Raw genomic sequence first — 144179 nt, forward strand, 5'->3', positions numbered from 1 at the left:
ATAATGAAAGACAATCAGTATACAAAAAAGCTTTAAAAGCTCCAAGCTGGATATATTCAAAGATATGACCACTTACTTACATCATAATAAACCTTTCAAATTTCTGAAACTAAAATATGATGGCTTTTATCTACATGAAGAAATTGAAAGCAACAACAATGCAACTATATGAATAATCATAAAATATTAATAAAGAGATGTTACCTCTTTTTTACCCAATACTTAACAAAATAACAGAATTAATGTAACAACAGTAAATTGCCAATTGGGTATTTTATGTCAGTAAGCAATTTATATGTTTATCCATGGTGTATACTATTAATATTGAAGTCATGTTAACCCAAAGTAATATGTTCAATGTGATGCTTAAAGAAACCATTAAGGGTGTTTGCTTCAGCCGCACATATACTAAAATTGGAAGAAACTATTAAGAAAATGTCTTAAAATACATAGTGAAAACATTAAAAATATAAAATAAGGAGAATAGGGAGAAGGTGAAGTGGCTAAAACTTAAGTGTAAGTGCCAGAATTTGTTTCAACAGAATCCACATATAAAGCTAAATGTGGTAACATGAATCTGTAGTGTCAGTGATCTTGTGGTGAGAGAAGAGGTAGAGAAATAAAATCCCAAGAAATTCCTAGGCCTGCTAGGCTGGTATACAAAATACTGAAAACAGATACCTTGTATCAAACAAAGCAGTAAATGAAGGCAACCTTCATGTTCATGATATGCACACAGAGAGAAATATTAAAAAGCAAGTAAAATGAAATTATACAATGAAATAAAATTCCTGCTTAATATGAAAGAAAGATGTAATGGCTTATTACAGGAATAAAAATATGAAAAGTATAATTAACAGAAAAATAGTATATGTAAATTGATTTTATCAATAATTACATAGAGACAATTTTTTTACTGCTGCAAGAAATTGCTCAAATGAAGTTACATAAATAAAAGGTTATGTAAATGTTGTAATCATTTCCTCAGATAATAGGATATGAAAGTTGTACTTAAGCTCTATTAATATATAGCTTGAGCTCAGCCCAGAGTGTTTCTATCTACATTTTCTTAGGATTAGGCCTAGGCATGGAAGCTTTCAGCTTCTGTACAATCTAATATTCTGTTAGCCCAGACCTTGAAAGATTCAGATTCCAGCCTCTGTCTGATAACCTAAGCCTAGAATGTTTTAGCCTCCAATACTTACTATTGAATATATTCACCCTTTCTGGTTCTCTCTGAACTCTGGTTGGACAATTCAACTCAGCTGTTCTGGCTTAAAACGCCTCTCCAAGCTGACTGAGACAAATTGGCTTCTCTCAGCTTCTCACTGAATTGTTCTCCTTGGAAAAGCTGCCTTTGAACTCTACTAACTGAACTGCACTGAAATGCCTGCACCAAATTCAACCTAACTGCATCAAACTATACTGCACTGACTGCTCGATCTCCACTCTCTGTACTCTCTGTCTACCACTCCCTCTCTGTGCTGTTCTTAAACAGTTTCTTTTTCTTGTATGTTTTCATGAGAGTTGGGTGTATCCTGTCACTGACTCATTCTGTCAAATCTTTCTCTGATTTGTCAACTTTGTCTGCCTCTCAGCTAGATGCCATTGTTTGAGATAAATAGTATGGGCCAAAAACATGTCTGTATTCCAGCAAATGGATTAAAGGTGTGTGTTCAAAGGGGTTAAAGGGGTATAATAAAGGCATGTCTGTATTCCAGCCAGATCATACAGACATAGGTCTTTGGATATGATCCCTTGCCACAGTAGCCATATTGCTGGATTAAAATTCCACTAAAAGGGTACATTTATTATCTTATAGATCTATAAGTTAAAAATCCAATATACTTCTCAGTAACTTAAAACAAAAGTACAAAGGCTAGGTATAGTGGCACATATATTTAATCTCAACACTCATGAGCCAGAGGGTTATGAATCTCTGTGAGTTTGAGGTCATCCTAACCTATAGCACTAATATATTCTTTTGTATATATATTTTAAGGAGAAACTATTCCCAAGTGCTTTCTAAGTTCTAGATGCTAATCACACACCTAAATTTGTGGAATCATACTGTAATTTTTAAACCAGTAGCAGCATTTTATTTTTGACCTTTATTCTCCACCCATGTATTTTTCAGACTGACTCCCTACAGGAAATGTTTTGCATACAACATTATCAAGACTTGAGAAGGAATAAACTTAATCACCCAAGTTTATTCCTTCTCAGGTCTCTGATGGAGTTGAAACCAGGTAGCTTAGTTTTACAATGAGGCTTAGTTGTTTAGGAGTTAAGATGTTTTTAGGTCTAGATAGATGTTTTAAGTTGATAATGACACTCAGAATTTTAGACTTTCCAAGATAGGAAAGATGTTTTCTTAGAGGCTGTCAAATGCATATAGCCAAAAACACTAGGAATGTATAACATTTATGTAATTCTTGATTGTGTCATGGTTCTTCTTGATATAGGTAGTTTATTGTATATATGAGTAATAATATAAATGTTAATATAAAAATAAAAAATATTTAATTTAAAAATCTAAAAACGAGAACTTAACAAAAATAGAACATTATAGATTATAGAATATTAGATCATCCAACTAGACCTAATCAAAAAATATAAGAAATATGTATTTTATAATGTCTTTAGTCATAATGACATTTATATCTCTCACCTGAGAGATAAATTAGTTTTATTTTGACTTAAAGTTCCAACATATACAGCCCATTATGGCAGGGAAGGTATGATATCAAGAGTTTAAAGCTCTGGTTACATTGTATCTACAGCCAGGAGTCAGAAAGAGATAAATGCTAGTGCTCAACTCTATTTCTCCATCTTATTAAACTTAAGCATAATGGAATAATGCCATCCACAGTGGAGTATTAATCTAGATAATAACTTATAAGCATGTCCAGATGCAAACTTAATAGTAATAATTCCTCAAGCATACACAAAGGCATGTCTCCTTCGTGATTCTAGATCCTGCTGGGTACACAATACTGACATATGTTACAACACATACTGAAGCATTTACATGGGACATAGATTATTGTGTAAATTGATTGAGAATACCATTATTATCCATACTTGTAACAAATACAAATAGATTAAATATATTAATCTGCAGCAATAATTGTCAAAGTTCATGGGCTAAAACATAGTATCTACAAGTACTTTATATCTAAAGACACAAATAGGTAGGCACTGGAATAAGAGGAAGGATGTCCATGTATAACAATTATCAAAGAAACCCTGAGGTTACAAATAGTATTTAAAGAAAAAAAGGGTATATTTTTAAAAATCAATGATATTTTAAGATTCATTCATCAAGAAAATAAAAAATATATATTGACTTAACAAACAATCTCACTGTGTATTAATTTATTGAAACCAGAATTAAACAAAAATACAAAATTGAGAAATAACATTGAACATTTCAATAATACACTTTCAGGAAATGTTATAAATCTGGAATGAATAATGTAAAATATTTAATAATGCACCAATCATCCTCACCTAGAGAATGTATACTACCCAATATCCAGCACCAAAGTCACAAGATAGGGTGACATTAACTTCAAAAACCAGAATGCTATGAACATGGTTGAGCAAATTTTCATGTTGTGTGCAGGAGCATCTTCTGGGTATATTCCAAGGAGTGGAATAGCTGGGTCTTGAGGAAACCCTATTCCCATTTTTCTGAGATAGCACCAGATAGATTTCCAAAGTGGCTGTACTAGTTTGCATTCCCACCAGCAATGAAGGAGTGTTCCTCTCTCCCCACATCCTCGCCAGCATGTGGTGTCACTTGAGTTTTTGATCTTAGCCATTCTGATGAGTGTAATTTGGAATTTCAGAGTTGTTTTGATTTGCATTTCCCTGATGATTAAGGAGGTTGAGCATTTCTTTAAGTGTTTCTCAGTCATTTGATATTCTTCTGTTGAGAATTCTCTGTTTAGTTCTAAGCCCCATTTCTCAGTTGGGTTATTTGGTTTGGTGATGTTTAATTTCTTGAGTTCTTTATATATTTTGGATATTAGACCTTTGTCAGATGTAGGGTTGGTGAAGATCTTTTTCCAGTCTGTAGGCTGTCGCTTTGTTCTCTTGACAGTGTCTCCTGCCTTACAGAAGCTTCTCAGCCTTATAAGGTCCCATTTATTAATTGTTGACCTTAAGGCCTGGGCTGTTGGTGTTCTGTTCAGGAAGTTGTCTCCTGTGCCAATATGTTCCAGGCTCTTCCCCACTTTTTCTTCTAAGTGACTTAGTGTCTCTGGTTCTATGTTGAGGTCTTTAATCCACTTGGACTTGAGTTTTGTACAAGGTGACAAATATGAGTCCAGTTGCATTTTTTTACACATAGACATGCAGTTAGACCAGCACCATTTGTTGAAGATGCTATCCTTTTTTCATTAAATGGATTTGGCTTCTTTGTCAAAAATCAAGTGACCATATGTGTGTGGATTCATATCTGGGTCTTTGATTTGATTCCACTGATCAACCAGCCTGTTGCTGTGCCAGTACTATGCTTTTTTAATTACTATTTGCTCAAGCAGCCTTATTCATAATAGCCAGAATATGGAAACAGCCTAAGTGTCCCTCAGTAGAAGAATGGATAAAGAAACTGTGGTACATATACACTATGGAATGCTACTCAGCTATTAAAAACAAGGAATTCCTGAAATTTGTGGATAAATGGATTGAGCTAGAAATGATCATAATGAGTGAGTTAACCCAGAAGCAGAAAGACTCAAATGGTATATACTCACTTATATCTGCATACTAGCCCAAGGGGCATGTCCCATGAAAGCCTTCACTTACCAGGAAACTGGGACAGAGGGGAGGACATCCTATTGGGACTCTAGATGAGAGAAGCATGGGAGAATAGCAAGGTAGAAGGATCCAGAAGGTCCTAGAAACCTACAAGGAGAACATCATGATATGCAGATTTGGGCCCAGGGTCCCTGTTCAAACTAAGGCATCAGCCAAGGACAATACAGGTGGTAAACTTTAAACCCCTACCCAGATCCAGCCAATGGGCAGAACATTCTCCACAGTAGAGTGGAGAGTGGGATATTACTTTCTCACATACTCTGGTGCCTCATATTTGACCATGTCCCCTGGAGGGTGAGACCTGGTGGCACTCAGAGGTAGGATAGCAGGTTACCAAGAAGAGACTTGATACCCTATAAGCATATGCAGGGGGAGGAAGTCCCCCTCAGGAACAGTCATAGGGGAGGGGAATAAAGGGAAAATGGGAGGGAGGGAAGAATTGGAGGATACAAGGGATGGGATAACCATTGAGATGTAACAAGAATAAATTTTTAAAAAAACCAGAGTGACCACAATGATCTTGATATCTGCACATGGCTTTTGTCTTGGGATTGACTCTGCCTCCTTTATGTACTTTTAATGGCAGAAGTTCCATGTTACAGCATCTGTACCTTCCAAGGGTCTCTAAAGAAGCATCAGCTCTATCATCACAGTAAAATACGTCAAATATTAAGGACTCAACTACAAGGACTCTTGCCACCCATTGCCAAGCTTCCAAGGCCCTCCTTGAAATTAAGTGGAAACCTAAGTGATTTCATCAATCTTGTATTCTATATATCTATAAAACAGGAATCACATGTATGTTCCCAAAGTTAGTCACTATGTAGAGAAGAAACTGTTACCTAATCATTAGACTGAGGCTGCAATGTTTTCTGGACACCTCAATAATTGGATTAGTCCAGTAAAAGCAATTCCTGATAAACACAACTTTATAGGTGACTCTCTTTCAGCAATGTGTACTGCTACTCACTTCCTTATGTTTTGGCCTACATTGGATGAGATATGGAAAATATCTGAGATGCCCTTGAGACATTTTTTGAATGAGATAACTACTTTACCAGCCATACCTTTGTTCACTCTAATTTTACATTATTTTTAGTTTTGATTAATCTAAGAATTTTTCTAATCTTTCCCTTTCTAATTGATGCTGCCTTCTTGTACGTGCATGAGTGTGGAGCCATCTGCTGTTACATGGGTAGCCTCTTGAGTTCCATATCCTGAATAAAAGTGACTCTTCATCTCATAGTATCCATCAACTGATAATAGTTCCTCAGAAATTATTGAGATTTTTGAGCCCCTACTCATTATTGCTGGGATTTTGGATGACTTGATCTTTGAAAATCTTGTTTATGCAGAATCAGCCATTATAAAATCACATGTGTAATTGTGTTGCCATATCTGGCAAATTTTGTTTTACTACCATCATCTACAAACTCAGATTTTTATAGTATTTTCACCTCTTCTTTCACGATGATCTCTGAGACTTGGGGTAAGTGGGTAAGCTATAGATGCTTTATTTAGAGCTGAGTACTCTACAGATTCTTCAAGCTGACCAGTTGTTGGCCTCTGTATTAGTCAATATTGATTTCAGCCACCTTCTCTCACAAGTACTGATAGATGCACTGATCCATGAGCATGTTCTGCATAGTTTCTTATCAACTTGAAACCAACTATGGTCATATGGAAAAAGGGAACATCAACTGAGAAAATAGCTACATCAGATTAGTCCGTAGCCAAGTATTTTGTAACTTTTATTCTCCTGGCTCAACTGTTGTTTGGGAGGCTTACAACCTCCCTCTGCTGGCTTAGGCTTAGTTCTGGAAGCTTCTAGGCCCTGTACAATCAAATCTAGTCTTAGAATGTTTTCAGCCTCTCAGACTTACTGCTGAATAAGATCATTCTTATTTGTTCTTTCTGAGCTTTGGGTTGGTTGGCTCAACTCAGGTTTTCTGGCTCAAACTCTTCTCCCATCTGACTTATTTAATCTGGCTTCTCCCTTGGCCCAAAGTTGCTCTACTTCACCTCACACTAACTCAGCAATCTGCTCTTTTCTGGCTTCTTCTAATGTTCTGGCTCATTCTGTCTTCATATGAATTCTGTCTCTGAAACCCATCTGTCCCGGTAATAGAAATACTGCCTCCTCTCTCTGTAAAACTGACTCTTAAGTAGCTTCCTTGTCCTCTCTCTTCTTGTTGAGAGTTGGGAGTATTCTGTCAAATCTTCTTTGACTCATCACTTTTCTGCCACTCAATTACACATCACTTTTAAACATGGGTACTTCCTTCTACAAAGTAACTTTACCTCTATCTGTGATTAAAGGCATATACCACCACATCTGGATCTAAGCTTTTCTTTACCTGACATAACTTAATACCAGACTAGCCTTGAACTCAGATCTGCTTGCTTCTGTCTCCTGGATTAAAGGCATGCTTGTATTCCAGATGAATCACAGAGACCTAGAAAATTATTGGATGTGATCTCTTGCCAGAACACCCATGTTCTGAATTAACATTCCTCTACAATATTTCACAAATTTTACTGATTAATAACTAATGTGGTAGTGTTCCATCTGCTATGGGCAATGTCACCCCTGGGTAGGTAATCCTGGAGAATATTTTTTTAAAAAGTAACTGAACATGTGTCTGGGGGAAAACATGAATAGACAGTATTGCTTCGTGGTCTCTGCTTTAGTTCATGCCTCCCATCTCCTGATTAATTTATTCCCTGTCCTGTCTTCCCTCATTGATAAACTGTGATCAGGTCCTGTGACTCAAATAAACCCTTTCTTCCACAAATTGCTTTTGTCCATGGTGTTTACCACAGAAATAGAAATCAAACTAAAGAGGGGTACAAATATGTGAGTATAAATTTATGAAATAATAATAATAATAATAATAATAATAATAATAATAATAATAATAATAATAATAATGGGTTTGTCTTAGGGACTATGTTCTGGTCTAGTTAATGGTAAAGGTATGGGTGCCACCCCTGGGCTGGTAGTCCTGGATAGTAGAAGATAAACAAACCTAGGAACCTAGGATTAAAAAGACAGTAAGCATCACTCCTCCTGATCTCTGCATCAGCTCTCACTTTCAGGTCCCTGTCCTATTTGAGTTCTCATATTATCTTCAATGATGAACTGAGATGTAGAACTATTATTTGAAATAAAATCCTTTCTCCTCAAGCTGCTTTTGATAATAATGTTTTATCACAGCATTAGAAACTTAACTAAAACATGAATTGGTAACAGGTCATGTGTACTGTTGTGACTGACTTGCCTATGTGTTTTGGGGAGGATTTTGGTTGGATTTGAACTGTGGGATGGAGGTGTCGTTAAGTTCTAAGAGCTCAATGGTTCAGTATGAGCTTGGAAGACAAGAGTATTGAGAAAATGAAGAAAATTGAGGTTTGGTTTGAGAAGTTTCATACAGAAGCTTTGAGAGTCCCTTAAAGACTCAATCTGGGTTCTTAATATTTTGAGTTAAGAATCACCAAAGTGAAAACTCTTCTTTACTGGGATAACTGATACTGGTTAGCTGAGGCTGAAAAATAAGCTGTGATTAAAAGAGACCAGAATCATTAAGGTAAAAATCTTCTATGACTTGTTTCCTCAGAGCCATCACACAAAAGCATTCATCCACAGATGACCAAGGCTATATTTTGTGTTGACAACCATTGATAATATTGTCACCTTATTATTTTGAAAGTGTGTCCATCCCTTGGACAGGAGTAGCAACTGTGGATTGGCACAATGAGGCAGTGCCAGAGTCTCTAAATGTATCCTTAGAAAGCCTATTGGTGAAGATTCATCTCAGTTGTACCAGAGAACCCTGCAGTGTGGAAAACCAGTACTATGATCAGCAGCTTCTATGGAGTAGAGTCATCCTGAACCCCAAAGAGAAGCTGTGACTATTCTGGATAACAGATCCAAAGAAATGCCACTGCCAAGGCCCTTTGGAGTTCAAAGGTTGAAAAGGATGAACTGATCCCAGAGGACAAGCACTGAACTTTTTTCCTTTCTTTTCTTTTCTTTTCTTTTTCTTTTTCTTTTTCTTTCTTTTTTCTTTCTTTTTTTTTTGTTTTGGACTTTACTTGTTTACAATAAATTAAATACAGTATGAACAGTTGTGAAACAGGAAAGCCACATGTAAAAGTTACATTTAAAATCTTTAGCTCATTTGCATTTGCCAACCTTGAAGAAAGTACTACCTATCCTATCTAGGTGAGTTTAAAGATTAGCACTTAACTTTTTATAGTGCGTGGTTTGATATCGCTTTGAAATGATTGTGACAGTGCCATAGCTCTTCTTTCTTAGACTAAGAAATTGTGTAATTTATTTGATTTTACAGGAACCCACAGTTGTGAGACTTTGGCTATTTTAGAAAGGCTTTGCAATGTTAGATAGACCTCGGTCATTTACATAGATTTTAGTTGATCATGGAGAGCCTAGTCTCAATGGATAAAACAACACTACAGACCTTGAATCTATGGATTGGATAACATCACAGAGGAGAAGGAAGAGGAAAGGCTGTAATAACCAGCATACCAGGAGTTGCTGTGAAACAGCCTTTCTGAGAAATAGCTGCATGAACAAGATCAGAAGAGTATACATATCAATAGAAACTCTAACACAAATGTGTGAAAATTTACTGAGTCCCAACCTTAAACAAAAAAATCTATAGGCAACTATTGACTTCTGGGAGAGAGACAATTAGCCTTTTCCAGAGATGAGCCCCCAAATTGATTATCCACTGCAAAATGGTCTGCTCTTAAACCTTATAAACACAATGAACAAAAATTAACTCACCAGGTTGTATTTATGTATTTGTGCACAAATCTATATGAACTTATATATCTAATTACATATAATTAAATAATTTTTATTTTTACATATTTATATATTTAGTATTTTTGAAATATTTATACATTATCATGTATACAATAGTGGAAATTGATGGATATACATACTAGATATACATATACAGAGATAATATGTGTACATATATTTTGTACATATTAAACATTTTTACTGCCAGTATTGCAGAGTGATGTTAACATAAGTGTTGTTAAGATAATCTAAGAAAACAACTCAGACAGTATCTAGAAACACACTAGTTCTCCTGGGACAAATAAATTCAGAGAACCATCAATCCAAGTGCTATGATTTACACATACTAAACTGAGTGACAAAAAGGTAATTGGTTTCTTAATTTTCATACAGATCATTCAGTATCAATCTAGGTTCAGTTTGTTTATATTTTGTTATTCTTTTCATATGTAAAAAAGAGCCTATAATTTGAAAAAGGAGGATATTGTTGGAGTTAGTGATAAAAGACTTGTGGGTGACGGTACAAGAAAGAAAAGAACAGTGAAAACAATTTAATTCTAATAAAAATCTTATATATATATGGAAACAGAACTAAACACAGTGTTCAAAAAATGAAATACAAATGGTTGAGAAATCTATTTTAAATAGCCAATATATATCCTTCACCATCAGGAAATTTTTCATTAAAATTATTTTGAAGTTTCATCTTTACCCACTCAGAATGGCTGAGACACACACACACACACACACAAAAACCAACAACAAAAATGCTACCATGGGTACAGTGAAAAGGGCACACTTACTCACTGTTAGTGGGTATGAAAAGCTATAAATAGACCTATAGTACAATGCAGCAGTAATAGGCATATTTTCAAAGGCCTCTACATCTCACTAGATTTGCTTAATCACATCCACTTTTATTCATGATAGTTTAGAAATGAAAACAGCTAGCTTTCGTGGTACCTGAAGGAACCATGTAAGCTTCCAAATAAGAGAAATAAACAACAGTTGTACCCAACTATGGCAACTGTGAACCACAACAATAACTATCATGGCACAGTGACTCTAAAGGTTCAGTACTGACACATATAACTTTACACTAACATCTTTCTAATTTTACTTAAGACCCTCTCAAGAAGAAAAAATGCCTGCTCCTGGAATCCTAGCCAAGTATTTTGAGGTAATGAAGTGATACATTTTGGAAATTGTGCCTGGTACTAGAAACATAGCCAACTATCCAGGGAGAATGAAGTCATGGATCTTGGAGGAGAACCTACCACCACCACTTGACTACTCCAACATAATCCCCATTACATTTAAAATATATGGTCTTATACCCACAGATAAGTGTAGTCTTCCTCACACATCAAATGAAACTTCTTTTTACAACAGACACCATTACAGAAAAATCACAACTAATCAAGATGGAGATCTGTAGAGTCCCATTCCAATGAATACATCAACAAAACATCTGCTACACCTAAGGTGCAGACAATATTGTGAAAGAAGTGTCAAAAATGTTGTAAGACCCAGAGGATCATGGAGTTTGCTGTGAGACCACACCTCCTAGTAATGTCAGATGATATATGTTAAAGACTCACAAATAGGCAGTCAGCCTAAACATGACAAGAACAACAACAGATATACCAAAGTAATGAAGAAAGCCCACAAAGGACCCAACTGTACAAAAAAACTACAATGAATTGAGGAAAGCTGAAAGTTGGAGAAATTGGTTTCCCCATGGAAAAGCACACCAACTGGTTATCTGACACCAAATTTTATGCCCTGAAAACATGCATGCAAATGACACAGTAATATTATACAGATTAAGCATGTTCATTTAGAAATATTGTATTTTATGCATATATACAAATGCATATAACAATGAATAAAAATGAACCCATGAATTTGAAAGAGCACATATCACTCAGGTATACCACATCTTGGGATATTTCCAAAAGACTTGGCATCCTTCTCACCAGATACTTGATAAACAGTGTTCTTACCTGCTGTGTTCACAACAGTCTGAAATTGGAAACAACCTAAGTGTCAATCAATAGATGAATAAATAATGAAAGTGTTATGCATAGACACAATGAAATAGTAAGACTATTAGATGGACATTCAGGGTTCTCTAGAGTAACAGAATTTATAGACTGTATCTCTCTACATATATAGAAAAGGGATTTATAAGAATGACTTACAAGCTTTGATACAGATAATCCAATAATAGCTAGCTATGAACAAAAAGTCCAATAGTTCCAATAGTCTAGTAGTTGTTCAAACCATGAGCCTGATATCTCACAAAGGAATATACTTATTAATGAGGCAAGAACAAGCAGGTGAAGAGCAAATGTTTCGTTCTCTGAGGTTTCCTTTCATAAGAATGTATGTCCCAGATTAGAGGTGGGTATTACCACCTCAAAAGATCTGGATTAAAGATGTGTCTTCCTATTAAGATGTAATATGAATAAATTAATAAAATATATTTAAAAAGATGTGTCTTTCTACATCATAGATCCAGATTAGAAATAGATCTTTCTACTTCAAATTAATCAAAAATTCCTCAAAGGTGTGCTCTCCATTCTTGGGTTTTAGTTAATTCCAGATATAGTCAATTTAACAACCAAGAACAGCCATCACAACATACGAGTATACACACACACACACACACACACACACACACACACAAAAAAAAAAAAGGTATGCCATTAAAGCTGACTTTTGCCAAGAACCATAACTAACATAAACACTAGTACCAGGCAAAAGAAATCTCATTTTGAATTAATGAACAGGGTAATCGCTCATTCTCAAAACAGTGTAATCTATGCAAAATCTCTTACTTCTCAAAAGGTGAGGATGTGCCCCTATTGTTGAAGATTGCACACCTTTCTAGGACACAGGACTCATATGATCAAAGATGGATCTGACCTGAAAACCCATTTTCCCAAGATCTAGCTTCCATGGTTCCAGAAAGTATGTTAATGTTGACAATTAAATAGTCCTACTCAGATGCAACAGCATGGCAAGATATATGTAAAGGTGTAAAAATAGCACCCATATGTTCGTGGTAACCAAGAGCTGTATGATTTACTTAATGCCATACCTGGTACTGAAAACCTAACTAGCTTCTTGGGGCTAGTGACATCATGGACATTAGAAGATCTGCTACTGACACTTTACTAGAGCAGCATGATTTACTATATTCTTAATCTTATCTTTATACCCACATAGAAGTGTAGATAACACACCTCATCAAAAAAGCTTCTGTTTATAGAAAACAGAGGAGATTCTCACAGAAAATCAAAGCAGGACACAATGCAGATATCAGTGGATCGTGGGAAGTCCACACACAGTAGATGCATCTATATCACTGCTCCTGCACCTATGGCTCAGTGAACATTGTGAAAAGGAGAGATGAAAGATTGTAAAAGCCAGAATACCAGGAAGTCTCCCATGAAACTGTCCCTCTGAGAAACAGCTGTATAAACATGACTAGATAATGTTAACACTGAAATAAAATTTGTACAGTGTCCCATATGTAGACAAAGAAGCCAATCAACTAATGACTGCTGGTAAAAGAATTGGTCTGTCCCAGGGTTGAGCACCCATATTGGTTGTCCATTGCATAAATTCATATAATGCATATATATTCATATATATTATGATATATATGCTTCACACTTAAGCCCACAATAACCATGAACAGCTGATCAAGATAATTAAAAATTCCATCCTAGTGAAATGAGAGGCTTCCTATGCTCCACCACTAGATGAAGAGCTATTAGCATTTAATGGTACCCTGCAGATGGAGAGCTATTTTTCTCTGATAGGTGATCATTAGCATGTTGCCTATACCCTAATGTATAACCCCTTATTGACACATGTATTAACTGCATTGATTGAACACAGTAGGTTATTTTTTTTAAAGGAGACTTGAAGTTGGAAGAGAGTTGTATTGGGGAAATGGGGAAGGGAGAGATGGATGGATGGAGAGGTGATACTATGATTATGGTGCATTGTATACATCGTAAACATTTCAAATAATAAAATTTTAAAAGAATAAAATAATGAATTTATGAGCAAGACAATAGCAAATTTGTTCCTGTCTCCTAATATAGATAAAGGAAATCTAAAAATGGACCATTTAAAGGAAACATTTCCATTGGAAATGTGGAAATTATATGTCCAAAGAATGGCGCATTGAATCAGATTTGGTCAGAGTGAGAAAAACCACCACTCAAAGTCATGAAATAAACATTAAAGCCATACTGTTTCACATGACAGTTTTACTGAAAATCAGTGTTTTCTCTGAAACAGGGGTAATATTAAGTCCATCTAGTGAAACTCTATAAAAAGTACTTCTCAGAGACCCTACTGATAGCTGAACAGGTTATTGCCTACACATCCTATCATGGGCCCATCCTCATTCTTATAGATATCCTAGGCCTTTGAGAAATGACCCTTGAAATAGGGATATGCAATATACAAACACACATTCATTTTAATTGCTAAAACTGTACATCAAGTTGGGTTTATTGCACATGTCTTTCAATCAAGTCCTGGAATAGGAAGACTGTGCACTGAGCTGTAGAGAAAAACTCATTATCGATAAGACTGGACAGATCATTCTTTGCTTCACTAAATGGTAATCTTAACTGTGACAGGCATACTTTTTAATGTGCCAAGAAGAATCTATAATTTAATAATATATCATCTACCTTATCAGAGTCATTACATGATACAAACCCACTTCAGAGAGCAAAGCTTCTCTTGTATAATTTGATAGATTTTCTACAAGTGTCAGGACCCAGAAAATAGTTTTATTTCTATGTCAGCCAAAGCATATATGTTAGGCATGACAGGTTTATGCTTGTGGAGTGAAAGAAGAAGTACATTTTCCTAATGATATATATCATAGAAAAATATATTACATTATCTAAATATTATTTCAAATTATTTCTAATAAAATGATACAGATGACAGATTACATGAAATTGGATTTGATGTCACTTAAACATGTGGAATTAAGTGTCAGTGACTTTTATAACTAAGTAAAATCTCAGAGTTTATATTTTTACTGGAAGAATGAAAAACTACATGTAGTATTTGTTCTGTCCATTTATCATTATAGTAAAAATGGTGTAATTTTTCAATTTGAAAGGAACACAACAAACTCAATTCTGATATAATATCTTCACCAATTAGTTGCCTAATTCATATATAAACTTACTCTTTTCAAAGACAACACAATGCTCTGTCAGTTATCTCTTTCTTCTTTAAGATACAAGCCATAAATATGCCTTCTTTTCACTTCTGCACACTGATCCTGGCATAACTTCCAAAGAGGTTTACTACTTTAAACACTGGGCTATAGTTACACTGATTATATTTTGATTAATTTTTTCCAATCTTAATATTAGTAAAATTTTCACCTAATATTTCATATCAGAATTTAAAAATATTTTGCCATTATTCTCTGAATATACTCCAATTTATCATTTTTAGTCTTGAAAATGAAAATGTAATTTCAATTTGCACCCCCTTTGTTTCTTTTACAACCCAGAAATGGAGGATACAACTTTAGGAAAACACATGGAATAGCATTCTGATTCCATTTACGAGTGGTAGAAATCATAGTGATATAAATGCCTTAATACTATTCATTAGACATTAACTGTTTGAAGGACATTCTGAAAAATTGGCTGAGCCAATCTTAAGTAGCCAAAGGATAGCAGCTCATGAAGCTAATCTTTTTTATCTGAACATTACCACTTGTATTACATTTTATTAAAAAGGATAAAATTATATCTTTAAATGAAATAATTATACTGGCGGAGTTTTTTATACTTCATTCAAACCTACAGGTGTTTATTGATTTGCTGAACACTGCACAAAATGCTACGTGGTATGAATATTCATTGTTTCATCTCAAATGGTAATTATCTGCCAATATATTGGGTAGGCTCATGTTTAAGTTCCTCCTAGACAGTGTTTGCTTATGCCATTTGTTCCGTCTTAGTAGCATACACCATAACTAAAAGTGTTCTACTTTGGGCAATAAGTTATATGGCCACCTTATGTATGTGTAAAACAGAGGTGAGAAAAACAACAACAACAAAAACAAACAAACAAAAAACAAACAAAAAAAATCTCTTTATAACAAAACACAATGCTCAGTGTTGAAAAAATCCTCAGGGGATATTTGTATATTCTAGAGGAATTAAGTGAAACAGAATTTATGAGCCATTCACCAGATGCTTGCCTTCTACACCTTGACTGAAATATACTTCTCAGGTTTCCTTGAAGTCAATGGTACTTATCTGGCATGGTTCACAGTAAATACATATTTGCAAGAAATTGTCCTAATTCCCAATGTGATTCATAAAACCCAAGCACACAATACTATGATCTAGTTTCTGTTTTCATCTACCAGCTGAACAGATGATACTCTTAGAATTAAAAGAAGAATGAGCTTAAAAGCTGGGAGACACTCTGGCTCAAAATTGGTTTCCATTAGAAAGTATTATATTTCACTGTTAATATTCTAGAATTTTAATTCAAATACTTATTTCTATAAAAATCAAGAGTTCATATCCCACTCTCAACTCATGTGTGGAGACTGTTCTGACCATTGGCTAGATCTGGGTAGGGGTTTAAAGTTTACCGCCTGTATTGTCCTTGGCTGGTGCCTTAGTTTGAGCGGGACCCCTGGGCCCAAATCTGCCTATCATAATGTTCTACTTGTAGGTTCCTAGGACCCTCTGGATCCTTCTGCTTTGCCATTCTCCCATGCTTTTCTCATCTGGAGTCCCAATAGGATGTCCTCCCCTCTGTCCTAGTTTCCTGGTGAGTGAAGGCTTTCGTGGGACATGCCCCTTGGGATAGTATGCAGATATAAGTGAGTATATACCATTTGAGTCCTTCTGCTTCTGGGTTAACTCACTCATTATGATCATTTCTAGCTCAATCCATTTATCCACAAATTTCGGGAATTCCTTGTTTTTAATAGCTGAGTAGTATTCCACAGTGTATATGTACCACAGTTTCTTTAGCCATTCTTCTACTGAGGGACACTTAGGCTTTTCCCATGTTCTGGCTATTATGAATAAGGCTGCTATGAACATGGTTGAGCAAATTTTATTTTTGTGTGCTGGAATAAAAGTGGAATTTAATACACTGTTTTTTATGTATAGGCTAAAGTAAAATATAACAGTAGAAATATTGAAATAGAGGTAAGAGCCAGAGCATCAGGAAGTCTGCTGTGAGACTTTTTCTTACCTATGAAAGGAAAACTATACAGATGAAATCTCAACAATATGGTTGTTAAACAGTACCGGAACAATCACAGCAGTTGGGGTCCCACTTCTTGATGAAAACCTATAGTTAACTAATAATTGATGGAAAAAGAAGAATTACTATTCCTAGGTATGAGGCTCCTAATTTGTTATACAACAGGAGTGTGGTCATCCTAGAAACATACACAGGTAGTCAATTCTGAATGGAATCAGCAGATTGTATTTTTATGTTGAGTCATGTATTTGTATATTGAATAAGAACAATAATTAAAGAAAAGGAAAGTATGAAGTTTGCAGTGGAGGGTTGAATATGGGAGGGATAAGATGGAGGGGAAGGAGAGAAGAGTTGATGTAAATTATATTTTAAATAAATGCTTAAAAGAAAGAAAATCTACTATTTTGATTTTTTCTAATCAACATAGAAATGGAAGAACTCCCAAGGATATATTTCAACACCCTTAGAGAAGGTTCTTTTTGCAGAAGATAATAAAACATAGAGACCTATAACTGGACAATGTGCACACAGCAAGAGGCCTGGGAGCATTCAGTCCTAACTATTTTAAATCAAAACCTTCCCCTCAGAGCTCAGAGATCCATACAGAAGTGGAAACAGAACTCTATCTAATTGTAGTTTTTGTAATGGTCCTCTGCCAAAAAACAAAAACAAACAAAAAAATCTGTGATGAGAACTGAGATCTACACTTATCTGTGGGCATAACAAGTAAGTATTTGATATGTAATTAAAACTTTACTGATATACAAAATTGAAACTAGTAGATTATCCTCTAGCATCCACGGGCTCATTAGCCCTAAAAAAAAAAAATTAACAAGAAAAAAAAAGATGATGTTGTAAACGCATTTATTCAGGTATCTAGTGTGTTTGAGGGTAGAAGTAGCAATTATATTAAGGTTTATTTAACAGAAATACTCTGAAAATAAAACAATTCATTGGTTAGGGAAACAATATTCTGTTTAGTATTAGGAAGACTTGGGTTAAAAAAATCACATTCTGATATTTCTTAGTTGAGTCACCTTTAATACATTAATCTTTCTAACCCTTATTTTTTATATTTTGAGTGTTAAATTTAATAAATACCTTTTTCATAAAGTTTGGAAAATAAATTAAATCACATTAAAGGAATGGCATTTACTATAGTAAGAATCCAATAATTTAAAATTATCACTACTATTGTTCACTCTCAGGTTATGCTATTATGGTTCCCAAAAACAAATGTAAAAATCACTTTATTTACTGGTTTTTGTCTTCATATACTATATATGATAATCTTGGAATTTATTAGTTTGATTTTGATAATGCAATATTAAGAAAATATCTCTTACATTGTAAGATGCTGATGTTAATAATACACCTTCCAGCTACTTAGGATTTAAGATTACCATCCTACTCTGTACTCAACCTGTTTGTTTATCCTGCCTTAAGAGAATAATGTAGGCATTACAAGAGGCCATGTCAGCTACCAGAAGTCCAGATGGGTCATTTGTTACCATCAGAACTCACCTATTCTTTTGATGCTCCTCTGACCTATCGCCAAAGTCCCCCTTTTCTAGTCACCATATCCCAACCCTCAACATGGTGAAGAATTTCTGCTCGACAACAACCAAGGCAATATGTCACCATGACAGCCCATATTCCTACAACCAAAAACTCTCAATATTCCAGCACTGCTAAATCATAAGAGAGACAACTTACAACCAAATTATGAAGAAAGTAGAGGTCCTTAAAGAGGAAAGGAATAAATTACTTAAAATTGAAAAAATAAATAAAACTCTTAAAGAAATAGCCTTGAACACATTGGCACCGGACAACTTTCTGAACAGATATAACAACCTGATATCATAAGCATGACGATTGACAATTAACAAATAAGACTTCATGAAATTAAAAGCTTCTATAATGAGGGACACCATCAATAGGACAAAAGGGAGAAAAAGATTTTCACCAATTCCTCATCTAATAGGGGACTAATACACAAAATATATAAAGATTTCAAGAAACTAGACATCACCAAACCAAATAATCCAAATGGGGTACACGTCTAAGTAGAGAATTCTAAATAGAAGAAACTCAAATGGCTGAAATACAAAAAAAAATCAATATCCTTAACCATCTAGGAAATACAAATCAGAACTACTTTGAGATTCCATCATACATCTGTCAGAATGGCTTAGATCAATAACACAAGTAACAGCTAATGCTGATGTGGATTAGAGAAAGGGAGAACACTACTCCATTGCTGAGAGTGCAAACTTGTACAATCACTTTGGAAATTAATATGGCAGTTTTTTTCAGAAAACTGGGTATCAGTCTACCTCAAGACCCAGCTATACCTCTTCTGAGCATATACCCAAAGGACACTTCATCCTACCATAAGGATACTTGCTCAACTTGTTCATTGCTGTTCTATTCATAATAGCTAGAAACTGGAAACAACCTAGATGTCCTTCAACCAATTAATTGATAAAGAAAATATTCCATTTACACAATGGAGTATTACTCAGCATTTAAAAAGGGAGATCATATTTTCAAGGAAATGAATGGAACTAAAGATCATCCTTAGTAAGATAATCCAGACCCAAAAAACAAACATTTACTTATTTACAAGAGGATATTAGCTGCTAAGTAATTGACAATCAGGTTATAACCCACAGACCCAGAGAAGCTAATAAGGATGGCTCTAATGAAGAAGCATGGATTTCCCTGAGAATGGGAAAGAAAATAAATTTGAGGGTAGACTGGGGGTGGGGAGGGAGGGGAATAGGAGGGATCAAGTGTTGGGAGGGATGGAGAAAGAGATTATGGGAAGAGGCTACTGGAATTGGAGGGCATTTTGGAGGGCTACGTGGAAACCCAGTGCCATGGAATCTCTCATGAATCTACAAGGATTACCCTGGTGAGGACTCCTAGTAATGGAGAATATGGAACTTGAGCCAGCCATCCTCTGTAACCAGCCAAGGCTTCCAGTGATGGGACTGGGACACCAATCCATGCACAAAACCTTTGAACTATAATGAGTCTTTTCTCTAAAATGTGCTGGGGCAATGGTAGTTCAGAACTTATGTGATTTTAGGCCCATGTCATGAGAGTTAGCCTATGCTGGACCCTGCTGGATGATGAGGAACTGGAGGCTAGCCCAGAGACCTCGGATAGAACCAAACATGACTGACCAAAAACAAAACAAAACAAAAATATTGAAATGAATCCTAATAATGTTCTGCTATAATCATAGATCTGTTCCTTATCCAGTAGTCATCAGAAAATCTGCCTCTAGCAGCTGATGGGAGTGACTCCAGAGACCTACAAGCAAACGTTAGACAGATAGAGGCCCTAGGTTGAATGTTTTCATCATCCAGTCTCTCCCATCAGTGTTTAGGGAATCCAAAAGAAGAATTCTGGGAGACAGGGGGCATCTAGGACACTGAGAAAACAAGGCATGTGAAATCAACTAAACCGGGCTCATGAGTGCTTAAAGAAACTGAAGCTGCAATCATGGGAGTCTACATGGGTCTGCACTAGATCCTCTGCATAAATGTTATGGTTGTTGGCATGGTCATTTACAGGAACTCCTGACAGTGGGAGTGGGGTGTCTCTAACTCTTTTGCTTGCTCTTAAGACCCATTTTCTTCTCTTGGGTTGCCTTGCCTAGCCTTAATGTGAGGGTTTACACCTGGTCTTATTTTATCTTGCGTCATGTTTGGTTGTTGTCCCTGGTAGGCCTGATCCTTCCTGGGGGAGATAGGAGAAGCAGTGGATCGGGTGGGAGAGGAAGTGGGGGTAAAAGTGAAAGGAGGAGAAGGTGTGGTCAGGCTGTATCATATGAGAGTTTTTTGTTGTTTGTTTGAGGTTTTTTTTTTTTTTTTTTTTTTTTTAGAGACAGGGTTTCTCTGTGTAGCCTGAACTCAGAGATCCACCTGCCCCTGCCTCCCCAAGCACTGGGAGTACAGGCGAGTGCCACCATGCCTGGATGAATAAATATTTTTTTAAAAGAGAGAACAATTGCCTTGGACTTCCTGCTTCATCAGCTCTTCCAATCTAAGCTAACACATATCTACAAACTTAAGTTATGTATTTTCCATACCATGACCCAGAAGGATGCATGTATATCATTTGCTGAAGGCAGCAAATATAGAGGTTGCAACAAGCTTTCTAAAATCTATCAGCGTCTGAATGCAACATTGATGGATATTGGTTGATAAACAATGTTTGGAATACTGTTTGTTGTCTGCATCATTTGAGAATAGTTGAAGTCAGTGATTTAATCCCTTACAAAACTCTTAAAAAGTTCTGCAAAGTATCACATTCTTTCCCCAATATGATGCTTTCTTTTCTGTTCGGTAAATAGAGAATACTTTTATTTGGAACACACACACACACACACACACACACACACACACACACACACACAATTACACACAGGGGCAGGCATATGTACAGGGACAGATCAAAAGCCAGCCTTCAGGCAGGCATAGATTAAGATTCATACAACAGACAAGCAGAGGACAGAAGACAGAGAGCATGAAATAGCACACTCAAATTGGACTCACTCTTTGTAGTTAAATTACTCTAATAGGAAGTGTTATTTTGTTTTCCTTAATGTGACAGCAGTACATTACTGGTAACTTGAAGTTAATTACTAATGTGTTTAATCTATGCATTTTATAACTATAAGACAGTTACGCTTGTGCCATTGTGACGTTACTGCACATATTTACCAGTAGAAACTATAACTTTTTATGTAATGTTATTTAACACTTAACAGCTTTCTATAATATAAGATAGTACAGACTCATCTAAGAAAGCAAATTCATCAAATAAAATGTTTCCAGTTCATATGCTTTACATACTCTTAGAAACATGCTAACAGCTCTTCACATTTCACAGATCTACTCTCTTGATCCATTTCATTGTATTTTAAACTCTTTTCCAGCCCAGTGCTTCAGAAAACCCGCCTAGTTCCAGCTATCACAATGGTGTCTCTCTGGGGCACTAAATATCAGTAGATAGGCATGGCCATTACAGGAGAAATAGGCTTGAGTCCATTCTCCACATCAATCTGAATATGAGAGCTGCAGAATATGTATTTTAATAATACATACAAAGGATAGTAGACAAGTAAAAATCATTTTGATAAAACTATCACTTTCCTTTTTTATAAATTAAAAAAGAAAAGAAAATGAATTATTCACTGCAGTAGTTATTGATACAAATCACTGTCTAGATGCATGTACCTGGGCTTATAAATATGTATATACATGACTATGACTATACATAAATAAACAAACACAGCTCTGTAAAAACAAATTATAATAGGGTACTGCTACAGAGAATGAGGAAATGGTCACATGAGACATTGTAAAATTTGAGAAGTGATGATGTATATTCATAGATAGTGTCACTTGCTATTGTACTATGAACAAAAAAGGTGCTATTTCATTTGAATGTAAGTGAAGAAGACAATTGAAAATTATTTTGAATAATGTGCTAGTATGTGTACTTTCTTATAATATCAACATACATTATAATTATTTACTTTATTACTTTCTTATTTTGTAGCCCTAAAATGAGAGTCATGAATACACATTCTCATTAATTAATAAGATGGAACATACTTTCGACCCTCATTCCCAAATTTCACTCTGTCCCAATAACATCCTTAGTACAAACAGATATATCCTATTCTTCTGAGACTTAAAATAAGCCTAATACTATGGAATGATTTGTTGGGAGAAATTATTTGGCATGTTATTTATTTATACTGTCTTGTAAATTAATCTATTAAGAGAGAAACTACTAATAATTTGGGCTTATTATGTAGTGTGTCTACCTTAAAATGTGGTAAACTGAGAATGAGTAACCTCCTTTTCCCTCAGTTTGTCTAAAATATGCTTGTTACACTTGTAGGTAGTAGCTTAGCTTGAAATTGAAAACATCCTCACTTTCTGTTATAATAACACCCATCTTAACAGAAGACTTCTTACTCCTTGAAAAATAAAAATAAAATCACTTGAGATTTCCACAAAGCAATCTATAACCTGCCATTTATACATGCCATTCTAAGCATCTCTAATATAGAGTCTGAGTAGCCATCTAAAGTTTAATGGTAGAATTTCAGTTCTGATAGTTGAATCTGTCTCTATGAAATGCATTATCATGGAGTAACAAACTTTGTTCTTAGAGATAATGACGAAGTGGTAATTTCCAAGCTCTTTTCATTTCAAACAAACTATAGAATATTTTCTCAGGATTCTTTTTAAATGAGGAAGAGATTATATATATATATATATATATATATATATATATATATATATATATATATAGAGAGAGAGAGAGAGAGAGAGAGAGAGAGAGAGAGAGAAATATCAACTTGTACAGTGATTCATGGTCCAATGTGTACTTTATTGGGAAAAATTTAAATCTACAAATCCAATGAAATTAAACAGAAACATATCATTTAGAACAATTCAAAATTTAAGTGTCTAATACTCTGCATCAAACTAAAACATGACATGTATGCAAATATGATGTCATATTTGCTGAGTGCTTACTAAAAGCCATAGTAGAAGAATAATTAGCAATTAATAGAACCCTTTATCTGTGAGCATAAATGTTAGTAGTACTTGAAGACACTTGCTCAAGTTGATTCACTAAAATCATATGCCAGTAGAAAATGAATCCATACAAATGATATAATTTTATTTACTAATGAAGACTACTCTAACAGTTCTCCTTATAAAATTTACAGATGAACCACAGCATATAATATATCAAAAAAGCATAGGTTATCTTTTATTCTATAGATGATTTAAATATAAGTCTTTATTCTATATTAGGTTCTACTATAAATTAAAAGTTCACAGAGGCCTTGCCCATAAGGTTTCCAGTCCATTGGACTAAGACTAATTCTCAGGAGAGTTTAAAAACAAATAGAAATGGTTAAATAATAAATATATGTGACTTAAATAATAATATATATGCAACACTTTCAATTATCCTGCAGTCCAGAATTCACCTTCTATGGATGCAATTATCCCATAGCCATTGGAAGTCTTTTTGTTCAGACTGAGAATATGACCATTAGTTGTATTTATTCCAATGCAACAGTCTACATTTTGTAATATTTTCATAAATCTTTTGCTCAAGTGACAATTTCTTTGTGTGGGAATGATATGTGACATGGAACATGAGACTATAAATTAGCTGATTTAAAGATGTAACTGTTTATATTCATGCATTGGAATGTGCCTGCATTAACTAGTGTTGATTCAACTGTTCAGAGACAAGAGGGGAAAATTCTCTCAAGCTTTTAGAGAGGAATGAGTCATCACTACCCTTGTGCATTAGCTTTAGTTAGTTGGATATTTTGAATTAATCAAATGATTCAAACTTAACTCCTCATAAAAAGAAAAGTCCTATGATAAATTGGCTTAACTTTGGAAAGATTGGAAATTAAATAATAGCACCAGAGAATGTGAGATCCCTCTTACCCTTGTAAGTAGTTGTGATGTCTTTCAGAACTCAGAGCCAACCATTTTGTCTCTGCATTGAGATGGCAAATTTAAGATTCCCCAAAGTTCCCTTAGAAATTATTTTTCTTAACTCTTACTTTGCAGCACCCCTTTGCCAATAGCATTCATTTGGCAATGCCATGTTATACATGTGTACTGATAGTAAATAACCCTCTGAGTACTTGGCTACATTCCAAGTCTCAAATTGTTTTTTGTCAAGTACCCTGAAGAAATGTGACCAGATTTTACTGTTCTCTCTTGGCATTTCATCTTGTTTATTTCCTAAACATCTCAAGATGTTGGCCAATGAAATGAAATATAATTCCTGACATACATACAAAGGGAGTTCCAAAAGCAGCAAACATGAAAGACCATCCATATTTTATATCAATGAGGACATTTTCTGGAACACATCTGTTGCTCCTTTCTATAGATATATATTTTGGAAAATCAACAGCATATTCTTTCCATAGTACGAACAGGCTGAGGATCAGGCTGAACAGGGCTCCTGTAAAAGAAAAGAATAGATAAATGTAAGGTAGCTCTTGCATTCCAAGAACAGGTTTCCAAACTCTGGTCCACTGTTCCACCTGTCCTCCATTGGAGGTCTGCTAGATAGTAGGAGTGTACAGGATTGCTTTCAAGGATGGTAGAGCCCAGCACAATCTTAGAACCAGGAGCACGGTGTTTGCAAGGCCAACAGCACTCCCTACTGCACACTCTGAAATGTCAGTGTCAGATCATGTTTCACCAGAGAAAGGAGAGGATTCTGGCTCGCAGACAGCACAGCACCAACCTCAGACCTCCAAAGACCTCCTGATAACCTAAGAATGACTCCGGATACCAGAGACATGAAAATCAAGCCTACAGTGCAAAGCTCTATTAGCCTCCTTGAAAAGACTGGAAGGACCTCAGGACCACACAGGTTAGAAAGCCACATCCTAATTCCCTGCCTATATATCCAACTGAGACACAACCAGCAGAGAGGAACTGTAGGCTACTTGAGGATATCCAGCCATATCTCACAACCTATGGCACACCCCTGCCTCCACATACCTGAAAAGCTTAGAAGGCTCCAGGAACAATAAACTAATTGCAGGAACAACTACATGAGGAAATCCTGGGGGTGGAAAACTTATGGAAGAGAACAGGGACCACAGAGGTAAGCATCATCAACAGAATAGATAAGATAAAGGACAGGATCTCAGACACAGAAGATATAATCAAAGTAATCAATGCATCTGTCAAAGAAAATATTAAATAAAAAAGTTCCTGACATGAAGCATACAAGAAATCAAGGACACCATGAAAACACAAAATCTAAGAATAATAAGGATAGAAGAAAGGGGATTCCCAGCTCCAAGCTCCAGAAAATATGCTCAACAAAATCATAGAAGAACATTTCGCCAACCTAAAGAGATGTCTTTAAACAAACAAGAGGCTTACAGAACATGAAATAGTTTAGACCAGAAAAGAAAATCCTCCTGCCACATAATAATCAAGATGATAAATATATAGAACAAAGAAAAATATTAAAAACTGCAAAGAGAAAACTACAAGTAACATATAAAAGCAGACCTATCAGAATCACACATGACTTCTCAACAAAGACTACAAAAGCCACAAGGGTCTGGGCAGATGTCATGCAGACCTTAAGAGACCACAGTTGCCCATACAGACTATTATACCCAGAAACACTTTTAAGGAAGAAAACAAGATATTCTATGAAAAACCAAATTTAAACAATATCTGTGCACAAGCTCATCTCTACAGAAGATACTAGAAGGAAAACTCCAAATCGTGGAAGTTAACTACAACTCAAAAAACACAGGTTATAAATAACTTCATTACAGTAAAACCAAAAGAAGAGAGGCACAAAAACACACTACCACCACCAACATAATAATAAAAGGAACTAATAATCATTGGCCATTAATATCTGTCAACATCAATGGACTCAAGTTTGCAACAACAAAAAAAAAGATACAGGCTAAAGTAATGGAGGCATAAACAGGATCAAACATTCTGCTGCATACAAGAAACACACCCCAGCAACAGAGATAAACATTATCTCAGGCTGGAAAAAGTTTTCCAAACAAACAGACCCAAGAAGCAAATTGGAGTAGCCATTGTAATTTCTAATAAAATAACTTTCAAGCAAAGTTAATCAGAAGAGATGGAGAAGGACACTTCATTCTGATCAAAGAAAAAATCCATCAAGAGGAAATCTAATTCCTGAACAACAATGCCTCAAATACAAGGGCATCCACATTTGTAACAGAAACATTATTATAGCTTCAATCACTCATTAATGTCCACATATTAATAGATGGAGACATCAACAGCCCACTCTCACCAATGGATAGATCAAGACAGGAAATAAATTGAAAAATATTGAAACTAGTAGATGTCATGAATCAAATGGATCTAATACATGTCTACAGAACTTTTCACCCAAACACAAAAGAATACACTTTCTTCATAGCATCACACAAAACATTCTCCAAAATTGATGATATACTTGGTCACAAAACAAACCTCAACTGATACAAGAAAGTTAAATTAAACAATTGTACTTTATCAGATCTTCATGAATTAAAACTGGACTTCAACAACAACAGAACTTTAAAAAAGGCCTACACATTCATGGAAACTGAAAAACTCCCAAATCCATGGATACTTGGCCAGGGAAGAAATAAAGAAATGAAAGACTTTCTAAAATGTAATGAAAATGGGGTTATAACACACCCAAACTTATGGGACACTATGACAGCAGTGCTAAGAGGAAAGTCCATAGCAATTAGTGCCTTCATAAAGAAACTGGAGAAATTCCCATAATAACAACTTGACAGCTCACTAGAAAGCTATAGAAAAAAAGATGCAACCACACTAAAGGGGAGTGGACAGGAATGAATAAGCAGCTATGCCTGAAATCAATAAATTAGAAAAAAGAGAACAATGCCAAGAATAAATGAAATCAAGACCTGCTTCTTCGACAAAATCAACAAGATAGACAAACCTATAGCCAAACTAACTAAAAGTCATGGAGACATTATCTAAATCAATAGAATCAGAAACAAAAGTGGGATATAACAACAGACAATGAGAAAATCCAAAGAATCATTAGCTCTTACTTCAAAAGACTATAATCCACACAACTAGAATTTCTAAATGAAATTGATTGTTTTCCTTTTTTTATTAATTTATTCTTGTTACATCTCAATGGTTATCCCATCCCTTGTATCCTCCCATTCCTCCCTCCCTCCCGTTTTCCCCTTGCTCCCCTCCCCTATGACTGTTCCTGAGGGGGATTACCTCCCACTGCATATGCTCATAGGGTATCAAGTCTCTTCTTGGTAACCTGCTGTCCTTCCTCTGAGTGCCACCAGGTCTCCCCCTCCAGGGAAAATTGTCAAATATGAGGCACCAGAGTATGTGAGAAAGTCATCTCCCACTCTCCACTCTACTGTGGAGAATGTTCTGACCATTGGCTAGATCTGGGTAGGGGTTTAAAGCTTACTGCCTGTATTGTCCTTGGCTGGTGCCTTAGTTTGAGCAGGACCCCTGAGCCCAAATCTGCCTATCATAATGTTCTAATTGTAGGTTTCTAGGACCATCTGGATCCTTCTACCTTGCTATTCTCCCATGTTTCTCTAATCTAGAGTCCCACTAGAATGTCCTCCCCTCTGTCCCAGTTTCCTGGTAAGTAAAGGCTTTCATGGGACATGCCCCTTGGGCTAATATGCAGATATAAGTGAGTCTTTCTGTTTCTGTTTCATTATGATCATTTCTAGCTCAATCCATTTATCCACAAATTTCGGGAATTCCTTGTTTTTAATAGCTGAATAGTATTCCATAGTGTATATGTACCACAGTTTCTTTATCCATTCTTCTATTGATGGACACTTACGCTGTTTCCATTTTCTGGCTATTATGAATAAGGCTGCTATGAACATGGTTGAGCAAATTTTCTTGTTGTGTGCTGGAGCATCTTCTGGGTATATTCCAAGGAGTGGAATAGCTGGGTCTTGAGGAAGCCCTTTTCCCATTTTTCTGAGATAGCACAAGATAGATTTCCAAAGTGGCTATACTAGTTTGCATTCCCACCAGCAATGAAGGAGTGTTCCTCTCTCCCCACATCCTCGCCAGCATGTGGTGTCGCTTGAATTTTTGATCTTAGCCATTCTGATGGGTGTAAGATGGAATTTCAGGGTTGTTTTGATTTGCATTTCCCTGATGATTAGGGGGTTGAGCATTTCTTTAAGTGTTTCTCAGCCATTTGATATTCCTCTGTTGAGAATTCTCTGTTTAGTTCCAAGCCCCATTTCTCAATTGGGTTATTTGGTTTGGTGGTGTTTAATTTCTTGAGTTCTTTATATATTTTGGATATTAGACCTTTGTCAGATGTAGGGTTGGTGAAGATCTTTTGTTCTATTGACAGTGTCTCTTGCCTTACAGAAGCTTCTCAGCCTCATGAGGTCCCATTTATTAATTGTTGACATTAATGCCTGGGCTGTTGGTGTTCTGTTCAGGAAGTTGTCTGCTGTGCCAATATGTTCCAGGCTCTTCCCCACTTTTTCTTCTAAGTGACTTAGTGTCTCTGGTTTTATGTTGAGGTCTTTAATCCACTTGGACTTGAGTTTTGTACAAGGTGACAAATATGGGTCCAGTTGCATTTTTTTACACATAGACATCCAGCACCATTTGTTGAAGATGCTATCCCTTTTCCATCGAATGGATTTGGCTTCTTTGTCGAAAATCAAGTGACCATATGTGTGCGGATTCATATCTGGGTCTTCGATTCGATTCCACTGATCAACCAGCCTGTTGCTCTGCCACTACCATGCTGTTTTAATTACTATTGCTTTATAGTACAGTTTGAGATCAGGTATGGAGACTCCTCCGGAGCACCTTTTATTGTACAAGATTGTTTTAGCTATTCTGGGTTTTTTGTTTTTCCATATGAAGTTCAGACTTGAACTTTCAATGTCTTTAAAACATTGTGTAGGAATTTTGATAGGGATTGCATTAAATCTGTTGATTGATTTTGGTAGGATGTCCATTTTTATTATGTTAATTCTCCCGATCCATGAGCAAGGAAGATCATTCCATCTTCTCATGTCATCTTCAATCTCTTTCTTTAGAGTTTCGAATTTTTTTTCAAATAAGTCCTTCACTTGCTTAGTTAGAGTAACTCCTAAGTACTTTGTATTGCTTGTGGCTAATGTGAAGGGTGTAGTTTTCCTAAATTCTTCCACTGCAAGCTTGTCATTTGTGTATAGGAAGGCTACAGACTTTTTTGAGTTAATTTTGTATCCAGCCAATTTGCTGAAGGTGTTTATCAGCTGTAGGAGTTCTCTGGTGGAATTTTGAGGGTCACTTATGTAGACTATCATATCATCTGCAAGTAGGGATAATTTGACTTCCTCCTTTCCCATTTGAATACACTTGATCTCCTTTTGTTGTCTTATTGCTCTGGCTAGAACTTCGAGTACTATATTGAAGAGATATGGAGAGAGTGGGCAGCCTTGCCTTGTTCCTGATTTTAGAGGAATTTCCTTGAGTATCTCACCATTTAATTTGATTTTGGCTATTGGCTTCCTATATATAGCCTTTATTATGTTGAGGAAAGTGACTTGTATTCCCGATCTCTCTAAAACTTTAAACATGAATGTGTGTTGGATTTTATCAAATGCTTTCTCTGCATCTAATGAGATGATCATGTGGTTTTTTATTTTCAGTTTGTTTATGTGGTGGATTACATTGATGGATTTCCGTATATTAAACCATCCCTGCATGCCTGGAATGAAGCCTACTTGGTCATGATGAATGATATCTTTGATGTGCTCTTGTGTTCATTTTGCAAGTATTTTATTTAGTATTTTTGCATCGATGTTCATAAGAGAAATTGGTCTGAAATTCTCTTTCTTTGTTGAGCCTTTGTGAGGTTTAGGTATCAATGAGACTATGGCCTCATAGGATGAATTTAGTAATGATCCATCCCTTTCTGTCTTTTGAAGTAGCTTGAAGAGTATCAGTATTAGCTTGCCCTTGAAGGTTTGGTAGAATTCTGCACTGAAACCATCTGGCCCTGGGCTTTTTTTTTGGTTGGGAGACTATCAATGATTGCTTCAATTTCTGTAGGGGAAATGGGATTATTTAGCTTGTTTATCTATTCTTCACTCAACTTTGGCAAGTGAAATTGATCAAGAAAATCATCCATTTCCCTTAGATTTTCAAATTTTGTGGCATATATGCCTTCAAAGTAGGATCTTATGATTCTTTGTATTTCTTCAGTGTCTGTTGTAATGTCTCCCTTTTCATTTCTGATTTTGTTGATTTCAATACTGTCTCTCTGCCTTTTAGTTAGTTTGGCTAATTATCTGTCTATCTTGTTGACTTTCTCAAAGAACCAGCTCTTGGTTTTGTTGATTCTTTGGACTGTTTTCTTAGTTTCTAATTTGTTAATTTCACCCCTGAGTTTGATTATTTCCAGACGTCTACTACTTTTGGGTGTTTCTGCTTCTTTTTTTTCTAGGGCTTCCAGTTGTGTCGTTAAGGTGCTTATGTGTGATGCTTCCAATTTCTTTTTAAAGGCACTTATTGCTATGAATTTTCCTCTTAGCACTGCTTTCAATGTATCCCACAAATTCGGGTATGTTGTTCCTTCATTTTCATTGAATTTCAGAAACTCCTTGATTTCTTTCTTTATTTCTTCCCTGACCCAGGTGTCATTTAGCAGAGAGTTGTTTAGTTTCCACATACGTGTAGGCTTTTTGTTATTTCTGTTGTTGTTGAATTGCAGCCTAAGCCCATGATGATCTGATAGGATACAAGGTATTATTTCAATCCTCTTGTATCTGTTGAGGCTTTCTTTGTGAACTACGATGTGATCAATTTAGGAGAAGGTTCCATGGGGTGCAGAGAAGAAGGTATATTCTTTCTTGTTTGGGTGAAAGGTTCTATAGATATCTGTTAGATCCATTTGACCCATGGCATTGGTTAATGATGTTATTTCTCGGCTTAGTTTCTGTTTCAATGACTTGTCCTTCAGTGAGAGTGGGGTGTTGAAGTCTTCCACTATTATTGTGTGGGGATCGATGTGTGGTTTAAGCCTTTTTAGCAGATCTTTTACAAATGTGGGTGCCCTTGTATTGGGAGCATAGATGTTCAGAATTGTGATGTCATCTTGGTTGACTTTACCTTTGATGAGTATGAAGTGTCCATCCTCATCCCTTTTGATTAATCTTGGTTGAAATTCTATTTTGTTCAATATTAAAATGGCTATGCCTGCTTGCTTCTTGTGACCATTTGCTTGGAATATTTTTTCAACCTTTTATCCTGAGGTAATGCCTATCATTATGGGTGCAATGTGTTTCTTGAATGCAGAAGAATGTTGGATCCTGTTTATGCACCCATTCAGTTAGTCTGGTTTTTTTATTGGAGAATTGAGACCATTGATGTTGAGAGATATTAATGACCAGTTACTGTTAAAAGTCTTAATTTTGATGTTGGTTCCAGTCGAACGTTTGTGTAGTTGTGTTTTTGCCATGGTATAGTTATCTATTTCCTGAGTAGTTTTGGTTGTAGCTTGACCCTTTGGGATGGAGTTTTCCTTCTAGTACCTTCTGTAAAGCTGGATTTGTGGATAGGTACTGTTTGAAATTTGTTTTGTCATAGAATATTTTGTTTTCTCCATCAATGGTTATTGATAGTTTTGCTGGTAAAGTAGTCTGGTCTGGCATCTGTGGTCTCTTAGGGTTTGCAGGACCTCTGTCCAGTCCCTTCTGGCTTTGATGCTCTCTGCTGAGAAGTCGGGTGTAATTCTGATAGGTTTGCCATTAAATGTTATTTGGCCCTTTTCCCTTGCAGCTTTTAATATTTTTTCTTTGTTCTGTATGTTTTGTGTTTTGATTATTATGTGACGGGCAGTTTTTATTTTCTGGTCAATTCTATTTGATGTTCTGTATGCCTCTTGTATGTTTATATGCATCTCTTTCTTTAGATTGGGGAAATTTTCTTCTATGATTTTGTTGAGAAGAGTTTCTGGGCCTTGGAGTCTGATATCTTCTCTTTCTTCAATGCCTATTATTCAGATTTCTTCTTTTCATGGTGTCCTTAATTTCTTGGATGTTTTGTGTCAGGAATTTTCCAGATTTGGCATTTTCTTTAATGGTTGCTTCAAGATCTGTGATTGTATCTTCTAGACTTGAGATTCGTTCTTCCATCTCTTGGATTCTGTTAGAAAAACTCTGCACTGTGTCATTCGCCTTCTTCTCTGAGGCCTCACGTTCTCGTTTTTCTTCTGTCTGTGTGTTTATCATTGAATCCATTTTCATCTTCATATCTTGAACAGATTTTTTTTATTTCTTTCATCTGGTTGTTTACATTTTCCTGAAAATTTTCCAGTTCCACTCTAAGTGCTTCTTTTATGTCTCGCACCTGCTTGGCTGCATCTTCCTGCATCTGATTTCGAATTTTATTTGTTTCCTCCGTTATCATCCTCATTACCATGGATTTGAGGTTATTTTCTTGTGTTTCTGTTGTATTTGAATTCTCCGGGTTGTTTTCTTTGGGATAGCTGGGAACTGGAGACGCCATGTTGTTTTGGGGTTTTTTGTGTATGCTTTTATGCTGTCCTTTAGACATCTTGCCGTCTGTTTTTGTTGGTTAACTTCCAGAGTTGGGTGGAGGGAGTCTGATGATAGAGTCACTTGTTTTCTCACGATTTCCGTAGGCTGTAAGCCCTGATACTTCACTGGTGTGGATGTCAGGTGGTTAGCCCTGTCGTTTTGTGCGCTCACAGCCAGTGATCCTCAGCTTCCCTTTGCTGTGGGTCCTGCAATTGTTCTGGGTCTCTGAATGAGCGTTGGATCAGTCCAAGGTATCCACAGCCTTTTGGGTTCCCTGCCAAGTCCAGCCAGGGATACTGGGCCCAAACCACGTGTCAAGCTCAGCGAGTTTCTCAGGACCTGAACCGTCTGCCACAGCAGGAGAACTGTGACTGCACTGAGCAAGTGCCTAAGGTGGAACTGAGCGCTCCGCCCAGCTTGTGTCACAGCAGGGAAACTGCAACTGCGCTGAGCAAGCGCCTAGGGTGGAACTGAGCGCTCTGCCCCACTTGCATCACAGCAGGGAAACTGTGACTGAGCTGAGCTGAAGCCTAGGGTGGAAGTGAGCACTCAGCCCAGCCTGTGTTACAGCAGGGGAGTTGTGCCTTGGGCAGAATTGCTTGCTGAGCTCAGCCAGCTTCTCCACGGCACAGCTCACTGAGCAAACCCAGGACTCTGGGGCTGAACTGTCTGCTGAGTCCAGTTTGGGTCTCAAGGCACCACGCGACCCAAATCCTGTCCAGAGTCCCCTGTCCCACAGCAACTCCCACCATCCACCACACCAATCGCCTCCACTGGAAGGCTCTGAGCTGCAAACCTCAGCCACTGCCGCTGGTGCCGCTGGAGCCGCTGGTGCCGCTGGAGCCGCTGGTGCCGCTGGTGACACTGCTGTCTCTGCCACTGCTGCTCTGATCCAAGAAAGTCCGTGCTCCTCCCATGTGCAGGGGCAAGCAGGTCCTCCGCACGCTGGTCCCTCTGAACCGTGGAGCCGTTCTGCTACCGTGGTGTGGAGACCTTGGTGTTCCTGGCTCAGAAATCTGTGCAGTTCCCTGAACTGTTCACTGGAGATTTCAAACACGGTCCACACTGCTCGCTGCCATCTTAGATCTCCATTTTTCTAGTTCATAATCACTGTTACTAGGCTGCCTATTGTACATGAAAACACTAGTAATGGGTATTCCAATATAAATACTATTTAGTATATAATAATCAATGTTTTTGTCATTCATGCTTGTCAACTCATTTTTCTTTGTTCATATAACTAACATATTACTCTTAATTTTCATGCAATTAATTTGATCACCACACAATTTAGTTTTCTTTATTTTCAGTGCTTTGAGAATGCTCTGCATAATGTCCCATAGGTCTGCAACCTAAGGGCCAATCAGTACTGGCATATTATTTGACTTTCAGTGTTCTCTTCCATTTTTACATAATTGATTTCCTTTTAATTATATGACATTCCCATTTTATTTCTGGATCTTGACTAGTGATCACTCTCAGCGATATCAGCTACTATTGGGTTCTTGCCGTGTGGTATCCCTCCATAGGCATGCCAATATGTGGCTGAATCAGTAGACGACTCTGTGATGCTCCTGCAAGTCAGTTGTAAGGTCTCATACATCTGGATTAGTCTCATTCAAGGAAAATGTCCTTTGTAAGAAACTTAGTCAATGATTGCATATTTTAATTACATTTTAAAAACCTTCATTTAATATCTTGGCATGTAGTTTACCCAGTGTGCTAGTTTTATAATTTTAAATGTAGCATAGCAGATTAGCACGATTGTAACTATTAAAATGTGCGTTACATTTAAATTAGTTAAGAATCAGTATGGTTTAGCTGGGTATTCTGCATGGGTCAGAATGTGTGTGTTTCTTCATAGAGCTGAAGGAACAGCAACTATACAAACTGTGTTGTGAGCTGGGTGTGGGGGTGATATAGTTTTTTCACTGTTCTTTGTTGTGCTTTTTTGAGGGACATTTTCCTTGGGCTTTTAAAAGGACAAATGACCTCAGCTCTCCTTAGCAATCAAATAACCATTTCTATAGATATATCTTCTCAGCATTATATATAGAATATATACATATATTCTACATAGAATATATATGATATACCCCTCTTATTAACATTCTAAACCACTTGAAGAAAACACTACACAAACAAATGATGATGGTGATGATATCATGGACAAAAAAATTCTGCTGTTAGCAAAATGTATTCATTACTCCAACATTTGATAAGTAATTGTGGTCTCAACAATATTGGAGGAAGTCTTTTGATTTCTTCCCACACTTTCAGGATTCACCCAAGAGCTGTCAATTTCCATAACACATAAATGAATCTATAATGCAAAATTGAATTTTTTCTTAAAGTACTGTCTAAGCACTAGAGAAATACAGTGTCTTCCTAAGTTCCCAAACAATTTTAATGCCATGTATTTGTCATGTGCCCCAAAGGACTACTATTTCATTTAAGTATATTCAGGTTAGTACAGCATGTTAATAAAACATGAACTAATTGTGAGAAGGATGCTTAATGAGATTCACTTGCCAGCCAATTAATTTAATTTAAAGTTACATCAGCAATAAAGGTTTAATTACATTCTTATGAATGTATTTTATTTCCTGAAGAATATGTGGCTTTTAATTTATGAATACTGAAATTTAAGGCCAGTTAATTAGTTCTTTAAGTACAAAACTATATTAAATATGAATTGCTTATTTGTTACATTTAACTTAAACAGCCAATGCTATAATTAATATATATATATATATATATATATATATATATATATATATATATATATATATATATGTTTTAGGACAATAGCAGCATTTAACATTTTATTTTTGGACTTTAGTATGCATATACTTTCTTCTGACAATAAATTATGAAAAAATCAAATTTCTTATTAGAGGAATTTTGGTAAATGCAAAATGCTTATGATGGAAATGACTAAGAAGTTCCATGAAGCAAGGAATTTATGATGGAATGTCGTAAAACTTCTGGACATTTAATTCAATTAAATATGAATTATTATAAGATTTCCACTTACTGTATAACCAAAATGTTACTATATGCTAGATTTTCCCTAGTGCACACTACTTACACAGAATGATAGGCTTACTTATCATATTTTCATACATGTATGCAACATATTTTCCTCACACCAACTCTTGTTCAACGTTTCTTATCCCATTTCCTAAAACCTATCCTGTTTCCTAAAAGGCTCCAGAGCATCGATGTCCTGGAACTGGAGATAATATGGAGTTGTGAGCTATTTAATGTGGGTGTGGGGAACTTAATTCAAGTCCTCTATAGAAGCAGGTTGTACTTTTAACCACTGAACTATTTCTCGTGCCCTTAGCATCTTCAATTACTACATGAGAAGAAAGGACTTTGCCTTTTAAAAGGAAATTAAATGTATTCTTTTCTTTTATAATTTTATTCTGATATTATCAAAGAAGTGCTTTCAAAGAACCGTGATGTAGCCAAACAATCATATATGTCTCCAAGGATTGGAAAAGCAAGGGGATTGGTCAGAGGTAGAATTATTCTAAATTTTTTGGTGTTTCTTAGGTTTGTATAAAAACTACCTTCCCTAAACTGCAGGGTCTCATATTACCTTATACACTTGATTAATTGAATGTGTACTCGTATTTTTTGGTGTACTTAATTATGAATAGTGAAGACAGATGTCATTGGTGGATTGATTAGTATGTACAGTATCCCAGTCAGTCAGTTAAACATCCTGTCTCACTTTATACTTTATTTAACTTTGTAAATGTTTTCCAAAAATCTCATGAGTTCAGATAGCATTCTTTTTATTGTAATGTTAATAGCACTCAATTGCTTCATGCTCAGTATACTATTTAGTGTTTTTCATATTCTTTTATTAAAATTATGTGGGGTTTTTTATCCATTCTTCTATTGAGGGACACTTAAGCTGTTTCCATGTTCTGGCTATTATGAATAAGGCTGCTATGAACATGGTTGAGCAAATTTTCTTGATGTGTGCTGGAGCATCTTCTGGGTATATTCCAAGGAGTGGAATAGCTGGGTCTTGAGGAAGCCCTATTCCCAGTTTTCTAAGATAGCACCAGATAGATTTCCAAATTGGTTGTACTAGTTTGCATTCCCACCAGCAATGAAGGAGTGTTCCTCTCTCCCCACATCCTCGCCAGCATGTGGTGTCGCATGAATTTTTGATCTTAGCCATCCTGATGGGTGTAAGATGGAATCTCAGGGTTGTTTTGACTTGCATTTCCCTGATGATTAAGGAGGTTGAGCATTTCTTTAAGTGTTTCTCAGCCATTTGATATTCCTCAGTTGAGAATTCTGTTTAGTTCCAAGCCCCATTTCTCAATTGGGTTATTTGTTTTGGTGGCGTTTAATTTCTTGAGTTCTTTATATATTTTGGATATTAGACCTTTGTCAGATGTAGGGTTGGTGAAGATCATATACACTATGGAATACTATTCAGCTATTAAAAACAAGGAATTCCCGAAATTTGTGGATAAATGGATTGAGCTAGAAATGATCATAATGAGTGAGTTAACCCAGAAGCAGAAAGACTCAAATGGTATATACTCACATATATCTGTATATTAGGCCAAGGGGCATGTCCCACAAAAGCCTTCACTTACCAGGAAACTGAGACAGAGGGGAGGACATTCTAGTGGGACTCTAGATGAGAGAAGCATTGGAGAATGGCAAAGTAGAAGGATCCAGAGGGTCCTAGAAGCCTACAAGTAGAATATTATGATAGGCAGATTTGGGCTCAGGGGTCCCGCTCAAACTAAGGCACCAGCCAAGGACAATACAGGCGGTAAACCTTAAGCCCCTACCCAGATCTAGCCAATGGACAGAACACTCTCCACAGTAGAGTGGAGAGTGGGATATTATTTTCTCACATACTCTGGTGCCTCACCTTTGACCATGTCCCCTGGAGGAGGAGACCTGGTGGCACTCAGAGGAAGGACAGCAGGTTACCAAGAAGAGACTTGATACCCTATGAACATATACAGGGGGAGGTAATCCCCCTCAGGAACAGTCATAGGGGAGGGGAATAAGGGGAAAATGGGAGGGAGGGAAGAATGGGAGGATACAAGGGATGGGATAACCATTGAGATGTAACAAGAATAAATTAATAAAGGAGAAAAAAAGAAAAAAAGAAATCATCAAAAAAATTATGTAGTTTTAACATACAATTATTAAGTTAATCTAGCAAAATCAATGCTTTATAATAAGTAATATTTTGTGGCATAAACAACTACAAATTATCCTAAACAGTTTTGAAATGTATTATAACTGGTAATGATTACAACTTGATCAACCTAATGAGGTAGCTGTAACTGAAACTCAAGAAACACAAAAGGAAAAAGCACAAAAGGGAGATAGTTTTAAATCTATTTGTATAGATGATGATGATGGTGATCATGATGATCATGATGATGATGGCATGTGTTATGTACAGCATGTATGCTTTTCAGTTTGTGGGTGTAAGTGTAGGTGCACATTTACCACAATGCATATGTGGAGGGCATGAAGCAACCTTGGGACTGGTCCTCACCTTCTACCTTTTTTGTGACAATGTATTTTTTTGGCTTGACATTTTACTTGGCCCACATACTTCAAGTCAGTTTCTGCTCTGCACCTCTCATCTTACTGTAGGATTAATGAAATTACAGATGCATGCTATTGCATCCAGTGTTATGTGGGTTCAGGGGATTCAAACTTAAGTCCTCACACTTTACCACAAGCACATGACTTACACACTAAATCAGCTCTTAAGCTGTGAGAAAATATTTTTGAGTGCTGTGCTACCCAATGAAAAGTGTATCTAGCAATATGACATGTGAAAAGGAGGGGGGTCTTCAGTATAAGTTCTAAAATAACAAATCCTACTCATCTGTCTAGCAAAACTGATACTGTTTATGTGAAATTACAGATGTTGTAGATAACTTAGTGAATGTAGTTCATCAATAGTCACTTATAAAACTTTGGCCTGCAGCTGATTTATGAATATAACTTGTGAAAGATTTGTAGCTCAAATTATCTTCTGTACTGCAAAAATAATAGAATACTCCAAAAGTTTCTAGAATTCTGTTGTTAAAGTTGTAGGTTTTGAGTTTATAAATGCCACTGGTGTAGTATCATCTTACCTTCAATTAAAATGATTTGTATTGTAAGTGTCTTAATAACAATAAGTATAATAGTTGGTGCTTTATTTAAATTGTTGTAATATTTATAAGAACAAACTATTAATTTATTAATACAACCATAAAATTGATGGTAATTCAATCATTGAGATTTTTAAGAAAATACAATTTATAGACAGTATTAGGATATGTAAAGTACAGATATATACAATCTTTAGAAACTTGTGGTATCGCAAATGTAAGTACTAACAAAATAGTGCAGTACCTATATCTCCATATGAGATAGGTTCATGGTAAACACAATTGACTTGGTGATTCCAGGAAAGTATTAGTCAGTTTTATGTGTGAGCTCTTTTTGTTGGATTAAAATGTGCATAGATACATTATAGAACAATAATTTGTTTTAAAAGGTAATCACCACAAGACTGTCTAACTATGATTTGAGCAAGAACAAATATAGACATGCTTAGGTAGATGGTGAAAAACTATCATATACAAAGAGCTACAGGCAACTAAGGAATGCTGAGAGTAGGATATAAGTGTCTTTTAGGCATGATGCCCTTAATTGTTTAGCCAACACTGAGTGGTCAGCCGTGAAAAATAAAATAAAATAAAATAAAATACTTGCAAAATGAAGACAAGAACACATCAAATATACCATTCACCATGACCAGGTAAGCGTCATTCCAGGCATGCAGTGATGGTTTAATATACGGAAATCCATCAATGTAATCCACCATATAAACAAACTCATAATAAAAAGCCACATGATCATCTCATTAGATGCAGAGAAAGCATTTGATAAAATCCAACACCCATTCATGTTTAAAGTTTTGGAGAGACCCGGGATACAAGGCACTTTCCTCAACATAATAAAGGCTATATACAGCAAACCAATAGCCGAAATCAAATTAGATGGTGACATACTCAAGGAAATTCCTCTAACATTGGGAACAAGGCAAGGCTGCCCACTCTCCCCATATCTCTTCAATATAGTACTCGAAGTTCTAGCCAGAGCAATAAGACAACAAAAGGAGATCAAGGGTATTCAAATGGGAAAGGAGGAAGTCAAATTATCCCTATTTGCAGATGATATGATAGTCTACATAAGTGACCCTCAAAATTCCACCAGAGAACTCCTACAGCTGATAAACACCTTCAGCAAATTGGCTGGATACAAAATTAATTCCAAAGGGTCTGTAGCCTTCATATACAAAAATGAAAAGCTTGCAGAGGAAGAAATTAGGAAAACCACACCCTTCACATTAGCCACAGGCAATATAAAATATTTAGGAGTTACTCTAGCTAAGCAAGTGAAGGACTTGTTTGAAAAAAATTTCAAAACTCTAAAGAAAGATTGAAGATGACATGAGAAGATGGAGTGATCTTCCTTGCTCATGGATCGGGAGAATTAACATAGTAAAAATGGCTATCTTACCAAAAGCAATCTACAGATTCAATGCAATCCCTATCAAAATACTTACACTATATTTTAAAAACATTGAAAGTTCAATTCTGAACTTCATATGGAAAAACAAAAAACACAGAATAGCTAAAACAAGCTTGTACAATAAAAGGTATACCAGAAGAATCTTCATACCTGATCTCAAGCTGTACTACAAAACAACAGTAATTAAAACAGCATGGTAGTGGCAGAGCAACAGGCTGGTTGATCAGTAGAATCGAATCTAAGACCCAGATATGAATCTACACACATATGGTCACTTGATTTTTGACAAAGAAGTCAAATCCATTCAATGGAAAAAGGATAGCATCTTCAACAAATAGTGCTGGTCTAACTGGAAGTCTATGTGTAAAAAAAAAATGCAACTGGACCCATATTTGTCACCTTGCACAAAACTCGAATCCAAGTGGATCAAAGACCTCAACATAGAACCAGAGACACTAAGTCAGTTAGAAGAAATAGTGGGGAAGAACCTGGAACACATTGGCATAGGGGACAACTTCATGAACAGAACACCAACAGCCCAGGCCTTAAGGTCAACAATTAGTAAATGGGACCTCATGAGGCAGAGAAGATTCTGTAAAGCAGGAGACACTGTCAAGAGAACAAAGTGACAGCCTACAGACTGGGAAAAGATCTTCACCAACCCTACATCTGACAAAGGTCTAATATACAAAATATATAAAGAACTCAAGAAATTAAACATCACCAAACCAAATAACCCAAATAAAGAAATTCTCCTATTGAGAGACATGTAGGTTGTTTCCAAGTTCTGGCTATTATGAATAAGGCAGCTATGAACATGGTTGAGCATATGTCCCTGTTGTGTGGTAGTGCATCCTCTGGGTATATTCCAAGGAGTGGAATAGCTGGGTCTTGAGGAAGCCCTATTCCCATTTCCTGAGAAAGCACCAGATAGCTTTCCAAAGTGGTTGTACTAGTTTGCATTCCCACCAGCAATGAAGGAGTGTTCCTCTTTCTCCACACCCTTGCCAGCATGAGGTGTCAGTTGAGTTATTGATCTTACCCATTCTGATGGGTGTAAGATGGAATCTCAGTGTCGTTTTGATTTGCATTTCTCTGATGACTAAGGAGGTCGAGCATTTCTTTAAGTGTTTCTCAGCCATTTGATATTCCTATGTTGAGAATTTTCTGTTTAGTTCTGTGCCCCATTTCTCTATTGGGTTATTTGGTTTGGAGGTGTTTAATTACTTGAGTTCTTTATATATTTTGGATATTACACCTTTGTCAGATGAAGAGTTGGTGAAGATCTTTTCCCAGTCTGTAGGCTGTTGCTTTGTTCTCTTGACAGTGTCACCTGCCTTACATAAGCTTCTCTGCCTCATGAGGTCCCATTTATTAATTGTTGATGTTAAGGCCTGGGCTGTTGGTGTTCTGTTCAGGAAGTTGTCTCCTGTGCCTATGAGTTCCAGACTCTTCCCCACTTTTTCCTCTAACTGGGTTAATGTCTCAATAGAAGAATGGATAAAGAAACTGTGGTACATTTACACTATGGAATACTACTCAGCTATTAAAAACAAGGAATTTCCAAATTTGTGGACAAATAGATTGAACTAGAAATTGTCATAATGAGTGAGTTCACACAGAAGCAAAAAGAGCTAAATGGTATATACTCACTTATATCGAGACACTAGTCCAAGGTTTACGTCCCCATGAAAAACTGTACCTACCAGGATAGTGGGTAAGAGGGGAGGACATCCTATTGAGACTTTAGGAGTGAGAAGCCTGGGAGAAAGAGGAATTAGAAGGATCCAGTGGGTCCTGGAAAACTACAGGTGAGTCTGGGCCCTGGGGTCCTCTGCAAACTATGGCAACAGCCAAGGAAAAAATAGGCAGTAAACCTCGAACCCCTACCCAGACTAGCCGATGGACAGGACATTCTCCACTGTTGAGTAGAAAAGGATATCTGACTTTCACACAAACTCTGGTGCCCCATATTTGACCATGTCCCTTGGATGGAGATGCCTGGTGGCACTCAGAGGAAAGATAATAGGTCACCAAGGAGAGACTTGATACCCTATCAGCATATACAGGGGGAGGAGGTCCTTCTCAGACACAGACATAGGGGAGGGGAGGGGAGTAGGGGGGAAATGGGAGGAAGGGAGGAATGGGAGGATACATGGGATGGGCTAACAAGTGAGATGTAATATGAATAAATTAATTAAAAAAAAGAAATTCTCAACCTCCTTAGTCATCAGGGAAATGCAAATCAAAACAACTCTGAGATTCCATCTTACACCCATCAGAATGGCTAAGATAAAAAATTCCAGCAACACCACATGCTAACGAGGATGTGGTAAGAGAGGAACACTCCTTCATTGCTAGTGGGAATGCAAACTAGTACAGTCACTTTGGAAATCTATCTGGTGCTATCTCAGAAAACTGGGAGTAGGGCTTCCTCATGACCCAGCTATTCCACTCCTTGAAATATACCCAGAAGATGCTCCAGCACACAACAAGAAAATTTGCTCAACCATGTTCTTAGAAGCCGTATTCATAATAGCCAGATCATGGAAACAGCCTAAGTGTCCCTCAGTAGAAGAATGGAAAAAGAAACTTTTGTACATTTACACTATGGAATACTACTCAGCTATTAAAAACAAAGAATTCCTGGAATTTGTGGACAAATGGATTGAGTTAGAAATGATCATAATGAGTGAGTTAACCCAGAAGCAGAAAGACTCAAATGGTATATACTCACTTATCTCTGCATACTAGCCCAAGGGGCATGTCCCATGAAAGTCTTCACTTACCAGGAAACTAAGACAAAGGGGAGGGCATCCTATTGGGACTCTAGATGAGAGAAGCATGGGAGAATAGCAAAGTAGAAGGATCCAGATGATCCTAGAAACCTACAAGAAGACCATTATGATTGGCAGATCTGGGCTCAGGGGTCCTGCTCAAACTATGGCACCAGCCAAGGACAATACAGGCCATAAACCTCAAACTCCTACCCAGATCTAGCCAATGGACAAGACATTCTTCACAGTTGAGCGGAGAGTGGGGTATGAATTTCATACGTACTCTGGTGCCTCATATTTGACCATGTCCCCTGGATGGGGAGACCTGGTGGCACTCAGAGGAAGGATAGCAGGCTACCAAGAAGAGACTTGATACCCTATGAGCATATAAAGGATGAGGAAGTCCCTCTCAGTCACAGTCATAGGGGAGGGGAGTAAGCGGAAAACGGGAGGGAGGGAGGAATGGGAGGATACAAGGGATGGGATAACCATCGAGGTGTAATAAGAACAAATTAATAAAATAAAATTTAAAAAATAAAATAGCAATAAAATAAAATAATAAAAAATAAAGAAATTAGAAACAAAGAAAACAATTCAAATAATCAACAAAATCAAAAGCTAGTTCTTTGAGAAAATCAGCAAAAAAGATAAACCTCTAGCCAAAGTAAATAAAAGGCAAAGAGAAACTATCCAAATCTACAAAATCAGAATGAAAAGGGAGAAATAACTACAGATACTGAGGAAATCCAAAGAATTACTAGATCTTGCTTCAAAAGCCTATATACTACAAAATTTGAAAATCCAGTAAATGGATAAATTTTTTTATAAACTCTGCCTACCAAAGTTGAATCAACATCAGGCAAACAATTTAAATAATCCTATATCCCCTAGGGAAATAGAAGCAGTCATCAATAGTTTCCCAACCCACCCCTAAAAAAGTCCAGGGTCAGATGGATTCAGTGTAGAATTCTACCAGATATTCAGAGAAAAACTAATACCAATACTCCTCAAACCATCCAACAAAATAGAAACAGAAGTATCACTACTAAACTCATTCTATGAAGCCACAATCACATTAATACCAATGTACCCAAAGACTGGAAAAAGAAAGAAAATTTCAAACCATATTTCCTTATGAACATTGATGCAAACGTACTCAATAAAATACTCACAAACCTGTAGTAGGAATAAGACCTGTCTTGAGGAGGAGCAAGTCCTACCTAGTAACACCCAGAATGGGGCCTTCATGTAAAGTCAGCACTAGACCTACCTTGACATGCCATTTGTGCTTTCTCAAATAACTGGAAATAGTGCTATCACCCAACTATACAAACCAGCTACACCACTTCTGGGCATATATATCCAAAAGATGCTATACCATACAACAAGGACATTTGATCAAATATGTTCATAGAAGATATATTCATAAGAGCCATAATCTGGAAATAACCTAGATGTCCCTCAACCCAAGAATGGATAAAGAATCTGTGGTACATTTACACAATACTACTCAGCTATTAAAAACAAGAAAATCCTGATATTTAGGGGCAAATGGATGGAAATGATGAATAGAAATAAACATCCTGAGTGAGGTAACTCAGACCCAGAGAGATACACATGACATATACTCACTTATAAGTGTATGTTAACCCAACATAGATGTCCTATGAGATATTCCACCCAGCAGAGAATCTGGACAGATTCTAGGACTTGAAGCCAGACTCTGGGCAGAACAATGAGAGTTGTAGGCAAGAGTAGGGGGATGGAAGGACCAAGAGGGGTCAGGGGTCCACAGGGAGACAGTCAAGGCTGGTTGATATGAACAGAGGAGGGCCTTCACAAACTGATACACTAACCAAGGACAATACATGCAGAGAACCTAGATACCCCTAGTCAGATATAACTAATGGATAGCTGATTTTCCATGTTCGGGAGGGAAAGGAGACTGCCACTGAACCTCTGACATGCACTCTGGTGCCCACAATTTGATCACTACCCCTTTGCAGGAGGCCCTTGTGGGCACACAGAGGAAGAGGATGGAGGTTACCCTGATGAAACCTGATTGGCGGTTGCCAGTCAGTCATACAAGAGCACTCCTCTGCCATGAGAGGCCTAGGGGAGGGGAATCGGGAAGAAGAAGGAGGGAGGGTGGGATCGGGAAGATAAGGGTGAGGTGATAACAATTGGGATGTAATGTGTGAATATATTATGTATATACATATATATATATATATATATATATATATATATATATATATATATATATATATATATATATGATGTCTTTCCTTCTAGTTTCTTCCTCAATTTCTCCCTTTGACATTTTAAAGTATTCATGGTAATGGTGTCTCTTTAATTAGGCTATTCCACGGTAACTTTTGTGGTGTGTTGGAGAAGTGGGATTCGAGACATTGTTTCTCTGTGTAGTTCTGTAACTCCCTCTTATAAACCAGGCTTCAGCCTCCCTAAGTGTTAGGATTAAAAGTGTTTACCATTGCCTTGATATTCTGGGGTATTTTTAAGCCTCTTATGAGAGGGTTAGTTTTTCTAATTTCTCCCTTACTACCTTAATCATTAATATAAAGAAAATTTTCTGACTTTTGTATATTAATTTCATATCCTGCAATGGTGGTGACAGTGTTTATCTATTCCAACAGTTTTCTGATAGGGTCTTTAGAATTTCATATGTGTGTGTGTGTGTGTGTGTGTGTGTGTGTGTGTGTGTGTGTGTGTATGTGTGTGTTTACTGATAAGAGTGAGTATAAAGTCTTATCTCTTACCATTAACAAAGTCAGCTCCAAGTGGATCAAAGATCACAACATAAAACTTAAAACTCTAATCGAAATACACTGTATAAACATATGAAACATTAAAATACATATAAAAAACTATTCTTTAAAAATCCCTGAAATGCTGTATTTAAAAAAGGTAAAGCATTTACAACACAATATAGATATAGTTAAGGACTGTCTAAGTAGAACTTCCTTCACTCTAGAAACAAATAAAGGCCAACCATGGACAAATGAAACTGAAGAAACTAAAACACAAAGCAAATATAAACTTTTTAACAGCAATGGAAATGGTCAATCGAATGAGTAAGCACCCAATATTATGGGATAAAATTTAGTGTGAAAGATTTTACATAAAGAAACACAAGTCTAAGAAATATTTTAAATATGTTTGACATCACTTATCCATAAGAGAAATGCAGATTAAAACTACACTGAGATTGATTCTTGCCCCAGTCAGAATGACTATCATAAAAAAACAAAACAAACAAAAAAACTCAAAATATAAACAAATGTTCATACAGACATAAGGAATGAGAAAGCTTTGCTCATAGTTGATGAGAGTGAACTGGTACAGCCAGCATGGAAATCAGTGTTATATTTACCTCAAAAGGCTAGAAATAGAACTATCATATGAGTATCTATGTCACTCCTGGGCTTATATCCAAAGGACTCTATATCCTACAACAGAAGCACTTGCTCATCAATGTAAATGGATGCTCTGTTTACAATAGATGATAAAGCAATCAGTGTAGATAGCTATCAATGTATGGATAAATGATAAATATGTGGTACATGGAATTTTGTTCAGCTTTAAAGAAAAATGAAATTCTCTGATAAATAAATATAACAGGAAACAAATTATTCTGAGTAATTAGCCAGGACCCAGAAAGACAAACATAATCTGTTCTCTCTCATATATGGATCTTAGCTTTGAATCTTTAGAGCTATGTTTTTTATAAGGATTTACCAATATTATATATATATATATATATATATATATATATATATATATATATATATATATACAGTTCTATTACCTAGGCAATAGATTATCTACCTTCATTTTAAAAGAAGATTCAAAATTACTTTTGTGTATCTTATTATAATTAAATTTTGGGCGGCATCATGAGATTATTTTCTCTCATTCACTTTCATTCACAGGTATGATGATGGAGAAATTTGTGTTTTTAAAGTTCTGTAGATTTGATATCTTGAACAATATATTTATTCATTCAGAAAATATTTACTGAACATTTACCATATGCCACATACTTGCTGCATCACTAGATTATATCAGTGAACATAACATCAGTTGCCTTACTGGACCCTGCATTCCAGCAACAGGAAACAAATCATAAATAATAACTGTCATTAATATAGTATTTTAGAATTTTACAATGTCTGTGTAAACTGTAAAAAAAATGACAAAGTATTATGAACACTGGTTAGTGATAGGACACAAAGATTTTAAGTAAGTTTGACATGATAGAAAATATCTTAAAAACAAAAATAACATGAAATAATTAGTGACACAATCTAAGGAGATAAATATTCATGGAGACTATAGCCAATGCAAAACATCTTGTATCCAATAAACAGCCAATGTATCACTATAGATGAATTTAAACAATGAATACTTGTAGGAAACAAGGTTAACATTGTAAAAGTGGAACAATAATGGTACAAATCGTACAAGGCAATGTAGCTTATGGTAAGGACATTAGAATTTCTTCTTTGTAAACTTGGAAAACATGATGGGGTCTGAATACTCTTCAATCTATGGCTTTGTAAAGTTCCATGTTGATAGTTGAATATCTAAGATTTTGTGGTATGACCTGACCTAGCTATATAATGCTGAGAATCTTTAGTATATGAATTACTTATGAATATATACAAAGGATAGTATTATGAAGGGAAGTAAAGCTTGAGAAGAGATCGAAGAATGGCTGGTGAAGAGTGCCAATAGGGAAAGTTGAGGTGTCAAAGAAAAACTATTAAATAAGAAAGAATTCTGTATATTTTCTCTGTAACATCTTGAGTATAAACATACAGGAAACTCAGATGAAAAAAACCACATGTTTATTCAGTTACATCAAATAGTAAAATTATCACCTATATGTAATTTGTGATACTGGTTGTGTCATATTCCCCAAGCCTTATCAAGTTTTGCTTTCTAGTTTATCTTTTATTTAAAATGTGACTTCCCTTTTGGGAAGTTATTTTTAGTGGAATATAACATGCAACAGCTAGAGAAATCAAATCCCTTAAGGTAGCAATCAATCCATGAAGCTTCTTTAAATTGTTAATGATGCCCATGTATTTATAGACCTCAGTCTCAATGAGAGTACATTATTTGAAAGTAGAGTAAAATATTTATCTACACCTCATTAATTTATGATGAAATCCATACATCAAAGTACCACAAACAATGTGCTAAGATGTAGCACATTGCAAAGCACTCGCCTGGCATATACAAAACCTTGCCTTACATCTCCATAAAAGAAAATAACATGTAAGTAGTTGATTTATGGAGGCTGTCTCTGAGCTTGACAACAGAAATTAAAAGCAGATTCTAAGAAAATCTAGGCTGAGCCAAATTGAACTCTGGGTACCACAGCTATCTGTCTATATTCAAGATTTTAAACTGTTAAGTTTCTCTCTCAAATTCATTCAATTGGGTATGTATTGAGTACTTACAAATGCTTACTAAAGTCTTAAAATATTTAACATAATAAAATTTCATTTATTATTTTCAAAGAGACCCTAATTCACTCCATATTGAATACAAACATATAACCATGCTACAACCGAGATTGTGGTAAATACATTCTTGTTTTCATATCCCTCCTACTTCTTTCTATTTTGAATTTCCTTTATAAAAATGTATCACTTAAAGTTTCATAGCTCTTTGTAATGCTTCTTAACTATATTCCTCTTTCTTCCTTCCAACACACCATGGCTCCCCTCCCTAATATATTACCCTTCCAGCTTCAACTCCTTTTGCATTGTCATTTTGTTGTGCAACCCACTGAGTCCAATCAGTGCTGCTCATATATGTATAGCCATGTTTTTTTGAGTGGGGGCACTATCTTTCCTATCCTAGCAGCATCAGTGGTCAATCATTTCTTAGCTAGGCATGGTGAGACTTCAGGAGGCCCTCCCCACTCTATGCTAGAATGTTTGATTGATTGTTGGTTTGTTTGTTTCAAGACAAGATCTCACTATGTTAACTCTGGTTGTCCTGGAACTCACATAATAGATACACCAAGCTGGACTGGAGTTCACAGAGATCCACCTGCCTCAACCTTCCAACTGTTTGGAATTAAAGGTGTTATGCCACTACACCCAGCTTCTCTGTGCTGGAGATTTTAACTGGCTTGAGTTAGTAAAGGTATCTTTATGTATCTTTACAGCTTCAAAATCTGCTCTTTGCCTGCCTGTGTTCGTGGAAGAGCTATTATAAATAAGTTCCCAGAAAGGTTCTTCAATTAAACTGATTTGTTCCTTTGTTATTTTATGGCTTTGAAGACTTAAGAAACTGTTTCCAAGGAATCTTCCAAGATATCCTCTGTTTTTGTAAGGTAACATGTGAAATTACATGTATGTATTATATGTAAAATTGTTGTATAAGATTCTTGAAAATGATGAGAAGATATATATTAAGTGGCTCAAAGAAAAATGATAGCCATGTATAAAAGCAATCAATATGTTACTTGGCTAGACTTAGGTATTCTATAATAAATATATGAAAGTAAATGCATATGAATATATACATATAAATTATACACCCAGATATTTTGCCTTGGCTTTTTTTGTAACTTGTCTTCACTATTCAACGTTATGTATTCTATCTGTGGTTTTTTTTGTTGTTGTTTGTTTGTTTGTTTGTGTTTTTTTGCAATGGAAATGACCTCATGTTATAAACTTTCTATGTAGCAAAAGAACTATGACATTTCCTTTAGGCCATGATAATGACATCACAAATTAAAACATTATGAATTTTTAGTGAAGTTGGAAAAATACAAACTCCTGATCATAACCCAAGAAATAAACAAATTTTTCTCATCTTTTGTCTGAAGATATTAACCTTATGTCATGCTCTTCTCCCCATATGTACCTACAAAGTTGCCATTCAGGCTGTCTTTGGGATCCTCAAGTTTATAAGCTCTTTTTCACATTTAAGTCTTCTCAAACCTCTGCATTTTCTCATATCTATAATACATTTAGATGAGAAAAATCAACATTCAATATATGTAAATGCATATAAATTGTAGAATATGATCTTTCTATAATACAACTAAGAACAAATTTTCCATTTATAGAATAAGAAAACAAATGTTTATGAAAAGTTTACATTAAAGGAATATACTCAACTTACCATCACTAGTTTACTCAGAACTTCTTTCTTATAAATCCTGTTTGTCTTCAAGTACAGATTTCATAGAAAAATACGCTTGTGTACATGACTTTGTGTTTACAGTTTGTGTTCATAAGGTGATGTTGCCACTTACCTGATATCATCAGGAAGCCACCTCCTACTTTATAACATCCAGCACTGGCGAAGGGCACCCCATACACCAGCAGAAATCCCCCTGACAGACCAGAAGCAGCACCTAATATAATGAAGATTGTCCAGAAGCCTCTGTACACTAGAGAGTGAGGGAAAATACTGTGTCAGAATATATTATGGAAAACTAGGGTTAATACCTGACAAAAACATATCGTTAATACAAGCAACTAGGTTTTTTTTTTAGTTTCTGGTATAAGAGTTATTTGTCATTCATCACCTAGAATTTCCTGTTTATCTTTCCAAACACAGATAAGATACCTGTCTCATTAGAAACCTCTGATGAATCATCATTTCACCTATCTTACAAAAATGCCATCATATTTACATTTCTTTTACACCAGCAATCTAATAATATATTTTAGTATTTCCCACTATCAACAGAATCTCCTGGCTGATTGTATACCTCAAAAGACATTTGCTACATTGAATCATGTGCATCCACTCAGATTTAGTTCTAGAAGCATAAGCACAAGTGTTTCCTGTTTGTAGCACCTTTCTAGACCTAAACATTCTGGATACAACCATTCTATAATATTCATAATATAAAGCAAGAATCCAAATTGAATGATTGAAATCCAACATTTCTAACTCATCATTGGAACATACCTTGTACTTCGTTTCTTCTCCCCACAAAATTTACTAAAATTTATTAAGTCATTTGCTTAATAGAAATCTGTGATGTTCTTTCAAACAACCCAGTCTTTTGCTGAAATTTTATTATTCTTCCACTTCTTCTAGACTTTTGAGTGGTTGAGTTCCTATGCAAGAGAGATGTGTGAACACATGAAATTATCCTCACAAATATTTCATATAAGTAGATTCTAAAGCTAAAAATAAATGTATATGATGGATCCTTATTTATGATGAACAAATCATAAGTTGTTGTTGGTGTGGTGGTGGAGTGGTGGTCACAACAGCGGTGGTAGAGGCAGCTGCTGCAGCATTGGTAGTGGTTTGATTTGGTTTTTTAGTTTCTTGAGACAGGATTACTCTGTGAAGCCCTGACTGTCCTGGATCTTACTCTGTAGACAGACTGGTTTCAAACTCATGGAGATCTGCCTGCTTCTGAATCCTGAGTGCTGGAATAAAAGACATGAGCCCCCTCCACCAAGGCAGATCATAGTTTTCCTTTAAATAATGTATTCAGATTACATCTAAATTGTTATCCCCTCTCTTGTACCTTCCCGTTCCCCCCTCCCTCCCTCTTTTACCTATTTCCGCACACCTAGGTTTGTGACAGAGAGGACTTCTACCCCCACCATATGATCACAGCCTATCAGATCTGATCCTGGTAGCCTGTTTACTCTTTTTCCAAGTGCCACTAGGTCTCCCCACCCAGGGGAAGTGGTCAAATAGGGGAGACCAGAGTTCATGTCAGAGTCAGTCCCTGCTATCCACACAACTGTGGAGGGTGTGCTGTTCATTGGCTAGATCTGGATAGGAGTTCTATGTTTACTGAACTGTATGCATTGTCCTTGGTTGGTACAAGTAGTTTGAGCAGACTCTCCTGGGTTCAGATCCACCAGCATTAATGGTCTTCTTGTAGGTTTCTAGGACCATCTACATCCTTCTATTTCCACATTCTCCCTTACCTCTCTCACCTGTAGTCCCATTAGGAAGTCCCAGCATCTACTCCAATCTCCGGCTAAGTGAAGACTTTCAAGGGACATCTCTATTTGGGCTAGTGTCCAATTATAAGTGATTATATACCATGTGTGTCTTTCTGGGTCTGGGATAATTCACTCAGGATGATTATTTCTAGTTCCATTTGCCTGCAAATTTAATGACGTACTTGTTTTTAATAGCTGAGTAGTATCCCATAGTGAAAATGTACCACAGTTTCTATATCCATTTCTTTGACTGAGGGACATCTAGGTTGTTTCCAGGTTCTGGCTACAATGAATAAGGCTGCTATCAACATGGTGAAGCATATGTCCTTGTTGTGTGGTAGAGTCTTATGGGTATATTCCAAGGAGTGGAATAACTGGGTCTTGAGGTAGTACTATTCCCAGTTTTCCGAGAAAGTGCCAGATTGATTTCCAAAGTAGTTGTACAAGCTTGTACTCCCACCAGCAATGAAGGAATGTTCCCTTTTCACCACAACCTAGCCAGCATATGGTATCGCTTAAATTTTTGATCTTAGCCATTCTGATGGGTTTAAGGTGGAATCTTGGAGTCATTGTGATTTGCATTTCTCTGATGCCTAAGGATGCTGACCATTTCTCTATGTGTTTCTCATCCATTTGATATTCCTCTGTTGAGAATTCTCTGTTTAATTATGAACCTCATTTCTTAATTGAGTTACTTGGTTTGGTGATGTTTAATTTCTTGAGCTCTTTTTATATTTTGGATATTATCCCTCTGTTGGATGTAAGGTTAGTGAAGATCTTTTCCCAGTCTGTATCCTGTCGATTTTTTCTGTTGACAGAGTCTTCTACCTTACAGGAGCTTCTCAGCCTCATGAGGTCCCATTTATTAATTGTTGACGGTAAGGCCTGGGTTGTTGGTATTCTGTTCAGGATGTTGTCTCCAGTGCCAATGAGTTCCAAGCTCTTCCCTACTATTTCTTCTAATAGACATAGTGTGTGTGGTATTATGTTGGGGTCTTTAATCCACTTGGACTTGAGTTTTGTGCTTGGTGGTGAATATGGATCTACTTCCATTTGTCTACATGTATTCATCCAGTTAGACCAGCACCATTTGTTGAAGATGCTATCCTTTTTCCATTGCATAGATTTGGCTTTGTCAAATATCAAGTGTCAGTATGTGTGTCAATTTATTTCTGGATCTTTGATTTGATTCCATTGGTCAACCAGTCTATTACTGTGCCAGTACCATGCTGTTTTAAGTACTGTTGCTCTGTAGTACAGCTTGAGATCAGGAATGGAGATTACTCCAGAGGATCTTGTTCTTGTACAGGACTGTTTTAGCTATTCTGGTTTTTTTTCCCAAATGAAGTTGAGAACTAATCTTTCAATGTCTTAAAAATTGCGTAGGTATTTTGGTAACATGGCCATTTTTACTATGTTAATTCTCCCGATCCACAAACAAGGGAGATCTTTTCATCCTCTGATGTCATTTTCAATTTCCTTCAGAGATTTGAAGTTTTTTTCAAACAAGTCTTTCACTTGCTTGGTTAGAGTTACTTCTAGATACTTTATATTGCTTGTGGCTGTTGTAAAAGGTGTAGTTTCCCTAATTTCTTTCTCAGCACAATTGTCTTTTGTACACAGGAAGGCTACTGACATTTTTTAGTTGATTTTGCATCCAGACACTTTACTGAAGGTGTTTATCAGCTGTAGGGGTTCTCTGGTGGAAGTTTGTGGGTCATTTACATACACTATAATATCATCTGCGAATATGAATAATTTAACTTTATCTTTTCCCATTTGGTACCCCTTGATCTCCTTTTGTTTTCTTTTTGCTCTATCTAGAACTTCAAGAACTCTATTGAAGAGATATGGAGAAAACGGCAGCCTTGTGTGTTCCCTAATTTTAGAGGAATGTCACTGAGTTTCTGTCCACTTAATTTGATGTTGGTTATAGGCTTGCTGCATATAGCCTTTATTATATTTAGATATGTGCCTTGTATCCCTAATCTCTCCAAATCTTTAAACATCAATGATTGTTGTATTCTGTAGAATTTTTTTGGCATGTAAGGAGATGATCATGTAGTTTTTTTCTTTTCAGTTTGTTTGTATGGTGGATTACACAGATGGATTTCCATGTATTGAATTGTCCTTGAATGCCTGGAATGAAGCCTACTTGGTCATGGTGAATGATATCTTTGATATGGTCTTGGATTAAGTTTCAGAGTATTTTATTGAGCATTTTTGCATCAATATTCATAAGAGAAATTGGTCTGAAATTCTCTTTCTTTGTTAGGTCTTTATGAGATTTATGTATCAAAGTAACTGTGGCCTTATAGAATAAGTTTACTAATGTTCTATCAATTTCTATTTTGTGTAGTAGCTTGAAGAATATCAATATTAGATCTTCTTTGAAGGTCTGGTAGAATTCTGGGCTGAAACCTTCTGGCCCTGGGATTTTTTGGTTGGGCAACTTTTAATGACTACTTCTATTTCTGTGGGAGAATTAGAGGATCTTGATTCAATTTTGGCAAGTGGAATCAATCAAGAAAATTGTCCATTTCCCTTAGATTTTCAAATTTTGTGGCATATAAGCCTTTGAACTAGGATCTTATGATTCTTTGTATTTCTTCAGTGTTTGTTGTTATTTCTCGATTTTCATTTCTGATTTTGTTGATTTTGGATAATATCTCTCTGCCTTTTAGTTAGTTTGACTAATGGTTTGTCTATATTGCTGATTTTCTCAAAGAACTACCTCCTGGTTTGTTTGTTTGTTTGTTTGTTTGTTTGTTTGTTTGTTTAATTCTTTGAATTTGTTCTCTTTGTTTCTAATTTATTGATGTCAGCAATGAAATTATTTCCAGTCATCTACTCCTCTTGGATGTTTCTGCTTCTTTTTTTTCTAGCACTTCCAGATGTGTCATTAAGTCGCCTATATGAGATGTTTCCAATTTCTTTATAAAGACAATAGTGCTATGAATTTTCCTCTTAGCACTGCTTTCAGTATGTCCAACAAATTTGGTCATCTTGTTCCTTCATTTTCATTGCATTTCAGGAAGTCCTTAATTTCTTTATTTCTTCCCTGACCCTGCTGTCATTAAGTAGAAAGTTGTTTATTTTCCATGTGTGTGTAGGCTTTTTATTTCTGTAGTTGAAGTTTAGCTTTAGTTCATGGTGCTCTTATATGATACAAGGTATTATTTCAAGCTTCTTGTATCTGTTGATGCTTGCTTTGTGACTTACTATATGATCAGTTTTGGAGAAGGTTCCATGAGGTACAGAAAAGAAGGTATAGTGTTTTGTGTTTTGTGTTTCTGTAGATATCTGTTAGATCCATTTGACTCATGACATTCGTTAGTGTCATTATTTCTCAGTTTAGTTTCTGTTTTGTTGCCCTATCCGTTGGTGACAGTGGAGTGTGGAAATATGCCACTATTAATGTGTAGGGATCAATATGTGGTTTAAGTTTTGTTAATATTTCTTTTACAAATGTGGGTGCCCTTGTATTAGGGGCTTAGATGTTCAGAATTTTGATGTTGTTATTGGTTGACTTTACTTTTGATGAGTATGAAGTGTCCTTTCTCATCTCTTTTAATTAATTTTGGTTGAAAGTCTATTTTACTAGATATTAAAATGGTTACACCAGCCTGCTCCTTGTGTATCTTTGTTTGGAATACCTTTTTCCAGCCTTTTATCCTGAGGTAATGTCTATCCTTGTGGCTGAGATGTGTTTCTTGAATGCAGAATGTTAGGTCTTATTTGTGTACCCATACAGTTCGTCTGTGTCTTTTTATTTGAGAATTGAGACCATTGATGTTAAGAGGTATTAATGACCAGTGACTGTTTAGTCCTTTGATTTTGATGTTGGTTGCACTAGAGTGTTTGTGTAGTTATGTTTTGCAACAGTGAAGATATCTTTTTCCCATGTTATTTTGGTTGTAGTTTGTCACTTTGGGTTGGAGTTTCCTTCTAATAACTTCTGTAGGGCCATATTTGTGGGTAGGTACTGTTTCAATTTGTTTTTGTCATGGAATATCTTGTTTTCTTCATCAATGGTTACTTAAAGTTTTGATGGGTATAGTAGTCTGGACTGGCATCTGTGGTCTCTTAGGGTTTGCAAGACTTTTGCCTATGTGTTCTGTAAGGCTCTTGTATGTTTAATTGCATCTCCTTCTTTAAATTGGGGAAATTTTATTCCATGATATTGTTGAAAATCTTTTCCTGTGCCTTGGAGCCAGGCGTATTCTCTTTCCTCAATGCTGATTATCCTCAGGTTGTGTCTTTTCATGGTGTCTTTGATTCTTCGATGTTTTCTATCAGGAATTTTTCGAATTGATGTTTGCATCAATTTCTACAATTGTATCTTCTACTCCCAAGATTCTTTCCTCCATCTCTTAAATTATGTTAGAGAAGCTTACCTATGCATTACCTGCTTTCTTTAAGTTCTCTTGTTCCATGCTTTCTTCTGCCTGTATTTTTATAATTGTTTGAATTTTTATCCTCAGATATTGAACTGTTTTATTGATTTCTTTCATTTGATTATTTGTATTTTCCTGAATTTTCTTCCAGTGCCTCTCTATAGGCCTCTTTAATGCTTTCAATTGGTTTGGTTGCATCATCTTGCATTTGTTTACAGATTCTATTCATTTCCTCCATTATCATCTTCATTACTAAGGATTTGATGTCATTTTTTTATGCTTCATTTGTGTTTGAGTTCTCAGGATTGAATTCTTTGGGATAGCTGGGATCTGGAGATGCCATGTTGTTTCGGATTTTGTTGTTTATGGTTTTACTCTGGCCTTTAGTCATTTTGCTGTCTGTGAAATTGGGAGGTAGTTTCTGGTGTCCTTCACTGACTGTTGACAGTAGTTCATTGGTGAGTGTCTATAGGTCGGTCGAGAGCCCTCACCTGCAGGGATCAAGGAACCCTTCCTTGGATCAGGCAGGTGACCTTGTTTCAGCTCCAGCAGACTTTGTTCCACACCTTGGGCTCCCCACTATGTCAGCAGAAGCAGGTTCTGGTGGTCTACAGCCTAAGGATCAGTTTGAGGTAGTGTGCATTAAGCTGGTTATCCTGCTTTAGGTTTGGCTTTGAACACACTGCCCTCAGGCACTTGGGATTTTGGGGGCCTAGGCTCAGTCCACCCTGGAGTGCCAGAACCCTTGCTAGCTTGTATAGGTTTACTAGGCTTCAGCCTGATCCGTCCAGGCCATGGGGCCTAGGTTCATTGCTGCATGAGAGAGCAGCGAATGCCCTCTGGCTTGTGGAGGTTGCCTAGGCTTCTGCCCAATCACTTCAGGCCAGTTCAGTCCCGTTTGAGTACTCAGGAACTCCCAATGTGTTGTGCCAGCTGGCTAGGCTCCACCTGAGCTTGCAGACCAGCTCCCTGGTTTGGGGTGGATGGCTAAGTTTCTTCCTGATCCCCTCAGGTTGGTTCAGTTCCTCCCAAGAGCATGGGAGACCCTGCTGGGCTGTGGCAGCTGGCTAGATTTCCACCCTGTTCAGACCATGCCACCTTACATTATCAATCCAAGTGTGTAGCTATGGAACTGTAGCTGGAAAATGTGTCCACAGCCACCTGGGCCCCTATGTGGGCCCTGAGACCCTCTGTGTACTGGCCAGATGATGTGAGGTCAGATCTATCCCAGATCCACACTCTCGGTTTCCCCTGGGCCAGCAGGCACTGATATTGTTTTTGTGTGCTCCACAGATCAGTCAGAGAGGGAGAAAGAAAGAGTGCCCATGTGGTCGCTAGCCCATGGGGCTTTCTATGGAATGGCAGGGTGGCCTGAGGTCAGATCCATCAATTTTCCCCAGTTCAGCAGCTCCAGACTCTGCCCACAGTTCAGTCCCAAATACCAAGTCCATGATATAGAGTAGGGCTGCAGCTCGCCAGCAGATATGGGTCCAAACTCTGGGGACTGGGCACCCATGAGGGTCCAGTTGGATGGCCCAAGACCAGACCCACCTGTGTTCTGTACTGTGTAGACCCCTCTCAACTAAGGCTCTCCAGGGCTTGTGGTCTGTAGCTTCCTAGCCAGGTGCCTAGTCCTTGTCCTACATATTAGATACTGTGCATGTTCGGTGCCACCATCTTGAATCCTCCCTAACTCCAGATCATGTTTTATAATCAAACATTCTCTGATGATTCATTTGATCTGGTTGACTAAACAGGTGACCACTTCCTCCTTCACTGTTCCATGTGTATCTCTCCCAAAGCTGCATGTTTGGTTGAAGAGGATAATCTTGCCTAATAGAGGAGGACTGGTCAAGGATATATGAGTTCCGATGCTCTCTTGATAGAACCTTCAGATTGTCACATATCCTCTGTTGTTCTATATAAACTTGTATTACCGTGGAGTGAAACTTGTTTGGGAATCTCTAAAAATTATAAAAATGTATACAAATGTATCACATTCTTCCATTTAAAGAAAGATTAAATATGCTGCATGCTTTGTCTAGGAGGAACAGATAAAAATAAAATAAAGTATGAATAATCTATCTTTTCATTTTCTGATATCACAAAGCAAAGAACTGTAGAACTTAGAATTTTATTTGTCTTACACTTTCTGTGGGATACTGCATAAACTTGAGAAAAATAGCCCATTGTGCAAAAATAGTGGATCTTTGAGGGTGAGTATCTGAACTATAAATTGAATTGAATTTCAATGGGTCTGTATCTTTCAGAAAATAGAAGAAACATGAAGCTTAATTTTACCAGAATATCATTCAGTGACTTGGCTATATTTTAGCTGAAATTTGAAAGGTATGTTTTGATTTTAGAATTAAAAGTATGTATTCTTAATTCCTTTCTCATTATACCTTCTTCATTTATTATTATTTATTATTTATTATTACACATATATACAATAAGCTTCTTACAGCAAGAAGAACCACGAAACAATCTGCAATTATATAATTGTTACAGTCATAGTGTTTTGGCTATTTGTATTTGGCAGCCTTAAAGAAAACAACTTTCCTATCTTGGTGTGTCTAAAATTCTGAATGTAAATCAATATCTATCATATTTTTAATTCTTTGATAATGTTATATAATATGTTATACTCATACTAACACCCTAATCTTCTCCAACATTTAATTATGTGTCTTAATTATCTGTCTAAGTCAAGTAGTACATGCACATTACTGCAGATTCTAGCAGAGGCCAAGGTCACAGGCATCAAATTCCTATGTAACTGAAGTTAAAGGAAGTTGTGAGCTACCCTGTATGAATACTGGGAACCAAATTTAGGTGCTCTAAGTATCAGCACACACTTTTAACCAAAGCCATCTCCCTGGTTCCTTTCTCTACAACATAAATAGTTTTCTCCTCACACGTATTAATAACTGATTAGATAGATAGATAGATAGATAGATAGATAGATAGATAGATAGATAGATAGATAGATAGATACATAGATACATAGATACATAAATACATAGATAGATACATAGATAGATACATAGATAGATACACAGATGGATAGATATGCATCCTCTCTGTCTTTCTGTCTCTTTCTCTGTTCCTGTCTCTGTTTCTCTCTTTTTGCAGATGTGTGTGTCTGTGTGTGTCTGTGTGTCTGTGTCTGTGTGTGTGTGTGTGTGTGTGTGTGTTGTGTGTGTGTGTGTGTGTGTGTGTGTGTGTGTGTGTGTGTGTGTGTAAATGAAGCATGAAACACTGCCAGAGTAAGAGAATAGGGAATAAGAATGCTATGTGGAAACTTAGAATAATAATTCTGCCTTAACAAATTGTGGACAAGACATAATTCTACAAGACTTCTCTGGGTAATACAGTTAAGAAGAATCAGCATACAAAACAATCATGGCCTGTAAAATGGCTCAGCAGGGGAAGGCATTCGTTACCAAGCAGAATAACACCAGGTCAACTCCTGGAACCTACATCAAGGAAGCATAACACACTCCTACAAGTTGTTCTCTGACCTCCACATGTGTGTTGTGTCATATGTCCCCACAATAAATGTAAATTTTCAAAATTACGTTCTATTTGAAAGAAACAAAGATGACTTTCCTCCTAAGCAGTCAAAAATACAGAGGAAGAATGACTGAAAATTGTCCCTAAAGATTGACATTGCAAAACAGTGTAGTAAGCTGATGTCAATACAGCCCCAGCCACAGGACTTTTTAGTTCTGTGAGGAGGCAAAACAGATTTCTCATTTAAACAATAAATCCAAACCATCCTGGAAAAAAACCACATTGGCAGATCTATCCTTAGGATAAGTCCACGGCCCTCACATGGCTCAAATGCTATTGCTTCCTCAAATAAACTGATCAACAATAGAAGGGAATTTCAGTTTGATACTCGGTATAAATCATAGATCAATAGTCTGGCTGACATCTTGAGACAATGTCTATTATTTAAAACTGTGTTATACTTGATTCTTGAGAATGGAAGAGCCACAAGTCATGGAGCCTGAGTTTAATTAACAAAGTTTCAGTTGGTCCTAGGAAGCAGATATCGTGGGTGGGAAGGCCAGACATGAAAATCTGAAATGTGTAGACTGAGTAAGCACTCGGGTCATGAAACGGGATGCACAAGGAAAGTTCATAGACCAATTTTGGCATCCAGGAGTAGATCTCATCAACAAATAAAACACGAGAGTGCATAAACCCTGAACTTGAGACTCCTTATTGGATCAAATCCTAAAGTTACTCACCTATATGCCTATCATTTGCTGCACTAGAGCCCAAGAACTCTAAACTTCCAGCAAAGTGATTAATATTTCCAAGATCTAGACAATAATAAGACATGTACCCCCACCTCAACAGATCTCAATGCTGTGATTGCTTCCACATTCCCAATGGGAAGGTAATCTACCCCATGGGCTAACATCTACCGACTACAGGAGAGTAAGAGAACCTGACCAGCCCAAACTGCAAAGCTAACTCTGGCCAGCAGAGGCCTCTGATGACTATCAGAGACTTTTCCTATACAAACTAAACAAACCATAGGGAACAAATTATAAAAAAAATCAGGACTCTGCAACTCCAACTGAAATATTTTTCCCTATATAGAATCTCCAAGTTTTAAGAAACAAAAAGTTGTTTCACTACTTAATTTTATTCTCTATGTATTTGTCTTCTGTCCTTGCCAGATTTTTCTCTTTACTATATCTTTAGCAATATTTGTGCTTTATTGTAATTAATAATTTTTATTTTATTAGCCTTTATACATTCATTTAATTTGATTTACCTATTTTTTAATCATTGGAAAAATCTTTTTCCCCTTTCCTTTCTTTTTTGATCCTTGCATATCCATGTTTTTCTCCACCATATTTTTAGTCATGCTTTCATTTTTAAACTCATGTTTTGAATGTTTATAGTCCTTGTATTCAGCTAATTTGTACACCACATTTTCTAATTATTTAGGTGTTTTTGTCTTTTTCTTTTTTTATGTAATTTTCCTAATCTCATTCTTTTTATCTCCCTCCATAAATTTTGCTTCATGCATCTTCTTGTTCTTTAATTTGTCTAATTTTGTTCCTACATTTTCCCCCTTTCTCTTCCTTCCCTTTTTCTCTATGAATATACTAATTGCTTACTGGTGATAAGTACTTTTTACATTTTTATCACATCCAAAATTTATTTTTGTAATTTTGTATTGCTCAAAGGTCATTGGTGATAAATTAATGGGTTTGCACAATTTTTAATATATCTCAGTACAGTTTGATGTTGGTTGCTGTAACATCATTTTATTTTTTCCTCTATGAATGATATTGGAGGTTCATCTCTAACAGTGAGATTTTTAATAAGGAAATCTCCCAAATAAAAGCAGGAGAGATATATAAACTAACAGATAAAGATTCACATCACAAAAATATAAGAAACAAGAAAAATCAAGAGAATCTGACTCTTCCAAAAGATCAAAGTATTTGAGTGATTACCTCCAATACACTGAAAATGTATTGCAGGCTGTTTACGATAAGTAACTTAGACAAGTCAATTGATCAAATCATGGTCATGTCGATTACAATTCTATTTATATCACAAGAATATACATCCTAGGTATAAGAGATAGGTATGATATTATAGACAGATAAGGTAAAACAGTTAGATAAGGTCATCAAAAACATCAGAGTCCTACAGAATATGGAATTTAAAGATGTTTTTTATCATTTTAAGGATTCTTTGATAATAAGACAGATTAACTCCAGGCAACACCCAGCCTACCTTAAAGAAGATGAATATCAAAGAACCTCCTTATTGGAGATGGCTTCAAATGTGGCACACAAGAAACTGGGCAAAATGTTCTCATTTTGACCACTGACAGAATTCTACCTAAAAATATGCAAGCTTGGAAGCCGGTAGAGTTGACAGCCAAACTCTGCTAAGACAGGGTAAGCAAGTCCTCAATAGTTCCTGCCTCATAAGTATGTCTATCAGATATACTGGGCCAAAAGACTGAAGATGATGCTCCAATGTTATAGAGAGTTATGGGTTACTGTTCAGGCAGAAAAATATCTCTGTCATCTTCTCATTTGGGAAGCTGCTAACCTGCACTTCCTATTTACTCAGGTAATTAATTTTATTCCTGCTCAAATCTCTGATGGGGTTGAAGACCAAATAGGTTAGTTTCACAATTAAGCTTAATTGTTTAGGGGTTAAGATGTTTTTAGGACTAGATAGATGTTTTATGTTGATAATAATAAGATATGATGGAGATTGTTTTACATTCAGAATTTTAAACTCATCAAAATAGGAATGATGTTTTCTTCAAGGTTGCCAAATACACATAGCCAAAATACTATGAGCGTAACATGAATATAATCCCTGATTGTTTCATGGTTCTTCTTGCTTTATGTAGTTTATTTTATATATGTATAATAAGTGTGTATATAAAAAATAAAAATATTCCTTAAAAAGATCAAAGCACTTAATCAACTTTCAAAACAACAAAGGAAATACAAAAGGGAACATGAGTAAGCCACCTGAGCACAGGAATTTGCTTCTCTACTTCCTGGTAGAAACCTGAGACTGACTCACTTACACCACTATGCCATCCATGCCACAATGGAAGTAATTACTTTTAAAAGTTGCCTCTCTCAGGTGTTTTGTCATAGTGATAGAAAAAGTAACTAATGAATGTTAGTTACTCCCCAACTACTGAATTCAAAGATATCAAAATGAGTAAACTATAAGTTAAAAATATCTCATTTTTCCAGTAAAAATAAATGGTAATGACAAGGGTATAAATAATGACATAAATTCAAACCAGGATATAGAATATCAAAAACATAAAGGAAAAGTTCACCAAAATGATTAAGAATCAATTGGGACAATAAAAGATAGTAATATGGGAAAGAAACTACATAAGAATTTTTAAATGAAATGTTTACATCTTCTAGCTATTAGGAATAAAGCTGCTATGAAGTAGTTGAACAAGTGTCCTTGTTATATGGTGGAGAGTCTTTTGAATATATACACAGGAGTGGTATAGCTGGGTTGTGAGGTAGAAGTATTCTCAGTTTTCTGAAATAGTGCCAAATTTATTTCAAAAGTGGTTGTATAAGTTTGCACTCCCACCAGCAATAGCCCAATCCAAGATCCACTGCATGAGAGAAATACAACCTCAGGCATTATTAACAATACTCTGCTTTCTTGCAGATAGGAGAGAAGAAGAGTTGTCCTCTCAGAGGCTATATCCAACAGTGCCTCAAAATAGATGCTGAGACTCACAGCCAAAATTTGGGTGATACATAGGGAACCTTGCAGAATAGTGGGGTGAAGGAGAAAAGGACCTAAAGGTGACAGGAGCTTCACAAGAAGAACAACAGAGCTAACCACTAACCAGGGCACAGATGGGTCGGCCAAGACTTAATAACCATCCAAGGACCTGGCATGGACTGGACCTAGGTCCCCTACAAAAAATATAGCTGATGGCCTGCTCAGGATTCATTTGGGTTTTCTAGTAAGTGTAGTGGGGGCTGTCTCTGCCATAGACTCTCTCACCAGCTTTTCAATCACTTCCCCCTGGCAGGACTGCCTTGCTAGGCCAGAGGAAGAGAACATAGTTAGTCCTGATATGACTTGATGATCCAGGGAGATTAGAAGGGAGGCTCCGTCTTCTGAGGAATAAGGGAGGGAGATGTGGGAAAGGGAGCGAGGGTGGGGCTAAGAGGTAAGAAAGGATGAGGCTATGACCAATAGAAAACATAATGAATAGACTTAATTAATCATAAAAAGACTATAAGTGATAGAGGGTAAATCAGAAAAAATATTGAATTCAAAATCAATAAAGGCCTCTTTTATGTCTTCCACCTGTTTGGCTGCCTTTATTGATGTTTGAAAAAAAGTATCAATAAAGAAAACATGCTTGGCCACAACAACCAATAACTTTGGGGTATGAAGAAGAGACAAATAAAAGAATCTGTATGGTAGAAGTACCTGAGGTAATAACAAAAGGACTAGAAAATCCATTCAATGAAATTATGATGGAAAAGTTCTCTAATCTAGAGAAGAAAATAAACATCCGTATACAAAAGGTAGTTAGGACCTCAATAAACAAGGTCACATAACAAACTTTCAAGCCAAGCAGAAATTGGCTTGGCAGTTTAGGGTAAAATAGGTCACAAAAAAATAACCACTTTATCTCATGACTAAAAAGCAAAAATTTAAAAATTCCTAGGTCTCTCGGAAACCTCATCATGGCCAAAGGCCACATATGTGACAAGTGTTTGTGGATCCTAATCCTTGAACTGATTCATAACTAATTTTAAACTTACTTATTCAAATTGGGGCATATTATAGAGGCAGTAAAGGAACATTAAGGGGAAACCTCTTCTTGTCACAAAGATAAATTCTCTGGCCTAAGTGAAGGCCTGACATTGCATTTGGACAGGGTTGGTCACCTGGCTAAGGGGTAACTCCTACAAATGTGAATTAACCTAAAACCATGCTAATGATAGAAACAGAAATTTTCATCCTTTAATGAAATGCTTTATACTCCCAAAACTCCCACTCCTAGTACAGTTCCTATAACCTGAGTACTCATGACCTTCTGCTGAGTAGCGCCACTTTAACTCAAAAAGTTGTAGTTTTCCCTTTTACTTTTACTTTTAATTTTCCCTATATTTTCTTTGGCATGCTGGCTAGAACCTAGGTAATTTTAATCTTTTCCTAAATACTCTGTCCCTATAATATGGCAGACCTCCATGTCATTAACTAGCTTGGCTTTTTTTCTCTCACTTTGATTCTTGTCTGGGAAGCTGTTGAGATTTATAGCTTATATTCCCTGAGTTTGTTGTTTGTTTCTAAATCCAATAAAGTTGTCCTTGAGTCTAAAAAAGAAAGAAAATAAATTTTCCATGTCACAGTGTAGTCAATATATAAATCATACAAAGCAAAAAAAAAAAAAAAAAAACAATATAAGAGACCATGAGAAAAAACTGTCAACTCAACTCCAAAGGCCAATGTATCAGAATACAATCAGATATTCATCAGTAATCTTAAAAGCCAATAAATAAGGTAGATAATTGCCAATTGAGGTGACTATTTCTAGAAGAACCAATTTTAAATGTTGATAGAAAACTAATAACATTTCTGGACAAATACAAATCACAAAGCCAGTCCTAGGGAATCCTAAAAAAAATACATAAAAGTCACATTAAAGCAACCTATACAAAGAAAAGAGTTTCAACAAGTGTGGAAGAAACAATAATCTGCATGAGGCTATAGATAAACAGAGTTAAGGTAGGAAACCAGAAAGATCCTAAACTAATAGGGGATAAATAATTGAACAAATAATCTAATAAACCATAAAAATAAAAAATATAGGAATTAGTAAATACATTTTAGTAAGAACTTTAATGCAAATGGACTATACTTACCAATGACATATAATTAATATTTCTTTATAAAAAACTAGATGTATGTATTGGTTGAGTCTAAGAAACATACCTCACTGCCAAAGACACACACTGAGCCAAAGGATGGAAGTTATTCTTTGAAGTTATTGGAAACTAAAAACAAACTGGCATAAACTTCAAGAAATCAAGAAGCCACTTCATATTAACAAAAGTTTCAATTCATAAAAATGAGATAACTATTCATAAATTCATATGCTCCAAACTATTAGGGGATCTAAATTTCATAAAAGAAACACATGGATATAAAAAGTCACAAAATATTAATACAATTATTAAAACAAAATAATACGATTAACACAAAATAATAAAATTATTACTGTGTATTAATTCAGTATCTTAACATTTATTTTTTGATATACCAGACATACTAAAATTTAGTAAAATAACTTGAAACATGCTAAATTATAGATCAAAAGGTCTTGGTAAATATCTGTATAAAATCCCATTCAACAGACAGAATACTCATTTTTCTAGTATCCCATAGAACCGTCTCTAAATAGACCACAATCTAGGTCATAAAATAAGGATTAATAACTGTATAAGAATCAAAGTAAGTTATTGTATGTTATCAATTTATTGTGGAATCCATATCAATAGAAACTAGAAAAATACATGAAGACTTAATAATACACTCTTGAGTAATCAATGAAAAATTTAAATATCGGGGAGAAAACTCCCAGAATTAAGAAAAATGCAGCATAATTAACCGGAACCTTTAAAATATAGACCTAAAGTAGCACCAAGAAAAAAGTTTATAGGTATGTTTTCTTTTGTTAAGAAAAAGAAAGAAAAGCAGAGATTTCTGATAAATACCCTGATGTACCTCAGGTTTCCATACGTACTCCAAATTTTAGAGCACTGAGACAAGAAAAAGAAACAAAAATGATACAAATAAGATATTAAAAAGTCACAATACCCAATTTTTAGACAAAATAATCTCATACTTAAAATGCCTAAAAACTCCATCAGAAAAAGTTGGCATTTCTTTTTAAATCTACTGAATACAAAATGAACACACAAAATCAGTGTTCTATATAGTAATAACAATTTGCAAATAAAAACCAGTTAGAAAATACCATTAACAATACCTTCAACAAGAAAATACCTAGAAATAAATATAACTAAGGTCATTAAGACATCTATCATGAACAGTTTAAGATCATGATAAATAAATAGTGAAAATTAATAAAAGCTTAAGACTTTGCATGATCTTGGACTGGCAGGGTAAACATTGTGATAATGTCCATCTTACCAAAACATTCTTCAGATTCAACAAAATCTCCAATAAAATTCAATATTTGTAACAGAAATGGAACAAATAATCCTAAAATTTATACACAAGTACAAAAAAATCCCTTAATAACTGAAGCAAACCTAAGCAGAAAGTGCAAAGTTGTAATGCCATTAATATCTGTTCTCAAATTATGCTACATAGTTATAGTAATGGAAACAGTCTGATAGTGGACCAAACCACATAGATATCAAAAGAATAGAATAATGCTCACAGAAATAGCTAGATACCTTTTTATAAAGTGTAATAGCATGCTATGAAAATGAAAGGCAGCATATTCAATAAATGTTGTGTGGATAGCAAGGTATAAAGCTACAATAATGAAATTAGATCTATACATTACCCTGTACAAAATCAACTCAAAACGGTTCATAGATGATAATGTAAGACCAGAAACTTTGAATATATTAGAGGAGAACATAGATAAAAATAATTCAGTATAGCAATACTTCAATAGCACAAAAACTAAGCTTGGGAATTACAAATAGGTTCTTCATTCCATCTATTCAGTCCAAGAAGCAGGTGGGAGCCAAAGCCATGTGCTTTCATGCCTACTCTGTCTCAGGACCTTCACCCCACATCATTCCTCTCCACCATGCCTTCAGATCCTGGCCCAGGGGAAAGCTACATCTGTGAGTTCTCTTCAGTTCCCTCATCTTTCCTTCTCCAGTCCTACCTGCAGCCAGAAGTCTCATTGTCATTACCCCTTGTTCAGTCTGACTCAGAACCCTCACACCATGCTGTTGCCACCTATCTACTCCACCTCACAAGAGCAAGACATAGGAAGCATTTTCTCCACATGCTCTGCTTACCCTGATCCAGAATTCTAACCAGACACCTACACTCTAGACCCAGCAAAGGCAGGAGGCACATCTGTATACTTTCTTGACTAATCTATACCAGACTCACACCACATGATATCCCTCCATTTCCACGCTATTCAGACTTAGACATGCGTAAGCCGGTACCTACGTGTTGTCTCTGACCTAGGAACTTCACCACACACCTCTCATCCAATGCTGTCTCTCTAAGCCCATCCAGGACCTCCTTCTGTGAGCTCTTGTCATAGGCATAGCCAAGATTAACATTAATGTGCTTTTTCAGAGGTCTAGAGGTTCTCAACTAGAAGCTGCAGCAGGGGCCTTTCTTATAATTTACCAAATAAATTTCACATGACCTTTAAGACCCTAAATCATTCAGGGCTATTTGAGGGGTAATATGGAAGCCTAATACAATATAAGCTTCCTAAAATAAATACATATAGGAAGGCAAGATAAATGAAATCACCAAATAATAGGTTAGAGAGAACCCCAATTGGACTTCTCTTGTTACCAAGTAAAACTTTCAAGACAAGGAATAGGTTACATCTAATTGAATTATTGGCCAAAGGCATCTTGTGGGAAACCCCAAACTACCCAAACTGTTACCAAGGCTATAGTTTGCTCTCCACAATCTAATGGCAAGGCTCTATTACTAAAGACAACTAAATAACTCACTGACAATGGAGAAGTTGAGTTGGTGCCTACCTAGAGCCTTCACCCCTAGAAGATTATGCTTTTGGTAGAAAAAGTACTCTGCATTTATCAAATGAGAAAGTTAAATATCAACCCATTTACAAAATCTCTGATCTACAATGCAGTTTTGCCCCTAAGATATGCTAGTGCAATGATGGCATAAACTTTGTAGGAGTAACCAACCAGTAATTGATCACTGGAGGCAGGATTTGATAGTTAAAATACTTTGTTTATATCTCAATCCCTTTACCTTATGCTTGTAGTTTAAGATGTGAGCCTCTAGTTTTTTATCCCAATTAAACTAACCATTATAACCTCTAAGAATATGCAACAATAAGCATGAATAAACTCTTTCTTCTTTGAGATGCTCTGGTCATAATATTCTATCCCTGCAATATAAAAATAACTAACACAGAAAGTAGGACACTATTGGTGAAGACACAACACACTTCAGAGATCATAGAGAGATCATGCTTACACTGACCTATAATTCTCCTCAATGAAGACCAACTACTAGTCACAACCATGTAATCTACCAAGTCAGAGAAGTTTACAGTGCCCCACCCAGGTAAAAAGCCTGAGAACCTCAACAATGACAACATGTGCCCCAGTACTGCAATAGTGGAACTTCTATCTCTCAAATAGCCAACTGCTTTCTAATAGGACCTAAACCGGTTCAACTGGAGATAACCCATGCTTGGTACTATAAATCTGGCTAATAACCCATGGTTGGAGGGGTCATATGACCTAGAGAAAAACCTACTAAACCCAAATTGCTAAAGTAATACACTTTTCAATTGACTTTTAAATACATATATTTAAGCCATAAATAAGTGCACCTTACACATCTCATCAAAAAAGATTTCTTAAAGAGAGAAAGACTGATGGAGACATATACAACCAGTCAAATTCAAAGAAAAAGTGTCTGTAGGGTACCCAAACCCAAACTGAATATCTATGCATAATCCCTATGGTCCAGGGAACATCACAGAAGAGGACACAGAAAGACTGTAAGAGCTTGAGAAACAAGACAACTGCTATATGATAATTTTGTTAGTCAGAACAAGAATGTTCTCCCATAAATTTCAACAACATTGCTGTGGTAAAATACCTGTAATGACCATACCAGTTGACATGCCAACACCATGAAGGATAATTTCACAAGGTCCTTCCACATGGAAAATAAAAAATGAGCTCCTGCCACTCAATCACTAAATGGTAACTGAGAGAAGCAGAACTAGTTTTTTGTTTTGTTTTGTTTTAGTTTTAGCCTATTTTGTTTTTCAGCAGTGAACACCAAATACTCCTGTTTAGCCCTAAACATATGTAAATAAAGACATCACTAATTAGAATCTGTAGTATCATGGATAAATTAACATGGGTCAAGTATATCTAATAACATATATTCTATCTCATATCAGTCCTAGGTTCAAGTTTCTTGTTTTATGTGTTTAACTTGGAGCACAAATTGAAGCCAAAAGTAGCTAGAAATAAGCAACTGAGCCAAGATATATTTAGAGAGTGAGAATAATAGAATGTGGGTGAAATCAAAATAGATGTAGGAATACTAAGGAAGCAGAGAAAACGTTTATTCAGAAGAGAAGTTAGAAGTATGGAAAAATCAGGAGTCTAGGAGAAGGACTAACACAAAAGTGGTGTGTATGACAAAGCCAAATTGAATCCTATCATCTCTCAACCCAATCAAATATTTGTGGAGTTATAAAATAGATGCAATATGAAAGAAGATGAATGAATACTATGGATTAAAGAATTACATGAGGATGGTTATTAGGTTAAGGTATAAGAGAGGGTTGTGGATAGGCTATCCTAAACTATGGATATACAAAAAAGCTTCATAGAACACACACACACACACACACACACACACACACACACACACACACACACACGGACACTTGATTTTTTTCTGAAAGAAGCCAAATCCATACAATGGAAAAATGAGAGCATATTCAGAAAATGGTGCTGGTGTAACTGGATGTCTACATGTAGAAAAATGTAAGTAGATCTATATTTATCACCCTGCACAAGACTCAAGTCCACGTGGATTAAAGACCTCAACGTAAAACCATACAAATAAACTTTTAGAAGAAAAAGTGGGGAAGAGCCTTGAACTCATTGGCACAGCAGACAACTTCTTGAACAGAAAACCAACAGCTCAGGCTCTAAAATCAACAATTGATAAATGGGCTCTCATGAAACTGAAAAGCTTCTATAAGATGAAGGACACTGTCAACAGAACAGAATGACAGCCTAGAGACTGGGAGAAGATCTTCACTAACCCTATATCTGAAAAATGGCTAATATTCAAAATATATAAAGAACTCAAGAAATTAAACTCCAGCAAACCAAATAATGCAATTAAGAAATGGGGTTCAGAGCTAAACAGTGAATTCTCAACAGAGGGATATTGAATAGCTGAGAAAGAAAGAAATGTTGAATGTCCTTAGTCAGCAGGGAAATGAAAATCAAAACAATTCTGACATTCCATCTTACACCTGTCAGGAACTTAAAAACTCAAAAACTAAAGTGACAGCACATGCTGGCAAGGATGTATAGAAAGGGAAAAACTCCTCCATTTCTGGTGAGAGTGAAAACATGTGCAACCACTTTGGAAATCAATCTGATGCTTCCTCAGAAAGTTGGGAATAGTGCTACTTCAAGATCCAGCTATACCACTCCTAGTCACATACCTGAAAGATGCTCTACCATATAACAAAGACATTTGTTCAACTAAGTTCATTAGCAATACTTAGAAGCTGGAAACAACCTAGATGTCCCTCGATTGAAGAAGGGATAAAGAAACTGTGGTACATTTGCACAATGGAATTTCTCAGCTACTAAAAACAAGGAAATCTTGACATTTCAAGGCAAATAGATAGAATTAGAAATGATCATTGTGAGTAAGATAACACAGGCTCAGAAAGACATGCATGGTATATACTCCCTTTTACGTGGATATTAGCCTAACACAGATGTCCTCTGAGAGTCTCCACTCAGCATGGATCAGAAGAGATGCTTGGACTCCCTGCTGGACTCCAGGTGAGAGTGGTATGGAAGAATGGGGGAATAGAAGGACCCATAGGGTTCAAGAGCCCCACAAGAAGACCATCATGGCTGGCCGATCTGGATTCAGAGTGGGGCCTACACAAACTGCAGTACCAATAAAGGACAATGCATGCAGTAGCCTAGACCCCCTCTTCAGATATAGCCAATGGACAGCTCATTCTCTACAGTTATGGGGAAAGCAGTAACTGCATCTGACATGAACTCTGGTGCCCCCAATTTGATCACTTCCCTTTGACGGGGAGGTCAGAGGAAGGGAAAGCAGGCTATCCGGAGTAAATGTGTTAAGCTGTGGTCATATGTTGGGGGAAGAGGTCCTCATCTGTCAGTGGTCTAACAGAGGGGAATAGGGTAAAAGAGGAAGGGAGGGGGAATGGGAAGTGAGGGGATAACAATTTGAATTAAATTATAAAAAATATAAAAAGATGGCAATCCTCTCCCCCTCAAAAAAAAAAAGAAAAGAAAAAAGAAAAAGCTTCATAGAACCTACTAGCTCAGAAGCTGATTTCAAAATATTAATTTAAGCAAGAAGAATTCAAACAGAGGGACCTCTCATGAGTGGATTATGTCACTCCCAGAAGACATGAGTTATTACTTGAAAATATCAGTGCAAGGCATGGGATACTTCCCTATAAGTTATTGTCCATGGGCATCCTACAAGTTTCCATAATAACACAAGCTATTGCCATTGCCCTTGCTTAAACACCATAATTAGATAGTATCATCCTATTTCCAAATATACCATAAACTTTGGCTATAGTGCCCCATGAAATCCATCTCAAATTGATTGATAAACCTCTTCACTGTTGGCTAGCTTTCATAGTGCTGTAAAGGACTATGTAGGATGCTGGGGGATAAAATAATAGTCTTACCAATTGCTAGAACTTGTATGCTACAACACTGACCTGCCAGGCAATGATATGCTCACTGATGCAATAGTGATATCATAGTTTGCGAGTAACCAACTACTTCTATAGTGTTTGGAGGCCTGCTCAACAGGAAGCAATTTGTGAATGGAGCTGTAAAACTGGTCAAAAGGAAGTCACAGGCCTTAGCATAGAACCTGAGATTGTAATTTTACTAAATGGCCATGCTGTCAAATGTCCTTATTAATGTGTTTCTTTGTACTCATAGACCTAGGCTGTTCTCCACCTTGGTCAAAGAAGCTTCTTTTTGTCATTGAGAGACAGACAATAGAGATTTGTATAACTCTTGGAAGTTCTGAGGCTAAGAGGCCTAGTGTTCAGCCCTGACTGGGACATCTGTATTGACCCTTTCATTATCAATGATAGGAGAACAACAATAAAGAGGTGGCAGAGAGAAAGTAAGAGTGGGAGGATAGAGTGATATGCTGCAAAATGTTCTTTCTGAGTATGACATTGTTACCACACTGATGAACTTACACAAACTGTGGTTATCTATACAAGACATACACATGATCAAGTCAGCCAAACTTCCAGCATATAGGAGAGGTGCTCTATAAGCCCTAACCTGTATTGAGGAGTTATTGGCACTAGATAGCTGCTGGGGATGGGGAAATCATTCTTCTTTGAGATTGTGAATTCTTGTAGGTTTCTCATGCTTTACTATATGGTCCCACACCCATGAAGATAAGGACTTCACTAATTAATCAAGACATGATGTTTAGAAATATGAGGTGTAAGGTGGAGACAGATGGAGAATCAGGGGTTATATGATAACATTTTAGAGTATACTTGCGTGTAGTATTCTAAGAATAAGAGCTTTCAAATGTATGATATTCTGATATGAATATGATGCAACCTATGTTTCAAAACAAGAGAATAGAAACATAAATTTTCATAGAGACATTCAGATGTCTTATTCTTTCTATTTTTAATTATTCTAGAAAATGAATAATATTATTTTTTAAATTTTAAACCCTGAATACTATGGGTTCTGCTATTTCCAAACCTTCTGAACATCAGTTAATCTTTAAAATGCAATTAGTAATATCTAATACATTGATTCATTTTACTTAAAAACTCAAATGTTACTTTGAATATCTAGAAGATTGTAAATGCTTTGTAACCTTCTTTTTCTCTTCATTTAAAACCAGTAAAAAACATATAGATAGACACTGCCAAATAAGAAGTATTTTTTACTGGAAAACATAAACAGTGATAACCAACTTAACCTATACTCTAGCATATAACATTGATTCAGTTGCTACTGAGGAAGATCTTATTAACTGCACACAGAAGTGCATAGAGATGTGTTTCAAAACTCACCTGCAGTTGCATCAAATGATGGATGTGGGAAAGGCCCAACAGCAATTTGCATGGGAAAGAGATATCCAGGAATACAGCGCTTAGGATGAGGCTGGTTCACTAAAGACAAAAAAAAAAAAAAAAAAAAAAAAAAAGCAGATGTCTTATTTTTAATTCTAAGACATTTAAAAATTAAAGTTTGATCATCTAGACATCAAAAAATTCATATAAGTAATACAATTAAAATAATTAAAATGAAATATGTCTATTTGTAAGTAATCCCAGTAGAAAGTCAGATCCACTCATTTGCACACTAGTAATCCCATAAAAACACTAAACTGAAAGCCATAATATGTACTTAGAAGACCTGCTGCAGAACCTGTTCATGTCTTGTTCAGTCTCTGTTAGCCTTCTTAAAAAAATATGATCTAAAATATATCAATCTATATTGGAGGTCACAAGATTAAAAAACACTTATAATAGACAAAAATATAGTGCCAGTTGTACTAAACAGAATCAGAAAAACACAGGGATAAACACAATAATTCATATAAACACTTTTGTTAGGTAAATTAAAGAATTAATGTCATTTGAGGTTGTACAAATCAAAAAATAATACAGCAAAAAATCCAGAAATTATATATGGGATAATTTGGCATTTGAGAGATTTTAAGGAGAGACAGATAGAAATTACAGTTCACCAAAAGAAAATGTCTCAATCAATAACAAAATGAGAATTATATTGTTACAGACAACGGAATGTAATTTATATATTTAAGAACAGAAATGCACGGTAGGGGTCAAAATGAGAAGAGGCATATGATAACATGATTAGTCACTTACTTGACAAGTAACTAACTTGTGTGGCTGTGAAACACAGAACCAAAGCTCATGGTCAGAAGTGTCAGCAAGATTGATTTCTGTTCAGCAAAACTAAGGCTGCAATATTAACTGTCAGCTATTAGAATAAGATGCATGGTGAAAGAATCTAAGCTATCTTCAATGGAAGTATTGAAGAAAAGACTTGATGGCCACTTGTCAACATATTATTGAGTAGAGTCATACATCAATCAAGTAGGAAGTTGCACTGGATAATGTCTATGGACTTCTCAAATAGTAATGCTCTCTGATTCTAGAAGTCCATGAAAAACCATGGTATTATAATGGCAGTGTCATTATATCAGTGTTAATACCAGTGTCTTGTCATGATTAATAATATACTGAGAATGTTCGATATGTTAATGGAGTGACCACTTATCTTAAAGTGTTTTCTAGTTAGCAGTAATGCTTTGTAATAAGTAGGCATTTGTCTCCACTTAAATTACCAAAGAATTCCAATTGAATTTATTATTAATGCTTTGTGAATATTAAATTAATTTGCTACATCAAATACTTTTATAATTTGCATCAAAAGAAGAATTAAGATTTATCTATAGTTTAAAAATGTATGTTTTTTTTACAGTAAGACATTTCAGTGTCTGTTCTTTGACATGTCTATTCAAACTCTATTTAGCATACTTTATCTTTATTAGGTTTAATTTGAAGGCATTATATGTCAACTATATCACTGTAGTTTATGTATCAAAAAAAATAAAGTTCACAACCACTGATGAAATGTAGTCCATCATGTGGAGTAAACATAAAAAATGGACTAATTAGTATCAAATAGCTTTACATACACTTGTAATAATAAGTATGTATATGATGATGTGATAGCAAATAAATATTTGATAAGAAATAGAAACCAAGCTAAATAAAAATGAAATAATGTTAATTGTTAGTTAAAAACTATGTTTCTGGACTAAATCAAGTGGGCAAATGAATATTAAATGATTATAAATAAAAACATTGTACCTGAAAGAGTAAATTGTATAATAATCAGTGCATGCTGTGAAACCCATAGACTACCAAAATACTACAGACTATTGTTATTGCCTTTGGTTGTCCTCCCCAATGGAGGTGGATGGTAAGTCCATATTGTTAAAGTCACTACCCATTTTCGACAGCAGGCCCAGAGGGCCCAAACTATGTCTAACTCAAAGCCTCCGCTAACCAAGGTTTAGGCACCAGAAGTACCATGGAAGCTTCCAGAGGAGGGAAACAACCAACAGTTCTACCCATAACAATGACCAGCATAGCATATGACTCTTCAGGTGGAGTTGTGGTGTGCATAAATTGGTAATAACCAATAGCTATCTAATTGGACTTAAGACGTGTTCAACAAGAGGAAAACCATGCTTAATAATAAAACTGCAGCCAGCTTCCTATGGCTAATGAGGTCACGGAGCTTGGAAGAAAAACCTACAACTACAACTTTACTATACCAGAGTAATTCTTTAACTACATTCTACATGTCTGCCCTTGCGCCAAATAAGTCCTTATCCTCATCATGAAAATTGTATTGCAGTATATGTATATCACTGCAGAAAATTACAACCAGTCAAAACCCAGAGTTGTAGAGGTTAGTTTCAACTGATGCATCTACAAAACAAATCTCACACAGAAAGCTAAGGATAGTTATAGACAAGGAGGCACAAAGATTGTAGAAAGAGGAGAATAGAGAGTTTGTTGTTAGATTGTGTCTCCTAAAAATGTCAGACGCTTCATCCCTGAAATCTCATTAACATAGCTACCGAAACATGACCATAACAAAGAAGACACCAATAGACATGTTAATAAGGAAGATGGAAATCTCAAAAAAGTCTCAACCACGTACAAAGAAATATAGGCAACTAAGGGATGCTCAGAGCAAGAGAAATAGCCTTCCACAGTAAAAATAACAATTTCATATCCAATAACAAATGGTCAGTCCTGAAAACATACATATAAAAGTAACATTATATGGAAAGAACAGGTTGTGCTTGTGTATTAAGGAACACACATACACAGAGAGAGAGAGACACACACACACACATACAAACATACACACATACACACATACACATAAACATACTGTGTAACATAAATTAAAGAAAATGGGCCATGAATTTGAAAGAGAGTATTGAGGTAGGTACATAGGAGGGTCATAATAGAGTCAAGAGAAGAGAGAAATTATGTAATTATATTATAATCTGCATTGCTAAAAAATCTATATTAAACCAAAAACTCAATGAATATAAACATTAATATGGCTAGAACTGACATGCACACAAGCGCGTGCATGTGTGTAGTGACACCCACAGGTGCGTGTGTGTGTGTGTGTGTGTAGTGATTAAGCATCAGGTTGTTGTATGGAAAGCACTCTCCTAAAAAAACAACAATATTCTTCTTAAAAAGATAACAGGAGCTGAAAAGATTGCTTAGAAGTTTCTTGTTGCTTCTCTAAAGGATCTTAGTTAGTTCTCAGCATTCATATCAGTTACCACCCAAATTCCTTTGTAACTCTGGCTTCAGAAGGGTCTAATGTTTTCTTCTGGTATCTCTAGGCGCCTAGATGCCTGTGCACACACACATGCACACATGTGTGAGCATGCACGCACACATACACACACACACACACACATACATGGGGGGCAGGAAGGAGAGAGAGAGAGAAGAGAGAGAGAGAGAGAGAGGGAGGGAGGGAGGGAGGGAGAGAGAGAGAACTATAAGACTTTTATAACAGAAGTCATTATATCCAGACTATCTATAGTAGACATGGTATGCCTTGCATCTTATTACTGTTATTAGACATGCAAAAAAGTACAACTATGTTAATTTTTGTGATAGAACAGATACATAGGATTACATAAAAATTAAACTTTTTATCAAGGAATACACTATCAAGACAGGCACAGGCTCACATGCCTATAATCCCAGCAGTTGGCAAGGCAGAGGCAGGTGGATCACTTGAGTTTGAAGCCAGCCTGGTCTACAAAGTGAGTCCAGGACAGCCGAGGCTACACAGAGAAACACTATCTAAAAAACCAAAATAAACAAAACAAATAAAAAATAAATACACTATCAAATCAACAAAGAAAACAGCATTAAATTGGACGAATTTCTTGTAAATCATATATCAGATAAGGTTAACCTGCAAAAACAGTGAAAGACAGAGAACCCAAATGAAATGTTGGCAAGATATGTTAGTGTGCATTTCTCTCAAAAATGTATAAACTGTCTAAAAGATGCAAAGGCAAACTATAATAAGACACTACTTCAGAGTCATCATTATCACCACTCTAGGAAAAAGGAAGGGCAGGTGGATCGCTGTGAGTTCTAGGCCAACCTGGTCTACAAAGTGAGTCTAGGACAGCCAAGGATAACACAGAGAAACCCTGTCTCAGAAGTAAAAAAAAAAAAAAAAAAAAAAAAAAAAAAAAAAAAAAAAGAAGAAGAAGAAGAAGAAGAAGAAAAGAAAAGAAAAGAAAAAAAGAAAGATGATAAATAATGATATTTTTACATATTTGTTTTCTTTCTTCCTTTTTACATCTCAACTGCAGTTTCTTCTCCCTCCTTTTCCCCAGGACCCCCACCTCCCCCCTGAGCTCCCATCCACTCCGCCTGTTTTCCTCTTCACAAGAATGCATGTTCCATTCTTTAGGTTTGGAAGTTCTCTGCTGTAATTTTCGTAAACTGTTTCTATTCCTTTTGATTTTATCTGCGTTCTGTCTAGCATAAATCATTAAGTTTTCCTTCTTCAATATACCCCAGACTTCTTGCAAATATATTCTCCTTCCCTATCATTTTCCACATACATGTTTGTGTCATTGTCTTCTTTCCAGGATGGAATGTTGTTTGTTTTGATCTTGTGCAAGTCCTGTGAAAGCATTCTCATCTCCTATGTGTTAATAGTGCAGCATCTCTTGCATCCAGAACACATTACAGAAATCCTTGATGACCTCTAGTTCTTACACTTTTTCTAAGCCCTATTCTGAAGTGGTTCCTGATCCTTGGGAAAAAGGATGATATAAATGTCTTTTTTAGGGATGAACATTACACAGTCACTAGTTTTAAGTCTCTGCACAAACTGCCATAGATTAGCTGGATGATATGGAATTTCAATGCCATTTGAATTTGCATTTCCTTGATGAATAAGGATGTTGAACTTTTGTTTAAATATTTATTGTCATTGGTGTTCATTCTTATTCTATTTTGTACTTATTCACTAAATTATTATTTTCTTGGTCTTTAAGGTGTAAATAGCAGCTTCTAATGTGTAAAATATATCTACATGATGACTATATAAAATAACCTTGATCTATTCCCTCATAAAGAGGGTGATGGCATGATTATGTTCCAAATTCATAATATGCATGAAAACAATCATTTCATGAAAGCTACTACATTGTCAAATGAATATACATTATTAAATAATACTAATCTGTATTGACTATTATGGTAATTTTATTTATTCAAACTTTAAGTCAGGAGAGATAATATAATATAGAACATAAAGATACTTGTTATTTTCATAAATATCAGAAATTTTTACTATTTCACTGTTTGGACATATCACAAAGATACCTTATATTTTAATAATTTTGACTGTTTCATTGTTTGGACTTGTGCTTCCAAATATTTTTGTATGAGATGGACCACATTTTCCTTCACTTCCAAACAATAAAGAATACTAAGTAGCATTCTAATTAAAATGTAACTCAAGTGACATTATCTAAAAGTACTGTTGAAAGCATATACTCTGTAGATTCCTTAAAATGAATTATATCCTATTCCATTGAGAAAATGACATCATTGTATATTGTCCTTGCCCATATTAAAGTTTCTGAAATATCTTGAATAATGTTTACATTTTTCAGTGTTGTAGCCACAAAATCAAGAAATGCTGAAAACTATTTTCATACAAATTCCGCGCCAATAAAACTTATTGCATCCTGAGAAAATTCTATGGAAGAATTTTCATTATAATTACCAATATTCTTGTTTTGTCATGCAAGTATAACCAATATCTTTATAGAAGTATTTATCAGTGCAAACTACAGGAGTAACCACACAGAAGTAGGGTTTACAAAACAGTAATAACAGTATCTACATCTATATTTATATCTATAGATATATATATAGACAGAGATGTATAAAGATGCACTTGATCTAAAAAAATCAGACCAGAGTTAAGATATAAATGAGTATGCCATTTCTGCCAAGTATACTCTTTGAGCCAGGATGGCCACCATATTTTTATTCATCAGCTATCTTGGTTCCTCACTATGATTTCTCAAACCTACTATTAAGCTTTGTAGTGATTTTTTATTGTAATTACTGAAAATGAACCCAGAAATTTTCATTTTAAAATGTAATTCAAAACTTTGTTGCAATTCTTAATTTGACCTTAGTTCTTTTTTATTATTTTTTATTTTTACATATATATTTATTTTTGTTTGTTTATTCAGTATCTTTATTACTATTCAATAAAGAGTTATACACCTAGGGTTGAACCTACAGGCTGATTATATCCATTTTGTGAAAATGGTGACATGAAATTGGCATGAAATTTTTAAGATGTTCTTATCAATGTACCATATTTTCATTTTAGGTGATTAATTATAGTGGTTGTGGTTTTTTTATTTTTTACGTATACATTTATATTATTACACACACACATATATATAATAAACTACAGCAAGAAGAACCATGACACAATCAGGAATTATATAAACATTACATTCTTAGTGTTTTGGCTATTTGTATTTGGTAGCCTTGAAGAAAACATCTTCCGTATGAGTAAGTCTAAAATTCCGAATGTAAATCAAAACCTATCACATCTTGTCATTACTAACTTAAAACATCTATGTAGACCTAAAAATATCTTAACCCTTAAACAACTAAGCTTAATTTTAAACTAAACTATCTGGTCTTTAACACCATCAGAAACTTGAGAAAGAATAAAATTAATTACCTGAGTATACACGGGGTGCAGGTTAGCAGTTTCCCAAATGAGAAGATGACAGAGACAGCTTGCAACCTGAGCAGTCACCCAAAACTAATGTTGTCTTCCTGATTAATTCTTAAAAAGAATTACTTTTAGTATGGTATGTTTAAAAGTACCTATTCATTTCTTTATCTCATATTTAGATGCTTTGAGTTTAATGTAAGAGTTCACTATCTGAGAATAGTCAAATTTTTATTATCTCGGTTTTTTTACATCTGTAGATGAGTTGTATTTTCTTCTTTGTTTGTATATATTGCTATTTTGCTGGAACTAAATAATTATTTTAGATTATTATTCAATTACTACATCAACTCATCCTAGAGTTTATATATTTATTTATTTATTTAGCTGAAGTAATTCCATGAGTATATTCCCAGAGTGTAGTCTATTTGATTGCTTAACTTTCTTTTTAACTTAGCATGGTGGCACATGCCTGTAATCCCAGCACTCAGGGAAGCAGAGACAGGTGGATTGCTATGAGTTCGAGGCCAGCTTGGTCTACAAATTGAGTCCGAGATGGCCAAGACTACACAAAGAAACTGTGTCAAAAACACTCCCTTCCCTCAAAAGAACCTCCTATGTTTCTGTATACTGCTGTTTTTTTCTTTTCTTTCATTCAACCTGACTACTTAAGTCACTTGGCCAATTAGATTTCAACATCTAATTTTATATGCACAGGTTTCTTGGATACTGTTATCACACTTTCAGAAGATAATGTATTTCAATTGCATACCCACAAAAATACAAGTAGCTTACTAAAGCCTTCTGGGTCCCTCCTAGTATAGTAGTCAGAGGAATGTGCATAGTATTCTAAGAACTCTGGTATTACTACACTTATTTTCAAGCTTTAATTCCTATAATTTAACCCTAAGCAAAAAAAATTATTGTCCAATTATTATTTGGTAATAAATTGTATCTAAGCCCCTTTTGCCAGTGATACTTCATCTCTGTGTTGATGAGTCTGCAAATGTGTTCACATCTGTGCCGCTTCTTCATTGAGTTGCTTCTGAGTTGCTAGAGGGTAACATGTATGTAAAGTTCTCCTGTCTTCAGAATTAACTGTACTTAGAGGAGACCTCTTCCCTAGATTTTTCTTTTAAATTCCTTAATTCCTTATTTTGCTTATTCTGGGAAATTTTCAGCCTTTTTCAAATTAGTTTGCAAAAATATCTCAATGTTTTAAAGCACTGTTTGTTATGAAATTCTCTGATGTCTCTTTCAAGTCATTCCTTTGTGAACTGGTCTTTAGACCTACAATGTATTTCTCTTGTTTAACTTTATTCTTGACCAGGAAACATTTACATGCACAAGATCATGAGCCAGAACCCTCATTCTATTAATGGGTTTTCAGGGACAAGTGTCAATATCTGGACTTGTGGAGTGTTCCTCCTCATCAAAGCTCCATACTCCGATTATTCCGTGATAGAGGCAGAGCCAAGTTATTACATTCTAATCTTATTGAAAATTTCAATCCATAAGAATTGGCCCAGCAATCCTATTGTCTTCATATTCCACAACACTGAATTATATGTATGTATAACCAACCCAGCTTTTAGCATGGGTCTGAAATTTGAATATAAGTCTTCATGTTTGCAAAGAAAGTTCTGTTACATGTTGAGCCATTTTTACAGGTTCTGTTCTATATAGTTCTTATTTATCTCCTTATTTACTCATATATGCAAAATACTTAATGCCTTCAATGAATTTTTTCATATTTGTTTTTCTAAAATATATCTATATCTTGATCCCAGATATATATTAAGTTCTTAAAATATATAAATCATATCTAGTGATCAGTCTCATCTCTGATTAGTCCTGAAACAGGATTTTAATATATAGAGGTTAAAATTACTTTGTTTATTTGTGAAAGAACCTCTTAAGTTTGCTTCTACATCAAGCTCTAGAATATATACATGTCTAGCATTACTAAAGTAACCAGATGTGCTCAAAAATATTAATGATGCTCTGTTATGCATGCAGACAGAAGCCTAGCATTACTGTCTCCTGAGAGTTTCATCCAGCAGCTGATGAAAACAGATGTAGAGGGAGAGTGAAGATGACGGTGCCTATTGCACACTGCATCTGATGAACAGGAAAACCAGAACTGCACAGTGACATAAAGACCGAACTGAGGGCTACAAAACACCAGAGATGCTGATTCTCAGATGAGACAGATCCACATTGTGTGAGGCATGGGTGGGTCTGACCCCTGGCCACCCAATTAACCCACAAAAATATCCCAGGGAAAAGCTCACATTAGCCGCCATCTTGGAAAGGACTGTGGGTTATCCATTCAGCTTCGGGTTCTTACTGCCTGTCTACTGCTTGTCAGATCTGGAACAGAAGGACTGTGGGATATCCATGCAGCTTATGGCTCTCACTATCCATCTACTGCTTGCCAGATCTGGGACAGGGAGTGGCAGATAGGCAGAGCTGAATCCTGGCCCCCAGACACAATCTACATTACCTGCCTCCCGAGAAAGAGTGTGGGGGCACCCAAAAACATTTTAACTCTAATTCTTCTCAGCCTCCCAGATGCTTTCCAACCTATCTTAGTTGGGTCACAAAACAGATAAGCATAGTCCTGCCATCTCAAGAAGGCCTGTGGAGGGCAAAGCTGAATCCAGGCACCAATAGCCACCATCCTACCAGCAACTTCAGGCCTTGGTCTGTCTCTGCCCACCTACCTGAAGCATCCTGCTCAGACAAAGCAACAGGCTGAACAGAGACCTGCCTGGGCCACAATGCTGCTAGGAGTGTCTGTCTCTGATCTCACTCTACCCACCTACATCCTATTGGCCTGATTCATCTAGGTCACAGAACAGAAACCTGTGCGGACCACTTCACACATTAGCTGCTGCTTTACTAGCAGCTTTTAGCTCCAATCTCTCTCTGTCTGCCAGCGGCTTACTGTAATAGCCCATCTAGAACACAGTAGATAGACAGAGCCCTGCATTCTGGAAAATGACTGTAGGATACCTCAGCAACTCTGGGACTGGAAATCTATCAGCCCACTACTCTCCTGCCAGACCCAACTAGCATACAGTCATGGAACTCAGAAGAACTAAGTTGGGTACAGGCTCTAACACACCCTGCCCAACATCCTAAGGAGGCCTCAGGGGATCCCTAGAAAACAAACTTAGGATTAGAGCTCTCTTTACTTGCTCTGAACCTGTCTGGCCAACCTGGAACACAGACAGCAACCTCATTGGAGGAACATCTAGGACTCCTAAAAGCAGAGACAACCAGATGCCTAAAGGACAGTGCAAGAAGATGAGCAACAAAACTGAGAGCCATATAACAACACAGGAAACCAGTGATCCTAACACAGCAAGCCCTGGAGATATGAACACCCACGAAATGCAAGGAGAAGACTTTAAATCTGAGGTGATGAAAATGATAGAAGCTTTAAAAGGGGAAGATAAAACACTCAAAGAAACACGGGAAAATACATTCAAACAGATGAAGGAACTGAGTAAATCCTATAAAGAATTAAAGGAAAATTCAATCAAATGGGAAAAAGACATGAATAAGACTATTCAAGACCTAAAGAGGGAATTAGATGCAACAAAAAAAAAACACAAGCTGAGTCAGTCTTAGAGTTGGAAAACATAGGGAAGTAAACAGGAACAACAGATACAAACCATGCCAACTGAAAATAAAATATGGAAGACAGAATCCCAAGTGTGGAAGATATGATCAAAGATACCAATATATCAATCAAAGAAAGTGTTAAAACTAAAAAGTTCCTGATACAAAATACCCAAGAATTCTGGGACACTATCAGCACATCAAATCTAAGAATAACAGTAATAGAAGAAGGAGAAGAGTCCAAGCTCCAAGGCCCAGAAAACATTTTCAACAAAATCATAGAAGAAAATTTCCCCAACCTAAAGAAAGAAATGCCCATAAACATACAAGAAGCCTACATAATTCCAAAAAGATTCAACTCGAAAAGAAAATCCTCCCATCACATAATAATCAAAACACTAAATGTACAAAACAAAGAAAGAATATTAAAAGCTGCAAGAGAAAAGGTCAAGTCACATATAAAGGCAAATCCATCATAATTACACCTGACTTCTCAACAGAGACTATGAGAGCTAGAAGGGCCTGGGCGGAAGTCATGGAAACATTAAGAGATCACAGATGCCAGCACAGACTACTATACCCAGCAAGACATTCAATCACCATAGATGGAGAAAACAAGATATTCTATGACAGAACCAAATTTGTTCAGTACCTAACCACAAACCCAGCCTACAGAAAGTACTAGAAGGAAACATGGAAACACACACACTCTATCACCACCAGCATCAAGACAAAAGGAACTAACAACTACTGGTCATTAATATCTGTTAGCATCAATTGTCTCAATTCCCCAGTAAAAAGACACAAGCTGTCAGAATGGATGCAAAAACAGGATTCATCATTCTGCTGCATACCTGAAACACACCTCACCAATAAAGATAGGCATTACCTCAGAGTAAAGGGTTAGAGATGGGGAATGTCACTACATCCTCATCAAAGGAAAAACACACCATGATGATGTCTCAATTCTGAACACCTATGCCCCAAACTCAGGAGCACCCACATTCATAAAAAAGACATTACTAAACCTTAACTCATATCGAACCCCACATCTTAATAGTGGGAGACTTCAAAACCTCTCTCTCCCCAATAGACAGATCATCAAGACAGAAATTAAATGGAGAAACAAGGATATCTACAGAACATTTCACCCAAACACAAAGAAATACACCTTCTTTTATGGTTCTCCCTGCTGTATGTAGTTTGTTTTATTCATGTGTAATAAAATAAATGTATATGTTTTTTAAAAGCATTATACATTTCTAACATTATAATTGTATGAGGTGTACAGGATATACAGAGTAATTAAGACTGATTCTCTGCTCATGGTATGAGCAAAAGTAAAATAACTGCAAATCTTCCTTCATGCCATACTAAGAATGGCCTCTTGTAATACGTCACAGTCTGTGGCCAACATGAATCCTCAATATGCGTTTACATTCTTGTCTCTACCAGTCTCAGTTATTCCCATGTAATGGGGTTAGTAATATAAATTACCTGCTTGTTCTTCAGTTTGAATTATTTACATCCCAACTACCACCCCCTCCCTCAACACCTCTTGATCCCACCCTCCTCGTATCCTTTCCCTTCCTCTCATAGTCCTTAGAAAGGGCAGCCCTCCTCCCCTAATGTCTGCCCTTAGCTTATCTAGTGCTTGCTGTACCACATATAACCTCTTCCTCTGAAGCCTGGTAAGGCCACCCTATATCCTTAGTGCTGTGCCCAGTATCCAGCTTCGAGTTTCAGTAACTGTCCCTATGCCCGACTGGGTGGAGTCTCTCAGAGGACTTCAATATTAGAGCTAAAATACACATATAAGTGAGTATATACCATGTATGTCTTTTTGGGTCTGGGTTATCTCACTTAGAATGATCATTTCTAGTTCCATCCATTTGCTGCAAAATTCAAGATTCCCTTGTTTTTAATAGCTGAGTAGTATTCCATTGTGTAAATGTAGCACAGTTTCTTTATCAATTCTTCAGTTGAAGTACATCTAGGTTGTTTCTAGATTCTTGCTATTACAAATAAAGCTACTATGAACATAGTTGAGCAAATGTCCTTTTTGTATGGTAGAACATCTATTGGGTATATTCCCAGGAATGTTATGGCTGAGTCCTGAGTTTGAGTTACTCCCAATTTCCAGAGAAAAGACCAGATAAGAATGCTTAAGTAACTTTACCATGGTAACTGATAATTACAAATCCGCAATGACAATCTCTATGTATAAGGTAAAATATTATTTCATTTGGCAATTAAAATCCTGGTCAGTATTTTAAAACAATATGATTTAGAGTAATAATCATAGATTAAACTGAAGGCTCCAAATTTTGAATATTTATGCTCTAATTTAACAAGTTAAAGTTACATGCAAAGCCAAAAACAACATCTTCAATGAATGAGTTTTAAGCCCTTTTGTAAGTTAAGTATACTCTTACTACTTGGTTTTGTAAGTAACAAATTAGTTGTTCAACATTTTCTTAGCATGCACAAAGTGATGGCTTAAAATACAGAACCATAAAAGAAATCCAGCTGTCTTCTAGCACAAACAGTACATATGATTTTTCAAAAAGTGCTGCCTTCTAAACCTGAAGGTTTTATATACTATATGTTGTCACTGTAAAGCATCTCCTTCAATAACTATGTAAGAGATTATTTCTGAAGCTGAGGTGAGGCCATCATTTTTTAAATTGTATTTAATTAATTTATTCAGATTACAACTCAGTTGTTATCCCCTCACTTGTATCTTCCCATTTCTCCCTCCCTACCTCTTTCCCACTATTCCCCTCCCCTAGGTCTGTGACAGAAGAGGACCTCCTCCCCCACCTATCAAGGTCACAACCTATCAAGTCTCACCTTGGTAGCCTGCTTATCCTTTCTCTGTGTGCCACCAGGCCTCCCTACCAATGGAAAGTGGTCAAATATGGGGCACCAAAGTTCATGTCAGAGTCAGTCCCCACTCCCCACACACCTGTGGTGAATGTCCTGTCCATTGACTAGATCAGAGCAGGGTTTCAATGTTTCCTGTATGTAATGTCCTTGGTTGGTGCAGTAGTTTGAGCAGACTCCCATGGGCCCAGATCTGCCCACCATGATGTTCTTCTTGTAGGTTTCTAGGACCCTCTGGATCCTTCTATTTCTCAATTCTCCCATATTTCTCTCACCTAGAGTCATAAGAGGAAGTCCTTGTATATATCCCAATCTCCTGGTAAGTAAAGACTTTCATGGAACATCCCTTATTATATAAGTGAGTATATACCATGTGAGTTTTTTTGGGTCTGGGTTCGCTCACTCAGGATGATCATTTCTAGTTCCATCCATTTGCCAGTAAATTTCAGTATTTCCTTGTTTTTAATAGCTGAGTAGTATTCCATAGTGTAAATGTACCATAGTTTCTACTTTTAACACATATATCACATAACATCTGATACTCACTAAACCAGTATTTCCAAACTGAAGTTTGTGGGTCATCTCCAAAAAACCAGCAACGCCAGAAGAAGCCTTCATGATGGTAAATCACTGACATTTCTTCATAATCTCTCACATCTTCATCATACTATGAAATAAAATATTTAAAATTTTAATTATGGCCCTAGACGTGACTTGGTTTTGCATAAATTCTACAACACACTGGACTACCATTTCTGACAGGTTAGGAAACATTTTTAAAATATGCTTTCTGTCATTTTCTTTGTACCAGTATTTAATTTTAAGGTATATAACTAAATATCTGGTTGACTTGAATGTTATAATTAATTTTTGATAGGTCCTATTATTTTTCATTTTGAATGAGCTTGTAAGTAATTTTTCCTAGTAGTTAGTAGTTACTAATTTATATAGTAAGGATTTATATTTCTTTAACAAGAAAACAGGAAAAATTAGTATTTTCTAAGTTTTGTGAAATGTTGATCATTATACGTGGCTCTCAAGAATTATGTTTGAGCTTTTCAAAATATGAACTGATGGTAAAACTCTGTTGCTAAAGCCATCAGATACTTTGGTCACAGGACTTAGAGACATCAAGCTGTCACTGACATGAAATTCCCTCCTTGTAAACTAACTTTTATAGTACCAGAAAGTGGCAGAAAGTGTACATGGGGAGAAAAGCCACTGTATGTGGTCATAAAAACTGGCATGGAAAGATATTACTATGAGTATAAGTAGAGGCATGAATATCATGCAGGTAACCAACATCTCTCTATTTGGATTTAAGCCTACTCCAAAGAAGGAAACTCATTCTTGATCTATAAATCTGGCCATATTTTCATGATTGGGGATCTCATATACCTTAGGGGTAAACTCATTACCATTATTGTTCTACTGGACATAGTATCAAATTTCTAAGTAATACTTTATATTATTATATTAGTGCTATTCTCAGTCTTAATTAGAAAAGTGTCTATAAACTGGATTGTGACTAAAAAAGAGACTCACAACTGGTCAAAGCGCAGAGACAATGTGTCTTTGAAGTACTCAGCTGTGAATGAGACATCTATATCATACCCCACCCCACAAGACTAAGGAAACTTTGGAGAAGAGAGTTCAAAAATGTTATAAACACAAGACATAGATATGGTTGTGGTGAGACCAGTACATTAAAAACCTCATGTGATTTCCTCCATAAGATAAAGTTAGTCAACATTCTATCAGTGCTAAGATGTTAGTAAAAGAGCTATCGCCTCTAGCTGAGGAGCTAGTGACAGTTGATGACTGTTAGTGGAGGGAACAATTAGATTTTTTAGGGGTGTGGTCACTGATAAGTTGATCATGTTTCAGTGGATATCCCTATACCTATGCATACATGGGAAACAAAATTTTATCTCAGTGGGTCTCTGAGGGAAAAAAAGACATGAAGCTTGGGACAGGAACATGTGGATAGGCATACAGATAGAGTTAAAGAGATAAAGGTGAGTATTTGTGACATTATATGCATAAATGAAATTCTCAAAGGATAAATAAAATATATTTGAAAATTAAGTGAAAATGAGTACACAGTGTTTTGCAACATATTCAGCAGACATCATATATTTATTTACTGGATTCTAAGGTATAGTCCATATACTTTTTACAATATTATTGTAATAGTAATATTCTAAAATAAATAATATAAGCTAAAATTGTTTCATGAAAGTATAGATAAATACGACCTAGTTTTTATACCTTCTTTACAAATTTCTTCTTCATGAAACCTTAGAAACCAATTGAACTATAACTTTGGATTATAAATCATAGTGCAGGATTTTCCATGCTAACAATCAGTGAATTGTGAGATAGAACTGGCATAATTCATGTTTCACAATTAATGAGACAAGAAAATCTTTCTACAGAACTGAAATCCATTGTAAAATAATGAAGGTAAAGTATCTGCACTCTGAATTTTTCCAGGTAGTGTGATTAGGGAAGTGAATGTTGAACAGTCAAGCTTTATTTGTTTTAGAGTATAAATTAGAAGGCCAGAATAAAAACATGAAGGCCTGGACTTAAGTATTTTTAATAATTTTTATTGATTATTTTGGAATTTCACATCATGAACCCCAAGAAAAATCACTGGATGTGAGGAGGGATGGGACTATGACCAGGATGTAAATAAATAAATAAATAAGAAGAAATCTATAAACTATGCTTTAAAAATATATTGTTTACTGTTTCCTTAGGAATATTAATACATTAATACTTTAGTTTTAAAATGCATTTCTAAATATTCAGGAGAGTTCACCAGATTGTTTTGGTACAAAATTAATGTTATTTATGAAGATGTACATAATATTTTAACTTTCAATACCATTAAGAAAGCTTCATTTAAAAAAAAGCTGGAAACTACAGCTGAGCACAAAGTGAGCTGTTTTAGTGGATACCACAATAATACAACTATTTCATATAATTTGTGCATTTATTATTTATAATGAATCCATTGTTGCAAATGTATTCCCTTAGAGTCAGCAATAGAGGTTTCCACTTGTAACTTCAGTACTAAGTAGGCAGAGGAAAGAGGATCACCAATTTGATATTAACCTGGATTGTACTATGGGACTATATTTCATGAAACAAGAAGTAAACAAATAAAAGTAAATGTGTTCCAGGATCTCTTTATAAAGAAAAAAATCCTTAGAAGTAGTTTTGCTTTAAAACTAATACACATTGATAAATCAATAAATCTGCTGTAGATTTATCCTGCAAGTTTTCAATGATATATGGGATTGTAACAAATGTTTATTAATTAGAAACTGCAGAAATTGAAAACCTTTGGAAAGGAAAATCACACAAAAACCAACGAATCATAGCAAGGGAGGTCAAACTGAATTTTTTGAGACCCAGCATCAGCATTAACACATTCCTTACCCATACTGCTTCATAATGAGTTATGCTCAGGTTTGCATTTTGTTTTTTTTTTTCCTTCAAAAGAGCAATAGCTTTTTTTTTCTTTACTGGGGAATCATTACAAAGGGTAAATGCACTTTCCAAATGAAGATATTGCAAGGAGAGTAAGCCTTGTTTAACAGTGGGTGATGAGCATTGTTTTATAATATGATTGCATTTGAATTTCCTGAAATTAAAGTTAGAGAAAAGCTTATGGGTCCTATGTAAACTTTTTAATAAAAAAAGCCTTTTAAACAAGACTAGAGTAACATCACAACAATGAAAATGACCTTTTAGCAGTCCTGAAATGCATTTTTTAGCACTCATCTAGAGAAATGTCTTTCAAATCTACTAACTGGACCAAACTTCCGGTATGTTTTCTCCCTCAAATTTCTACATTACTTATTATAAACAGTAAAATGTTTTTAAAATCACAAGGAGGATATTTTGCAAATTAATCATCCAAATTAACATATTTTAGTGTGAGAATAAAACTGCAACAATATCCATTCAGCCTGGATCCCTTATTTCTCAGCTTACCCTGGGCTCCATATCTCCAATCTCTAAATAAACTTGAAACAAAAATTATTAAATTTGAAAATAAACTTTAAGAAAATTAAAACCCAATGAATCATTCCAATATGTAGATTTTTGAAAATTGACTCTTCTTTAATGGGCAGCTATTTAAAAGTCCCACAATTTTAAAAGAACACATTAGATTTCTGGTTACCTCTTCTTCAATATCCACAGTTCCATTCTTAGAATCAAAACTTCCACAAGTCTCTGTTGCAAGTAACCAATATTCAGTCCCAAATGCTACCAAAAATAGGATGATGCCAATAGCACCAACAATTCCTGCCACAAGAGCGGTGGTCCCAACCTTCATGATGAAAGCACTATATTCTTTGCTAAAGTTGCATGCAGAAGAAGCAGTGAAATAACCACTTGCTAAAGCACAGCCTGTGGGTCTCAATAGAAGTCACTATTTTAAGACTAGGATTAACATCTTTTTGTGGTTGGTCTAGGTTTCACTAGGCTGTGGCAGAAGAGCTATTAAAAGCAGATGACCTGGTTCAATTAAGCCAATAGTCTATATAACACAAACCTGCTCCAGAATATCTCTTTCTCCCACCACACACATATACACACACAAGCACATGCAAAGATAGATCTGTTCCATAAGATAATTAACAAATAGAAACAGGAAATATAAGATAGCAACTTCTGTTTTCCATGTAAATGAAGTGGGTGACATCTATTAATAAGATAAATAACTACCCAAAAGGAAGATCACAGATTGTGACAATTTTCTGGTAATTATAATATACATCAATCAGTAATAAATGTGTACAAATAACAACATAAAATATAACGTAAAACAGCGTTGACATATTGGCTTTGAAGATTCAGCAGTATAAGCATGAGGACAACTCTGTGCTAATGGAAGGAAAACTTTAAATTTTACAGTTAAAATATCTTACCATTTGTCCCCTATGGGTAACATTCTCTAACTATAGTTTGGTACAAGAACTAAGGTATGCAGATATTTTAAATACACAAATTAATTATTATTTATTTATTCAATTTTTAACTGTATTTGGATAATATTCACATAAAACCAGTGCTATCAGCATCCTTTATTAAGAAGGACAGATCAGTGAATGACCAGAATATTGCTATATTAGAAGAATGATCTTTATAGTTATCTGTAGTTTGAATCTCACTTTTTTCACTTACTAGATTATGACTTTTAACAAGCCTCTAAATTTCATTCTCTGAACTATTCAAATGATGATAAAACTAATGCCTAACATAAATTTCTGACTAAGATGTGAATCATATAATACCTGACATATGACAAGAAAATTATAAATATTTTAATGACTTCTTAAGAAAGATTTCTATGTGAGATTATTGATTATCATAAAAGGAGGCATAGCATATTGTATCTGTCCTTATGGAGCCTATTAGTGATTAGAAAAACAAGATATATATGCGTTGAATAAAATGTTATAGAACATTTTATAAATTGTTAAAGAACGTATTATAAAATGTTAATAATATTATCTAAAAGAAAAAATAGAAAATAAAATATTTCTCATTGCTGAGTAAAATGCAATCACGTATGATGACAAGAATGTCATATAAGAACTAGTTCTTCTTACAATTGTCAGAGAGAGGAGGAGTGAATGAGTGCATGAGTGAGTGAGAGAGAGAGAACACAGAAATATGATATAGAGGTGCAAAGAATGTTATAGCAGCTCAGAGACCCAAGAAATATGAAGGATATGGACAGGTGGCAGAATAGTAATTGAAGAAGTTGTGCAGCTGTCCTAGGAAAATAGGCATGATCCAAATGCCCTAGAAGGCTTATTATCCAACTTCAATTACTCATATCATAAAAAATACATACTTTTCCCAAAATACCCAGGCTGCCCATATGAAAATATTTTCTTTAAGAGAAAAGCAATCAAGAAAGCTATGTATGCAAAAAAGAAAATCAAATAAGCTTCGGTTTGGTATGATGCTGCTATTTTCAGGCCATGAGGCCCTTACTGTCACTAAACTAAATCTTATTAAAGCCTTATGAAAATGAAGTATTATACACATATAACTAAATTATAATACAAAGTTTACTTCAAATACTTTTAAAGTGCTTTTGTAGGCTGTTTAGGATAAATAAGTTATACAAGTTAATTGTAAATAATTGTCGTGTCAACCACTAGTCTACTTTTATCATAAGAATATACATCATAAGTGTGGCAGATAGATATGATTCTATAGAACAATAAAGTAGGATAGTTAAATAAGTCATCAAAAACCTCAGAGACATGCAGAATATGGCATTTAAAAATGATTTTATTATTTTAAAGATTCATTGACAATGAGACAGGTTAACTCCTGGCAATACCCAGCCTACCTCAAAGAGGATGAGCATCAAAGAACCTCCTTATGGAGATGGTTTCAAATGTGGCAAACAAGCCACTGGACAAAATATTCTCATTTCTACCACAGACAGAACTCCGCCTAAAAAAGGGCAAGCTTGGATGTAGGCAGAGTTGATGGCCAAACTCTGCCAAGACAGGGTAAGCAAGTCCTCAACAGTTCCTGCCCCACAAATATGTGTGTCATATATATTGGGCCAGAAGGCTGAAGAAAATGCTCCAACATTATAGAGAGTTTTGGGAGACTATTAAGGTAGAAAACTGTCTCTGTCATCTTCTCATTTGGAAAGCTACTAACCTGCACTCCCGGCATACTCAGGTAATCAATTTTATTCCTTCTCAAGTCTCTGATGGAGTTGGAGACCAGGTAGCTTAGTTTTACAATGAAGCTTAGTTTTTTAGGAGTTAAGATGTTTTTAAGTCCAGATAGATGTTTTAAGTTGATAATGACAAGATGTGATGAAGATGGATTTACACTCAGAATTTTAGATGCACCAAGACAGGAAAGATGTTTTCTTCAAGGCTGTCAAATACAAATAGCCAAAACACTAAGAATTTAACACTTATATAATTCCTGACTGTGTCATGGTTCTTCTTGCTATAGGTAGTTTATTGTGTATATATAATAAAAATGTATATGTAAAAATAAAAAATGTTTAATTAATAAAAAATACAAAAAAGAAACTGTATCCTTTAAAAAAGAGAAAAATAAACTAAATATAAAGTAAATATAAAATATAGTTTAAAAGAAATAAAAGTAAAAGAAAGAAAGAAAGAAAAACCAGAAAAAGAAAAAGCCCTGATACAACATTATGAGGCAAGACACCTCCAAAAATTCCATTGAGTTAGTTTTCTCTTGACTATGTACAGCTTGGCACAGTGCACACCTTTAAGAGTAGTTTGTTTCCACAGTGATATATACTAAATCTATCTATCTATGTGTATGTCTATCTAGATATCTAGATATAGGTATATATATGTAGACTATACATAAGTACACACACACACACACACACACACACACACACACACACACACACACACATACATATATATATACCAAAACTCTGCCTTTTACCTGAATGTCCTTAGGCAAATATGTATAAGAAATAAGTATATTCTTTTTCTCAGTTGCCTCAAGGTGCTTGGTCCTTCCGGGGAAGCTAAGGCCATGTTGGGGTGAGGCCCTCACTTCATCCGGTGACTAACACTGTGATAGCAGTCTACAACATGGCCTCTGTCACCAAGCTCACCTGCATCTGCTGAGCCCTCATTCTTCATGATGATGAGGTAAAGGTCACGGAGGATAAGACCAATGCCCTCATTAAAGCAGCCAGCGTGAACATTGAACCTTTCTGGCCTGGCTTATTTGCAAAGGCCCTGATCAGTTTCAGCATTGGGAGCCTTATCCACAATGTAGGGGCTATTGGGCCAGCTCCAGCAGCTGGAGCTGCACTAGCAGGACGTCCTGCTCCAGCCACCACTGCTGCCCCAGGTGAGAAGAAGAAAGTGGAAGCACAGAAGGAAGAATCTGAGGAGACTGATGATGACATGGGCTTTGGTCTTTTTGACTAAACCTCTTGTTAACATGTTCAATAAAATCTGAACCTGTTTTTCTAAAAAAAAAAAAATAATAATAATAATAATAATAATAAAGAGGTATACAATTTAAACATTTGAAGACAATAAATTATAAAGAAACTTATTTTAAAAGAATTATTTTTTCTTATTAAATATACATATATGACTTTACCATTTATTATGTATGTATACAAGTTTGCATACCAATGAGAGGGATATGGATGTATATTTTTACCTGAAGAAATAAATTTTGGATTAATATTTGATAACTATATGTCTTAATGACTGTTTACTTGTTTGGAAAGTTGGCTGATTCTATAATTTTTGAAGCTAAGAATAAAAACTTGAATAAATACATAGTATAAAACAGCAGTATAAAACCTTTAGCATCATTTTAGTAAATGTTGGAAACTTTCTCTTAATTCCAATCCAAAACCTCTCAACTATTTTTAAATACATCAACAAAGCTAAAGAGCTCAGTAGTACAACACTTATATAGAATATCTGAAACTCTATGTACAATTCTCTGTACCGTCAAAAGGAAAAGGAATGTTAGCAACTCACATTGCATTTTTTATAATTCAAAATTTAAACCCACACACCGTTGGACACTTGATTTTTGACAAAGTCATAACCATACAATGAAAAAAAATAGTATTTTCAAAAATAGTGCTGGTCTAATTGGATGTCTACATGTAGAAAAATGCAAATAGACCCATATTTATTACCCTCTCTCAACCTCAAGGCCAAATGGACCAAAGACCTCAGCATAACACCAGAGGCACTAAATATCTTAGAAGAGAAAGTGGGTAAGAGCCTTGAACTCCTTGGCATAGGAGACAAATTCCTGAACAGAACACCAACAGCTCAGGTTCTAATATAAACAAGTAATTAATGGGACTTCTTGAAACTGAAAAGCTTGTGTAAGGCCAAGGACACTGTCTATATAACAAAATGACAGCCTGAAGACTGGGAAAAGATCTTCACCAATCCTACATCTGACAAAAAGGCTAATATCAAAAATATATAAAGAACCCCAAACATCAAACACCACCAAACCAAATAATCCAATTAAAAAAATAGGGCACAGAGCTAAACAGAATTTTCAAAAGAGGAATTTGGAATGGTTGAAAACACTTTAATATGCAACATCCTTGTTTATCAGGGAAATACAAATCAAAATGACCCTGAGATTCCATCTTACACCTGTCAGAATGTCTAAGATCCAAAAGTCAAGTGGCATCATATGTGGAGAATGTGGAGAAAGGGGAACAGCCCTGTATTGTTGGTGGGAGTGCAAACTTGTACAATCATTTTGGAAATCAATTTGGTAATTTCTCTGAAAATTGGGGAAAACTGCATCAAGACCCAGTTATATCAATCCTGAGAACATACCCAAAATATGCTCCACTATACAACAAGAACATTTGCTCAACGATGCTCATAGAAACTTTATTTATAATAGCTATAATCTGGAAACAACCTAGATGACCCTCAGCTGAAGAATGAATAAAGGAACTGTGGTACATTTATACAATGGAATATTAGTCAGTCATTGAAAACAAGGAAATCTTGAAATTTGTGGGCAAATGGATGGAACTAGAAAAGATTATCCTGAATGATGTAACCCAGAGCCATAAAGCCATGCATGGTATGTAGCCATCTATGTGGATTTTAGTCATATAGCACAAGATAAACATACTACAGACCCAAAGACCCAAAGAAAATAAGTAACAAGGAGGATGCAAGGGAGGATGCTTAAATCTCATTCAAAAGAAGGAATAGAATAGGCAGAGGTTGTGGTTGAAGAGAGGAAACAAGATAGGAGAGGAAGCACAGATAGATATGAGGGTGGAGATCAGACCTGGAGATAGTGGAGGTAGGAGGTGGGAGGACAGGCCTATAGAGAAAAGAGAAACTGAGGTAGGGCTATCTCTGTGAGAAGCTGGAGCCTTAAGTCAGGGTAGGCTCCCAGGAGATATGAGAGGGACTCAAGCAGAGACACCTAGTAGGAAGGCCCATAGAGACTGAAGAGAACATCCTCTAACTAGACAAGATTTCTAGTAGAGAAAGGGAACACCAACTCACCCCCAAAAACTTTGACCTACAATTGACCCTGCCTACAGGATGTGCAGGAATAGAAAAAGAGCAGATATAGCAAAGATTGAGGGAGTGTCCTACCAATGCCAGGCCCAACCCAAGACCCACCCCATGGGAGAGAGCCAACCCTTGATATTATTAACTATGCTCTGCTATACTTGCAGACAGGAGCCTAGTAGAGTTGTCCTCTGAGAGGATCCACCCAGCAGCACCTTGAAACAGATCATGAGACTCACACTCAAACATTGGGTGATACATAGGGAGCCTTGTGGAAATTTGAGGGGAAGGAGAAAAGGACCTGGAGGTGGCAGGAGTCTTACAAGAAGATCAGCAGAATTTAAGTAACCAGGGCTCAGAGGGGCTTGCTGAGACTGAAGCATCAATCTAGTATCTTGCATGGACTGGCCCCAGACCCTGCTACAAAGATGCAGCCAATGAGAAGCTCAGGCTTCATGTGGGTCCACTAGTAGAGAGAATGGGGGCTGCCTCTGACATGGACTCTCTTGCCAGATATATTATTATTTCCCCCTGGTGGGACTGCCTTGCCAGGCCACAGGGGAAGAGGACACACTCAGTCCTGATAAAACTTGATGAGCTGGGATGCATGGTAAGGAAGAGGACAGGAGAGGGAGGGAGAATGGGACTGGCAGGTAGCAAGAGATGCAGCTATGACCAGGATATACAATACGTAAATAAAATTTTAATTTAGTAGAATCCACAGTTTTGATATATACAGGCAGTGGAATGGCAGTGAGGATATGTTTATATTTGTTTTCTGCAAATTTTTTCTTTTTATTGGTGTTTTTTAAAAACCTTTTATTGCTTCTTTGTGAATTTAACATCATACACCATAATCCCACTCATATCCCCATCTCTCCATATCCGTCCCCTCTGCCCTTGCAATCTGCCCCTGCCAAAGAAAAAAAACTAAAAATAAAAAACAACAAAAGAAGAGGAAACCATAAAAAAAGAAGCTGCAGTGTGTCACATTGTGTCCCACATTATACACAAATATCTTTGCTTGCAAATGTTCATTGCACTGAGTTATTGGTGTGGTTGAGGCTTCCGGCTTCTGCTATAATGTCAATATTGGATTTTCATAAAGGTTTCTCTCAGATATATTGTTGTTGTCCTGTGTCATGGAGATCCTGCAGGTTTGGTCCTAAAGGACAGGCTTCTTCAGAAGCTCAAGCAGATGGCATAGATGTTCAGGTGAGCCAACTCAAGGCTCTGGATCTGAGACTTGCTGGTGGCTCTACTATTCAGTCCAACAGCTCTCCCTCACCCACAGAGCCAGAGCCAGCTCTCCTGCTTTGCCCCAAGTAAGGGGTGGGGATAGATTTCCTGCTGTGGCAGCTGGTAGAAGGCAGAACTGTCTTTCCCTGCTCTAAAGCCATTAGGATCATCTCTCCTGCACCCATGCAACCAGCTCTCCCACTCTCACACCATCAAAGGGCAGGTCTCCCATGCTGCCCAGGCAAGGAACAATGTGACTCTGTAAAGCCCTTGGACATTGAGATAGTCCCAGGAAGCAACCCACACCAACATCATGACCTTTTGTGGTAACATGGGCCATGGGTATTGATTCAGACTCTGATGCTTCATGAACACAGACCTAGATATGGCCCTCAGTGGCAGCATAGGTTGGGAACTCACCATGGCCTCAGGTGACAGCACAGGCTACTCATATCAGGCTGATCCTCAGCACCCCTGCATCTCCAGTTCCACGTCCCTTCATAATGCACACACTGTTCCTTTCTCTTTCTCTTTCACCTCTCCATCATATACTAGCTCATCATAGTGGCACTTCTGGATGTCTTCAATGAGCTCATCCACTGTTATGTGGTGGTTGGCTTGTCTCTGCCTGACTTGCAGCCACATGCAGAAGGGCATACCTTACTTTCTGTAATTTAAACATTGTACTTTTAAGAGAGCAAAAATTCACATGCAGTAAAATACTTGTAATGCATAACATAAAATAGTAGCAAATCTGAGCTTATATGTTTTAGGTAGTATTAGTTGACACTGAATTACATGAGGGCATGTGAAATACAAAGTGAAAGTGTTTTTGCTTTACAACTTCAACAAATGGTGCTGGTCTAATTGGATGTCTACATGTAGAAAAATGCAAATATATCCATATTTATCATTGGCACAAAACTCAAATCCAAGTGGATCAAAGACTGCAGCATAAAACCAGAAACACTGAATTTATTAGAAAAGAATTTGGAGATCAGCTTTGAACTAATTGGCACAGGAGACAAAATCCTGAACAGAACATCAACAGCTCAGGATCTAAGATCAACAATTAATAAATGGAATCACATGAAACTGAAAAGCTTATGAAGTCAAAGGAACCTGTCAACAGAATAAAATGGCAGCCTACAAACAGGGAAAAGATCTTCACTAATTCTACGTCTGAAAAAGGGCAATTATACAAAATGTACAAAAAACTCAAGAAATTAAACACCATCAAACCAAACAATCCAATTAAAATGGGGTACAGAACTAAACAAAGAATTCTCAACAGAGGAATATTGAATGGCTGAGAAGCACTTAAAGAAATGCTCAACAAGGCATTGTGGCACACACCATTAATCCCAGCACTTGGGAGGCAGACGGATCACTGTGAGTTTGAGGCCAGCCTGGTCTACAAAGTGAGTCTAGGACAGCCAAAGGTACACAGAGAAACTCTGTCTCAAAACAAAACAAAACAAAACAAAACAAGAACAAAAAAGAAATTCTCAACATCCATCGTCATCGGGGAAATGTAAATCAAAACAACTCTGAGATTCCATGTTACACCTGTCAAAATGGCTAAGATCCAAAACTCAAGTGACAGCATATGCTGAAAAGGATGTAGAGAAAGAGGAACACTCCTCCATTGTTGGTGGGAGTCAAACTGATGGAAATTAATCAGTACTTTCTAAAAAAAATTGGGAATAGCTCTACCTCAAGACCCAGATATACCAATCCTGTGCATACGCCCAAAAGCTGTTCCACCATAGAGCAAGGGCATTTGCTCAATCATGTTCATAGCAGCTTTATTTGTAACAGACAGAATCTGGAAACAACTTAGACATACCTCAACCAAAGAATGGCTAAAAAACTGTGGTGCATTTACACAATGGAATACTACTCAGCTATTAAAAACAAGGAAATCATGAAATTTACAGGCAAATGGATGGAACTAGAAAGATCATCCTGGGGTAACCCAGTCCCTAAAAGACATACATTGTATGTACTCACTTATAAGTGGATATTAGCCATACAGTACAGAATAACCATATGACAATTCACAAACTCAAAAAAGCTAAGTAACAAGGAAGGCCCAAGGGAGGATGCTTGAATCTTAATCAGAAGGAGAAATAGAATAGAGAGCAGAAGTGGATGAAGAGAGAGAACAGTATTGTAGAGGGAGTTGGGAGGGAAATGAGGGTGGGGATCAGATGTGGGGAGAACAGGGTAGAAGGCCAGAGGGCATTAAGAGAAAAGAGAAACTGAGGGACGGGGCATCTCTGAGACTAGCTGGAGATCTTTCAGAGTAGTTTCCTGCAAGGATATGGGGATGACTCTAGCTGAGATTCTTAGTAGCAGGTATCATGAAGACTGATGAGGCTACCTTCTAGCCATAATGGACTCCAAGTGGACAGAGAACACCATCCCACCCACAAAAACTTTGACCCCAAATTTACCCTACCTATAAGATGTGCAAGGATAAATATAGAGCAGAGATTGAGGGAATGTCCAACTAATGCCTGGCCCAACTTGAGTTCCACCCATGGGAGAGAGACAACCCCTGATGCTATTAAAGATAATCTGCTATACTTGTTGACAGGAGCCTAACATAGGCCTGAGAGGCTGAGGCCTGAGAGGCTTTAATCACCAGCAGATCAAAACAGATTCTGAGACCCACAGCCAAACATTGGGTGAAGCATAGGGAACCTTGTAGAAGAGTGGTGGTGGTGGGAGGGAGCATGGAAAGGTGCAGATGAGAGAAAAACTTCCTAAGAAGACCAACAGAGTCAACTAACCTGTGCCCAAGGGGGATTATGGAAACTGAAGCACCAACCAAGGTTCATAAACCTTGAATCTGAGACAAAGAATTATGTTTAACTGTGGGAAATGCTCAGAGTACAAGAAGTAGGTCTTCCCAATGAAAGAGGCCCCTAATTGATTACTGTAGTATGTGGAGGAATTTTAATCTAGAAATATGGCTTTTCTGGCAAGGAATCACATCCAAAGAGCGCCTAGATCTATGTGATCCTGTTGGTATGTAGACATGCACTGGATTACAGTATGATCTGGTTGTAATCCTTGGTACATACTTTGAATCTCAAAAAATTATGGCAGGGTAGTTTATAGAAGAAAGAAGCCGTGCTTGAAAATGATATCTAATTGGGGAGCAGACACAATAATAAATCAGGGAAAGATTTGACAGAATGAGTCAGAGATAGGATATACCCAACCCTCATGAGAACGTACAAGAAAGATAGGCTACTTAAGAGTAATACAGGGAGAGAAGAGGCAGTTTTAACCAAGAGTTTTTACCTAGAGTTGATTGCCAGGACAGTTTACAGAGACAAGTTGCAGAGAAAACAGGCTAGGCATAAGTGAAGACAGAGCAAGCCAGAGAATGAGAAGGTGCCAGAAGATTGAAACATATTGCTGGAATTTGTCTGAGGCCATGCAGAGCAATTCATTAGCTAAGAGAAGCCACTTTGAATCAGTCAGCTTAGAGCAGAGTTTAAGCCAAAATAGCTGAGTTGAATCAGCCTGTGAGAATTCAAAAAGACCTAGAAAGGGTTGAGAGCAGTTTTCATCAGTTCTGTCATCTGAGGAAATAAAAACATTTGTAGGGGTGCTTTGAATAAGAATGGCTCCCATCCCTTGTATCCTCCCATTCTTCCCTTCCTCCCACTTTCCCCTTATTCCCCTCCCCTATGACTGTTCCTGAGGGAGATTATCTCCCCCTTTATATGGTCATAAATAAATAAATAAATAAATAAATAAATAAATAAATAAAATGTTAAAAAAAAAAAAAAGAATGGCTCCCATAGGCTCATAGATTTCAATACTTGGTCACCAGGAAGTGGCATTATTTGAAAACATTAGGAGGTGTGGCGTTGTTGGAGGAAGTATGTCACTGGGGGTGGGCTCTGGGGTTTTCAAAAGCCCATTTCAAGCTCAGATTCTTTTTTTTTCCTGCTGCTGCCTGTGGGTCCAGATGTAGAACTCTTAGCTACTTCTCTAGCACTATATATGCTTGCCTGTAGCTATGATTCCCACTATGATAATGATGTACTAAACCTCTGATACTGTAAGCCCAATTAAGTGCTTTCTTTGATAAGAGTTGCAGCAGTCATGGTGTCCCTTCCTAGCAATACAACACTGATAAGACACTTATCCAATGCTTAGTAGTCAGCTGTGACATCACATATGTACACATAAGCTTATAGAGACTAAGCAGGTTGGATTTATGTAAATTTTATTATATTATAATGTGGTGGTTTGAATAAAAATGCCTCCATATGCCCACAGGGAGTGGCCCAAGTAGGAGGTGTGGCCTTGTGGAAATAGGTGTGGTTTTGTTGAAGGGATGGGCTTTGAGGTCCCAGGAGCTCAAGCCTGGCCAGTATGTGACTGTCACTTCCTGCTGCCTGGGGATCCAGATGTAGAACTCTTAACACCTTCTTCTCCAGCACCATGTCTGCCTACATGCTACCATGATCTCTGCCACAATGACAATGTACTAAATCTCTGAACTGTAAGCCAGTCCCAATTAAATGTTGTTTTAATGAGTTATTGCGGTCATGGTGTCTCTTCTCAACGATAAAACCCTAACTAAGGTGGTGTGTGTGTGTGTGTGTGTGTGTGTGTGTGTGTGTGTGTGTGTGATTAAAAGGTCATGCATTGGAGAAAGAGCAGGGGTATGCATAGGAAGGGATAGAGAGAGGCACAAAAAGGATGTGATTTTATTATAATTTCAAAAAATAAAGATTTTTGTAAAAACTGTTTTCGTATTTTACCTTAGCCCTGTCAAGTGACTAATATTAAGAAGAAGAAAAAAGACAAGTTATAGTGAGGATATAGGGAATGGGAAAGTCTCACACATACATAGTTGTTGGGTGTGTAAATTGTTGTAGCCACTGTGGAAATCAGTGTGGCTTTTCCTGAGAAACTTAGAAATAGACTTATCATATAATCTACTTATGCCACTCCTGGCAATATGACCCAAAGGACCTTATTTCCTACTATAGAGATAATATTCATCCTTGTTCATAGTTGCTCTAGTCATGATAGCTAAGTCGTGGAAATAGCATAGATGCCCACTATCTTGATGGTGATCGAAAGCTTTCTAATTGGACAAAATGCCCACTCACTAGGAGGGAACCCACAGCTGATACTATATAATTAGCCAACTACCTGTTCTGGTGAAGCCATGGAACCAAGAGGAAAACTTCTACTGCCACTTTCCTAAATAAGCATAAATTTTAACTGCACTCTAAATATTTATCCTTATGCCCACAGATAAGTACTGTTCTCACCACTCATTAAGGAACCTTCTTTATGTAGCAGACAGAAACAATTACAGAATTCCAAACTGGTCAAAATGCCAAGAACACTGACAATAGGGTGCCTGGCTTTATTACACCACAATCCCTACACTTAAGGCTCAAGGAACACCTTTAAAGGAAGTAGAAAGATTATACGAGCCAGAATACCAGCACATATGCTGTGCAATTGTGTCTACTAGAACACTAAATAGGTTAAGATGTGTATATATTAGTATATATTTTTCCATTATTTTTATATCATAAGTGTTCTACTATACCTTCTAACACAAGACTTTTTTCCCCTGCCCCATAAAGGATCCCTTTCTAGTTTCTTGGATTATATGAATAATCTAAATTTAACACTTAAATGAGGGGCTGAGCCTGAAGCAGAGTGGGTGTTCATCCAAAATGTGTTAGGATGTGAGTTTTTCCTCCAGCATGAAAAGAAACAAAAGGAAAGAAGAATAATGGAAAGAAACAAGAAAGAAACCATTATTATTAACTTTCTACAATATTTTATTGACAATCCTGTCCAGTGAAATAGAATAAGAAGAAACAAAGGCAAGTAAAACATAAGACTTAATTATTGCATTTTTATTTGAGATTTTGTTGTGGTTATTTTGTAACAGGGTCCCACATTTGCTCCCCTGAATAGAGACCACTATTTAGGCCAGGTTGACCTCAAATGTTTTTCAACCCTAGTGCTCTGCTTATCATAAGCATGCACCATGACAAGGTAAATTTTTCATTATTTGCAGGTATTTTGTTTATACAAAACAAGGTAGTAAGGTAGCTGTGTTGTGCAACTATAGTCCACATACTGAAGAGGCTGAAGAGTGAAGATCACTAGAATCCAGGCTATCTAGACTAACTTGAGCAACATAGTAAAACCTTCATTAAAAACAAAAGTTTAAAAAAAATAGAGTATGTGCTATTGAGATTAATGCATCCGGCCAGACCTCCAAGATGGCAGCAGCCAGTGGGTACTGTATCTGAGTGGCAGATCAGAGACTGCAGATTCATTTCTGGATACTGGGCACAGCATCCCAATCTCCAATCCGTGGTTCTACTGGACCACTGTGGAAACTGGCCGGACAATAGGAACACAGAGGGACCTGGTTCCAAGATGATAGAGTCCAGACAATTCTTTTTTTTTTCTTTTTTCCGTTTTTAAAATTCATTCATTCATATTACATCTCAATAGTTATCCCATCCCTTGTATTCTCCCATTCCTCCCTCCCTCCCATTTTCCCCTTACTCCCCTCCCCTATGACTGTGACTGAGGGGGACCTCCTCCCCCTGTATATGCTCATAGGGTATCAAGTCTCTTCTTGGTAGCCAGTGATCCTTCCTCTGAGTGCCACCAGGCCTCCCCATCCAGGGAACGTGGTCAAATATGGGGCACCAGAGTACGTGTGAAAGTCAGTCCCACTCTCCACTCAACTGTGGAGAATGCCCTGTCCATTGGCTAGATCTGGGTAGAGGTTCGATGTTTACTGCACATATATTCCTGAGTCCAGACAATTGTGAGTGCCAGGAGTGAAGCTGCGCAGCACTGACACCAAAAAAATTATTGATCACCCAGACTTCCCTGCCATCTTTAAACCACTCTGGACTCCAGAGACATGCAGATCCAGCTTTCATTCAGCTCTACTAGGTGTATTGAGACCAGTAGGACCTCACTGGATCACTAGGACTCTAGAAACCCAGTAAGTTGTTGGGGGAGGGGGCAAGCGGCAATGCCACAGACTAACAGACAGCAAACTAAAAGCTATCATGAGAACACAATCAGCCAGAGTATGGTGGCACACACATTTAATCCCAGCACTCAGGAGGCAGAGGCAGGTGGACCTCTGTGAGTATAAGGCCGGCCTGGTGTGCAAAGTGAGTCCAGTTCAGCTAGGGATGTTAGATAGAGAAGCACTGCCTTGGAAAAAACCACAGAACACAATCAATAAAAATCAGGGCAATACTTATGAAGTTGTTAGAGGCACTTAAAGATGAAACAAAAAAATGTCTCAGAGAAATATAGTAAAATACAATTAAACAAACAGGTGAAGGAAATGAAAAAATGGAAATAGAATAAACAAACAAAACACAAACCAAGGAAACCTGGAAATGGAAAATTTAGAAAAGAAAACAGGAACCACAGAGGTAAGCAAGACATGGAGGAAAGAATCTTGGGTGCAGATGATATATTTGAAGAAACCAATATATCCATCAAAAAATATTAAATTGAAAAATATGCTAACACCCAAGTAATCAAAGACACCATGAAAAGATGAAACCTAAATATAATAATAGAAGATTAATGCACCAAATTGCTTGTTATATAAAAGGTTAGCTTGAGGAAGCCCTGTTCCCAGTTTTCTGAGATAGTGCCAGATAGATTTCCAAAGTGATTGTGCCAGTTTGCATTCCCACCAGCAATGAAGGAGTGTTCCTCTCCCCACATCCTCACCAGCATGTGGTGTCGCTTGAATTTTTTATCTTAGCCATTCTGATGGGTGTAAGATGGAATCTCAGAGTTGTTTTGATTTGCATTTCCCTGATGATTAAGGAGGTTGAGCATTTCTTTAAGTGTTTCTCAGCCATTTGATATTCCTCTGTTGAGAAGTCTCTGTTTAGTTCCATGCCCCATTTCTCAATTGGGTTATTTGGTTTGTGGTGTTTAATTTCTTGAGTTCTTTATATATTTTGGATATTAGACCTTTGTCAGATGTAGAGTTGGTGATGATCTTTTCCCAGTCTGTAGGCTGTTGCTTTGTTCTGTTGACAGACCCAGCTATTCCACTCCCTGGAATATACCTAGAAAATGCTCCACCACACAACAAGAACATTTGCTCAACCATGTTCATAGCAGCCTTATTCATAATAGCCAGAACCTGGAAACAAACTAAATGTCCCTCAGTTGAAAAATGGATAAAGAAACTGTGGTACATTTACACTATGGAATACTACTTAGCTATTAAAAACAAGAACATCCCGAAATTTGTGAACAAATGGATGAGACTAGAAATGATCATAATGAGTTAGGAAACCCAGAAGCAGAAAGACTCACATAGTATATACTCACTTATAATTGGGCACTAGCTCAAAAGACATGTCCCACAAAAGTCTTCACTTACCAGGAGATAGGGATAGATGTGAGGACATCCTACTGAGACTCTAGGTAAGAGAAATATAGGATATGAGGAAATAGAAGGACCCAGAGGGTCCTAGAAACCTACAAGAAGAACATCATCATGGGTGGATCACGGCCCAGGGGGGTGTGCTCAAACTATTGCACTAAGCAAGGACAATACAATAGTAAACATAGGACCCCTACTCTGATCTAGCCAATGGATAGGACATTCTCCACAGTTATGTGAAGAGTGGGGACTGACTTTGACATGAATTCTGGTGCTCCGTATTTGACCACTTCCCCTAGGTGGGGAGGCCTGATGGCACTCAAAGAAAGAATAATCAGGCTACCAATATGAGACTTGATAGCCTATGACCATATAGTGGGGGAGGAGGTCCCCCTTGGTCACAGACCTAGGGGAAGGGATGAGGGTGAAAGCGGGAAGGAGGGAGGAATAGGAGGATACAAGTGATGGAATAACAATTGAGTTATTGTCTGAATAAATTAACAAAATTAAAATTAAAAAAACAAAAGGTTAGATTAGTAAATTTGTTATAGTTGTTTGTTTTGTTTGTTTGTTTGTAGGGGTTGGTTTTGAGAGGGTTTCTTTGTTTGTTTGTTCAATACCAAAGTTTTTTTTTAATCAAGATTTTCTCTGTGTAGACTAGGCTGGCCTCAAACTCAGATCTGTCTGCCTCTCCCTTCCAAGTTCAGGAATTAAAGATGTTTACCACCACTGCCTGGCAATTTTCTTTTTATGAATATTCCAACTACATAATTTTCATTTTATTTTTATTCTTTATTAAATTTTGACAGAAGTTCATTATCAAATTTCTTGTGCATTTCTTGCAGGCTTTTTCATAAATATTTTAAATAAATTTTTACTCCTCATCTACTACTTCAGTGAGAGCTACTCTGTCAACACAGGTCCTTATTTTTAATCTGTTAATTAAATTGCAGATGGAAAGCAATTACAAGTATATCATAACAAGTCTATCATTCAGTTTAAACATTTCATTCAACATATTGTTTGTAGCATTCAAAAATAGTAGGAGATTAGCATGTCTCCTTTTTTATTAATCAGGACACATCCTAAAAGGATATGTGTCATACAGTGATATATTATTCTATATTCTTACCTTTAATCTCATATTTAGAAGTTTTACGGTCTTAATTTTTGGTGATAAGAACTTTTCTTGTATCATAGCTGTAGTTTGGTGAAAAGCTGTGACTGGGAACATGTAACACCTGAGCAAATGTGATTTTAATCATAACTCACCTGACTATTATGTTGACAACAAGATGTTTAAAGTGATCAAGAAATGATGCCTCTATCTTCACAGTAGCACTTTCTTTGCTGCATCTTCAAGGTAGACACAGTCAATGACTATACAACTAATTGTCATTTTGTACAATTTTAGTCTTCATCACTGGAAAACAAATGAAATGAAATTCAATTTGTGTTAATTTGAGCCACATAGTCATCAATTCAATTTCATCATGGCAAGAAAAAAAAGGTTATGTCATATGTTCTTTTCCATTATTCTGTAGAAACTTAATGAATTCAATTGAAATCAAACATTATCATTTTCTTCTCTAAATCTAAGTTTTAGAGTCAGAAATAAATAGTAGCAATAATCATTTTTTAAAAATCTTAAATGACTTAAGATAACTTAAATGCATTCCCTGGTAATCATCTTTAGCTACACTGCTCTGACAATTCATAAATATGAATAGTAGGTAAGTGGATTTGCTATATAAAGCTAAAGGCTATATCCAGGCTTAACGTCTTTTTGATAAGGTAACTGCATCAACTGATAAAGGTTATTTATACATATAAGCTTGATAAGACTTGAGCACTCACTGGAACTGGTGATTTGAGCCTTTTATCAAAGATTTTTAATGAAAATAGTATGAAATGCATAAAGTGTAGTGGACTAAATTTGAATCATGAAACCTCCTCATAATGTTAATATTTCAACTACCTCTATCATGTCATTTTTCTATTAATTTTAATAATTTCCATTAATTCTGACTTATTTGCTTCCCTTCCCCCTAGGTCTTGCATTCCAAGCCATTTTTGCTAAAATACACATATTTTCCTGCTACCATATATTTACCCATGTTGTTCCTCAAGAAAGGTTGAACATCCTCTTCTTAGGTCTCTCAAAAATGCATTTACTGTGAGGCTTCATAATTGAGTTGATACTTCTGTCTCACCCACTAAAAGACAAAGTCATTAAAATATTTAAATTTTGATAAAAAGAAAAAAGATTGATTCTTTGCTGAGCAGTTAAATGGATATACAGGTGTCAATTTGCTAATAAATGCAATAATGTACATCCAGGTTTGTGCTAGAAAGGAAAAATTCAACACATCTTACTATTTAGTTCTAAAGAAAATTATTTGATAACTTCCTGAAAATTATTTTCTCAAAATGAGTAGGTAATAAGATTTAATTAAAATATGATATATTTCTGAAGTAAGTTGTTTACTTCCTGTTAAAAATATCTAATTCATTTCCATTTGATTTTCAAACATTCTATGCAGAATAATACACTTCATTATATTGTGTTCCCTGAACCAGTGACTCTATCAGAAGTTCTAAATGTTTACACGGAGTTGCATATTCACTGGAGGAATCTAGTACATTAAATTTGGAATATGGGAGAACAAATATTGAAACTATCACTCAGTTTCTTAGTTGTTCAAGTTATTCCAGAATTCCATAAAAACATATTCTTTCCCTTCTTAGAATCATATAGCCTTAAATCCAAAGAAGTTGGGGTTTTCTAAATAAAATTACCTATGTAGTGGAAAATTACCAAATAAACAGAAATAACATAAAATTATGTTTCCTGAAACAGATTAACAGAGGAATTTTAATTAGAATTTTCAAAACCAATGTCTTATTTCAAATTTCTCAAGCCAAAGTTTCCCCAGTTCTCATAATTTTCCTACATTGTTTTTCATGATTTTTTATTCATCTTCTCTATAATTTGTCATTGACATAACTTCCTTTAGTTGTTAATTCATGAACATTAGAAAGCCATCATTGGAGCAAACATGTTATGAACACTGAATTTTCAGATTTACACTAAAATAGTTTTGGTCAGTGAGAAAACAACCCCGTTGTCCTCAATATTCTTTGTAAAATAATTCAAGCTTCCTACAAGTATTTTGGTTCTGGGAACACTGTGTCACATTCTCCTCAACAAGAGCAAATGCTATAGTGCCTTATTCCTCCCATATTTTTTTAATCACATGGTAGAACTTCTTACATATGGTTCTTCTGCAGTACATCTTTGCTAGGATAGGAAAGCGTGAATGATTAGGAGCTTTCAAACTTAATACTACATAGGGAGTATTTATTTGTAATCTTTGAAGATTTTGCAGTGTGGTATGATGATTTACTGTCCATAGTGAAGCAACAGCTCGATTTCTCTGGGAATTACTGCATTTAGTTTTTCTTGAGAAAGGATTTCTTCCGTCTTCCATCAGGACTTAACCAGAATTGTTTTTGCCAGTGAAATAATTTCCATTGCCTTGTGCAGGATTTCTTCAATATGGTATGAGTTATGTGACACAAGAAGCTCCTTCATGATGCATCAAAGCATAAGCTGGAAAATGTATACTTTAAGTAGTTTGGGGTCTGTTTACCTTTCTCTAGTTTCAGTCCACAAAAGTATTGGGTTTCTCACTATATATAGTGCCACTTTTCTAGATCTTTTCAACAATTCTTGTTTATGTTTATTTTCATGGAAAACTTAATTGTTACTTGTAAAAAAAATCACCACTATATTCAAAATATTGTACCTTCTGTATGTCTAAGCTGATATTCTACTACCAAATTCTATTCAACAAAAGTATGCTTAGCATTTTATTAGATCCCTTAGAAACAACAATGTTTAAAGTCTTTATTGTGAGACTTGTATCAGAATCTTGCCATGGTTTTACTTTTTCTTAACTCACAAGTGACATCCTACAGAATCTTGCAATGGTTTTACTTTTTTATAACTCACAACTGACATCACAACCCCCTAAGAAGATTGGATTTGTCTTATAAAAGGATTGCTTAAATATGCAAAGGTTAAAATGACAAGAGAAAGACAAAGAAAGAAAAGATGGAAAGAAACAATGTATTAAATAGAGAAGGGGGGTCTTTGTGAGGTAATCTTTGTGAACTGCTTACCAGAATAAAACTATTAAAATATATTTCCATAAAACCATGCAATGTACAATGACAGCATGAAAGTGTGTTTCAAATATTTTTAAAGGACTGGAACTCTGCAAAGAATTCATTACCCACGCTTAACCCCAAGCATTTAACAGTTTTCCACTCAGCCATAGAGTTTTTGACCACCAACAATGGACTTTAACAAAAACAAATGAATAAATAGAGTTAAAAATGTTACTTGGAACTGTATTAGAACCAGAAAGCAACTAGAAAATTCTTTGTGATATTAGCCTAGATGAAACACTTTACAACAACAACAAAAAGGTTATTTATTTACTTTTTATCAACCATAAAAATTAGGAGGTTAGATACATGGAAAGAAACATTAGTAAACTATACAAAAAAAATTGTTTTGAAGGTTTGTCATTACTATTTTTTGGATATTGTGAGTAGGTGTAAGTATGTTTGTGTGTGTCAAGTAACAGTTGTATGAAAAACAATGCCATAGTTTGAAGTAAAAATATGTAGAAAATTTTACAGATACATTAATATATTCCAATACTAAAAAGTAGCAAAACATGTAAAATATCAAAAAAAAGAAAACATTAATTTTTAATTAATGATACATCAATTTTCCTCAATGCCTAATAATATTTTGAAAGTCCCAAGTGATTTCTACATCACCTTGGAATTCATTTAATGGAGAAGTGACTTATATTGAAATACTGGAAAGGTTCTCATATGTCATATGTTATTTAATAAGATTCATACATTTTGTATTAGAATTATATTTTTGCAATGTATTTATGTTTATTAACCGATAGTGATATGAAACAGGTAAAAACTACAGGTCAAAAAGACAAAGTAAGTTAACTAATCTTGGAGAATGAGAAAATAAAGTAATGGAGTTAATTAAATACACATAATCACACACACACACACACACACACACACACACACACTATTTATTTGCTTCACCATGACATTGAATTTGAAGGTATTTATCTTCTGTTCTTCTCATACTTTGATAAATCTAATTCTCATATCAATAATACTCCAAAACCTGGTATCTGCCCTTAGTACCACAGTTGTTTCTTGGAATCCTGCTGTTTTCTGAAGGGAAATTGAGTGAGAGTGGATCTGGAAGGAGAAAACTGTGACTAGGATTTATTGTATGAGAGAAGATTCAATTTTAGTAAAAATAAAAGATAGAAGTGACTATTTCTGCTGGGGGTTTGTGTATATATACATTTCTCATTTTGTATTAGTTCTTTGCGAATCTTATTCAGTGTACTTTCATCATATTTATCCCCTTTCTACATTCCTCCCAGATCAAAACCACCCTCCTAACCATCCTGCTTTGTGTCCTCTTTTTTTTTCCTTCACATATCTTATTGCTCTAGCTATGTCATTAAGCACTATGCTAAGCAGGACTGGAAAGAGTGGAGAATCTTGTCTTTTTCCAGTAAAGAATTACTCAATGATAATCAGAATTTTAAAAAAATCTTAGTGATTATAAGATGCCTTTACATTTGTTATCTACCTGTTATTCATGAAATTTACATTTAAAAAGTAAAATGATGAACTAGGAGATGTCTCAAAGTTTAAAAGCATTTGCTACTTTTGAAGAGGACTTAAGTTCCATTACAAGCTCCCACATGGTAACTCACAATTTCTCTGTAACTTCAGTTCCAGTGGATCTGATACCTTCTTTTGGTTTTCATGGTCACCAACTATGCATGTGTTGTACATGCACATGAATGCATGCAAATACTCATAAAATAATATTAAGTACACATTTTAAAGGTTATAAGAAACCCACATGTAAATCTAAAGTCATAAATTTTTAATTTGGCTCACTTTTAGAACATCATCATCAATATCAGTAGCTTTATTGTTACAAAAGATTGAAGTATATAATAAACTATTTAAAATATTTCTTTAATTAAAATTGATTAAATCCAATGACTGGTAGTTTCAATAAGTAGGAACAGGTCACCAAATTTCCTCCAATAATTTTGGCTTTGTTCTGTTTCATCTTCATTTATTTATCCCACATAGCTTTTATTCTTTTAAGCAATATAGCATTCTGACTTGCAACAATTGTATATCATACCAGAAAGAAACAAAATGATCTGCCCAAAAGCAGTGACAAGAGAAGAAAATAATCAAGATGATCAAAATTACTTATGCTATCTGTAATTAGAAGAAAATAAATGATGAAAAATGTTTAGTTCTCTTTGAGTTGAGATACATTTGATCCACTCTTCTTTATGTACTTGTAAATTTGGTCAGGGATATAAATAATGGAGAAATTCTTTTCTTTGAAATTGCATCTTTAAAAAGCCTTTACTGGATATGTCAGTATAAAATTGCCCCCTGCACTCAAAGGTACACTCCTTAAAAGCTCATCTACACTTCTTCCTCCTCTCTAGAATGGTACTGGTAGAAATAATGTTTGGAATGTAATTTAGGTTCAAAGAACAGTATCACATTTGGGAAATGAAATTCAAAACGGCTCTTAAAGAAGCTCTTTAAATAGCCAGTCAGTAACAATCCAAGAAAAAAAAATGTTGTAGCTGAGATTTTTAACATCAGTGGTTTTTTTTGTTTTGTTTTGTTTTTGTTTTTGTTTTTTTTTTTAGACAACTGAACTGCATTATCCTGCAGAAATTGCTAATTGGGGTGCTAATACTCCCAGGCAAACAGAGGCTGCATGTTAGAAAACCATCATCTACCATACTGTGGATGCTCATTGATTCTTTCTTTGACAACATAATGTGATGTAGATAATAACCTATTGTAGAAAGTAGGACCTGGTTGCTGAAGTGAGATTATAACTCCTCCCCTTAAGGAGATAAAAGGAAACAAAGAATACACCCTTAATCTGCCTTACATCTCCATTTATTTACCCAGGGACAATAAATTATTTACATCATAGAACCTCAGATGGAAATCTTGTCATTATAGGCACAGAAATTCTACATTTTTTAAGTAGTAAAAGTATCTTTATTTGATGCACAGCAAGGAAAAAACCCTAAATAAACATATTATTTGAAATACTGTAAATAGAGATCTCCTGCAAAACATTAAAACACCTTATTCCACATTTTTGCACTGTGGGTGTCTTCTTAAATATTAAAATAATTACAAGGATAGAATTATCTTCAGGTAATATGTCAAGTGACAGAAACAGGAAAACTCAGCTGACACAGAGATAGACGTTCCTGAGCTTCTGTACAAAGATACAAAATGATCCAGTTTTCTTTTTTGTAATCTCTTAATTATTGACTGTTTAAAACAGAATTGCAACGATGAGTATTATATATATATTTATCATCAATTACTTCCATAAGCCAGAAGTTTCTAATATGAAAAACAAAACAGTAGGTCAGATTCCATAAAGACATAAAGGACATCTTTGGAAAGAATATACTAAAGATAAAACAATCCTAAGAAGCACTCATCTGAAAATCAAACCATCAGTGGCTACTGGCCTTATGACTCTGTCATGCTTTTCACTTTGTTAATAAGCAATATAACTACAAATAATGGGATTAAAAGGGTATCTAGAATTGTTTCCAAACATCATAGTATTAGAGAATGTCTCAAATTTGTGTCAAACATAAAGGAAATGGCATTCTACTTATTCCCTTGAATAAGTGACTTGCGGGCACAGAGCAAGGCTTCAAGTTTATTCCCACATTCCTTAAAATAATAAGTATGGGTTCACATAATACCTCTGCTTTTACTTTTGATGATTCCTGTTTTGTTAGCTATTGACTAGATGATAAAAATAAATATGACTGCAAAACTATTGAAAATATGTCTTTAGCCAAAATAATATGGCTTCTCTTACACATTTACTCTTGACACATAAATGCTTTTGTTAATGTATTTTTTCACCCATGTTCATAAAATATGCATCCCATTGTCTCCTTTATTTACAAAAGCATTGTAGTGAAACATCTTGGCATTCAAAATGTCTTGCCCAATTAATTTCCCATTTGACAAATGATGTACAGCAATAGTCACAGTTATAAGAATGGAAATCTACCAATTAAATATGGGCACTTTTTACCACTTATTTGGGACTCACTATGATGTGACACAGCTGACCATAATTTAAGATGTAAATTTTAACAAAAAGTGACAGTGAAAGTAACAGGCACACATGACACAAGACTATGACTGCTAGTTTAGTTAAGTGATAGAACTAAACTATTAAGTCAATAAATCCATTAGACATATGTGTATTCCTTGACTAAAGTAAGAATGTGCCAGAATTCATAGGACAAAAATATATTAAAAATAAAAAGAAAGAATAAGATCATTATAGACAGAACTAACATTCATTAAGCATCACTAAAACAGCAGAGTTTTAGTGAATTTTACTTCAGAGGAAAGCATCTAGAGATTATCACTTTTAATATCATGCATTATTTATTATATATTTTCAAAATTGCTAAATATTATTATAAATGCCAAAACAAAAACACTGTTCCCAACTTAGCTTCAGTACTATATAAATAAGTGATAAGACTTTATTGAAAACTTGATCTCAATTTTTTATATAAAATATATTTTAAAACCTTAGTATGTAAAGAAAACTAAGTAATGGTACTTCCACTAACTAATTTGACATGGTATTTGTGAGAATCATGCAGATGAAAATGTTTACATATATAACAAGCAATGATATTGAAGAACTAATCAGAAAAACTCCAAAATGATTATAGTCCAGGCTCAGTTTCATTGTTGGAATCCTTTGGATCCTTAAGAAAAACTAACACAATAGTCCTTAAAATTGCAAAGAAATGAACACTGCCAAATATTTATTGAAAGAAATGTTACTCTACTACCCAAACCAGATAAAGACAAACAAAAAGAAACAACAGGAAACCATAGACTCATCTCCCTGTTGAACATACATGCAAAAGTTCCCAACAAAATACTTGCAAACTGAATTCAGGAAAGCACCAAAAAATCATACACTATGATCAACTTGAATTCATTTCACACATGCTTGGATAGTTAGGCATATACAAATCAACAAATATTAAATAATCACATGGTCATCTCAATGCATGAAGAAAGGCTTTTGGCAAAATACAACATCTGTTAGTCATAAAATTCCTAAACAAACTAGAAATTTTAAAAATATCTCAATGTACTAAGGGATATTATATAATAAACCAATAGCCAGACATTATACTAAAACATTTTTTAAATGTTCTCAAGCATTGTCATTAGAATCAGAAGCAAGACAAGAGTATCCTCTTTCTCTACTCCTCTTTCTCTATTCCTCTTTCTCTATTCCACTTGAAGTATTAGCTACAGCAATAGGACAAGAAAAATAAATAAAAGTTGTACAAATAGGAAATAAAGAAGTAGATATATTCCTTTATTATTAAACTATAAGTAGTTTTTAGTGAGGTAGAAGAGTATACGATTTAAGAGAAACTTGACAAGACCAGGATAAAATTGAGTCTAAGTGGTTTCACAGCACATGTCACAGAAGATACAGCTTGTGTATCTGGAACTAACCTCTAATGTCAGTATGTAAGAGATCAGAACATTCTAACAGGAAGATGAGAGAGGCTCATGAACCCTCATCACTAACTGAAAAGTTACTGACAGCTTATGGTTGCTGAGAGAAGAAAAATGAATTCCTTTACAGGTGTAGCTCCTGGTAAGTCGACACCGTTGATAGCTCCATTGCACTCCAGTGGATGGCGCTACATTCATGAGTACATGGACAGCACAAACTGGAATCTATGGGACATAAAAAATGAGGACACAAACTTGAGGAGTGGGAATGTGGAAAGTGGATCTGGAAAGAGTTAGGGTAGGAGTGGAGATGAAGATGACCATAACACATCATATGCATGCATGAAATTTTCAAAAATGAAATGTTAACTATTAAACAGAATCAATTTATTCAATTTATGTCTAAACATCAAGTGTCCTTTTTTACTTTTTTCTCCCCTCCTGTTATATTTATTATTTTGATATATTTAGAAAAAATGAATTAAATGACATCAGTCAGAATATAAATATTCAGTGATAAGTATCTACATTAGTAATGGATTTTAAAAAGTGAGAAGTTAAATACACATATAACATGATAAAATATATGACAGTGATGAAAGAAGTTTTTAAAAAAGAATTAAGGTTGAGGAGATGGCTAAGTGGACAAAATACTTGCTGTATAAGCATGAGCACCTGAGTTCTGGTTGCTACAAAAAACAGTGTACAGTGGTATACAGTACAAGTACATTATGTGGGGGGCAGGCAGAGAGAGATGAATACAAGGAAGCTCAGTGGCTAACTGAAATGGTGAGCAACATGCTCACTGTGAGATCATATCTTCAAAATAATGTAGACATTGGTACAGGAATAGACAAAGCATACATCTTTGGGCTTCACATCCATATATCCATGCACTTATGTACACATATATAAAAAGAGAGAGGAGGAAGAAATTAATTAATGGTTTTAATTAGGAAATGTAATTTAATTTCCTTGATTTTATTTTCATTGTTTTATTTTGGAAGGGCCTTGTTTGTGTGAAGACAGGTCTTTTTATTTAACTGTTTAAGAATTTCACATGTACACACAATATGTTCTTATAAAATCTAGCCCTATTTTTTCCCTTTAATTTAGTCCCTTATACCACTTTCAATTCCATCTTTTTGTGTCTCTTTTTTATTTAAATGTTTTGTTTTCTTGAGAATTTCATAAATGTTACTATATTTCCACCCATCTCTCTCTTCCTATCCAACACCTCCAATGGCCCCCTAAAATTATGACGTCTTCTTGATTATTATTATTTACACACACACACACACACACACACACACACACACACACACACACATGCTATTGAGTCCATCTAGTATTTCTCATATGCACATGTGTTTAGGGCTGATCCCTTGGGATTGGGTAAATTATCAGAAGAATTCATCCCTGAAGAAAATAGATTCTCTTTGTCTCAGCCATCAATGACTGCCTGTAGCTTTTCCTATAGTGATGGTGCCCTACAAAATTTTCCTATCTATATTAGCATGTTTACTAGTATAGTCACTATGCAGGTCTTGTTTAAGAAACCATGTAATTGAGATTTCTTGAGTGCTGCTTTCTTGTCATACCTAGGAGACATTTTTCTTGCCCCAGGCATGCTCATCATCTGGCACTTAAAACCTTTATGCCCTCTCTTCTTTTTTTTTTTTTTTTACATTTTTTATTAATTTATTCATATTACATCTCGATTGTTAGCCCTTCCCCTGTTTCCTCCCATTCTTCCCTCCCTCCCACTTCCCCCTTTCTCCCCTCCCCTATGTCTGTGATTGAGGGAGACCTCCTCCCCCTATATATGCTCTTAGAATATAGAGTCTCTTCTCGGTAACTTGCTATCCTTCCTCTGAGTGCCGCCAGGCCTCCCCATCCAGGGGATGTGGTCAGAAAAGGGGCACCAGAGTTCGTGTGAGAGTCAGATCTCACTCTCCATTCAACGGTGGAGAATATCATGTTCGTCGGCTAGGTCTTGGTAGGGGTTCGAAGTTTACTGCCTATATCCTCCTTGGCTGGTGCCTTAGTTTGAGGAGGGCCCCGGGACCCAGATCTGCCTGTCATAAAGTTCTTCTTGTAGGTTTCCAGGACGCTGTGGGTCCTACTACTTCCCCATTCTTCCATGCTACTCTCGCCTAAAGTCTCAATAGGATGTCCTCTCCTCTGATCCACTTTCTTGGTAAGTAAAGTTTTTCATGGTACATATCCCTTGGACAAGTGTTTTGATATAAGTGAGTATATACCGTTTGTCTCTTTTTGCTTCTGGGTGAACAGAGAATTCTCAACAGAGGAATATCAAATGGCCGAGAAACACTTAAAGAAATGCTCGTCCTCATTAGTTATCAGAGAAATACAAATCAAAACAACACAGATTCTATCTTACACCCATCAGAATGGCTAAGATCAAAAATTCAAATGATGCCCTCTCTTCTATAACACTCCCTGAGCCTTGGGTATAAGGGTTATTTTAAAGATATATCAATTGAGAATAGGCAGTGCAAAGTCATTTATTCTCTGCTTTTGACAAGTTGTGGATCTCTGAGGTACCTTCCCTCTGAAGCAAAAAGCAGCTCCTTTAATAAGGGATGAAAGCTATATTTATTTGTGGTTACAATAATAAATATTTAGAATTCATATAGGAATTATATATGAAACATGCTCTGCAGAGTATGTTCCTAGGAATGGAACATTACATTGTAATTACATTTTCTGTAACAAAATTCATTGCAAGTGCTTGTTGGCCAACTATCAATAATATTGATTACATTTATTTACTTCCATGTTTTTCACTACCGACTTAGCTAAAATCTATTATATTACTGCAGCTACCTCTTTGGGGGTGTTTTTATTGTTCAACACATGTTTATGAAACTTAAGATGGCCATGTTTTGCAATTGAAAAACAAAAATATATAATTGAATTGAAATTTTCTCCATAATTTCATCTGTAGAAAAGTTAAAATGGCAGAAGAAAATGAAAGAATAAAAAGTAAGATCAACCTCAATGACAGGGATTGACTTTTAATGGTCTGAGAGGGGAACCTCAAGACCCAGTAGCACAGTATCCAAGAACTCCCCATCCAGAGTCTGAGGGGGATTTGTAATTGCGAGTAGGAAAGGAGGAGGGTATGGCCTTGTGAGACCCAGAACTTTTTTTCTGGATAAACTTCTTTTTGAAATTGTATAAATGAGATAAGTTAAACTGCATGTTTTAGTATGTTGCTTTCCTGGAATTCCATTAGTAGACATGCTATCCTTAAACCCAGGGTTTGCTTTAAGAATCCGGGTATTACGGAGATTTCTCTTTAGTCTGTTTTCCCTTTTCCAGCATCCAAAAAAATTGTCATTCAGGTAGCTCCATGAGTGTGAATGCTTGCTACCAAGCCTAATCCTGAGTTCAATCCTCCAGGGCCTATATGATAAGAAAAGAAAACTCAATCCTGCAAATTGTATTCTGACCTCCAAATGTATGCTCAGACATGCAAGAACATGAACACATAAACAAAATGATAGACAGATGATAGATAGATAGATAGATAGATAGATAATAGATAGATAGATAGATAGATAGATAGATAGATAGATAGATAGACAGATAGATTTTTAAAATATCCTTTGAGAGTGACCATGTTCCTATACTTTCATTCTATAGTTTTCCACAATAGTGTAATACCTCTCCAAAAGCTGATATATGGTCATGTCACCACTCTGCTTAAAGCCCTCATCACTAAGAATTTTAGTAGAAATACAACTTAGTCTTAGAAATTGTTATGATCTTGTCTAGATCTAACTCTAATTTCAACACACATGCACACTTACACACATATACACACACACTTACTACTACTACTACTACTACTACTACTACTACTACTACTACTACTACTACTTTTTAGATACCACATTGTTCTTTAAAATTCATCAAAGTTCTTTTCCAACTCAGAATTTGTATGTGATCATCTCTACTATCAGATAATTGTTCCACAACACCATCACACCAGCATATCTGTACCATGCTCATCCTTCATGTTTTACTTTGTTGCTGTTCACTCAGATAAGGCATTGTTAAAATACTATATTTATTTTCTCCAACATAATACTGTTATTAATTATTTGGGAATTTTGTACAATGCACTCCAATCACACTAGCTTCCAATTTCTCCCAGGTCCACCTTCCTACCCTTGTGCCTCCCCTCATTAAAAAAAACCCACCAACTCTAATTTGTGTTGCCCATACATTCATTGGAGTATGGTCAAACTCTCAGTTTCCAGTCCCTTAAAGAAAACTGAGTTCTTCTCCAACCCCCTGACAGAAGCCAGTAACTGTAAAAAAGCTATACCTCAGAATCTCTATCACAATTTTAGATACTCTCTTCAATAGCTTCTTGTTTCTTTAATTTGGGTTCATGGGGGATGTAGGTTGCCACAGAAGTCTTCAAGTCTCTCATTCTCAGTTGTGAATCTGCAGTTATCAACACCAATACAAAAGAAGCTTCCTTGCCCGTAGCAGCTTGCCGTAGCATAAATCATACACTTCAACATGGACCACAGACATCAACATTGCCTCTGGGTGGTAGCACAGACCACAGACATCAACAAGACCTCCAGCTACAGTATGAAAATGGCCTCTGGTGGCATCAAAGACACGCAGACATCAATATGAGATCTATATTACCTTGTTTTCATTCTTTTCCCTTTCATTATAGATAGTTCAACAATTTATAATATTACTAATTCTTTTGCTTATTCTCTGACTCCTCCATTATACTATCATAATAAGTCTCCAAATAATATTAACCTTAATTGTAATGCTCATCAGTGAATATATAACTAATAGGTAGTTGCTACCTAAGAAATAGATCACCATTTATCTGTTTTCTAACAATATATATTATTTTGTATTATCTAGAAATAATTATAAATATAATTAGACTACTCAGCTATATGAAGTTCTTACTGAATATATATTTTAATATTTGTCAGCATCATTGTATACAATAACATCAGATTTCTTTTTAATCTCTGCATATTTCATTGTATAGATATACCAGAATGTGATTTTGCATACATCTATTGGTGGACATTCAGGTTATTTCAAACTCTGGGCTACTATAGATAAAATTGTCATTAATAAGGCAGGGGGATAAAATCAGAATGTGAAAAATTTAAACTGCAGAAAGAGCAGGTAACTTATATTGCCAATCGCACTATATGGGAATAGCTCTGAGACTGGATGAGACATGAATGTCTAAACATAGACAATGCTTCTTTTTGGCTACAGAACCTCTATGAGTTTACTATTAGATACCATTCTTCATATGGCATGAATGAAGATTTACAGATGAGGTTTTTTTTTGGCTCATACAAAGAGCAGAAAAACAATCTTAATTGTTCTGTGCATCACGCACCTTATATACTTATAATTTTAGGACTGTATAACGCTTGTGAGAAATTATATGCTTTCAGAACAAAGCAACCAGACACTGACATTGGATCAGACGTGAAGGGTTGCATTCCTCTCAACGTGCTGGACACTGACTTCCTGTATCCTTCATGTTCCAGCACCAATTTCTTCAATTGCTGTTCCTCATCAGAACAAGACACTTTAAAGAACAATCCCAGAACACTTTCAAAGAAAACTTACAATCCCAATTGGTCCAGCATTTCTGATTGTCCCACACAGGACTCTAATTAAGCATGGAATTTCTCAACATTTAGAAACTGGACCACAAATGTCATTCCTAGCTTGCTTAAGCACTTCCCCAATTTTATTTGGTCACCTACTAGGTATTTGTCCCAAATCAGCCATAAGAAACCTCAAGAGAACAATACTCCATACCCTGCAAGGAGGATTGGATAGGCTTTTGGTTGCTTTCTTGTTTAATAGAGGGTTGTTATCAATAGGAGTTGATTACAAGTTATTGCTTGTAATTCTTATTTAGAAAGAAAACAAGATGATTATACTCAGCAATGTCTCTCTTTTCCCTTATCTCACATTCATAGGGTTGGATATATGGGTTGGAAAAAAAAAAGAAAGTGGAATGTAGAAATATATAGGGAAGAGAGAACAAAAAGTAGATAAGTGAATCTACTCCTCAACTTAAAACCTCAATTGTCATTCACAAGGTTATTTTTAAATCACTGGTATAGAATTTTACATATAGATGCAAAATAAGTTTAATTCTAAATACAGTGGTATAGAATTCAAATGTAAGTTTATTCTCCCTCTCTCTCCTCTGTCCTTCTGTCCCTCTGTCCCTCTGTCCCTCTGTTCCTCTGTTCCTCTCTCTCTCTCTCTCTCTCTCTCTCTCTCTCTCTCTCTCTCTCTCTCTCTCTCTCTCTCTCTCTCTCTCTCTCTCTCTCTCTCTCTCTCTCTCTCTCTCTCTCTCTCTCTCTCTCTCTCTCTCACACACACACACACACATATATATATATATATTTCTACTCTAATATGAGGTATTATACCCATATAACTCAATTATAATAAAAAGTTTACTTCCAATACTTTAAAAGTGCTTTGCAGGTTGTTTAGGATAAATAAGTTATACAAGTTAATTGTTAATTGATAAAATCATGGTCATGTCAATCACTAAACTACTTTTTTGTCAAGAATACACATCTTAGGTGCAGCAGATAGATATGATCCTATATAAAGATAAGGTAGAATAGTTCAATAAGGTCTTCAAAACCTCAGAGAAACGCAGAACATGGCATTTAAAATGTATTTATTACTTTACATATTCACTGACAATGAGACAGGTTAACTCCTGGCAACACCCAGCCTACCTCAAAGAGGAAGATGAGCATCAAAGAACCTCCTTATGGGGATGGCTTCAAATGTGGCAAACAAGCCACTGGACAAAATATTCTCATTTCTACCACAGACAGAACTCCGCCTAAAAAAGGACAAGCTTGGATGTAGGCAGAGTTGATGGCCAAACTCTGCCAAGACAGGGTAAGCAAGTCCTCAACAGTTCCTGCCCCACAAATATGTGTGTCATATATATTGGGCCAGAAGGCTGAAGAAAATGCTCCAACATTATAGAGAGTTTTGGGAGACTATTAAGGTAGAAAACTGTCTCTGTCATCTTCTCATTTGGAAAGCTACTAACCTGCACTCCCGGCATACTCAGGTAATCAAGTTTATTCCTTCCCAAGTCTCTGATGGAGTTGGAGACCAGGTAGCTTAGTTTCACAAAGAAGCTTAGTTGTTTAGGGGTTAAGATGTTCTTAGGTCTAGATAAATGTTTTAAGTTGATAATGACAAGATGTGATGGAGATTGATATATATATTCAGAATTTTATTTTTATTATTAATTCATTCATATTATACCTCAATTGTTATCCCATCCCTTCTATCCTCCCATTACTCCCTCTCTCTCACTTTCTGCCTACTCCTCTCCCCTATGATTGTGACTGGGGGGAACCTCCTTCCCCAATATATGATCATAGGGTATCAAGTAGCCTTCTTGGTAGCCTGTCATCCTTCCTCTGAATGCCACCAAGCCTCCCCATCAGGGTACATGGTCAAATATGGTGCACCCAAGTTTGTATGAAAGTCAGTCCCCACTCTCCATTCTCCACTCAACTGTGGAGACTGTCCTATTCATTGGTTATATCTGGTTAAGGGTTCGAAGTTTACTGCACGTATTGTACATGGCTGGTGCCATAGTTTGAGCAGGACCCCTGGGCCCAGATCTGCCCATCATAATATTCTTCTTGTAGGTTTCTAGGACCCTCTGGATCCTTCTATTTCCACATTCTCCCATACTTCTCTCACCGAGAGTCCCATTAGGATGTCCACCCCTCTATCCCACTTTCCTGATAAGTGAAGAGTTTCATGGGACATGCCCGTTGGCCTAGTGTCCAGATATAAATGAGTATATACCATTTGAGTTTTTCTGCTTCTGGTTTAATTCATTCATTATGATCATTTCTAGTTCAATCCATTTGTCCACAGATTTCAGGAACTCCTTGTTTTTAGTAGCTACGTAGTATTCCATAGTGTAAATGTACCAAAGTTTCTTTATCCATTATTCTACAGAGGGACACTTAGGCTGTTTTCATGTTCTGGCTATTATGAATAAGTCCGCTATGAACATTGTTGAGCATATGTCCTTGTTTTGTTCTGGAACATCTTCTGGGTATATTCCAAGGAGTGGAATAACTACATTTAGAATTTTAGATGCACCAAGATAAGACAGATGTTTTCTTCAAGGCTGGTAATACAAATTGCCAAAACACTATGACTGTAACATTTATATAATTCCTTATTGTTTCATGGTTCTTCTTGCTTTAGGTATTTTATTGTATATATGTGTAATAATATAAATGTATAGTAAAAAATAAAAAATGTTTAAAAATATGTTCAATATTTTAATGACCTATCAAATTGTTTATACAGCAGTTTCCATTTCTAGCAGCAGTATATCACTTTTTTGTTTGCTACACATCGCTGCCAACATTCAAAATGCTGTAGTTTTAATTTTAGTAATTTTATTCATGATGTAGTCTTTTTATGGTGATTATATTTTAAATTGTATTTTGCTGATGTCTTATGATCCTTTTAATAGCAATGCTTGTGTTTTGTTTAGTTTATTGCATATTAATCATTATATAGTCTATGTTCATTGTCTAATATAATTATTTTATTAATTGACAATGGACATATTTTTCTAGTGTATTTTCCATGTTAGACCTTGTGGCACATCTCCAATATCATCACTTAGATGGCTGAGGTACAGGAGTAAGAAAGTTGAGGCCAGCTTGAGTTACATTGAGACTTTCAGGCCAGCTTGGGCTTCATAAAAAGCCTCTGACTCAAAATTTAAATATAATATATTGTCCATAATTTTGCAATATTTTGGTGACATCATTGCTCCCCGCTTAAGGGACAGCCTAAGCATACAAGACATTAGCCATTCCAGGGCATCCATGCTAGAGAGTCTCAGGAGATAACCTGCCCCTTTAACAGGCAGAAGAGCTTATTCTGGCTAGCAGAGTGCTGCTTTGAATGAGAATGGTGTCCATAGGCCCATAGGAAAAGGCACTATTAGGAGGAATGCCCTTGTCAGAGTAGGTGTGGCCTTGTTTCAAAAGCTCAAGCCCAGCTCAATGTCTTACTATCTCTTCCTGCTGCCTATGGATCCAGATGTAGAACTCTCGGCTACCTCTCCAGCACCATGTCTACTTACATGTAGCCGTGATTCCCACCATGAGAAGAATAGACTAAAGCTCTGAACTGTAAGCCAGCAGCAATTAAATGTTTTTCTTTATAAGAGTTAAACTGGTCATGGTGTCTTGTCCCAGCAATTGAAGCCCTAAGTTAGGAGTTGTGATAAGCCTGACCATACTTTTGTTTGATAGAATATTGAACCCTTTGGACTATGGGCTAGAAAAGCAGTTGGACACTTTGAGCTGACCTTAATGGGCCATACTAATAGAAATATGGAAGACATTGGAGGGACCATTTCAAGAAGTTTCACAGGAGAAGAGTAATAAGTGGCCTAGAGATCATTTTGTGACAGTTTGGTGAAGAATGTGGATACTTTCTGACCATGTCCAAAAATATCTGTCTGATGCTAAATTGAAGAGCTATAGATTAAGAGCCTTTGGAAAGGACATTCCCAAAACGTTGACTGTATTGTATGATGTTCACTGGGCCATGTTTATGCAAATCTATAATAAAAAGGAGCAAGCCAAGCAAGAAAAAATACAAAATGTACACTTGAAGGAAAGCGGAACACTAGAAAGTATAAAGTAATGTTAAGTGGAATACTCAGCACCAGTTTCCATCTTAAGAAAATGAATTTTTAAAAAGAGAAAACTAACTAAAGAAAAGCTTAGAGCCAGGCATGGTGGTACACATTTTAATCCCAACACTGGGAAGGAATAGGCAAATAGATTACAGAATATGAGACAATTTTGTTCTACAGAGCAAGTTCCAGGACAGACAAGCTTAGGTAGTAAATGAAACCACTGAACACAGAAAGCTGGTGAAGATGTATTTGAACAATGGGGCCATGTTTCAGCCCCAGAAAGCTGTAGAACTTGGCAGCTTCAGCCATGTGTTTCTGACTTTAAAGTCAAGGATACAAAAAAGGGGTTGTGTATTCTCCTTCCACAACCAAGGAAAGCCTCTGAGGCCACATGTGTGTTAGGGTTTGCCCTGAATGGAGGTCCAGAGAGGCCATTGCATGAAGATCTGAAAGTGAAGCCTCAATTTCCTTGGAGAATCTGATATGCTAGAGATGCCATAGTACTGGAATATCTGTTGAGGAAAGCTGATAACAAGGAGTGGAACCAGCCTAAGAGAGGGAATTGTGTTGCAGTCTGTCAACACAGATAGAGAGAGTTGGAAATCTGAAGAGCCATTTGACATCAGACATGGAGATGCCAAGTTTGGAGTTTGCCCCACTAGTTTTGTACTGTTTTAGTTCAGTATTTCCTCACTAGGATCCCCTTCTTCCATTTTTACAATTGTAATGTATATCTTGTGACATTATCTGTTGGATGAATGTGATCTTATTTTTAATTTTAATTTACAAGAGATTACAGTTAAGAGATTATATGGGTCTCAGAAGGGACTTTGAACAAATTTGAGTCTGTGATGGACTATGGAGACTTTTGAAGTTGGACTGGATGCATTTTGCATTATGTTATGGCTATAAGCCTGTAGTGCCAGGAAATGGAATGTGGTGGCTTGAAATTAAGTGGTCCCCATAATCCCATAGAGAGTGGTACTATTAGGAGGTGTAGCCTTGTTTGTGTAGGTGTGGCCTTGTTGGTGTAGGTGTGGCCTTGTTGGTGTAGGTGTGGCCTTTTTGGAGGAAGTATGTCCTTGGTGACCAGCTTTGAGGTTTCAGATGCCTGGCCCAGTGCCACTTCCACTTCCTGATACCTTCAGATTTGGATGCAGAACTCACAGCTACTTCTCCAGCACCATGTCTGTCTGCTTCTCACCATGTTGACAGTAGACTAAGCCTGTGAACCATAAGCCAACCCTAATTAAATAGTTTTTAATTAAAGTTACCATGGTCATGATGTATCTTCACAGCAATAGAAATCCTAAGCCAGTAGGCAAAAAGTGTGAGCTACTAAAGAGAAGAAAGCTCTAGTTAGCATCAGATACTATAAGCCATATGGAGAATAAGAACCCACAAGTTCAACTGACTTTACTTCCCTGCATAAGTGGCATTATAAAATTGTAAAGGACGCAGAACAAGGGTTTTCCCCTCCTTCTTCTTATATTTCTACCTCTTCTATATCTCCTCCTTTTAATTTTTTAGTATAATTTTAGCAGTAGTTTTTACTTTCATCATATTAATAACACATTTGTATTCCTATTTATAAACCCATCTAATTTTATTTGCATATTTTCATTATCAGGCAATCTTTCCTACTTTTCATTCTTTTCTCTTTTTTACTCTCCCCCTATGATTCTTACTTTTTCATTTTTATACTTTTATTAGTATTTTTATATTATCTTATTCATTACTTCATTTTTGAATGTTATCTTGAAAATATATTTGATTCCCCTAAAATTTATCTTTTCTCTTCTATCTTGTTACTGAGAAACCTTTTGTTTTATTCATTATTAAAATGTTTTGCTTATCTTTTGCTCCTTTCTTTCCCTCTCTATAACATCTTATCAAATAATTTTCTTTAATGCATTTAAACATTTTACTGTATTTAATTAGTATGAGATCATGTGCTACCATGTGTTTATAACAGTCAGAGGACAATGCACAGAAGTTGATTCTCTTCTTCCACCAAGTGATTTCCTAGGATCAAACTCAGGTCATTAGGAGTAGGAAGTGAATGTGTATACCTGTTGAGGTATCCAGCCAGGCCATTTTTTTCATATTTTTTAACCTAGTTTCTCTCCTATTTTTTACCTTTCTCTGGATCCTTCATTTATGTCCTTCAGATATTAATTATGGATTTATTCTAAATAGCTTTTAACTTCATACAACATTCTAAGTTAGTTTTCTCTATTTGGGGTTTATATTCATTTGTGGTATTAGAGTGTTTTAGTCCATTTAAAGTGTACTTCTATCTCTTCTACGGCTTTATGCTATTGTAATAATGGTATTTAGGCTAAAGTTATTGTTTGATTCAAATGCTGAGTGCATCTGGTACACTCCTTGCTCTGAGAATCTCCTGTCTCAGTGTTGTGCAAATACTTGCTCCCCAATTCTCCACTCATGTGCCAATAAAAAGCTTCCAGTCAATCACTGAGAAGGGGAAAGAATAGGGCTAGGCTTCCTGCCAGCCAAAGGAGGAAGACTTAGAAGAGGAATTAGCGGATTCAGCCATGAGAGATAGAATGAAAGAAATGGATAATTTGCTCAAACAAAATGTTGACTCTAAAGAAAATTACAGGCACAAAACATTGAGGAAATCTGGAACACACACACCAAATCTATGGATAATAGAAATAGAGGACAAAACCAGGATCTGTAGCACAACCTGGAATCCAAACACTCATGGAAGCAAAAGCAGAGAGATCTCTGTGAATCTAAGGTCATTCTGGCCTATAAAGACAATCGAAGACAGCCAAGGCTACACAGAGAAACCCTATCTCAAAAAGGAGACTTTCTTCTGTATCCAGAAAAAACACCTTAAAAATCAATGATAGATGTTACCTCAGAATAAAAGTTTTTTAAAAAGACATTTTAAACAAGCAGACCGAAAAAGCAAACCATGAATCATCTGACAAAACGGATTTCAAGCCCAAACTAATCTCAAGAGATAGGGACAGACACTATATACTCATCAATGGAAAACCCCTCCATAAGACATCCCTATTCAAACCATCTACACACCAAACACAAAGGCACTGAAGTTCATTAAAGTTACACTACTATAGCTAAAATCACATATTGACCCTCATATAATGATAGTGAGTGACTTCAATATCACATTTTGTCTGAACACTTAGACCAAAAACAAGACACACCAAAGAGGAGTAGACAACAGGAAATCATCGACTCAGGGGTGAAATCAATAAGTTAGAAAAAAGAGAACAATTCAAAGAATAAAGAAAACCAAGGGCTGGTTCTTCACGTACTCTGGTACCTCACATTTGACCACTTCCCTTGGATAGGGAGACCTGGTGGCACTCAGAGGAAGGATAACAGGCTACCAAGAAGAGACTTGATACCCTATGAGCATATACAGGGGGAAGTAATCTCCCTCAGGAACAGTCATAGGGGAGGGGAATAAGGGGAAAATGGGAGGGAGGGAAGAATGGGAGGATACAAGGGATGGGATAACCATTGAGATGTAACAAGAATAAATTAATAAAAAAGAAAAAAGAAAAAAAGAAAAATAAAAAATAATGAAAATTCCTTAGCCAAAATAACCAAAAGGCAAAGGGAAATAACTATAATCAACAAAATCTGAAATGAAAGGGGAGACATAACAACGAACACCAAGGAAATCCAAAAAATCATCAGGTCTTATTTCAAAAGCCTATATGCTACAAAATTTGAAAATATAAATGAAATAGACAATTTTCTTGATAGCTACCAATTACCAAAATCAAATCAAGTTTAGGTAAACAAATTCAGTAGTCCTATATCTCCTAAGTAAATAGAAGCAGTTATCAAAAGTTTCCCAACAAAAAAACAAACAAACAAAAACAAAAAGGCCATGGCAAGATGGATTCATCCCAGATTTCTACCAGACCTTCAAAGAACTAATACAAATTCTTTTCAAACTATCCCACAAAATAGAAACAGAGGGAACATTACCAAACTCCTTCTATGAAGCCACAGTCACCTTGGTACCAAAAGCATACAGAGACAAAACAAAGAGAATTTCAGACCATTGAAATTGATTCAAAGTAGTCAATAAAATACTCAAGAAATGAATCCAAGAACACACTAAAAATATCACTCACTAAGACCAAGTATGCTTCATCTAAGGCATGAACAGGATGTTCAATATACAGAAACTCATCAATGTAATCTATCATATAAATAAACTGAAATTTTAAAAGCCACATAATCATCTCCTTAGATGCTGAAAAATCATTTGACAAAATCCAACACTCATTCATGTTAAGTATTGGAGAGACTGAGGATACAAGGGACATACCTAAACATAATGAAGGAAATATACAGCAAGTCTATAGACAACATCAAAATAAGTGTAGAGAAATTTAAATCAATTCAGCTGAAATCATGCACATAAGCAGGCCACCCACACTCTCTGTGTCTCTTCAATATAGCACTTCAAGTCCTAGCCAGAACAATAAGAAAACTAAAGGATCTCAAAGGGGGTACAAATTAAAAAGGAAGAAGTCAAAATATCACTATTTGCAAATGATATGATAGTATACATAGAATGACCCCAAGAAGTCTACTAAGGAAATCCTACAGCTGATAAATACCTTCAGCAAATTGACTGGATACAAAATCAATTTTAAAAAATCATTATCCTTCCTTTATACAAAAGACAAACAGGCTGAGAAAGAAATTAGAGAAACAACTTTTGTAGTAGCACACACACACATACACACACACACAAAAAAACTATAAAGTATCATGGTGTAATTCTAACAAAGCAAATGAAAGACCCTTATGAAAAATAACGTCAAGTCTCTGAAGAAGGTAGTAGAAGATGGAAAGACCTACCATATTTATGTGTTGGTAGGATTAACATAGTAAAGATGGCCATGTTAATAAAGCAATCTCCAGATTCAATGCCGTTCTCATCAAAATGCCAACAGAATTCTTTACAGACCTTGAAAGAACAACTATCAACTACATATAGAAAAATAAAAAACCCAGAATAGCTAAGAAAATTCTATACAATAAAAGATCTTGGGGTTTAGGATATAGCTCAGTGGTAGAGCACTTGCCTAGCAAGTGCAAGGCCCTGGGTTCAGTTCTCAGCTCTGGAAAAATAAAAATAAAAATAAAAATAAATAAAATATCTTCTCCAGCTATCTCCATCCCTGATCTCAACCTATACTGTAGAGCAACAGTAATAAAAATGGCATGGTACTGGCATAGATACAAATAGGAGGATCAATGAACTCAATCCAAAGAACAGAAAATAAAAACCCTCACATGTGTAGACACTTGATTTTTTTACATAGAAGGCAAAACCATACAATGGAAAAACAACCGCATCTTCAACAACTGGTGCTGGTCTAACTGAATGACTACATGGAGAAAAATGCAAACAGATCCTTATTTATCACTCTTCACAAAACTCAAGTCCACGTGGATGAAAGACCTCAACATAAAACCAGACACACTAAATCTGTTAGAAGAAAAAGTAGGGAAGAGCCTTGAGCTCATTGGCATAGGTGACAACTTCCTGAACAGAACACCAACAGCGCAGGCTCTAAGATCAGCAATTAAGAAATGGGACTTCTGTTTGTTTGTTCTTGCTTTTTCAAGACAGGGCCATCCTGGACTTTCTTTGTAGACCAGGCTGGCTTTGAACTCACAGCGATCCACATGCCTCTGCCTCCTGAGTGCTGGGACTAAAGGTGTGTGCCACCTATTCCACTCCTTGGAATATGTCCAGAAAATGGTCCACCATAGAACAAGGACATATGCTCAACTATATTCATAGCTGCCTTATTCATAATAGCTAGAACCTGGAAACAACCTAAATGTCCCTCAGTTGAAAAATGGATAAAGAAACTGTGGTACATTTACACTATGGAATACTACTCAGCTATTTAAAAAAAAAGGACATCTCAAAGTTTGTGGGCAAATGGAAGGGGCTAGAAATGATCATAATGGGTTAGTTAACCCAGAAGTAGAAAGACTCTCATTATATATACTCACTTATAATTGAGCATTAGCCCAAAAGGCACATCCCACAAAAGTCTTCACTTATCAGGAGATTGAGATAGATGTGAGGACATCCTACTGAGACTTTAGGTAAGATAAACATAGGAGATGGGGAAATAGAAGGACCCAGAGGGTCTTAGAAACCTACAAGAAGAACATCATCATGGGTGGATCAGCGCCCAGGGAGGTCTGCTCAAACTATTGCACTAACTAAGGACAATACAATAGTAAACATCAAACCCCTACTCTAATCTACCCAATAGATAGAATATTCTCCACAGTTATGTAGAGTGGGGACTGACTTTGACATGAACTCTGGTACTCCATATTTGACCACCTCCCCTTGGTGAGGAGGCCTGGTCTCACTCAAAGAAAAAAATAAGCAGGCTACCAAGATGAGACTTGATAGCCTATGACCATATAGTGGGGGAGGATGTCTCCTTTGGTCATATACCTAGGGTAGGGGAATAGGGTGAAAGCAAGAGAGAGGGAGGAATGGGAGGATACAAGTGATGGGATAAAAATTGAGTTGTAATCTGAATAAATAAAATTAACATAATTTTTAATTAAAAAAGCCCAAAAAAGAAATGGGACTTCTTAAAACCTAAAAGATTCTTTAAAGCAAAGATCACTGTCAACAAAATAAAACAACAGCCTACAGACTGAGCAAAAATTTTTACCAAACCCACATCTGACAGAAGCCTAATATTCATAATATATAAAGAACTCAAGAAATTAAATAGAACCAAACCCAATATCCAATTAAAAATGGGATATGGACCTAAACAGAGAATTCTCAACAGAAGAATATCAAATAACTGATAAACAATTAAAGAAATGCTCAATGTCCCTAGTTCTCAGGGAAATGCAAATCAAAAAGACTCTGAGATTCCAACTTACACCTATCAGAATGGCTAAGATCAAAAACATGCTGGCAAGGACATGGAGAAAGGGGAATACTACTCCATTGCTAGTGTGAGTGAAAACTTGTACAACCACTTTGAAAGTCAATCTAGCCCCTTCTCAGAAAATAAAGCTAACTCAAGACCCAACTATACCACTCCTGAGCATATACCCAAAAGATGTTCCACCATACAATAAAGACATTTGCTCCACTGTCGTCATAGCAGCTTTGTTTGTAATAGCCAGAATCTGGAACAACCTAGATGTCCCTCAACAGAGGAATTGATAAAGAAACTGTGTTACATTCACACAATAGAATACTACTCAACTATTAAAAACAAGGAAACTTTGAAATTTGCAAGCAAATGGGTGGAACTAGAAAGGATCATTCTGCCTGAGATAACCCAGACCCAGAAAGCCAGGCATGGAATATACTTACTTATACATGGATATTGGGCACATAAGACTAAATATCCACACTGCAATACACAGACCTAAAAAAAACTAAATAATAAGGATGACCCTAGGGAGCATGCTTAATTCTCATTCAGAATGACAAATAGAATAGACACCTGAAACTGTTAAAGAGAAGCAACAGGATGACAGGAGCCTACCATAGAGATCTTCTGAAAGACTCCACCCAGCAAGGGATCCAAGCAGATGCTGAGACTCAGAGATATACTTTGGGGTGGAGCATGCAGGAAGTTTAATTGAAGAGCTGGAGAATTGAAGGACCTGGAGGAGACAGTAGGTCCACAAGGAGACAGATGGAGACAACATATCCTGGCAGATGAGTGGGGTGCTACAGCTACTGATGCACCGACCAAGGACAATACATAGTGACGACCTAGACCCTCTGTTCAAATATATTACACAGGCAGCACAATCTCCTTTTGGGTCCCATAATATGGAGAGTAGGGACTACTTCTGACAATGATTCTGGTCCCCACACGTTGATCACTTCCCCTTGGCAGGGCAAACTTGCCAGACCACAGGCAGTCCTGAGGGAACTTCTCTCTCTCTCTCTCTCTCTCTCTCTCTCTCTCTCTCTCTCTCTCTCTCTCTCTCTCTCTCTCCTCTCTTCCCCCCCCCTCTCTCTCTTTCTCTCAGGACTAAGGGACAGAGGAAAGGAATGGTTACCAGGTAGAGAGGGTGGGATTGAGAGGCAAGGAAGGAGTGGCCTACAATTGAGATGTAAAGTGAACATTTTTTTATTGGTGAAAAAACAAAGAAAAAAGAAACACCTGAGTTAAAAACAAAACATCAACTTTGAGGAAATCGTGAAGAAACTTGAATGATCTTTGACACTACAGGTTTGTTTTGGGGTCAGTGTGTTGGTTGTTTTTGTTTGTTTGTTTGTTTTGTTGTTTTTTTGAGGCTTGGTACCATGTTGAATGGAGGTTGGGCATAACCTTCTGATATTCCTGCTTTCTACCTCCCTAGTGCTATGATTATTAATGTACACAATCACATGTAGTTTGACACAGTGGTTTAAGTGTCATAAATGCATCAAGAAGAGTCAATATAGGGGTAAAATTTAGATTTGGTCATTGAAATAACAGCAAAATTATTCACAGAAAAATTAAAAGCCAAATATAATAGTTTAAAGGGTAAATGAACATTTCTATATTATGTTGTGTATTTAGGCTTAAATTTTTCAGAAAAATTCTTAAGCTAGCACACAATAAAGGACCTATATAATAACAATAAAAAGTATTAAAAGCCAAAAACAAAGCAAAACAAAAGTCTCGAAGAGACTAGAGATACAAAGGACATGCATGATTCAGAGAGACCCAAGATAGTGGCTCTGAAGAAGCAAGGTATCTGATCTGCAGGACTGATACTAGGGACCTGACCAGGAGCTGTAGACCACAAGACCTGAGAAGCCCTATGTAATTGCAGAGCACAGGTGGGTTCAGCCTCAGGCCATCCAACTGGCCCATGGAGGACAGGTGCCCAGTCCCCAGCATCTAGACCCGTACCTGCCTGTAAGCTGCTGTCGTGCACTATATCAGACACTCGGTATCTGAGTCTGAACTGTAGGTAGTGAAACACCTGGAGCAGCTAGCCTAGGCAAAACGCAGGAAAACTGGTAGTTCTGACCTCAGACAAACCTGTGAGTCCACAGAAAGCCCCAGGGGCTGCCAGCCACAAGGAAACATTATCAAAAGCTCAGGGCAACTGAGCGTGCATGCCTCACCTGTGCTCTCTCTCTCCCTCTATTAGTGATCTGTGGGCCACACAGTAACAGCATCAGAACTGGCTGTCCTAGGGGGACCTGAGAGTGTGGATCAAGGATAGATCTGAACTCAGAGCTTCCTGCCAGTCCATGGAGGGCCAGGCAGCCCAAGGAGTTGTGAACATACCTTCCAGCAAGAGTTCTATAGCCCACACTCAGGTTGACCAATCTAAAGTTGTACAGTCTGACTGGATCGGGAGGAAACCTAGCCATCCATCTCAGTGAACTGTTCCCAGACACTTGAGCAAAATTGATCTGGCCTGAATGGATCTGGCAAATGTCTAGCTAGCCAACATAGCTCAGCAGGGTCTTCCAAGTTCTCAGGAAGATCTGAACTGGACTGAGGCAATTGAGCAGAGACCTAGCCACCCGCCCAACTCAGGGAGCCTTTCCCATAGGCTCATTCTATGAGTCCACAGTCATTTTGGTACCTAAACCTTACAAACACCCAAAAAAGAAAGAGAATTTCAGATCAATTTCTCTTATGAACATTGATTCAAAAATACTCAATAAAATACTCGCAAACCAAATTCAGGAGCACAGCAAATATATCATTCACCATGACCACGTAGGCTTCATTCCAGACATGCAGGTATGGTTTAATATACAGAAATCCATCAATATAATCCACCATATACACAAACTGAAAGGAAAACAACACATGATCATCTCCTTAAATGTTGAAAAAGCATGCAACAATTTCCAACACCCATTCATGTTTAAAGTTTTGGAGAGATCAGGGCTACCAGGCACATACTTAAACATAATAAAGGCTATATATAGTAAGCCAATAGCCAAAATCAAATTAAATGGAGAAATACTCAAGGAAATTCCTTTAAAATTGTGGACTAGGCAAGGCTGCCCACTTTCTCCATAATTCTTCAAAACAGTTCTTGAATTTTGAGCTAGAGCAATAAGACAACAAAAGGAGATCAAGGGGATCCAACTGGGAAAGGAGGAAATGAAAGTATTACTATTTGCAGATGATATGATAGTATACGTAAATGACACACAAAATTCCACCAGAGAACCCCTATAGCTGATAAACACCTTCAGCAATGTAACAATACAAAATTACTCAAAAAGTTGTTAGCCTTCCTGTATACAAATGACAATCATGCTGAGAAAGAAATCAGGGAAACTACACCCTTCACAATAGCCACAAGCAGTATAAAGTATCTAAGAATGACTCTTACTAAGCAAATAAAGGACTTGTTTGAAAAAACTTCAAATCTCTTAAGAAGGTGATTGAGGATGACATCAGAAGATGGAAAGATCTCCCTTGTTGGTGGTTTGGGAGAAATAACTTGGTAAATACGGCCATCTTACCAAAAGCAATTTACAGACTCAATGCAATCCCTATCAAAATACCTACACAAAATTTTAAAGACATTCAAAGATCAATTCTCAACTTCATATGGAAAAATAAAAGACCTAGAATACCTACAGCAATCCTGTACAATAAAAGAGCATGCAGAGGAATCGCTATACCTGATCTCAAGCTGCACTATCCAACAACAGTAATTAAAACAGCATGGTGCTTGCATAGCAATAGGTTGGTTGACCAATGATTTTGAATTGAACACCAGAAATAAAGCCACACACACACAAACACACATATGGACACTTAATTTTTGACAAAGAAGCCAAATCTATTCAATGGAAAAAGGATAGCATCTTCAACAAGTGGTGCTGGTCTAACTGGATGTCTACATGTAAAAAAAAAATGCAAGTAGATCCATATTCATCACCATGCAGACAATTCAAGTCCAAGTGGACTAAGACATCAACATGAAACCAGAGACATTAAATCTGATAGAAGATAAAGTGGGGAAGACCCTGGAACACATTGGCACAGGAGACAACTTCATGAACAGAACACCAACAGCCCAGGCTATAACGTCAACAATCAATAAATGGGACCTCATGAGGCTGAGAAGCTTCTGTAAAGCAGAAGACACCGTCAACAGAACAAAGGGACAGCCTACAGACTGGGAAAAGATCTTCACCAGCCCTACATCTGACAAAGGTCTAATATCCAAAATATATAAAGAACTCAAGAAACGAAACAAACCAAGCCAAATAACCCAGTTAAGAAATGGAGCTCAGAACTAAACAGAGAATTCTCAACAGAGGAATATCGAATGGCTAAGAAACATTTAAAGAAATGTTTGATGTCCTTAGTCATCAGAAAAAATGCAAATCAAAATGCCTCTGAGATTCCATTTTACACACATCAGAATGGCTAAGATCAAAAACTCAAATGACAGCACATGCTAGAGAGGATGTGGCAATTGGGGGAAATTCCTTCATTGCTGGCATTGCAACCTTGTACAACCACTTTGGAAATCTTTCTTGTACTTTCTCAGAAAACTTGGAATAGGGCTACCTCAAGAACCAGGCTATTTCACTCCTTGGAATATAGCCAAAAGTTGCTCCACCACACAATAAGAACATATGCTCAACCATGTTTATAGCAGCCTTATTCATAATAGCCAGAACCTGGAAACGACCTATTTGTCCCTCAGTTGAAGAATGGATAAAGAAACTGTGGTACATTTACACTATAGAAAACTACTCAGCTATTAAAAACAAGGAAATCCTGAAATTTCCTTGCATGCAAATGGATGGAGCTAGAAATGATCATACTAAGTGAGTTAACCCAGACCCAAAAAGATACACATACTATATACTCACTTATAATTTGACACTAACCCAGCAATGATGTCCCCTGAAAGTCTTCACTTAGCCAGAGATTGGGATAGATACTTGGATTTCCTACTTTGTCACTAGATGAGAGACATAAGGAAGAATGGGTAAATAGAAGGATCCAGAGGGTTCTTGAAACCTACAAGAAGGCCATTAAGACTGGCAGATCTGGACCCAGTCAGGTCAGCTCAAACTACAGTACCAACCAAGGACAATGTATGCAGTAAACCTGAAAGCCTTATCCAGATCTCCCAATGGACAGCACATTCTCCACAATTGTGTGAAGAGCAGGGACTGACATGAACTCTGGTGCCCCCTATTTGACCACTTCCCTTGGTGGGGAGACCTGGTTACACTCAGAGGAAGAGTAAGCAGGCTACCAGGATAAGACCTGATAGGCTGTGATCTCATAGTGTGGGACATGGTCCCTTTCTGTCACAGACCTAGGGGAGGGGAATAGGATGAAAGAGGGAGGGAGGTGGGAACAGGAAGATACAAATGAGGGGTTAAAAATTCAGTTGTAACCTGAATAAATTAAATAAAAAATTTTAAAAAGAAACTGTAAAAAAAAATGAGGGACGTGCTTCAAAATAATAGAGGTGATTATAGAAAATCCATACCAACAGCAATCTAATGGAGAGAAACTTAAAGCACTAAAATTAGGAATAGGAAACGGTTGTTCACATTCTACCTATTTATTTACTATATTTCTTGAAGTCTTCTCTGGCCCAATAAGATACAGGAAAGAGATCAAACACATAAAAATAAGAAAGAAAGATGCCAAAGTATCTTTTTCCGCAGATGATATAAGTGTCTACATAAGTGACCCCAAAATTCCACTGAGAAGCTCCTACAATCAATAAGCACTTACAGCTATGTATGAGAAACCCACATTTTACAAAAAAATAGAGAAAATTTGATCAATCCTATCAAAATTGGGAATGAGACAGATCTGCCCACTATCTCTACTCCTTTTCTGTGTCATACTGAAGAACTAACCAGAGCATCAAGACAAGAGAAGGAAATTAAAGAGATATAAGTTAAAAACAAGTTAAATAGTTACACTATTATACATAAGAGAACAATTCTACCCCAAAAAGTCTAGAAACAACAGACTATTTCAGTAAAGTGGTAAAATATCAAATCAAGTTTGGAAAATCAGTAGTCTCTCTATACACCACCAACAAACACATTGAGAAAAAGATCATGAAACTCTCCCAGTTACAATAGCATCAAAGACAATAAAATACATTGAAATAAATCTAATCAAGGAGGTGAAAGATCTCTACAATAAAAACTTCAGATCTTAACAAAGAGATTAAGAAAAACATTAGGGCAGTGGCAGGGATTAGTGGCTCTAGGAGGCCACCCACACACACAGCAGAGATCACCGAGATCACAGGATCACTGCTCTTGTGCAGCTTCCAGCATTCGCCTAGAGGTGTGGAAATTTAAACAACACAAGTATTTTGACTAGAGCTTTGGTCAAGCAAATGCTGAGAAGCCACCTAAAGAGGATCCCTAAGGAGACATTTCTCAACAATTACAGTCAACTGATGTAACAATGGTACTAATATTAGGACGCAGCTAAGCAGAGAGGATCTTGGGGTGCAAGATTCCCCAGCAACTAAGCTTAAAGTGTTTGAAATGGACCACAAATCTCTGCGAGCTCATGAGAATTTTCCCTTCTCTTCAGGATCCTCCCATGCTGAAAACATACTCCAGTTATTTAATGAGTTCTGAGCGAGACAGCTGCCTCTTCACAGATGTTATCATCCGTGTGGAAGGGAAAGAGTTCCCATGCCATCGAGCTGTTCTCTCAGGCTGTTGCAACTACTTCAGAGCCATTTTTTGTAATGACCACAGGGAGAGCCGAGAAACGCTGGTCGAGATCAAAGGCATTTTAGCTGAAGCTATGGAATGTGTTTTGCAGTATCTATATACCGGGAATGTGAAGATCACAACAGAGAAAGTTCAGTTTCTCTTTGAGTCCTCCAGCCTATTTCAGATTAGTGCTCTCTGTGACGCTTGTGCTGCCTTCTTAGAGGAGCAGCTCGATCCCTGCAATTGCTTAGGAATCCAGCGTTTTGCTGACACCCACCCGCTCGAGAATCTCCTCAGAAAATGTAAGGCCATGGCATTACAGACTTTCGAGGATGTGTCTCAGCACGAGGAGTTTCTTGAACTTGACAAAGATGAACTTATTGATTACATCCGCAGTGACGACCTTGTGATTCAGAAAGAAGAGGTGGCTTTCGAGGCTGCCATGCGCTGGGTCTACCAAGCTGTCCATCTTCGAAGACCACTGTTACACGAGGTCCTGACCCGCGTCAGGCTCCCTCTCTTGCATCGCAGCTTCTTTCTTCAGACAGTTGAGGTGGACGAGTTGATCCAGAATTCCCCGGAATGTTACCAGCTCCTACAGGAAGCAAAAAGGTATCACATATACGGCAATGAGATGAGGTCCCCAAGGACTAGGCCATGCAGGTCTACTGGCTACTCAGAGGTGATAGTTGTCGTTGGAAGAGGTGAACAAGTCGGAAGATTTAATAACCCATTCACTGTGTGCTATGATCCAGTAACAGAGGAATGGACGTCCCTGGCGAAGCTTCCACTATTTACCAAATCAGAGTATGCCGTCTGTGCACTAAAGAATGATATTCTCATTTCAGGTGGAAGAATCTACAGCCGAGATGTCTGGATTTATAAATCACAGTTAAATATCTGGATCAGAATTGCCTCTCTAAATAAGAGCAGGTGGCGTCACAAGATGGCGGTACTTCTTGGGAAAGTGTATGCTGTTGGAGGCTATGATGGGCAAAACAAACTTAGAAGTGTCGAGTGTTATGATTCCTTTTCAAATCGCTGGGCAGAAGTTGCTCCACTTAAGGAAGCAATGAGCTCCCCTGCAGTGACCAACTGTGTAGGAAAGTTGTTTATGATTGGTGGAGGACCTGAGGATACTACTTCTTCTGATAAGGTTCAGTGTTATGATCCAGAAACGAATTCATGGCTACTTCGTGCACCTATCCCAGTCGCCAAGAGGTTCATAATGGCTGTGTCTTTAAACAACCTGATCTACGTTGCTGGAGGACTTAACCACAGCAGTCTATTGTTATGATCCAGTTAAAGACTACTGGATGCATGTTCAAAACACATTAGGCAGACAGGAAAACTGTGGTATGTCTGTGTGTAATGGTAAAATCTATATCCTGGGTGGAAGAGGAGAAAATGGAGAAGCCACAGACACTGTTCTCTGTTACGATCCTGAGACAAGTATCATCACGAGAGTTGCTGCAATGCCCAGACCATTGTCCTATCATGGCTGTGCAAGTATTCATAGATACAGTGAGAAAATGCTGTAAGCACACAAGAAGGCACGCCAATCCAAGAGGAAAGTTTTAAAAACTAATAAGTGAGAATGAATCTCTTTCATGCCGTATATGAAAAGAAATAAAGAAGTAATCCTGATTGTTTTCTGCCTAAAAAGCAAGATTTGAAGCTGTAATAATAAATCATTTCTTATAATTGGAGGTGGGAGAGGGGGTTAAAATAATGGTGGTTAAAGACAGGACAGTCCATACCTTTAATGCTAGTACCCAGAAGGCAAAGGCAGGTGGACTTTTCTGAGTTTGAATCCACCCTGCTCTAAATAACAAGTTCTAGGCAAGTAAGGACTACACAATAAGACCTTGTCTCTTAAAAAAAATGATTTGGCTTGTGAATATACTTTTGCATCTTTTATAAAGCTATGCTGGGTAGGAAATAATACCCAGTTTTAAACTCCTGGGATTTGTGTACTGTCTTTTAGGAATATTTGTTTGTTTCTTTCTTACTCTTTTTTTTTGTTCAATTATGTAGAGAAAATTGCATGACTGAATCTTAATTTATGTTGAACTGCCTGATGTCAAGAATATTTAGAATAGACCGTTGGGAGTAAGAAATGAGGTTTTTTTCTGAGGTAATTTATTTTTATTTTTAATATGTTTTATTAATTTATTCATATTACATCTCAATTGTTATGCCATCCCTTATATCCTCCCTCCATCACTCTTTCCCCTTATGCCCGCACCCCTCTGACTGTGGCTGAGGGGGACCTCCTCCCACTGTATATGCTCATAGACTACCTTGTCTCTTCTTGGTAGCCTGTTATCCTTCCTCTGAGTGCCACCAGGTCTCCTAATCAAGGGGATGTGTTCAAATATGGGGCACCAGAATTCTTGTGAAAGTTAGTCCCAACTCTCCAGAGAAGAATGTCCTGTCCATTGGCTATATCTGTGTAGGAGTTCAAAGTTCGCTGCATATATTGTCCTTGGCTGGTGCCATAGTTTGAGCAGGACCCCTGGGCCCAGATCTGCCCATCATAATATTCTTCTTATAGGTTTCTAGGACCCTCTGGATCCTTCTATTTCCCCATTCTCCCATGCTTCTCTCACCTAGAGTCCCAATAGGATGTCCTCCCCTCTGTCTCACTTTCCTGGTAAGTGAAGACTTTCATGGGACATGCCCCTTAGGCTAGTGTCCACAAATAAGTGAGTATATACCATTTGACTCTTTCTGCTTCTGGGTTAACTCACTCATTATGATCATTTCTAGTTCAATCCATTTGTCCACAAATTATGGGAATTCCTTGTTTTTAATAGCTGAGTAATATTCCATAGTGCAAATGTACCACAGTTTCTTTATCCATTCTTCTACTGAGGGAAACTTAGGCTGTTTCCATGTTCTGGCTATTATGAATTAGGCTGCTATGAACATGGTTGAGCAAATGTTCTTGCTGTGTGGTGGAGCATCTTCTGAGTATATTCCAAGGAGTGGAATACCAGTTTTCTGAGATAGTGCCAGATAGATTTCCAAAGTGGTTGTAGTAGTTTGCATTCCCACCAGCAATGAAGGAGTGTTCTCTCTCTCCACATTCTCGCCAGCATGTGGTATCACTTGAGTTTTTGATCTTAGCCATTCTGATGGATATAAGATGGAATCGCAGAGTTGTTTCATTTGCATTTCCCTGGTGACTAAGGAGGTTGAGCATTTCTTTAAGTGTTTCTCAGCCATTTGATATTCCTCTGTTCAGAAGTCTCTGTTTAGTTCTGAGCCCCATTTCTCAATTGGGTTATTTGGTTTGGTGGTGTTTAATTTCTTGAGTTCTTTATATATTTTGGATATTAGACCTTTGCCAGATGTAGGGTTGGTGAAGATCTTTTCCC

The 144179-nt window shown here is 36.3% G+C and overlaps 2 protein-coding genes across 2 annotated transcripts; one reads left to right on the top strand and one right to left on the bottom strand.

Annotated features, from left to right (window-relative positions):
• Positions 1-23481: 23481 nt before the first annotated feature.
• On the bottom strand, positions 23482-92182 carry LOC311601913 (transmembrane protein 182-like). Its single transcript, XM_084789679.1, has 5 exons — positions 91980-92182; positions 88328-88448; positions 74458-74556; positions 50787-50924; positions 23482-24988 (listed from the first exon to the last, which is right to left on the bottom strand). The coding sequence occupies exons 1-5, from the start codon at positions 92133-92135 to the stop codon at positions 24756-24758; spliced, it is 747 nt and encodes a 248-aa protein (XP_084645805.1). The 5' UTR covers positions 92136-92182; the 3' UTR covers positions 23482-24755.
• Positions 92183-140536: 48354 nt separating this feature from the next.
• Positions 140537-142501, top strand: LOC311601846 (kelch-like protein 24; the record flags this gene model as incomplete). Its single annotated transcript, XM_084789560.1, is given in 4 exon segments — positions 140537-140555; positions 140558-140712; positions 140714-142066; positions 142068-142501. Coding segments are annotated over 4 exon segments (1797 nt in total). The 3' UTR covers positions 142338-142501.
• Between the last annotated feature and the right edge of the window lie 1678 nt (positions 142502-144179).

The sequence above is a fragment of the Acomys minous genome (genome assembly GCF_964271855.1).
Source record: "Acomys minous genome assembly, chromosome: 7".
In the NCBI taxonomy this organism is placed as follows: Eukaryota; Metazoa; Chordata; class Mammalia; order Rodentia; family Muridae; genus Acomys; species Acomys minous.

What these genes read in the sequence shown, in the direction of transcription:
- LOC311601913 (XM_084789679.1), bottom strand. Translation starts at nt 92,135, where the DNA reads ATGAAGGTTGGGACCACCGCTCTTGTGGCAGGAATTGTTGGTGCTATT. An exon ending in AGTTTGGAAATACTGGTTTA is followed by an intron (nt 74,557 to 88,327) that starts GTGAGTATCAGA and finishes TTTTGTCTTTAG; the next exon opens with TGAACCAGCCTCATCCTAAG. An exon ending in ATCATTTGATGCAACTGCAG is followed by an intron (nt 50,925 to 74,457) that starts GTGAGTTTTGAA and finishes CTCACTCTCTAG; the next exon opens with TGTACAGAGGCTTCTGGACA.